This window comes from Manacus candei, unplaced genomic scaffold (genome assembly GCF_025592945.1).
Source record: "Manacus candei isolate 608988 ecotype Guabito, Panama unplaced genomic scaffold, ASM2559294v1 h1tg000093l, whole genome shotgun sequence".
Classification (NCBI taxonomy): Eukaryota; Metazoa; Chordata; class Aves; order Passeriformes; family Pipridae; genus Manacus; species Manacus candei.
In genome coordinates, this window is record NW_026138141.1 from 534,991 (window position 1) to 679,169 (window position 144,179).

Here is a 144,179-nt window from a genome sequence, read left to right on the forward strand (position 1 = left end):
CAGTGAAGAAATTAAAGAGCCATCTCCATCTATCATAAAAGTGTAGTTAATAGGATCTCAAATAACACAGCTTAGATACAAGTCAGGCAAAGAAAATGCTGGTTTTTCAGAACAGCTTGAAGGTATAGAAACTGGCAGTCATATTGTACTTTAAAATGGAATATCCTTTGCAACATAATGTAGCAGATGTTGCCTTCCACAGCACATGGAAAGGCTGTTCCTGCTCTCCCTTGGGCAGCTGGGCACATGCCAGACTCCAAGCTTCCACCACTGCTGTCCTTAGCTGCCTGCAAGATCTACAGAGAAGCTCCCATTCCCAAGGCTTTACACTTCTGCCATGTAAAAATGAAATACTTGCAAATTAGAGCACCCATCTTACCTATCCATGAAATATAAATGTCGGGCAAGCTTCAAGGTAGAGGAGTAAATACAGTGAGAAAAAGACAAAAGAGAGCAAAACCAGGGCACATTCCTACACCAGAAATACTGTAAGAGGCAAGCACAAGACAATTACATGTAAAAAGATGGCACCTGACCCCCAAATGGCTCCACATATGCAGCTACACATAACACAGGCAGAATCTACATCTACTTTTACTCAGAAAGAGGGTATTCTGTTTGGAATGTCAATGTGCTCTGAACCACCTGCCACACAGATTTTGTATAGCAATTCAAGGAAAGATGCATGAGAAAAAACAGGAGATAAACATGTTTTGTCCTCTCCTTTACTCTTCTGAAGCTACCTGTCCCCTTCATAATCACAAAAATAGGATGAGAAAGGTTCCCAAACCATTTTGTTCTCTTCCATCCTATCCAGTTATTAGAGGAGTATGGACTTGAATCAAGATACTTTATTTTCCACATCTACTAGTATTTAAGCGTTCTATGCAGCATAAAAGAGTGACAGGAGGATAGAATGGAAGAGCTTCAGACCAGTTGACACATAGAGCTGTTCCTGGGGAACTGTCTGGGGCTGAAGTCTAGTCATCTTGCACCACGAAAATATTGGTCTAACATGACAGAGAACAGCAACTTCGTGTTGAAAAAACTCATTTCTGAAAACTAACTTCAAAAAGGAAAAAAGCCCAATCCCAGATCAGTAGATAACTTGTACATTATAACAACACAGGACAGTTCCTCTTTGGAGAGGTCATCTCTCTCTTTTAAGTGTATACTCACATGAAATGTATACTCACTTATGAATGCACTATGTTTACAGGGCAGAATCACTGTTTCTTTTTTTCTTAGAGAATAAAAATACATAAAAAATAAAAATACATAGATGTATGACAGATCTTTGTAAATATAGTTTGGTTCAGCTCCTTTACATGGTTATTCTAAAAAATTGACAAAGTTCTTGCAACTCAGTATGATAAATTCTCCATGCATCAAAATAGCACTCAAAGTTACAGTATTTACCACTTGGCTTTAAGAAAGAGAGACCATGTGCAAATCTGTAAATAAATGCTGTTTGTATTTATTAACAAACTATTTATGAGCATGCACTGGGTCCCACAAGACACAGGAGAACTAAAGTTACCACTGATATTTTGCCACCATGAAATTCCACTGAACCACTTCCTTTCACTCACCTCATCTAACTGATGCTCAAAGGCTGTAACAGGAGCTGCTGGACATTGCCATTAAACACCACTCACTAACAGCATAAGGATTTTGTCCTGTTTTGTCCATCATGCCCAAGAAACAGAAAAAAAGCACCTTATAGCAGTAGCGGCTCAAGCATTTGTTTTGATATGAAAAGTGAGACCAATCCTCTATTATTGTACTCAATGCTATGGGACTAAAAGCTATCACAGAAATTGTCTAAGCATAATTCTCTAAGTTATTTATTTAATTCTACTCAAAGGTCAAGAGATTTTTTTCCAAATGCCTGGAAAAAGGGGCCAATTAAAAAAAAAAGCAGTAGTTTCACTGATTAATTTAGTAATGTAAATACAAGTTCTCAGTATCAGTAACTTGGTCTTTTCAATTAGGCTTCTTTTTTACTGTAAAGTTGCATTTATTTAATCAAATAATAAAATGAAATCTTGATTGCAGAAAGAGAACATCAGAGGAAAAGCTGCTCAGAGCTCTACTGTGTCAAACTTTATGATTACAGACAAATTAACACACTTTACACATATTTGTTAACTGCAGACTTTGCACAGCTGATGTTTTCAATGTACAGAAAGAACAGCCCTGAAAGCTGAAAAGCAGCTTCATCATAAATTGTTGATTTACATTTCTTTTTGTCAAGTCCTCTTAGCAAACTCTAATTTAGGACTAAGGCCTTATTAAAAAAAAAAAAAAGGCAGAAGGAAAATGAAAGATATTTGACAGCCGCAGCAGTAGCAGCCGTGTGTATTCCCTTCACCAGCAAACAGCCCAGGAAGGGTGGGGTTGCATTTGCTTTCAACTGCTCCTGTTTCTGGTTTTAAATCACCAATTTGTCCTAATCAGGCTAAACTGCAGCCAAATTTCATAAAAACAGAACTGTTTAGTTGAACCTTTAGAAATGTGAGATCCTGCTTGATGTACTTTCCTCTGGACAGAGTGGGAATTAAGGGCATCAGCTCTTAATTAATTATTGCCAATAAGACCCAAAAGCCTAAATTTCTTTTATCTTAAGTACTCTGTAATGGCTGGCTGGGTAGTTCATGCTCCTCTTCTGCAATAAACGCAATAAGCCTTAGTCCTTGCTGAAACAGCAAGTGTACTTCAGTACTTGCTGGCAACATGTGGTACAGTAGCCCCCATGAATTTTCACTAGCCTTGACATACACAAGCTTGGCCTTGATGCTTTTCAAAGAGGGGACAGCTAATGGCCATACACCTTATCTCCCTTTCAACTTTGAGTTTGGAAGCTAAAATCTCAATGTTCAGATTATGTGGTCAGTTTCTTACAGTGGTGCTGTCAGATTTTGCAAGAAGCTTTTCGAAAGCTTCCTCCTCTCTTCCCAGCTACACACAGACTAATTATGCAGATGTACAAAAAGGTTCAGCCAAGTTTAGCTTGCACATTTAACTGTTGTAGTAAGGAGAATACAGATTACCTGATTTTCTTGCAGACTATGTTGTCTGCACAAACAGATGTACATGGTAATAATCCTCATATTACAAAAAAATTCCTGATCTGACCATATTAGAGCTTTAGCAATGCAGTAATTCAAGTAGACAACAAACTTATCTCTGAAAGGTTTCATTAATTGCAGCGCTGCTATTTTGTGCAAGTCCATGAATCGTGGGTATGATTACCTGTTTATATAACTCTGTAGTTAATCATCCCAAAGCATTCAATGTGGAAGCTTGCTTTTCATCTGGAAAAGACTGTTGTGTTCCTTATTTCATTGAACATGGAGAATGAAGACACAATAATAGCTTCTCAGATTCGACTGTGGAGAAAAGGCATGCAGGTCAGTTTGATACCAGGCCCTGTGGCAAGCTGTGACTACAGCTAATAAAGTGCTTGTGGCTCTCCACTCTGCCCTAAATGACATGCTCAAATCTTTAAACCACAAAACTACTGTTGCACAAATGTGGACTACATGAATCTCCAGACAGTCTTATGAAAATCAGTACATCAAATAGATGAATGAAGACACAGCAAGATCTTCTCCAAGAAAATATTTTCAGTACCTAATAGTCCTGTCTAGCCAACGGTATTAAATATGGAAATAAATGAACCTGAATTATTCTGTGACCCTATGATAACAAATCAGCAGAGTGCTCAAGGGGGAGCTATCTAAGCAGAACTTACCTGCACATCCATATAACTTGAACTAGCTTTTTTCTTACGCATCACTAGACAAGTGCTATCAGATTTTGATTTGTGTGAAAGATTATTCTTTATTTACCATCAAAAGTAATAATTTTTTCTTTTTGTTATGAAACAACTGCTTCTCCCAGCACCAAACTATTCACAGTTTAGTAATTCCCTGAGATGAGTCCACTGCCTGTGTAGCTTGTAACCTTTAATAAATTTAGTTTTCATGAACTTGTCTAATCTTCCTCTGGGCTGATGGAACCATTCAACACCCACCCCAGCACCCCAGGGCAAGGAGTGTTGTAACTACACAGGAGGTGAAATCCCCTCTTTATGTTTGCTCTGAACATGCCTCTGTAAAGATTCAGCCTCCTTCCTGTGCTTGTGGACCACCACTTGTAGCCATGATACTCATGTTTTCGTAGCCATCTATCACACCTCCTCATATCAGCCTCTTCTCCAGTCCAAAGAGTCCTGACCTTGTCTTTCCCGAGGTCAAAGTTTGCCACAGTTTTGTTCATCCTTATTGACCTTACTGTGTCTTTTTCACGACTGCCACATGTTCCCTAATACTGCCTAACCAAACTGCACTCAGTATTGAAATGAGGATGCTGCCCAAATTAACTCATAATGATGTGCTCTGGTTTGTTCCCATTTCTTTCCTCATGATCCCGTTTTTCACCACCAAAACAAATGAATTTTATTGCTCCATTATTTACAATTTGTTTCAGTGCTGATGGTAACAGTCAATAGAGATTCAAAAGGTAGACAAATGACAAATACACATTTCTCAATAGCCTGGAAAATAGACTACAGACATTCACTGTCTGTGTTCTCTGTTAATTGCATATTTAATTTGAGTTAAAATATAAAACCAGACACTTATTCTTGAAGCAATCCCAATGGGATTATTAAAATGTATTGGCCACTTTGGGAGCTTCCAGCAAGTCTATATCAGCTACAAGGCTTAATGCATGTAAAAGTACATTCAGTATGTCTTATTTATGAAAACTTTTCACACTTTCTATTTTTCAATGCTGTAATTGGAGGAAAAGAAGAGGTGAATTTTATGGGGTTGCAGGTACATGACACAGTGAAAAAGGAGTTTGCTCAGATTTTGGGCCAAGTGTTTAATGATCATGGGCAAATCTTGCCATTACTGGAGGGAAACAATGTGTTGATTTGTTATCAAGAAACCAACCCTCTAAAACCTTTTGCAAGATCTTCAATGTCTCTGGTCAGAAGACTGCCAGGGTCATGAGTATAGCAAGATGAAAGTGCTAAACCCTGACTGGTGTCTGTGCTCTTGGCTGCAGCAAGTCAGATCTGCATTAGGCAGGCAGGGCTTGGATGCTCAGAAATAAGCAACTCACTCAGGTATTACTCAGTAAGTCTGTCTTCCTGGATTGGAATGCAAGCTGACAGATGGTTTCCATGTTCCTGAGTTACTAGAAAAGCAAAGCCAGAGGACTTAGATCATTAACTAATAATGGGCTTTTGTCATTCATTCATTCATGGCTAGGCTTCGCGAACGAAGATTTGGGAAGGCTCTATCCACATTTGTTACAGGCACGCTGGTGGCTTATGAGGCCAATATGAGACAGACATATCCGATTGCAAAAGGCACAGCAGAAAGACTCCTTAGATGGTATCTTCTGCAAGACACGGTTCTTTCTGCGTTGCCTTTTCTCCTCGAGAGTGATCCTGCGTGTGTTCTCAAAGGAGACAGCTGCGTTATAGATGGTGTGTCTCCAGGCCTCCCAATTGGAGGCCAGAGTAGACCAGTTATGGTGATCAATGTGACCAAGGCTGAGATGTTGTTTCAGGGAGTCCTTGTATCTTCTCTTTGGGGCTCCTCTCATGCGGCAGCCAGTGGCAAGTTCACCATAGAGCAAGATCTTAGGGAGGCAGTGGTCCTTCATCCTTGAGATGTGCCCTGCCCAACACAGCTGTGTTCTCATCAACATGGCCTCTATACTTGTGACTGCTGCTTGCTCTAGATGTATTGGTCACAAAATCTGACCAGTGGATGTTTAAGATTGTACGGAGGCAGCATTGATGGAAGCGTTCTAGGAGACACAGGTGGTGGCGGTAGATGACCCATGATTCGGAACCATACAAGAGATTAGACAGCACTATGGCTCTGTAAACACTGATCTTGGTACTTTTCTTCAAGTGTTTATTACGCCATACTCTTTTGTGGAGTTTTCCAAAAGCACTATATGCCTTTGCTAACCTGTTGTCTATCTCTCCGTCAATCTTACCATCTGAGGAGATGAGGCTACCTAGGTAATTAAACTGCTGGACTGATTTGAGCTCTGATTGGCCAATGGTGATGTGGGGATGATGGGGGACTTCCTGAGGTGCAGGTTGATGGAGGACCTCTGTCTTCTTTAAGCTGACTTCCAGCCTAAAGAGCTCAGCAGCATCTGCAGAGCAGGATGTTAAACGCTGCCGAACTGCTTCTGTGTGGGCAAGAAGGGCGGCGTCATCAGCATAAAGCAACTCCTGGACAAGATGGTTTAAGGTCTTAGTGTGGGCCTTCAGTCACCTTAGATTGAATAGACTTCCATCAGTACGGTATCGAATGTAGATACTGTCCTGATCATCGAGGTCTGCCGCGGCCCTTTGGAGCATCATGCTGAAAAAGACTGTGAATAGGGTAGGAGCGAGAACGCAGCCTTGTTTCACACCATTCCTAATTAAAAAGGGCTCAGAAAGGGTGTTGCCATATCTGACTTGGCCGTGCTGATCCTCATGGAGCGAGATGATCATTTTAAGAAACTTGGGGGGACAACCTAAACGTTCCAAAATCTGCCATAGACCTTTTCTGCTCACAGTATCGAAAACCTTGGTGAGGTCGACAAAGGTTACATAAAGACCTTTGTTCTGTTCCCTACACTTCTCTTGCAGTTGTCTGAGAACAAATACCACGTCTGTGGTACTTCTGTTGGCTCTGAAACCACATTGACTTTCAGGTAGAATTCCTTTTGCAATAACAGGTATTAGTCTGTTCAAGAGTATTCTTGCCAGGATTTTGCCAGCAATGGAGAGCAGAGTAATACCTCAGTAATTTGAACAGTCTGATTTAACTCCTTTCTTCTTATACAAGGTGATGATGACTGCATCACGAAGGTCTGATGGTAGTTCACCGAGTTCCCAACAGTGCACCACAAACTCATGAAATTTAGCATGGAGTGCAAGGCCCCCATGTTTCCAGACTTCGGGTGGAATTCCATCAACCCCAGCTGCCTTGCTGATTTTCACCTGCTGTATGGCCTTGAGGGTTTCTCCTAAAGTGCGGGCAGTATCCAATTCATACTTTACTGGTTGTTGTATGATGGACTGAATTGCTGAGTCTTGGACTACATGGTTGGTACTGAAGAGTCTGAAAGTGTTCAGATCATCGATTCAGAATGGAGGTTTTATCTGTTAGAAGTGTTTGACCATCAGCGCTGAGTAGAGGGCTTTGTACCTGGTATGTAGGCCCCTATGCTGTTTTCAAGGCCTCATAGAAACCTTTGTGATCACCCGTATCTGCACATAATTGAGTTTTTTCAGCTAGATCGATCCACCACTTGTTCTGGATGTCACGGAGTTTCTGTTGGAGTTTGCTGCATGCAAGACGAAAGGCTGTTTTTCTTGCGTGACAGGATGGCAGTGCAAGGTGTGCTTGGTGGGCAGATCTCTTCTTCCTCAACAAGTCCTGGATTTCTTGATTGTTTTCGTCAAACCAGTCCTTGTTCTTCTTGAAGGAGAACCCTAAGGATTCTTCGGAGGATTGCAGGATGCTGGTTTTAATATGGTGCCAAATTGTTTCAGGAGAGGAATCTGCAGAATCTGTGGAGTGGTTTTCAAGCCTAGTTTGAAGGTTTGCCTGGAATCTGTCTCTTACTGTGGCTGATTGGAGATTGTTAACTTGGAGTCTTCTCCTTGGGATATTGCCCCTTTTAGGTTTGAATTTGAGATTGAAGTTGAGTTTACAGCGCACAAGCCAATGGTCTGTTTGGCATTCTGCGCTGGGCATTACACGGGTGTGGTGGACATTGCAAACATCCCTCTGTCGCACCAAGACATAATCAGTGAGGTGCCAATGCTTAGATTTAGGATGCAGCCAGGTTGTCTTCAGACTGTCTTTCTGCTGAAAGATAGTATTAGTGATGGTGAGCTGTTGCTCCGCACAGAATTCTAGCAGAAGTCGACCATTATTAGGTAAGCAGTTTCCAACACCATGCTTGCCTAATATTCCTTTCCAGGCTTCAAAATTCTTACCTACTCTGGCATTGAAATCACCAAGGATAATGATCTTATCATCTGCAGGCACCTTTTGGGTAAGGCGGTGCAGGTCAGTGTAAAATTTATCTTTTTCAGCAAGGTCAGCTTGGAGAGTTGGGACATATATACTAAAGAGGACAACGTGTTGTTTGTTGTGGAGTGGAAGGCGTAGGGAAATAATGCGGTCAGAATGACCTGTCGGCAGATTTTCAAGTTTAGGAGCAATAGAGTTTTTGATCATGAAGCCGACTCCTGAGAGATGTTTTTCTGTTCTGGACTTACCTGACCAAAAGAGTGTGTAACCGGCACCATATTCTCTGAGGCTTCCTTCCTCGTGAAGGCGAACTTCACTGAGAGCAGCTATATCGATGTTAAGACGAGCCAGTTCATGGGCGATTAGGGCAGAACGACGCTCAGGACATCCACTATCTGCAGAATCGAGCATGGTTCTGATGTTCCAACATGCTGGAGTTAATTTAGGTACACCTTTGGAGGCAGGTGTATGCCTTTGTCTTTTGATCTTTGTGTGACTGCATTGGAAGAAGATGCCCGTTGGCCTGCAGTTAACCAACCGGGTGAAGGTGGAGATGAGCTTTGTTTAGGCCACCTTTTCTAGGCCCCTCTCCGAGTGGAGCAAGCAGTGCTGTCTTTGAAAAGGCTGCTTGGTTGTTCCGGGTGCTGCCCCAAGAGACTGTCATCTCCGGTCAGTCCCAAATGACAGATATCCCGAACCGCCTGCATGCAGGGTTGGGTCTGTGGCTTCCAGTGCACCTTTCACCTGCCATTTCGACCCTCACCCGTCGCTACAGGGCTTTACAAATGTGGGTAAAGCCTTCAAGCCTGCGCAATGGATTTTTAGGTGAGATGCAGTATGCACGGAACTGAACCCACCCTTTAATCCTGAGGTTCATCTGCCAGGGCCGAGCGAGCTTGGACGGTGGCAGTGAGATCCTCAGGACGTAGGTTTAATTAGAGTAACCTTCTCTTAGATGGATGGCCTTACAGGGCTAAGTGAGCTCCATCTACCTGGGTTTGGGATTAGAGTTGTCCTTCTCCTAGGATGACTGTCAGAAGGCTAACGAGCTCATCCTGCCCACAGATGTATTGTATCTGACCCTACGGTTTTGACCTGTCTGGCATGGGTGACCCTACCGAAGGCATGTACCATCGCCAACATAGCTCGCAACCACATAGGATTACACAGGCTACGTTCCTGTTAGAACGGTTTGGGCAAGTTTTACATTTTCTACTTATTATTATCACCTAATTATATACAGTCATAAGGAGATATCCAGGAACAACCCTTTGTCCTGCCCACCCTGCCGAACCTGGGCAGTAGCTGCAGGTGAGCCAAAACCAAACAGACAAACAAACCGGCCAACCGTTCTGGCCCCCGTACACATCCAAGGCTGGAGTGCCTTTCAAGGTCCCAGCTTGGCAGGAACCCCCATGACTCTAAAGGAACTCCACTATCCACCCTGACTGTATCCTTCCTCCACTGTGTTACCACGTATCTTAAGGCGCACTGCTCACCTGTGACATTTCATACAGGAGTGCCCCGCTCTCCCTCCCGCCAATCAGAGGACCCCCATGGCCCACTCAATACCCCTCCCCTCTCTTCCACCACCCCCACTCCCCTGTACCCCCCCTCCCATCCCCTGTACCCTCCCTCTCCCTTCCCCCCTGAAACCTGGAACGGCAAACCTCTGTGTGCTCCGAAGCTGCTCTCTCCTCCTCCACGGGCATGCAGCAATTGCTGGTGAGGCTCCCCCACTCTCTTTCTCACCTCTCCTGTTGCGTCTGCACCCGGGGCCTGATCTGCGCACACGGAGCGTGTGCAGGGACTCCCAGGGGACTCCCAGCCAGCCCAGGACCCAGTGGGCTTTTGTACTCCAAGGTAAAATATATTCTGGCTGTTTCATCCATGTGGTACCTGACACATCTAACCTACATCCTAGCTCATGCCCTCCAATTCTTCCTTGAAAACTATACAAGTTTCAGAAATGTGATGGCTACCCAGGGAATGGAAGTGGTTTGCTCAGTGGTTTTGCTAATGAGGATGATGCTTCCTCACCCATTGTGGTGGTTTGAAAAACCTTTTCTCTGAGGTAGTAATGAAGAATGGTTTGCCCCACTGATAATACTGGACCAATCAATAGTCCACGTGCACCCTACGGAAATTACACGCCCACAGAAACGGAAGAGAAGGTGGTGAAGATAGTGTAGAAGGTGGATAGCCATGATCTGAGCCACGAGGAGGCAGGGGGCCAGTGAGCCCCTCTGGGGACCAAGGGCCAAGGGCCCCCAGACCCCAGCTGAGGTCACGGGCAACCCAGTATAGTGTCGCAGCTAGACCGGGTCCCGTAATCAAGAGCTGGAAGAGTTTCCTTACTGTGAGCAGCAGCAGAAGACACTGAAAGTGGCAGCGGAGAAGTCCTGAACAGAGACAGTGATGGCTAAAAGCCAAAAGATAGCCAGTAGCAATGAGATAACGTGAAGCCAGCTGAAAGACACAGAGATGTTCCTGCAGGAGGGAGAGCTGGCAACACAACAGAGGAAAACTCAACAGAGCTGGTTTGGGGTAAGACTATTATTTTCCCAAAACCAGAGACTCTCTGAAGAGGAGGGGTGGACTTCCAAACCCTTAGGGAGTCCAGAAATGCAGCAGCAGCTAGAGAGAGGGAGAAAAGAGCTGAAAACCTGGAGTTTGTCCTGAGAGCTGAGCCAGGATGGAATGCAGAGGAGGTGGCCTCCTCTGCTGCTGCTGCTGTTTCTATCAAGCTGTTGAGCTGGGACAGAGCAAAAGAGCATTGGTAAGACTGAACTGAAAGCTGCCTTCAATGTTCTAATCCAAGAGGAGTGAAGATCTAGAAGGAAATCCTCCGAAGGCTCGGGCTTGGGGTTGAAATTTCCGCAAAGTAAGAACAAAAATCCTGACTGCCATATGTAAATCTGCTGCCTCAGGAAAATGAAGGACACTAACCAGTGCCACGAAAAACTGAAATGAAGGAACTGTGGCCTGAGAAGTGATAGACTTTTCTCTTTTCTTCTTGGACTTTTATTGAAGAAGAGGAGAAATTTAATTTAATGTAAATATATATATATGGGTGTAAATAAACCTTTGTAAATATTTTCCCCTTTCCCCAATAACGAATGGTTGTGTTTTGTCTGAAAACTCTCCACATGGGGTGAAAAAGATATCAAGTCCATACCATCACTAAACCCTCTCACAGGGGTAAACTGTGGGAGGGGGGGGCTTGAACTTAAAAATTAGATTCTTGGGCATTTCAAACCACCACACCCATGCAAACTACAGAGGAACCAGAAAGAGAAGGTATCTGCATAGATGGAAAGGCTTAATGAGAAAGGACAGTGTGCATCATGTAAATCAAGCAGGAGTCTTTTAAAGCTCTCTTCCTTTTAGTCAGAATACTGTGAGGGAGCAATGGCTCTCCAGAAGCCCGGCAAACTCCTACCTGCCTGCAGATCATTGTTTTCTAGTCTTCAGGTTTTTCTATTTCTCTGGCTTCACCTGGCTCAGATATTCTTATTTGGAGGTACAGGTGCTCATGTATGTCTTTCAGACCATACTTTCAGGCTGGCCTGAATCTGTGTGACTGTGGTAGAGGCGAAAGATAGTCATATCTTCAAGTGTATCCTCCCCTCCCCCAACATACTCCCTCTCCCTTCCCAATATCTGTCATGTTCAACGTGTTTTGTCTAAGATAGAAACACCAGGGGGGTATTGCAGGAGGAACTGACTGGATGATTGCACAGTTAATTTATTCCAGAGATGGGGAAGTTGTTTGCATTGACGTTGTGCACATTGGCCTGTAAAAGGCTATGAAATGCTGATGGAGGCTGGAACAACTGGGTCTCCCAAGATTGCAGGAAGCTTCTGTGTGCATATCTTCCTGCTGACCTCTCCCTACCCCTTCCTGCCCCTTCCAGCCTGAACACTCAGTTTTGGATGCATGAGTAAAAGCACTAAGAGCCATCCTGTTAAATTCAGCCCTGTGTTTGGGTATCTTGCAGCTGATCAGCTTCTGCTGCAATTTGTGTCACCCCTGACATGCTCCATTCCACCAGCACTAGAGTTAAATTCTCCCCTTCTCCCAAGAGCTGCAGATTTTATTCCAGCTGCCCTCCTTTCTGGGCAGGTTTGCTAGCTATTACTGACTACATGACAATTTGGTATGACTTCCAACATTTTAAAGGAGAGATGGAAGCTTTGTTGATTGATACTGATCCAAACTAAAGATTACATTTACTGCTCAGTAACCACTTAGCAACGATGTAAATTCATGCTGTGTACAGAGCAGGTCACACGCTCATGTTGGTAAGTACCTGTGGGGTAGGAAGAAGTGGGGAGGCATTTCAAGAGATGGCAAATTTAATTCATGGGTTTCTGCAGGGAGTCATTGAGACTCTTGCTCATCTTTCGTGGCATCTTCTTCTGCAACCCTGGCAGCCTGTGCCTGGCTCCTTGGCTTCACCTGGGCCAAGTGAGAGGCCACAGAGTGTAGGAAGGCAGTGCAGTTGGGCCAGATTTGCCATGATGCAGTAGGAGAGGTGAGCAAAAGAGGTCTGTCTTGGAAAACAACATTTACAGCCTCACTAGGAAGATAAAGCAATACAAACCTTAAACTTTGAGTTGTTGCCATTCAGAAAGGCTTTTAGTTTGTAACATACCACAGTTCACTCTTGCAGGACACTGCAAAGCCACGCCTTGCTGGCCACGCTCCTGGGTGCAGAGCACTCTTGGTGGGTAGTTGCCTGTGTCGCCCTCTGAGGGAAGTCCCTGAACCCGCAGGAGACACCAGGGAGATGATGGGAGGGACTCACTCGCTGGCATGTCCTGGGGCCAGACTTGGGGCAGCAGGCAGTCTCCACCTGCACCTGCAGGCAAGCAGGTTTTGTTTTGCTTCAGTGGTGGTCAGTGCTCACTGTGCCTACACTGGCTGCAGGCGGCAGTGCTGGGAGGGCCCAGGGGAACAACAGCACAGACTGGCACTTCAGAGGTACAATCCCTGTGTTCTGTCTCCTTCCTTCTCACAAGATACCAGCAATGGCAGGAGTCAGCAGCCTGGGTTTGAGCAGGCTACACAGCTGGGTCCCTTGGTGCTTGAGGCAAATTGAGGCTGGAGAACCCCACTGGGGAAAGAGACAGCCAAGAGCCTGCTGTGTCCTGGGCAGTGTGAACAGCACATTACGATCCTGTGGTATGGAAGGGTCCCACAGAAACCAAGGAGAAACGACACTCTCACTGCAATGCCCTTCTGGGGCAGTCCATGCACGCCCCCAACATAAGAGCACAGCCTAACATACGACTCCACCCCATAACCCAAAATTGTGCTTAAAAAGCCTCCTGCATATAAAGTCTTAAATGAAGCAATGAAAAAAACCAAGAATACAAAAACCCCCAAGAATACAGGTACCAGAGCTTTATTAGATGTTTCACTGTGTACAAAGAAACTGGATTTTATATTACTTTTTTTTAACTCTAAATACACATTCTTGTCATAAAAATTCACATTTGCTATAGAGAACTGTAGGCATTTTTTACACAACATTTATTAAAGTACCATTGAACAGATCCTAAAACGAGAAGGTGCAGCTCTGTGAACCTTTGTGGGCACAACACACAGGGAGCTCCATGTCCTCAGTGTTACTCAATCATCTTTCCCACCAAAACGGAGAAAAGTCATTCAAATGCATTAATGCTCATTGGGAATAATAAGGCTTCTGTACAGAGACCCTGAACAGTGTCAGGAGGCAGTGTGGCAATAACATCCTAATAATCATCACCCAGATGATCCTAAAGCTACTGCTGACTGAGGCAGTCAAAAACTTAACAACTGTCCTGGCAAGCCCAAATAATTTTTCTTTTTCTTCTTAAAACGGTGGTTTTAACCACAGATTTTTATTTTCAGTAATAGTTATTACACATAACCTTAGGATTCTGCTTTAAGGTTCTCAGCTTCACAGCAAAACTAATTGCAGCTACTCAAGGAATCTCTCCCAGTCAAACTGACATTTTTAGGACCCAGGGCTGAAGGAAGAAGCTAGTACTTGCCATCTCACTGCAGAAAAAAACCCCGTAAGTGTACCTCCATGTTAGGAGATATGCATTGGCCAAGCTGAGGTCCATCTAAGACGATGCGTGTGCCCAACTTATAGTGTGGAGATAAATTATCCTGGGACATCAGATGAGGTCCACTGCCATTTTTTAGCCCCACACTTAGCATCTTATAAGAGCATGTGGACTGCTACGGGGTACTGAGGTTGACGAATTTCTAATATTCACAGCTGGCAGGTAGAGGGATGTGTATGCAGAAGTTCAGATAAGGAGCATGAGAAGAGGCAAAGGAGAGAAGTGGAAAGATGCTGCATTTTAACTAGACAAAGATAACAGAAGAGGGTCTGAAATCAGACTTCTACTTTCCCTCAGTAACTGTTCACGTGGGTCTGACTGAAGCTAATTTCACACCAAATGTGCTGCTGTAGGGCAAGCACCCTTTGCCTACTCTGACCAGCCAGGCACAAGGTGGACCCTCTGTGTGTTTAGTTAGTACAACTTTCATAATTACCCTTGGTTTCATGTAGAGGCATCTTAGAAAGAAATCATGAAGCGACAGCTAGACCTGGTTGTGGGAATGGTAGAGGAGTCATACCTGTAGAAATGTAGAGATTCCTAAGTAGGTCCTGCCAGCCTCAGGGAAATTATTATAGCTTGTTTTTTTTTAAAGCTGCCATGACTCCTGAAATCTGAATGCTGTATATGGGCAGGCCAGGCTGATCAGGCTATCACACTTATAATTTTCACATAAGGATTTTTACAGTCCAACCTACACTGGAGCAGTGTTCAAAGCTCTTCCTGCAAATTTAAAGCTATGTTCCAACACAGGACATGAGCAGTATTGCATAGCATCCAGGCACTTCCTTAAAGCCAGGATATCCCCATCCTCCTATCATGACTGTATTCCAGAAGATGAATTTTAGGCCACTCAATTACATGATTACAATTCCCACTGACTTCAGCAGGAATTGTGTGTGCGCAGAAGTGATTTAATCTGTAACACACTGGAAACCATGTCTTTGCCACCTTGTACAATCAAGGTAGTTGATCAGGCAAACATCCTATTCTTAGTGTACAAATATGTAAGTGAGCTCCAAGTTACTTCAAGTTTAACTCCTTAGTGCCAAAAAGTGAGGGAGTCAGCTCTATGGACAACCCTTGGTAACATCTGAAACAGAACTGATAATTATGAGATTTAACAATATTATACTAATGCATTAAGGCAGGTTACATAACTGCCCTTTTCCTTTAGGATTAATTATTATTTCCTTGTACACTGTAGATAATTCATAATCCCATACACACATATACCTATAAAACAGCAGCACAGTAAAAACTAAATAGACCACTGAACTCCAACATACTTGTAATCAATACATTGCACATACTATACAGCATATTTTAAACCTCATCATTGGGTAAACATATACAATTCAGAACAACATTGACTGTATGTGACACAGAAGCTACCACTGAGATATGGCAAATACATTATACACTGTTAGCTTTTACTTCACTGAAAAAGAGTTTAGAACTTTAAAATGGTGTTACCTGACCTCTTGAAATCACCAAATAGCCTAATCAGTTGCTAATAAGTAGTGCTTCATATACTAAATTCAGGATAGACAGCACTGGAACTGTGTTTTCAGGGCACTCTGCCTTTTTTATTTTGTGGAATGAACCTCCACAATTTTAAATTTCCTTTGCAACACAGCATATACTTACTACACACTGACTATCTGCTCCCTCTCATCTCAGGGTAAAGGCTTAATAGCTACTTTGAAGTTAGCAGAAATGGTCTAGATTTGTATCAGTAATGACAGCCTAGCATACAGGATCATACGTTCCCTCTCATACATGTATGCATATACATTTATATATACATACATGTGTACGTTTAAAAGAATGGTTTGTAGATTTGAAACCTACAAAACCAGTAAAGTATCCAACAGCCAAAAAAAATGCAAATAACCCACTAATTTTAAAACCAAGCTCCTGTGGTCTCATTCTGATTTACCCCTCACCAAACCAGGCAGGAACTGGACTCCAGGAATCACCTCCTGTTTGGTCCAGATTGCTGCAGGTTAGATCACTACTGAACAAAGATGTCTCAGCACGTGTAAACTGAAAAATGGAGCCAGGTGGGTCTACACCAGCTGAGACACTCTGTGTGTGTAGCACAGTCGCCATTTTTCATGTGTGGCTGAAAAGAAAGGATCAAGTAATCACATAAAAATGTCAGAAAACAACAGTACTTGATGTATATATCATGAACATAGCAGGGGGGAAAATGAGCATAGGAAGCAAAAAAATGTTCTGGCAGTCAACGACATGACAGTTTGAGTAAATAGATGCTTATGCAGATGAATAATATAGACAGGTCTTTCTCCTTGATGGGCTGATTACAGTCATCTCATTGCCCATGCAAGATTCCTCATAATACATATGAAGAAACCTTCCACATTAATAAGGTCAGAATAACACATCTGACCCAGCCCAGCAAGCACGTTTCTGGTTGAAATCAAAGAGAGCTTTAGCTGCATATGGGTGGCAAAACTGGGCTCTTGAATGGTCCAGTTGTGCTGCATAGTACTTTCTGGCTTGTTCTTTTTTGGCAAGATCCCCAAACAATATCAACAGGGAGTGCATCTCTATCAGGACTTAGAGTTTTGGGCCCTCACAGATGAAATCTTCAGAAGAGCATGGATAGCATATCCCCAAATGCACTTTTTTCTTTTAGTAATTAAGGCAAGATTGTTTACCTGTTCCTACCATAAAGTGCTGTGCTTCTCCAATAGAAAGATCGACAGCTAAACAAAAACATACTTTTCTGACCAGAATTTAACATTTTGCTAGTATGTTTCCCCATTAATGGAGAAACTATATGATTTGTCTATTACTGGTTTTTGTCAGAGGATTTTTTTTGCTTTGCTTTTTCTTTTTCATTTATTTCCAAATGACAATTAGCATAAAACTGACACTAAGCAAATATTTCATGACAATGCTAACAAACTCTAGATAGCTCTATACTTATTCATATATACAGGCACACACACATACACACTTTATTAAAATACAGCAGAGCATTTGCCTTGAGTACACCTCTTTGTAAGCGAAAAGCCTAGTGTAGCTGGTGTGTGATGCCCTGATTTGAGCAGGGGGTACCAGCAGGAACCTGGTGTTGATGCTCTCAGATGCAACAGAATTTCAACCAGAATCCAAAAAAAGAAACCTAATTTTTACTCCACCCAAAGATTCAGATCACTTTACTATGTTAGAAGGATAGATTAACTCTTTCGACTATATTTAAGCAGCTGAAGGATCACAGGAAGAGTCGAAGCAACTAAATCCAGCTAAACGGAAAATTGAAAAAAGCATTTCACACCACACTGCCAATAAATAAGCAAAGATTTTCACATTTCTGTATAGGACACCCACACAGGTGTGGGTTCAAAAATATATTTTCATGTTTCATTTTCTGCGTCTGTTACATAAATTTTACTAGGAGAGCTTGTGGAAACCCAAAACAAAGTGTATCAACCACCCCACATCTTGCTTAGTTGTGCGTGAAAGTCCTATCCCTTGTTCCAATGAAAAGATAAACTGGGACTCTTAGGTAAATTTTTGGGGCAGTCTGGATAAAGTTTAAATGCTGTAAAAAACCTAACTGGCTTAGATCACAGATTTCACTGAGGATGACTCTTACAGTCCTAACATACACAGAAGAAAATGCTATTGAAGGAGGCATCATGACTTTATAACAGCTATATGGTTTTTTTCAAACAAATTTATAATACTCCTGTCCGGAACCACCAATATCATTATGCAAGTGTGCACGGATGTCTTTGTGTCACATACATACATTTAAAGTGTCATTATACTACACACTTAACATTTTTCTTTACAGTACACACATACGTGCACACACATTTTTCCAAAGCATCCTCTCTGCATAAAATATCAGTAAGTGTCCTTTTTATTCCACTTCCTAAACTAAAACCAACAAAAATTCTATAATACCCCTGTAGCCCGACTGTTCAATAAGACAATTTTGGATTTTCTAAACTCTGATGGGAGATGGTAGCCATTATCATCTGACAGAAAATATCAAAGGATTGTATGATGCCATTCTCCTCACTCAACCAAAAGTTCTAGTAATATCAACGTAAACTTGACCTTAGTTCTATCCCATAAATCCCTGCAATATCTCAAAGAGTGTCTTCCTTGTAAGATGTAATAGCATCTGTTGTTTTGCACAAATTAAATGTTTTGCTTTCCAAAGTTGTGTACCTATGTATTGATGTGTGCGGGAGACATGACTGATTGCGTTTTATCCAGTTAGGTGTCATACAGTCGCAATGCTCTCAGTTTATAAATCACTAAGGTTTAATATATTTTTTATATGTGTTTCATTAAAAGTAGGATGATCAGTGATTCTGTTGCTAGAACAGTGCCATTCAGTAGAGTTTCAATCTTGCATTATGCAGTACTATATCCGACAACTTAAAGACTATAAAGTACTGCTATTTGCTAGAATTGAACTACTACATTCTTTACCACAGAAGTTTTTCACTGATGAAACTGGCACTGATTTTTTGTAATCAGTGAAATGTTCTGTTCATAGCTGCCTTAAAGAGAGGCTTAGACTGTACCTATCTTTTTTTAAGTGCAGTTTCAGTCCTGTAGAAATGAGGTTTCCACTACGGCACATCTTATAGGGCACACAACTTACCGATCTTATGATCAATCCATACTAAACACAGGACATTTTCCTATTAAATTCAGTGGATACTGGGTCAAGCTGTTACATAATATTAATCCTGGGAAGAAGTGGTGCTCCAAACTGGCTTAACTGTGTTCCTGCTAGAACCAGGGAAAATATGCACCAGCAGGTGTCCCTCTGGGGTCTATATTATGACTAGTGTTATTTAGTATCTTCCTTAATGATATAGATGAAGGGACTGAGTGCACCCTCAGCAAGTCTGCAGATGACACCAAGCTGAGTGGTGTTGTTGACACACCTAAAGGACAGGACGTCATTCAGAGTGACCTGGACAAGCTCAAGAAAGGGGCCCATGGGAACCTCATGAGGTTCAACAAGACCAAGTGTACCTGGGTCGGGGCAACACCCGGTATCAACACAGGCTGGGGCATGAGCAGATCGAGAGCAGTCCTGCTGAGAAGGACTTGGGGATGCTGATGGATGAGAGGCTGGACATGAACTGGCCATGTGCACTCACAGCCCAGAAAGCCAAATGTGCCCTGGGCTGCATCCAAAGCAGTGTGGGCAGCAGGTTGAGAGAAGTGATTCTGCCCCTCTATTCTGCTCTGCTGAGACCCCACCTGGAGCACTGCATCCAGCTCTGGGGTCCCCAGCACAGGAGGAACATTGACCTGTTGGAGCAAGTCCAGAAGAGGCCACCAAGCTGATCAGAGGGATGGAGAATCTCTCCTATAACAAAAGGCTGAGAGAGCTGGGTTTGTTTAGCCTGGAGAAGAGAAGGATTAAGCGTGACCTAATGGCGGCCTTCTAGTACCTGAAGGGAGCCTACAAGAAAGATGGAGAGGGACTTTTTACAAGAGCATGTAGGGACAGGACAAGGGGGTTTCAAACTGACAGCAGGTTTAGATTAGATATTAGGAAAAAATTCTTTACTGTGAGGGTGATGAGGCACAGGAACGTGTTGCCAAGAGAAGCTGTGGATGCCCCATTTCTGAAGTGTTTAAAGCCATGCTGGAGGGTGCTCTGAGCCCTGGTCTAGTGAAAATTATCCTGCTCATAGCAGGGGTGTTGGAACTAGATGATCTTCAAGGTCCATTCCAACTCAGGCCATTCTATGATTCTGTGATTACAGAGTTAGGCCAGTATCACATTATCTGCTGGCTTGACCTGAGGCAGAGACATTGGAAAACCTATTTTAAGAATGAAAAGCAAGCAGGATTTAGTCTGTGCTCTGTGCAAGCTACACAGTACATCATGTTTACTGTCCACTTATTATGGTACATAACACACCATGTTTATTGTCCACTGATTATGGTATGTAACACATCATGTTTACTGTCCACTGATTATGTGTGTGTTAAAGCATGACCTTGGATTCACATCACAAAGGCATTTAAACCTGTAGCTCATTGATAAATACGATCGGTTAAACCACCTAAGAGATGAAATGTAGCAGCTTAAAATTTTCATGCCAGATATACTGCCCTCAATCTCCCAGTGTAATGCTCACACCGCTGGGAATCCTGCTGTGAGCAGGAAGAGGACAATATACATCCCCTTGCAACAAGTTTCTTGGCACTGTTCATAACCACAGAAGACACATGAATCACATTTGGTACCTCATGGAGAACCTGTAAATGGCCTTCTTTCATCAAACACTGTAAACATGTTTAGTTTTGCTCTTCACATGAAACACAAATGTGATAAATGATCATAAATGATGAAAACATTTTCCTTATGCCCACCCACTAAAGCCCTAAACACCTCAGTGTGTTACAAGAAGATGAGTGTTTTACAATATGTCTTTTAGAATACAATCTTTTTTTTTTTAATGCTAAATAATGCAACAACACATATATCACAGTACTATCAAGTAGTGTCATCTTCACCTTCACCCAGGGCGTAGTTGAGCTTTATGACTGTGCTGATAAAGTCACCAAGTTCTACAAAATCTGCAGTGATAATATTCACACCACTTTCTCCTGCCTTCTGAGTTCGGACCCACTCCATCATCGCAGGAAGCGCCCTAAGGAGAAAAGAGGAACAATAATTAGTCATAAATCAACGAGACAAATGCATTGAGGCAGGATTTACCAACAGTGACTCCCATCGATCTTACTTGGTTTCTAAGTTTTCTCTGCTAGCATGTGAGAAAGGACTCAGGCTTTTTGAAAACTTTTTTTTTTTTTTTTGTAATTTTCATTCTCTGTGGAAATAATATGTTGATCGTATTTCAACTTCTCAGTAGAAAAGAATGGAAGGAAGATCATACAGGCTCAGAGTAATTACTGATTTTGCCCAGGGACAAGGGAATGGACCAGATACCTTTTTGTTATCATCTGGCCACATGACTCCATAAGAATTGTTTATGGAAAAAGAAATAACAGAGCACTCAAGTCATTTAAAGCATGTTTGACACATTGAAGGAAATGGTGAAAATAATATTTTGAGAGACACTGGAGCAACCATGACTTCTACAGTGTAAGTACAGCATATACCACAATACCTTTTCGTCCACAGTATTGACATCTCAGCCATGAATTATATTTAATCCCACCAACTCTCTTCTAAGATGTCATATTTTTATTATGTCAGATCCTTAGCACAGGAATATTGGGGTGCAAAAGATGCCTGCCTAACTGGGTTTGTGAATGTACAGAAATTTTTCTGATCTGTGAAAATACAAAATAACAATCACAAAAAATATCTATGGGAAAATAAAAGGCTTCTTAGGCCTGCTGAGGAAGTCAAACAGCAAAATCCAGTTTTCATAAGAAAGAAGTTAAGAGAATTCAAAAAAAACCAAGGTACAGATTTTTTCAGAGAAAGGGCATTTTTCAGAGAAAGGGTAATTGACCACTGAAGCAAAATCCCAATGACTGTGACAAACTCTGCAGCACTTTAAGTCCTTAAATCAAGCCTCGATATTGTTCCAAAATTATACTCTTGGTCAACCTCAAGCTGCTGAGTTAAATAAAAGAACCTAAGGTCTGGGCAGGGCTGCAGTGAGTTTAGACGAACATTGTGTTCTCCCTTTTCTCTAAGGTCTATAAATATGTGATTGCCCCTCAGTCAGCATGTTGTGCAGCCTTTTTCACAGGGGCAAGGTACATGTAAAATTTTGGCCTGACAATAATTTAAATCAAGTTGAACATGCTGAACCTAAATCTGCTTTCAAAAGCTTTAGATCTAAAGAAAAGAGAACTATTGGCAGACACAGATTGTACTTGTCAGTGGCTACTAGAATCAGTTAGTGTTTAAAACAGAAAAAAACCCCAAGCAGTTATAATTATATGCCTCTGATTTTACAGGAGAAAGCACAACACGAACATTTTGCTTCATCAAGATGTACTTGAATCCACCATAAGATTCACATCTAAGGCCAGCAAAATATTTTATTTCAGTCATTGATTCAGTATGACTGAATGCACACCACCTCATAAAACTGAACTGAAGCACTCTGCTGTTTATGAACCCAGTCAGCACCTTTAGATTTAAGTCTATGCAATCCTGGGGAGCTGCACTCTGTGGAACTGTAACAGGCACAGGTTAGGTGTTAAATACCCAGCAATGCTGGGCTGCTTGAAAAGATCTGCAAGCAACAAGAACCAGGACAGATCTCAGCAGAAAAGCATAGACCACCAAGGCGATAAAAGGCAACTCAGAGCATCTGTAAATTCCACTTCATCTTCACATGTGAGATGTACTGCTGAACTCTGGACAAAGATACAAGGTTGAACTTAAAAGATGGCAGTGTGTTGCCTTTGTATTTAATACCATCCTATTTAAGCCCAAAGAGTTTGGGGTTTAAAAGTGAACTGATTGATTGTAGGCAGGCACAGATTTTTCCTTCCTTCCCTCTGTATAAGTTGATGACCTTGATATTTTACACCCCCTTGAGGCATAGTTAACTTCTTTTGGTGTCTTTCATTTGTTCTGGAGCTATTTCTGATGTAATTCTGCCTTCAGACCATAGAGTTTGCCATCCATACACCTACCCATACCGATCAAAATACCGTTTTCCTCTTCCTAATGTATTCTTATTAAGCCAGCCTTCAACAAAGTCATGCCCCCTTTTGATTAGTGCCTTATCTTAAACTCAGTCTGCCCTGACATTTCTTCTGCAGTTTGGCTTGACAGTTCAATGGGTTATTTCTCTTTTATTGATATTTCACACAGGACACAGTTGCATGACCCCTTGCTCATATGCATATTGTTAGATAAAGTAATGGAAATCTTTTGTTCATGAGACTAGAGAGCATTTAAAGATAAGTCAGAAATGAATCACATTATCAAACAAAAAAGCTTATTTGCACAGCAAAGCCAAATAACACAATCTTGTACAAAAACACAACTGAAGAATAGTTTTCACTGACCCGAAAGATTTGATCTAGGCTATGTGACTCTGTTTATGATAGAAATTAATACAAAAACCCATACAGGTCATCTTTCTCCTATAGTGCCATCTTGAAAGTGGATTACACCAATCACTGTAAGAAACCACATGTTGTTCAGTTTCAGTACAAATATCTCACATGCTCACAATAATTATTAGAATAAGCCTGACTTAACATTCCTCAGGGTGGTAGCAGTAAAAAACTTGTTCACCCCTTACTTTTCATTTCCAAATTGTGCCTCAAACTAGTGATTGCTCTCACCGAGGGTTTTAGTCAGGTGAACAAACCACCTACATGACTGTGCTCATAGAAACCCAGCATGTGCCATGGTCTTCATAGATGTTCTTGCGCTGCGCTCTGTCAGACACAGGGGAAGCTTCTAGAAACTTCTCACAGAAGCCACCCCTGCAGCACCCCCCGCTACCAAAACCTTGCCATGCAAACCCAATCCATCATGCAATGTTGATAAGAAATTATTTTACACATGAGCATATATGCCCAAGCCCCTCAGTCTGCCAACCCTGACAGCATTACTGCCTCTGTGTTAGGCAGATCCCGGCTCTCCTGCAGAGGATGTCCATGCTTTAGGATCTCACTGCAGCTCTGGCAACAATGTGGCACCAGTCTGGGTTCAGATCCAAGCTTACAAGGACTGAGGAGAACCCAGCCATCTGAGCACAGACTACACTTTTAGATGCTCAAGGTTTGTAATCTCTGCTGTTACTCCAATAACTACAGAGGCATAGTCATACATTCAAAGTCCATTGTGTTAGTGTAATTTTTCCTAAAAAAACAGAGTCATGCTTGTAATAGTGACAGCAATGCCACCATTGAAGTTGCATGCAGGACAGGCTCTGGCTCCCCTGAGGACAACCTCAAGCCTTTCAGTCCTCCAGTGACTCAGCTGCTCTGCTGTAAATTATACAGAGGAAGCTGGATGAGTTGATCAGGAGTCCTGTTGTGGGGTGTCAGCATCTTGAGTAAACACTCTGAAGGCCACAGAAGATGAAAAGTCTTACCTTAACATGCTACAAACTAAGAGCCATGCAGCAGGAAAAACTGACAGATGCAGAATACCTGCAGCCCTTTAAACTTACTGAGTCTGCTGCCTTCCACAGCTGGTCCAGTTCAGCCCTTATGCCCACAATTCTAGTTCTCAAAAGGAATAATTTCTAATTCCTAAGGGTTTCAAAGCCATGTGTAACCCCGAGGCACATGCACAGAAGAGTGCTGCTTGTCTTAGCCAAGAGCCAGGGTGGAGGTAGTAGGGGTGCTCCTTAGCAAGACCTGTGCCAGGAGAAAGAGAGTCTTTTCCTCTCACCCTACTATCTGGGGCACTGTTTTCATCCTGCTGCAGCTCCACTGTCCTGGGTTCGAGTTGGTCAGATCTGACCTTGCCAGGTAGTGCAGCACTGCCCCACAAACCAGCATCTGAAATCAACTCCCTTTTCCACATCCCTGGCAGAAGTGGAGGAGCTAGTGGCACTAGTAGTGCAGGAAGGAGAAAGATACAGGACTGGTGGGCTTTAGCTGTGGCAGGGGAGGATGGGAATGGCATGTTACCTGGGTTTGACAATAGATTGAGATCAGGAATCCTGGTGATAAATTTTCTGTCCTGAAGGAATATGTAGATTATCTCATTTTCTTGCATTGACTGGAAACCAGGAGGTACCAGACTGCTGCCCCTCCCTCCCTCCCAGGGTGATGGGAGGAAAGTGATGTGACTGATCTGATGTGGAAGGACCTCATAGAAAGGGTCTGGTTCAGCCTCAGCCACCACCACCACACCTCAGCATCAGCAGCCAGATCCATCCCACCACTCACACTGCCGAGCAGATTTCTGGAGTGACCTTTGCACCTGCCAAAAAGACTGCATGAGAAGGGAAAGACTGGAAGAGATCTGCATAGTAGGGACCTACTGATGCTGAACAACGCAATGTCATGCAGAGATACTTAATGTAGCTGTATTCCTTCTGAGACCAAAGCATTTATCTCTAGGTAGCACCTCAATAGGTCAGTCAGAGGTACTCATAATTTGGACATGACCTGGGTATCATGATGGCTTACATCATGACTGCAAACATACCCTACATCATTTTCAGCCTTTTTTTTAAGGAGCCGTATACTTTCCCATATAGCACTGCTATAGCAATTTTCATTTACAACCTGGTAAAATCTGGGCTCAGCTTTGACACTTATTTTATTACCTCTATTCTCCCTGTTCTGCCTGCTTGCTCGCATAACCAGAAATATGCACAGGTTTATTTTTAAATTTTTCTCTTCTTTCAGCAACAATTTTCTGATGCATTAAAGGAACTCAGCTGAGAAATGCTGACCTAAATCTAAACAAAATAGGCATAGACCTTTTCAAAACTACTGAATATTCAAGTCCTCTCTTTTCTTTAAATCTATCAAAGCTCTCAAGTGGACTTCAATGACATTGAATTTTGTTTAAAAAATAGTAATTAAACATTCAAGTAACTTCAAGCAGCAAAACTGTAAGCTCCATTAAAAGCTTTCAGAAAAAAAAATGACCTAATTACTTGTATTAAAATCTGCTTTAAAAAAGCTGTTCATAGGTATTTTAGTTCAGAAAGAGGGTTGATCATTTGGGGTTTTTTTAAGTCTGAGTCATCAAAGGCTGACAATGTGACAGAAAACTAATGACAGCAGCACTCTAAGACAGGACCTCCCGTGGTGAAACAGCCATTCCTCTCTGCAGAGCTTCCAGGGAAAAGGAGGAGAAAAAGCAACTTTGCAAACACAAATCAAAAGAGCTGTTCGCTGTTTAGAGTTTGATCACTGAAGGCAGAGAACAGGTTTTCTTTGGGAGTGCAAGGAGTCACTAAGAGAAATTAGTCTCATTCACAGGGTGTGATGCTGACTAGCATTAAGTCCCCATTACCAATAACACCAGTGAGAACTGCAGCAGGTCCCTTTGCTCAGGGCAAAGTGACATGTGGCATTTCTTCCCCCTCCAGCGAAGCACACACCCTCCCTCCCTGTAGCCTTTCTAGCAAGTTGGTGTTACTGTTCAACAAAAAACAGAACCCCTCTGCATGAGGACGTACTCACACAAGCCTGAATAGGAATCCCTGTAGTCCTTAACTTTCCCCTGCTCCATCCGATTTTACCAACCTTTGCAAGAACACTGAATTCTGGAGCCGTAACTCAGCACATACTGACTTTGGCTTTTCAAGGATGCTGAGATTCATCACTCCAGTGGGAGCAGTGAATGTCTTGTGTGTCACTGAATCATAAAAATCACGACTGGAAAGAACTTTGAAAAGTCATTCAAGTTCATCCAGCCCACCTTGAGCAGGATCAGCTACATGAAGATGAGTGATACAAATCACTCCTGGAAAATGTTCAATTTAATCAGTACTTACAAACTTTCTCTGTATTCAGAATATCCCTATATAAAAAACCTTATACATCCTCATTGCCTCCAACTGGACTAACCACAAATGGATGCCACCAAAATGATGGCATTAAGGCATGCTGCTCAAGTGTGTTCACCATGTCCTCACTCTGCTCCTGCTAAAGATTTACTCTTCATCAGTAAATAAGCTTCCCTGTAGAGGATGAACCTTAGGTACCATTCCACACTATATAATTCTACCATAATTTTATCTGTGGTAAAACTAGTTTAAAAGGTCCTCTTTTATATGCCAGCTGTTTATTTCTGCTCCCTGATCAAAATTTACAATTCTCTCAGTTGTGCTAATAGATCTGTAGAGGAAAAATGAAAACAGCACATGGAAATGGTCTGGATTAAGAGAAACACAACAAATATTTTTGCTCCCTCTCTGTCCCTAATTCACTGACAGGATTTGATTTATAACAGGTCAGGTCCTCCCAAACTGCTGAATTGAGACAAACAAGGAACAAACAAACTGAAGCACAGTGATTTACATGAGCTCCACACAAACAGGCTGGGAAGGAATTCCACAAATGCACTTCCATACCCCTCAGATCCTCTCTAGGTAGCAGTAGCATTGTCATAAATTTGGCACTACCAAGGTCAGGATGAATAGAACCAGAAAATTTGGACAACACTGGGTAGGAATTTCTTTCCCTAGATCCTGAATGAACGTTCAGCTGACATGTTACAAGAACTACCTACATTAACCTCCAGCAACACTGAATTTATTCTTCTGAAAAATTTGTCTGTAATTCAGTCATCTCCAATTGCTGTATACAGTTTGGAAACACATCTAATCAGATGACACAAACAACTGTGCTGGGGTCAGATGAATCTTTTAATGTAACTATCTTAGCAGCATACTCTTCAGAGTCACCAGGAGCCAGATGTCTTCTCTCCCTGATTGAGCTATTGTTGACTTTCTGGGTTTCATTTTTAAAGAGAGGCAGAAATGAGCTCAAAATGCTTAGTCCTACTCTCCCTTCAAAGAACATTTCAGCTAAATGTATTGAATCTACATGTCTATCCTTGTACAAAAATGAAATGGGATATTTAGTAGCAGCAAATTGTAGTTTCTGGAGGTGATTAATGTTCAATATCCTATTTCTCCCTGATTCCATGTTTTAAACTGTTTCACCTAGAACATTAACTAACAGCGTTCGGAATGCAGACAGCAGGAAAAGGATTCAGTGGATGCTGTAGTACAAAAGATCTCACTAAGGAGACAACTGTAGTATTTTGGTTATTTTGGTTAATGTAGTAGGGAACTACACTGGCAATGCTAAAGCTAAAAGCTTGAGCTGCTACCACACGTAAGTGTGGCATTTAGCTTTTACATCAAGACTGAAAAAGGCCTTGTAAAACAAGACTTATGGTAGTATGGAAAATGCATAATAGTCCATGGATTAACAGGAAAAATACTACCTACTGTGAGGATGCCTCTGTTCAAAGGCTGTTTTTATTCAGTAATCCAGCAGATCAAGTTAGACAAGCTCATCAACTGCTCCTCTGATCTGGAGTTGTGCAAAATCTTTGACACAGTCATGACATCCTTGTCTCTGAACTGAGGCAACATTAAATTGGTGGATGGACCACTCAGTGGATAAGGAATTGGCTGAATGGTCACACTCTGAGAGCTGGGGTCAATGGCTCAATGTCCAGGTGGAAAGCTGTGACAAGTGGCATTCCTCAAGGGTTGGTATTGGGACTGGCACTTTTTAACATCTTTGTTGGTGGCATGGACAGTGGAATCAAGTGCACCCTAAGCAAGTTTGCGGATGACACCAAGCTGTGTAGTGCAGTGGACATGCTGGAGGGAAGGGACGACATCCAGAGGGACTTGGACAGACTTGAGAGATGGGCCTGTGTGAACCTCATGAGGTTCAACAAGGCCAAATGCAAGGTCCTGCAATGGGTCAGGGCAACATCCCGTATCAACACATGCTGGGGGCTGATGGGATTGAAAGAAGCCTGGAGGAGAAGGACATGGGGATGCTGATGGATGAGAGGCTGGACACAAACTGTCAATGTGTACTCACAACCCACTCACAGCCAAATGTGTCCTGGGCTGCATCCAAAGCAGTGTGGGCAGCAGGTCGAGGGAGGGGATTCTGCCCCTCTACTCACCTGGAGCTCTGCACCCAGGTTTGGGGTTTCCAGCAGAGAAAGGATATGGACCTGTTGGAATGAGTCCAGAGGAATCCATGAAGATGATAGCTGAAGCAGAAGGCTGTAACACGTCTCCTATGAAGACAGACTGAGGGACTTGGGATTGTTCAGCATGAAGAAGAAAAGGCTTTGGGGAGACCATATTGCACCTTCCAGTATCTAAAAGGGGCCTATAGGAAAGCTGGGGAGGGACTTTTTACAAAAGCATGTAGTGATAGAACATAGAGGAATGGCTCTAAACTGAAAGAGGCAGGTTTTATTAGGAAGAAATTCTTTACTGTGAGGGTAGTGAGATACTGGAACAGGTTGCCCAGAGAAGCTGTGGATGCCCCATCCCTGGAAGTGTCCAAGGCCAGGATGGAGCTTTGAGCAACTTGCTCTACTGGAAAGTGTCCCTGCCCATGGCGGGGGGGCTGGAATGAGATGACCTTTAAAAGGTCCCTTACAACCCAAACCATTCTATGATTCCACATTAATTGGTTATGTCTTTGGAGATCACACAGGGGTGATCAGGGAGACCAGAGTGGATTTTTTTCAGATTAATAGTGTAGCTTGCAAAACTGTTTTCTTCCTACCTTGAAATGAAACTGAATCTCACCAATACTGGAATTCTTTGCTATTGAATATGGAGACAACTAAAAGGTATGAAACTGCAGGCAGCTATTTGCCACAGTACCTTGTTCAGTATATTCCAAAATACATTATTCAGACAGACATATGTAGAATAATTCATATGAAAGGCAATGTTGAAAAATGCAAGGAAAATAACTATATTCAAATAAGAGAAAGTTGGAGTAAAAAGATGTATCTTGCTGCTACCTGTACAGCAAGAAGCAAAGGATATAGTAAGGGCTTCAGATAACACATCCAAATAACAGAAATTGGCCATAATTACAGATGATGAATGATGTTGTGATTAAAACAAGTCAGAAAATTAGATGGTTGAGACAAAATTATATAGGAACATACAGTTTTTCAGTTAATTAAAAAAAATATTAAATGTCTAGATGATCTTCAATGTAGTCAATTAAACATTCTTTTCTCACTCTTTGGTGTCTTAAAGTTTAAAATTTTAAATTAGATGTCTTTTTTAAAAAAAAGCTATTTTGAAACTGTCAAAACACTTCAATATTTCTAAAACATTAAGGTAGAAAATATCAAGCTTAACCGTTGTCTTACGTATTTTCCTCAAACATAACTAGTCTTCAAGTTTGACCCCATTTCACAAATTGAATCAACAGTGTTCACAATTCTGTTTTCCCAGCACATTTCTGTTTAGCATCAAAATTCCTTCCTGCTGTACCTCTCTCCATCTGAGGCACCACTTCTGCTTCCTGCTGTCTATTCTTTTCTTCACCAAACCTTCTTCTGCATAGCTGGTTTTACAATTTCCCTGGCAAGGTGTGTACCAAAGGGATACACAGGGTCAAGGGTCCTTATTGCACCACTGTCGTGGCCACCCAGGGTTTTGGCACCCAGCACCCCAGGCTGGTGCCTAGACCATAGGCTAAAGGGGTCTAGGGATGTCACACACCTGCTAGCTTCTCCATAAAAACAGCTTCCTCTCACCACAGAGGAGGACTAGGCTGCTTACTATAATTTATACATTTTCTGGCTTCTAGCTCTGGCCTCCCACAGCTAAACCAGCTTTGTTAATCAGCTGGATCCCAGAGGCACTATCCTTCTAAATAGCATCCTGGGCATTGCTGTGAATCATTTACCAGGAGCAGCCTTCCCTGAGCTATTCCTCTTTCCTTCTACTTACTTTCCTCACAACCCAGAATTAAAAAGCCCAGAGCATTCACATGATAAACCCTTTACTATGCCAATGATAATTACCCCAAATATAGTACCCAGGAGATATTACAAAATAGTCACTGCTCTTTTACAGTGAGAAATGTTTGTTCTGGATAGAGCTGGGGCCAAGAGGTTCACTGGGTTATCTTCCTGCCAAGCTCGTCCCAGGTCAGGAGAAACTGTCCCTCTAAGACAGACTTCTTTGACTTCTCAGTAACCATGAATGAATACTGCAAAAGCACCTGTTCCCCCATCCCCAGGTGGGGGTCCCCATCCCATGTGTCTCAAGACCAGAGAACTCCTGGGGCAAGCAGACTAGCAGGGAACAGAACACTGTGAGGTCCTGTCTTCCCATCTCCAGTCATAAGGCAAGTGCCATGGACAAACCTGAGCATAGCTGCCTTTGGAAAGCCAGGTTAGCAGCCATGATGTTCTCCTGTAGAAGAGGGCCTGGGAGGAACCTGCTAACTAATGATCTCTGTTCCTCCTTCACAGCTGGCAGAGCTCATCTTAAAAGCAGTCAGCTTTCTCACTTCCACTTTTCCATCTGTAAGACTGCTGGAAAACTTCACTGCAAGGAGCCCTCCTCTCACTTCCAGCCTAAATTTATTTATTCAGTGTATACATGTTGCTCTTGTTGAGAACACCAGCCTTTAGCCTAAGCTGTTCTTCTCCCTCCCTGGTATTTATTCCCCTGTGATATTTACAGACAGTAGGCAATCACACAGCGTCTCGGGCTTCACTGTGCTAGGATTAACAAGACAAGTTCTCTCAATATCTTCAGCAATTCACATCCTGTTTATCCTAGTTAGTAGTCCCTCTCTGCATCTGTGCCAATTTTATCTACTCCCCAGAACATGGATGATCAGAACTGCACTGAACATCCAAAAAAGATATCCTACCCACACCTCAGATAGTAGTATCACCACCTTTCTGCACATGCTGGAAATGTCTAGGTGTGTATCAAGAGGATATCACCCTTTATTCCAGATTTTTCCTATTGAGGGCTCAGCTTTAGCCAACCATGGGTGACACTCCAGCATCTGCCTTGCCTGCTACTCCCAGCTGATGAGATCTCGCCTTACCAGAGCATGCTCCCATCACTATGACCTTGCACATTATACCACTGAATGTCATCTTATCTCTAAGTACTGAGATATCCAGGTCTTCCTGCATGTTTCCCCTCAGCTTTCCTTTGTTACACTGTAGCCTCTTCATGTTACCAGCAAACTCCACTAGCAGTTCCCTACAGCTGACTTCAAGTTCCTTCATGGAAAACCTAGACATGACCCAGCTCTTTGAGCACCCTTCAGCAAGTCCAACTTAGTTTTGGGTTTCCAAATTCCACTTCAGTTGATAACATCCTACTTAACACTTTATCAGCTGCATTATACATTATTCACCAGCTGCACCTGGCCATACCAAGTGTGACCTCGAGGGAGGTGATTCTGCCCCTCTGCGCTCATGAGACCCCACCTGTAGACCTGCATTCAGCTCCGGGGTCCTCAGCACAGGAAAGACATGGACCTGCTGGAGTGGGTCCAGAGCAGGATACAAAGATGATCAGAGAGGTGATGCATGTCTCCTACAAATACAGGATGACAGAACTGGAGTTCTTCAGCCTGGAGAAGAGAAGGCTTCAGGGAGACCTTATAGCAGCCTTCCAGTACTTAAAGGGGTTTATAAAATATAGGGAGGGTAACTTTTTACATGGTCAGATAGTGATAGGACAAGGAGGAACAGTTTTAAACTAAACAAGGAGAGATTTAGATTAGATTTAGGAAAAAATTTTTCACTGTGAGGGTGGTGATGCACTGGAAAAGGTTGCTCAGAGAAGCTGCGAATGCCCCATCCCTGGAAGTGTTGAAGGCCAGGTTGGATGGGGCTTTGAGCAACCTGGTCTAGCGGAAGGTATCCCTGGCCATGGTGGGAGGGTTGCAACTAGATGATTTAAAAGGTCCTTTCCAAACCAAGCCATTCTATGATTCTTTGATTACTGATATCCCAAAATTTTCCTCTGAAATTGCCATAGAACAGATTACAAAACCAAATGCATAATGACACTATCTACCTTTGGCAAAACCTCATCAACACTTATCCTGCTTTCCATTAACCTCTGTATCTTCAATTATCATTTTTTTCTGTCTAAGCTCTTCACTCTTGTGAACAGTGGAGGCAGCTCAGACCATTCCCCTGCCATTTTTAGATTAGGTCATTAATTTTTGCTGCTCTCCACTCTAAACCACTGTTTTCAGAGGTCTGCTTTAACATGTGCAATGCTCATGCTAGTCTTCTAGCTTTTCTGCTATGGAGATTAGACAGATCACTCTGCTCTCTGCTTGAACATATTCACTTCTTACAGCTATTATGAAATATCTTCCCCAATGATACTGAGAGTGGCAAAAGAAGTCTCAAGATGGAATCCTGACAATTCAAACACTGCCTGGTAAACTAACTTCCAAACTCCCCAAACTGGACATGAAGATATGTGGGATTAATAACAGTTATTTTAACCAACTCACAAGGACCTATCACTAAGGTAGTAATGGTACAGTTCACTGTACAAAGGAATCCACTGGAGGAAATATAATCTGCTTCTTTCACTCTCATAGATAGTTCTGGTGACCTCTAAGACATCCTTTTTAACATTGATTACTGGTAGATTCTCAAATCAAATACAAATAGTCATCTTTACTCTTAATTAAACCTTATTGCCAACAGTCTTGAGAAGTCTAGATGATACTATCAATGGCAGCATAACATGACTGACAGTGAAGTTCAGATCAGTTAAAAAGCTGAGTCAGACTCTTCCACATTGCATAGTCACAAATCACTACCTCTAGACTACAGCTGCCAACATGCTGTCTGTCTTGTCTTCAAATAATTTTAAATTTTAGAGAGGGCAGTTGGGCCATTTAACTTCTAGACAAAACAATGAGGTTGAACTTTCTCAGGGAAAAATTAAGAACAGATTCTGACTTATTTCTCCTGTAAAAAAAAAGTAGAAGACCCTGAAATATGCCACAGTATTATTTGGACAATAGTGTCTCCCTGAAGAACTCTGCCCTTCTACAGTGCTTATTACCACACACTCCAGGTTAATTAATACTGTTAATAATAATTCTACTTTGCTTGTCTGGTGGTATTCACCTATAGATAGTAGATAAAACTGTAGGTTCTAATAGCCATAAGCAAAATTAAAATAGACTTTAGGAATGAGACAAAAAGTATACTATCTGGAGACTGTCACTTGATCAATATCAAGGGGCAGGCAAAGGTTGGGTACTTCAATGTTAGATATCTGTTGTGGTACTAAATAGATCTGAAACCAACATATCAAAACCAACAATTGCTGTTAAAACTCTAGCATTTAAAAATGTGATTTTGTTTCAAATTAGAACGCAAAACCAAAATGTTGGCCTCTCCCATCAAAAAAAGTTCAACACCTATTTCTGACTACAAAAATGAAAAGCTGTGAATATAGAAACAGCACTAAATATTGCAATTAACACTGTAACATAAATCTAATGACAAGACAGAATTAATAGAAGTGAAAATGGAAATGTTTTCACATAAAATATTTTGTTAAAATAGACTTCTCCCTGGGGAAAAACTCCAAAAGCAGCATTCCTGGAAAAAGAGTAGACTTTAAAACACCTGCAGTTTTCAATAAAAAGCTGCATTGATGGGAAAAAGAACAAATGGAATGAAACAATTTACATAAACATGCACTTGATGCCACATCTAACAAAACCAATAACTGTAGACCAAACTCTTAACAAAGGAAATAAAGTATTAACCAATATACCACTGATGTGAGCTCAAATTAGCTTTAAAAACAAAAATGTTGTAGCGCTCTTACTGGTTCTGATTAGCACTAAATATAAGCACATATTTTGAGAAGTCTCATGTTTCCAGTAATACTGGTAAATTCTGGATTGATCTCATATTTTATTTAATGAGAACTCCACATCAATGAACCATGGCTGCTAACCATCAGGGAAAAGGTAGACTAAAAAATACACTATATAGCTTGTAAAAATTTAGTAGGGGACTGCAGAGGATGCATCAACAACACACTAAAATTCCCCTGGAGAAAAGCCAGGATAGACACTTCGTTGAGAAACACTATAATAAAGAGGTCATGGAATAACTGATTGGTTTGGGTTGAAATAGACCTTTAAAAGTTATCCAAGGGACACCACTTGTCACTGATGTCCATCAGGACTCTGAGCTGTTGACCACTACCCTCTGGATGTGACTATCCAGGCAATTCCTTATTCACCAAACAGTCTTTCATCATCAAGGTCATATCTCCAATTTAGAGAGAAGGATGCTGTGGGGGACCATGTCAAAGGCTTTACAGCCCACACAGATGGCATCCCCTGTCCACTGATGCATCACAGAAGGCCACTGGTTTGGTCAGGCAGGACTTGCCCTTGTTGAAGCCATGCTAACTGTCCCAAATCACCTCCCGGTTCTCCATGTACCTGAGCATAACTTCTATGAGGATCTCTTTCATTATCTTCCCAGGCACAGAGGTGAGGCTGACAGGTCAGTAGCTCCCAGGGTCTTCTTTTCTACCCTTCTTAAAAAAGGGTACAATGTTTCTCTTTTTACAGGCACCTGTGACTTCACCTGATTTCCATGACTTTTCAAATACGATAGAGAGCAGCCTGGTAACTCCATCAGCCAATTCCCTCAGGACTTCAGGATGCATCTCATCAAATCCCATGGACTTATATACTGTCAGTGTGACCCAATGCACTGGTATATTGTGCATCGACAGAGATGTTATTTAAGAGATGACATGGATTCACAAACATAAGCCTGGAAAAATACAAACCACTTACAAAAATCACAACAAGCAGATGTGAGTCTGTATTTCAGAAGAAATGTACTCTGAGAAAAGCTGTGCAGCTGGTACAGTGAATGCTGGCTGTTAGCAGAATAGGAAGGTTACTGAGAGGGAATTACAGAAACCAACCGTTGTTGTCAGTCCATCCAGTGTATTATTTCATAGAATCACAGAACATCCTGATTTGGAAGGGACCCATAAAATGGTTGGAGTCTAACGCCTGGTCCTGCACAGGACAACCCCAAGAATCACACCAAGTGCCTGACAGCATTGTCCAAATGTTTCTCAAAGTCTGGCAGGGTTGGTTCTGTGACCACTTCCCTGGGGAGCCTGTTCCAGCATCCAAACACCCTCTGGGCAAAGAATCTTCTCCTAATACCCAATCTAAACCTCCCCTGACACAGCTTCATGCCATTCTCTCAAGACCTGTCACTAGAAAGAAGAGATCAGCACCTTCCTCTCCTCTTCTCCTCGTGAGGAAGCTGCAGACAGTTTATCAGGTCTCCCCTCAGTTTCCTCTTCTCCAGGCTGGACAAGCCAAGTGACCTCAGACACTCCCCATATGGTATCTCCTCTAGATCCTTCAGAATCTTTGTAGCTCTCCTTTGGATGCTTATGTTTCAGTTACTAGAGAACAAAGCAACGTCCTTCCTGAGCTGAAAAGTATTTTTCAAGCAACAGCCCCCCATCTGTCTTATAAGAAATAGCTCAGAAGAAAAAAAAATTCCAGATGTTTATCATGGAGGATTAATGCCTCCAAACATGTCCCTCAGACTGGAGAGCTCAGAGGAGAGAGGTTTCCATCAAGACAAAAACCATTCAACTAGATTTATGTCTCTCCTGTTCTAGCATAGCCAGACAGTAACAGCAGTGAAATGCTATCCAATCGAGAGAGGGAGCCAGCAGCAAACACCACTAGGCATATCATTATCAGCCAAATGTTCTGCGCTGAGATTCGCAAAAGGCTCAGAAGAACTCACTGTGCCTAGTGTGAAAATAGGGCAAGAGCACACTCTCATTTCCAGTGCCACGGTGATGACCTTACCCCTCTCAGATGAGCCCCATCCTTTACCTTTTGGCAGAAGGATGCTTAACAGATGGATCAGACTGGGCACTCGTCACGCCACGAGCTCCTACTTTTCTCAGAAACAGTGCCAGTACCTTGGACAACACACAAATACCTTGATGACATTCCAGCAATGAGCTTTAGGACCACCTGCCTAGCACCTGACAACAGCCTGAAACAGGGTCCCTGGTATGGAACATTTTTACCTAAATCTTTACCATTTTTAAAGGCTGATGGTAATACTCTAGTTTCAGATTTATATTTTCACCTTAACTGCCCAAACCCTTACCATCACCTCACATGCAGCTGAAGTGGAAACGAAACTTGCTGGGCTGACTGATTGCAGTAGCTTAGAGAAGCAAGCAAAACAAAGTAAAAAGAGTATGTGTGGGAGGAGCGAGATGGAGAAAGGTGGCTAAGGAAAGGATGTGACAACAGTAGTCCTTGCACAGAGGCAGATTCTCTTCTTGATGCAGGGAGGGCGGCATGACCCCCACACAGCTGACAGCTCACTTGAGACAGCCCCTCAGTATGGGAAAGACATTGAGATGCTGGAATGAGCCCAGAGAAGGGCAATAGAGCTGGGGAAGGGTCTACAGATTAAGTCATATAAGAAGCAGCTGAAGGAGCTAGGGTTGTTTCAGCTCCAGAAAAAGGTTCAGGGCGACTTCATTGCCCTCTACAACACTGTACAGGTTTTAACAAGATGGAGGTTGACCTTCTTTCCCAGAACATGAGGAAATGGCGTCAAGCTGCACCAAGGGAAGTTTGGATTGGAGATCAGGAAGAATTTCTTCACTGGAACTGTGGTTAGGCATTGGAACAAGCTGTCCATGGAGGAGGTGGAAACACCATCCCTGGAAATGTTCAAGAAACTACTGGATGTGACACTTAGTGCTACAGTTTAGTTGGCATGACAGTGTTCAAAGGTTGGACTCAAGGATCTTGAAGATCTCTTCCAACATTAGTGATTTTTTGTTTCTAAATCCAAGTAGGAAGGGAATAAAGATCCATGGCCGTCCCTCTTTGCTGTCCAGCAGCAAAATTAAGGTGTCCATTACCCAAGATCTGATATCATACTTGATTTACTGCACAACAGTGCATGCTGGAAGAACTGAGAGTTCCAGAATGCTGTTTGAAAGATAAAATTAGGCAGGTTAAAATACCCCACCATGAAACAAATGATGGCAAGGTTCATCTTTTTTGCTATAGCTCAGAAAACAAAAATGTCCAATGGGAAAGTGCCTACATCTCACCACAGCTCCTTTTCCACTCTAACCACTTAGTCTCCTTCATATCTTAATACTCTTTTATGATATAATACATTCTGGATGACAGTTGCTTAGTTACAAAAACCCTCAGATCAACAGCTACAGTATTAAAATATTGCCAAAGGTCAAATCCCACTGTATGATCATTCAACATCTTAAAGACATGTCTTTTATTATTTTTCTTAGTGTCTGAAATAAATACTAAAAAACATTTTAATATAACAAGCTGTGCTCTGTTGAAGCAACTGTACAGCCAGGGTCAATACAGGCAATTATATCATTATAATTATAGACAAACTATTATTATTATCTTTGACTACATCAATTTTATATCTTAGCCTTTCCCCTACTCCCCCCCCCCCCCCAAAAAAAAAAAAATCAATTCTGGAGGAAATTAGAATTATGAAACATTTGGCTAGAAGTAAAATTGTAAAGAAAAGATCAGTAAAAGAAGGTTAAATATTTCCAGGCTTTATATTGCATGAAACCTGCATCTTTCACAACAGTAGTGGCTCCTTAAGAAAGAATTGCATTGTATCCCACAGACATTACTGTTTTAACAGAAGAAAAGCATGAGCATTTTTACAGCTTATGCAAGTTCTGCATCATATAGAAGGTGGTACATCCCCAAGATATTCGGCCTGACTGCTTTCCCTATTTTCAAATCCTTTTCCATCCCCCTCTTCCAGTATCTCTTTTTCACCAATGTGGCACCAGGGTGTCAGAATTCCTGCTTCTTCTGCATGCTTTACCCCAACACAACTCTGGCTGTAGCCTGCATGCCCAACTGCTCATTCAGTCCACAGAGGCTACTTGTTTGTAAGCATTTAATGAAATTAATTGCAGGCTTGGTGTACCTTCTGACAATGGATCTAAGGGGGTTCTGTAGCTAAGGTTTCCTTAACACCCTTTCCTATCTTACACCTTTCCTACCATCCAAATAGAGGTAGATAGAAGTCAGGGATAGACAGCTGACTTCTCATGAGACAGTGCAGATACATTCTCCCTAGATTGCATTTGAAAGCTCTCTAAGGCTTTCAAAAGGATGCTGAGAATTACTCAAGTCTGTCAGGAATGATACAGCATTCAAACATATAGCAAACATGTTAGTTAGTCCAGAACTGTCCAGTTCTCTGCTTAAAATTCGACAAGGATGTGTCTACAGATCTACTTATTCATATAGTCCTGAAGGCAATGGCTTGCAGCTTGCAGGTGCTAACACAACAGAGAGACATGGATGTCCCAATACCTACTGAGTTTGTATTTGTTTGAGTTTGTATTACATATCATTGTATTACAGAAAATTATTACCAGCTTGAAAATCACCTTGTGAATACATCTGGAAAAGCTTGTTTGTGTAAATCTGTATTCATTTTGTACCTTATAAATGAAGAGTAGAAGGATCAATCCATCAAGGAATCAATCCCTTCACAATGAGGTAAAAGTAGGTACATAGACCCAGGCCCAACATCAGCAAATGCATTTTCCCTGGGGTCAGCAATTGTTAGCATCTCTTAGCTGTTGAGCTTCCTTAGTGATCTGAGTAATGCAGAAAGATCAAAGAAAACCCAACTGACTTAGTGAGACATTTGCAATTTCACTACAGCAGCCGTAGAGACTGAAGCATAAAATCTTTGAGACAAGTAGATGTTAGTGACAGCTTACAGCAGTGGGGCTGAGTGAATGAATGAACATTTCCTGTTTGTGATGGAAAACACTTGCTGCTTTCTGTACATGAAGGGTCACACTGTGCTCAGAGTGTGGTGACAGGATCACATAAAATATATTTACAAGTAGTCACACAGCATATACTGTAACACAGTATATATAACTCACACAGCAAGCAGGTGTTTCGGTGCCTAACATGATAAAGCTCACAAGCAGACAAAATAGAGGGAAAGACTGTGAGACACCCCCACCCACCACAAGAAAACACCAAGACAACTACCCCAAACAAACACCCAAAAAACAAGACACTGATAATGCTGGTGGTTACAGAGCTGGTGATTGCCATGACAGTCTCCTTTCTGGACAAAATCCCACAGGATACTAGTAGGTATGTAGATAAATGCTTCAATGAAGTTATTAAAAATCCTCTGCTCCTGTTATTTTGTGGCAATTTAATACTATTCCAGGTTCATCACCAAAGCCTTCAGACACAACCACCCAGCCCTTCCTACGGGAATGCTGTATTAAAATTCTCATGCAGACAGATGCTCCGACGAAATGTCACTACACATACACAGTCAACTTGGGATTTTACTGTGCAGGCCTGTTGACATGGTAGATAGATTCTTCAAATGAAACCAACGTCTCCCCGTGTTGTTCTGTGTGCAAACACAGAGACTGCTTCTTGTGTGGAAAGACTGGAAAAGTAATTAAGGATAGTTTGAGGAAGAATAGAAATACTAAGGATTTATCTGGATTGGCCAGAGTACTTTTGAATTCCCTACCAACATACCAGAATGCCATTTTGTGCCTTCTAGGGTCAGGGTTGGGGGGGGGGAAGAGACAAAAAAAGACAACCACCTCCAAAGGCAAGCATGGTCCAGTCAAGCAAGTATGTTATACCACACACATTAGTGAGGGACAGAGCCCCTGATCACCTGTCGGCAGTTAAAGAGCTGACACATCAGCTTGTTGAGTTCTGAAATCCAAACCAGCTCACTGGAGCCTGCTGCTCTCCTGCAGTTCATCACAGAGACAGATATCAAGGTTACAAATCAGGAAGGATGCACAGACAATTAGGAAAATACAGCTGTCACAATCACCATTTCTGTTGTTTTGCTTTTTCACATAAAATAGTTTGAGTATGGCATCAGTCAGTACCAAGGATCAAAGTATGATCAATTCCCACTCTTCCTGCCACGCAGAAACTCAAAAATTCAGCTGACCGAGATATGGCACCATCAGTAACTGACTCAAAAAAACCCCACTTCTTGCAACTTCAGGGATCATTTTTCATACAATACCCACCTATTTCTAGCTAAATCTGACTCTGCTTAGTTCATGACTGTACCAAGAGATGCCTTTTCTCCTGACAGCTTCTGTGGCCTACTTACCAACCCTGCTGTTAATAGTGTGGATTGGATGCTTTGCCTCCACTTCCAAAGGTTCATTCTTATGTGCAGGATTTTTTTTTTTTTTAATTTGATTTGGTTGATAAGGAGGAAGCTTTAGCATGGTAGGCAAGGATTTAGTCATATGTGAGCCACAGGGAACATTATCCTTAGAGATTAATTTGGAAATCAAGTGACAATTGGCAGGGGATGCGTTTATTTTCTATTTTTTTGAAAGCTTTAAAAGTACCACAGGTTTTTTGCATCGTCTGAAGGAGATCTAGTCTTCTTCTATATTACTAAACCTCAGAGACAACAAAGAGAATATCATGCTTGTCTCAAGTGTCAGAGATAAAATTAGTAATTTCACTGCAAATCAGAAAACAAACTAGATTATTAGGAAGAACAGCTCTACACTAATCAAAAGGGTGTCTCACAACCACCTTTTAGATGTACTAAAGGCAGCTGCCTCACTGTGAATTTAATTCAATGAACACACGGAACATAATTTATTCGGCACATACTGTTTGCTAATCAAAGAGTATTTCTTGGCATCTAAACTGTGTGAGTGACAGAATGTTAAGCCTGAAAACATACTGATAGTCCTCAAAGTTTTTCATCAAATCCAAGAAACATAATGTGCACACATGCAAGCAATTCCTCTCATTCAAGTAATGAAGATGAAATCTGTGTTATCAAGTTTTGTTACACTGAACTGTGGTCCTAGGGAGACCTTACAAGAAATGCCTTTTCCTCTCATATTTGTGCAGGACAGAAGGCTTCATGACTTTATAATTTCTCCTTCTTTCTAATTACTGTACCACAGAACACTACCTGTGATGACGACAAAGCCTGTGAGCAAACCTTATCAGCAGAAAACAGTCTTGGTATATTTTCACTCAATTCAGACTCAGGAGCATGAAATTGGTTTTTTTGTTGATTTTTTTTTTTAATCAAGGTTATTGTGGGCCTCCCATCTTGCATATCTGTGGTGTGGGGAACAGGTTAAGGAATAACTTCTCTTTTCCTTCTGAAATGTATTGCCTTGGGAGACTGCTCTACTGCAGTGTGAATGTGTGGACCTCCACCACCACAGGCAGTCATGATGAAAAGCCATTAAACCAATCATCTTGGCTACAGAGGAATATTTCACTGTGCTCTTTCACAACATAAGCTAAAAAATAGCAGAAAGGAGCATGGATTGCTGCACAGTGTCTGCTCACAGTTTTTCTAGTCTGACAGATGCTGTGACTGAGGAAAACCAGGTTCTCCCTCTAAGATAGCCATTGCTCTTCAAATCATAAATAATCTCAGGACTAATAAACAACTGCAGAGATCAAAACCTGGTATGTTTTCTCGAATTTGAATTTTATATATTTTTATATATAATTTTATATATTATCCATATATAAAAGGCTTCTGTACAGATGGAGGAAAAAACAAAAGAAATTACTACAGGTTTTATTTGAAAATGCCAAAGAAATATTTCTCAAATGTAATGCCTAGTTTAGGAAAAAAAAAAAAAAACACAAACAAAAACCCCACACCAGGATTATTTGAAAAATTCAACCTTTTTCCACATTTGCATTCAGATCTTTTAAAATTTAATGTGCGGGAAAAACTCCATCTAAGTACGGTCACAAAAGTGCTGCCAAAAGCAATCTTAACATAAAGCTCTTCACCAGCATTTCTTAATAAGGAGAAAACAGTATAATATGTACAAGTCTATTTAGTAACTGGTAAAAAAAGTCCATATGTTTTCTACCTAGACATGGTGATGAGATTTGACCTGTATATTTATTCTGAAAAGGACAGAATAATCTTTTTAAAACTAATTAAGAGATGGTTCAAAGTAGCAAACACAGCACAGCTGGAACATATATCTTGGTTCTTTTCATACGGATTACATACTTTTAAGTTACCAAAACTTTAAGGCAGTGAGGTTGAAGAGGACTGTGCAAGTTCTACTAATTACATTTCATCTTCTAATTGCTCGCCTATTTAACAGGATCATCATAAAATGAGGAGCAGTTCTGAATATACTTTTACTTTTAGAGCAGTTAACTCAACATACAAGCTCAGTTTTTCCTCTACATTATCACACATTCCAAGCCTGGAGATAATTTTAAAGGTCCATTTTTTTTTCATAGTGGCTATAAGAGTTATGCAAAGAAAGAAGCAAGTACCCATGAAGCAGATGTGATTACACATTTGAGGCTCATGTGAAAAATCTTAGTTGAAATTTGGAAAAACAATATTTCGAGGTTTTTCAGCCCAATTATTTACTGACATTTCAGGTTAGTCACAATCTCAAAATTTCCTGTGGAGAAAGACATACTATAAGTTCAAAGGCTCAGGACATTCAGAGCTAAGTCATATTCAGCATCTTTTTGAAGCCTTTATTTTTCCAAGCAGCTTCAAGAAAGTACATTATGAGCTAGAGAAGAAGAAAATGGATTTTAATGGTTATTTTATTGATGCAGCAAGCTTTAAGAATAACCTGTTAGTTTCCTGATTGTGCTACTTTGTGTTCTAAAGAACACTCAGAAAGATGTTTAGCAGAGAAAACAAATCCCTGAACAACAAGGTGTTTATTGGTAAAACTCATCAACAAAGTAGTATTTCAGCATAGAGAAGTGCTCTTCAGACTCGGCAGAAAGGGAGATTCTCCAGTCCAATGGAGCCTATAAAACATAGATGAAGGATATACCAACAGCTGCAAGTGCAGTCACACAAGAACTTCTGAATCACATTCCACTGCTCATAAAACCTTCTTTGTCAATGTTTTACCATTTCACGTAAAATTTTCGCCTAATTTTTTAAGTTAACAGTTGCTTGGAAAGCTGCCACAAAAATGGCTCAACATTTCTCAAAGATAAGGCATCATTCATCTCATAGAATGGGATAGTATTTGCAACAGACCTTCCTGGCACAAGCACATTTGTGCAGAGAGCAGAATACTAACAGGCCAGTGGCCCCCACTGTAAATTTTTTTTACACTCTGCAGCTCTTTATTTTTAAGGAGAAAAAACCCAAAACCAACAGCTTTCCCGTGTTGGCATTAAATTCCAGGTTTCCTACCAAGTTGTCAAGAACATAGTGCACATATATGCCTTTAAGCTGAAAATTGGCCATGATTTAATAAAGTTAGAAAGGTATAAATAATGCAGGTCTTTCACAGGCAGCTTTTTTTGTAATTTAGCAACTAATAGCCTTTCAAAAAAGTATTCCATGTACAGAACCTATACAATGGTCTGCAGTCTCTTTCCTGTATGATAAGTGAGAGACTGTTAGGAGTCGAATTCACTCTAATGTTGTCCTGCTAGCTTTGATATGATGTGTGATTGTATGGATACAGAGAAAGGTGTGTAAATGTAGTTAAGGCTCATCAGGCTTTGCTGATGAGCCAGAATGAACAAATTATTTATCCAATAACTGATGCATAAATAAAGCCTCAAATTATCTAGATCATGTAGATAGATTTGTCCACATTCAGTAGGGAAATCCCAGGTAAGATAGTCATGGTGAGAAATCAAATTTGAAAAACAGAACAAATTAGCAAATCCTGTGTTCACAAAAAAAAAAAACCCCAGAAAGTAAAAATTAAGCCAATCCCATAATATCTCACTAGGCTTTAAGCGGCAGATTTTCTTTCAGGACATAAAAGCTTGTCCTTGAATGTGTTTCTCTTTAAGATTTTAGAATTGTGCCCAAGTTCTGATTAGCCCACAGTAGCATGGGAGAAATGCCTCTGCTGGGGTTTCTTTAAAAGGAATTAGAAAAACAGCACTACCAACACACACACTTGGCACAGTCAGCACACCTTACCAGCCATAAACTTACCTTTCTGTGATTGTTTCTCTGAGACCACTAGCAACCCCTTTCACCACTGTACTAGCCTTTGGTGTCAGCACTACTTGAGATATAAAAAAGGAGCCCTTCTTTCTTCTTTCAGTGATTGATGCCTGGAGGAACTGAATCAGTTTTTCTGGATCCGTTGTGTTTGCCCAAGGAGCTGGCATCATCTGGCCTGGCCAAAGAAATGCTACCTCGACAGCCACTGGACTGTGGTAGAACACCAGCACTTGGTGTTCCTTCTCCCACAGGTACTGGAGGGTGACTTCATGGGCAAATATAGCAGGACACATTTTGTTTCCATACGTATCTTTGAGCATCTGGACAAGCTTTTCATGATGGTACTTCTGCATCCCATAGAAGTGATTGAAGTCCAAGAAGACCACTTCTTTTGGGTGCTCAGTGAGAAATGCATTGATCTCCTCCAGACCCTCCTTGACTTTGGCACTGAATAAACCATGAGCGAAGTAGAGCTCATTGTCTGGGTCTCTGGGCTTGGTGGAAATTCTAAGATCAAAATACCGTATACCTGCCCCCAACTGGCTGGTGAAGTTCATGGTCTGTGTAGCCAACCACTTCCTCATCAGCTTCTTAGCCACAGTCCCAAAAACTGACACAAAATTCTGGACTGTTTCCGGCTGTTCAGGCCCAACTGGAGAGGCTTCATCGATGTAGAAGCTAAAAGAGTCATGAGACCCTAAAAACACAACAGAGGAAAAGTATCAGCATTGTATTTGTAGATTAAAAGTAATTAGTGATTTTTTCCTTAATAAACATAATTTTCTGACCTGTACCACACTCATCAACCACCTCTCCTGCCCTTTCCCTCAATAACAGTACATTTGTCTGGCAACATTTCCCCACCAGCACTTTGCAGGAACTTGAAAGAAAGGTAATGCCTGTTTCACTGCTTGTCTGATGCTTGGTCACTCTCTTCCAGCTCTTACTTATGCCTTTAAGCTCAATGAAGCCAGTAGATTCTCAACATTGAAGCAGTTCTGGTAGCAAAGACAGTCATATAATAAATCCCTCAAGCCAACAGGGAGAGTCTGGCCCTGCACACTGAATCATGCACTGTCTAATTTGCAGAATCAAAGGAAACAAAACAAACCAATATCATTCCACACACACCTTTATAGCCAGCTAAAATAGGAGTTGAAAAAATGCCAAGGACACGTAATCTTTCTGACCTTTATTTCAAGACTCGTCTGCTCATCCACAAGGTTACTGAATCCTGTTTTCCTTCTTAAATTTACCTCTAAAATTCTTTCCTTTACTTTGCTATATAAGTACAATAGATAGAAACAAGGACAGCACTGCATTCCACTGATAAAATTCAGAAACTCCACTGCATGCTCTTGACAAGAATGGGGTATACTTCTTAACACGTCTATGTACAGGAGTTATTATTTTCTACAATATAGTTGAATACAAATATGTACGGCACTTTGCTATGCAAAATTCTCTGCCTTAAGGTATGTCCATTTTAAAAAAAAAAAAACATACCAAAACCCAAACCAACCAAAAAAAACCAACTAAACCAACAAAAACCCAGAAGCCCCCAAAACAAACAAACAAAACCCTTCAAAACAAAACAAAAAACCAACAAAACAAAAACAAAACCAAAAAAAACCCCAACCAACCAATCAAAAAAAAAAAGGCAGTAGTTAATTTTGCTCAGCATTTAATATCCACATGAAAGCAGGTGATAAATCTAAGGACATCTGTGAATGATCTGCATGATCATTCCCCTGCAAGGGGCTTCATCTTGCTTTATGGAGAGATAAGCTGACCAGAGGAGATGTTTATCACCTTTGTCTACCCTCAGCCTGCTGAATACCTGGTGGTAAGACCTGGCAGTTTCCACAAAAACACTGTCCATCTGCTGGCACAGCCACACTCTCACTATTCCAGCCAAAGAAGATGCTTCTGGTCAGATTCATGACAGCAAGCAGATCTGCTCCTCTGCCTCAGACACACTGCTTGCAAACCTCCTTCAAGGTCAGCAGGACTTGAAATGGACTGCAGCACTAGGCCCTCAGACATCCAAATCCTACATCAAAATGAGTTCAGAGCACTAGTCTTGCCTGTCACTGATGCTTTTGTAGGTGCTTTTCAAAATTACTTTCCAAAGCATGCATGCTGTAGCAAATAAGTATCACATTAATGAAATCCTGCCAGTCAGTCATTTCTGAGAGCGATGCTATTTCACCTGAATTGGAATAAACCCTATAAACCGAGGCAACAGCTATAACATTTTCTCCGTTAGCAGTAATTGGAGTCACAACAAATCACCTTAGACTCTGGCTTGGATTTGGCTTTGTTTAATCTGAGAAATGTCTTTAAATTTTGTATACTTCTGCTTTTCGTGGTTGTCTCTTTGAACTGCATTTTCCTTTAAATATTAGATAAATTTTCCATTTTGATGAAGCTTTCTGCTGCTAAGTGTTGAAGTGATAACATATTTCTTGCAGAACCTGATTAGATCATGCAGTATCTGGTTACACACTGATATCCTCAGGGACTAGATCTGCATACAGAATTCTAATGGTAAAACAAATGATTAGAGCAGTGACTTGTGTATCAACAGCATTACAGGCAAAATCAATGAGATACATTAAATGTTCTGCTCAATGTAATCTGCACTAATGCAGAAATCAAAGTAAATCCAGTCTTGTTTAAAACAAGGCATAGCTACTGATATTAGCAAGGGATGGATTTGGCAAACCCTCTCTTTGTCCATTGAAGTCCCTTTTATTTTTGTAGGGTTTTATGTCAGAATAAGTACATGTGTAAACATGATCAACTGATTAGAGCAGCAGGCTCAAAATGGTATTAATTGAACCACTCGTACTTTATTTTCTGACGTACAGACACTAGCAACCTGAAGTTGCAGAAGAAGGAGTAGATAAACTTGACCAGCACTGCCAGTATACACATATTGGCTTAAACTACTACTTAAAACTACTTAAGTCAAGAGAGGCAGTGCAATTATTACAGTAGAAAACTAAGATGAAAAACTTGTCAGCAGGTAGCAACTGGTAATGCAAGACACTGAGAAGAAAGTGGGTTTGGGGAAACACCACAGTTAGAAACACCTGGACATTACAAGCAGGGTAGTTCAGAAAAATATATTTTCTTAATTAAGGTCTTCGTGCACACACTTGAGCCTAAAAATAGGTATTTCTATGTGGAAGGTATAGAGAAAAGTGCACAGTGCACTGAGAATCTCCATGTTTCGTAACCCAAACAAGGAAGCCCCACAGCATAATACAAAAAGGAAACAAGGCTTGACTTAACTTGGTTGACACTGAATGAAGCAAATGTCAGCTGTTCAGGAGTATGCAAAGATTCCTCTTGACTGAAAAATAAAAATGTTTTGTCTTTCCACATGTATGAGTAATTTGAACAGGTCATTTAAATATTTATTTCTACCATGCATTCACCTTTTGCCTTAATCCTACTCTGCAGTACTAGACAGCTTACTCATGTAGTTCACAGAAATTCAAAATCCTTACACAGAGCAAATTAGAGTATGATCTTTTCCACATGCCCAAAATTATTTTGTCCCTGGTAATGAGAGAATGCTGTACAGACATACACATTGTTTTTAGCAACCATGCTTCCTTGCATGGGACATTCCCATCCTACTTTTTCACTGGGCAGTCATCTTGAATGTTCTCTGTATCACCAAATCTCAGCTTCCATGAAGAGAGGATGCAAACTACATTTAGGAATATTAATGCAATGATGCCTCCAATCTCTGGAAGGTAGCAGTGCTTGCACATCACCTATCTTCATTATAGTCGGTCTACTACCACAGAGACTTCACAGATTGAGACCTGGAGGAAAAGAGGGGAAATTACTCATCCCAAGTCATGCAGGGAGCAAAAGGTAATATTCCTCTTCTGTGCAAACATATTTTCTCACCAGTTTACTTAGTGTCTAGTACTTTCTTAAAATATTGCACACTGTTTTCCCACTGTTTCAACAGCCCAACATATCACTGACCCAGGAACCCAAGGCTGGAGGCTTGCAAGGGTTTGCATATGTGTGTATTCACGTGCTACAGAGTGTCCAGTCAAGAAGAAAAAGTTGACAAAGTCTTTAAACAATTGAAAGAAGCTTCAGTATTAGATGTCTTCATGCAGAAACTTTGAGGCATCTGCTGGAAGATCAGAACAGCAGAGCACAGGCAATCTGGAGAGCATCAAAGACTTTTTTATTGCAGGTACTCCTTTAACTAGCAAAGGCACACTGCTCAATCTTGTATCAGTTAAGGAAGGAATGGCTAAGGACATAAGGCTGATGATAGCCTTAGATTGAGTGACTGTGAGGTGTAGTAAGACTTTAAAATACTCAGGAAAGCAATGAAGGCAAAAAGCGCAATAAAGATCCTGCATTTCAGAGTAGCAGTCTTGGCTTGTTCAGGAAATTGGTAAGTGGTAGCCTGTAAAATCCAAATTACCTTAAATGGCAAGAGACTCAGGAGAAAGGGCTGAACTTGAAAGGCAACCTCTCTAAAGCATATGTACAGAGTGTGAGGAAACAGGGAGGTAACACAGGAGGCAAGTTTGGCTGAATGGGTGACTCTGGAGTGACCTCAAACCTTGGAAAGCCATTGCAGAAAGTGTAAGCAGGGACAGGTTGCCTGGGAGAAACAGAGGAGGATGGCAGGGAGGGAGTTACAAAGGGTACAGTTCGTAAGGAAAACCTGCAAGGGATGGGAAAGGCAAGAAATTGCTCCTGCAGATCCGTAAGCAGCAAAAGGAAGAAAGGAGAATGCTGTTCCAGTACAAAACAGGGCAAGAGACCTCCTGAAAGGTGGGATGCCATTCAGAGGGACCTGGAGAAGCTTGAGGACTGGGTCCATGAGAACGTCATGAGGTTTAACAAGGTCAAGTGCAAGGTGCTGCACATGGGTCAGGGCAACACCTGGTATCAACACAAGCTGGGGGATGAGCAGATCAAGAGCAGTCCTGGAGAGAAGGACTTGGGGGTGCTGGTGGATGAGGGGCTGGACATAAACTGGCAATGTGCGTTCATAGCCCAGAAAGCCAAGTATGTGCTGGGATGCATCCAATGAAGCATGGCCAGCAAGTTGAGGGAGGTGATTCTGCCCCTCTGCTCTGCTAAGAGCCCATCTGGAGCTCTGCATCCAGCTCTGGTGCCCCCAGCACAGAAGGGAAGTCGACTTGTTGGAGCCAGTGCAAAGGAGGGCCATGAAGATGATCAGAGGGCTCAAGAACTTTTCCTCTGAGGACAGGTTGAGAAAGCTGAGGTTGCTAAGCTTTGAGAAGGGAAGGCTGGTCAACACCAGCCTTCTAGTACCTAAAGGGTACACATAAATAAGAGGGAGAGCAACTTCTCACATGGACAGTCACAGGACAAGGAAGAACAGTTTTAAACTCAAAGAGGAGAGATTTAGATTAGATGTCAGGAAGAAATTATTTACTATAAGGGTGGCGAGGCACTGGTACAGGTTGCCTAAGGAAGCTGTGGATGCTCCATCCCTAAAGTGTTCAAGGAAAGGTTGGATGGGGCTTTGTAACCTGAATAGTTGAAGGTGTCCCTGCCTATGGTAGGGGTGTTGGAACTAGACGATCTTCAAGATCCCTTCCAATCCAAACCATTCTATTATTCTATAAGTAACCATCAAGAGACACTTAAAAAGTCCACACCAGTGGTGATTCAAAAAACAGAAGTGGTCAGTTTCAACCACTGAGACATTAAATTTAAATAAACTTCGATGTGGCCAAACACTATTTAGATATTCAAGAGTAAATGAAGCAGTATCCCTTACATTGCTAGAAAATAGCTGCTAGTACTTTTATTAGGGAGAACTGTCTCCTACTTTCTTTGTTGAATTCCTGTAATAGGACAATCGGGAATATTTAACCCACTACAGCTGTTATGGACACATTTACGGCTTCCCTGGAGGGCTAAACCCCACATTTAAAAAATAATTGGACTCAGTGCTGCAAGAAGTCCCTTAGGGAGAATGCATTGTAGTTCAGAATCATTTCTTCAGTCTCTTGGAGGTTTACACAGAGGCATGGCAAAACTATTATTTTTGCTGGCTAAGCTTAAATATATCATTCACAAAGCCAGCAAGTGTAGCTGAACTTTGCTGTGGCTTGCCCTTGCTTCCCTGTACATCCCTTGTAAAAACAGCCTGGTAAATAGCACCTAAAATTGAATGGCACTGACCAATATGCTCCCAACAGCAGCAATCACACCCTGAAGATCCACAGGTATCAGAAAAACCACAAGATATAGAAGCAAAGTTTCACAGTTTTTAGCCTGTTTTACTCTCTTGCCCTTTTCCCACAGATCTCAAGCTCCTCTTGTCTCTGTGCTGGGAGTTATCCAACAGCTGTTGGAAGTGGAGTCTTTTACTGCTGCTTTGGATGTCACTAAAAGCTTTACCTGCTGTTTTCATTCTGTATTTAGGAGATGTCAACCCTTGGTGACTGTTGCTGAAATGTCACATGCAATGCCACCAAACTTCTCATCCTTATCACTGAAGGCTCTATAGTGACTGATAGCAGACCACAACATGTGTCTTGGATAGCCAGGACAAAGTCCATGACCTCCCATACACAGGAGAACAATGCAGATGTTCTTGCAATCTCATTTGGTTTGTTCTTACTGTCTTTTTTGGCCTTAAAAATCAATCAAACAAGGGAAAAGCCCTGTGAATCTTCAGCTAGTCATACTGCCATTTCAAGGAATAGCAAAACCTACTCGTGAACAATAGAATCGGTGCACCTCAATATTACATTTAACCTTCTTTTTAAGATGTCTGAGCATTGTTCCCTTCATCAAAGCAACAGAAAATCTTGAGAAGTCAAGGGGTGCGGGCAAGAGCAATGTAATTCAGACTTCACAATCCAGTTCCCTCTAGCACGCAAACTGCTTGGGTAATACAAGCTTTGTTTGATAAAAGCATTATCCAGGAGAGTAAAGCCAAAACAATTAGGAAAAAAAGACAAAAAAAAAAAAAAAAAAAAAAAAAAGGAGATTTTAAATTGCCCAGTGTCACCACAGGAATCTGCCTCACTTTCCAGTTGCTCTTAAAGTGTTCATGGCTGGTTGTGAGCCCCTAAGCCCAAGTGAAGGTCACAGGGCTTAGCCACCTATACACACTCAGCAGTCTATGGTCTAAAGGCATGGGAAGAGAGGTAGACACCACCTCAGGTAATGCAAAAGTCCAGATAATGAACAAGTCCTGAGAACAGGAATACTTGCATGACCTTACAAAACCAACATATACATGTATACATTATATACCTACTGATACACTCAAAAACCCAAAAATTCTACTCTTCTTCTACTTGTATCTCATTCTGCCCTGAAGACCTTGGTTACAATGTAGGAAAAGAAAAGGGAAGGAAACGTCTGCTTCCTTTCTGTACCATTACTTTCCAGAATCGACAGCCTCCGCTTCCATCCCCACCCTCCTCCTGCAGGAGATAAAGTTACATTTTCTCTCCACCACCAGGTGAGTTCTGGACTAGACATCCCAACTGCACACAACTGTAACTCAGACCTTGGTCCTGTGCCTGGGAACACAGCACCAGGAGTCTGCCCTGTGCTGCCTTGTTGGGACTGTTATTGCAGGCAAAGTTGCATGTCAAAGGTACAGTCTCAGAAACCAGACAAGTGCACAGTAACTACCATGCAAACATTTTAACATGGTTTGCTTGCAAGGGCAAACAGAACTCCTTTGTATCACAAACCACTTGAAAGTTACATCTTGTCAACCTCTGCCAGGGTTTCTAATGATACTTCTGCATTTACCCAGCAAAACATCTCAGCTGAAGCCCCTTAATCCACAACAAATTTCTCAACACAACTACAACAGACTTACCAGTTACTGGATCGATGGACACAGCCTAGAGCTGTGCATGGCAAAGTACAAAACACTCAAAACCCAACCCAAAGCAACTGCTCTTTGACTAATGTAATACAGAACAAAGACTTTATCCTTCAGATATTCACAGAATAGCTGAGTTCAGAAGAGACCTCGAGATCATCCAGTCCAACCCTCCCTCCTCCTGAGTGAAAGAAAAAAATGTATGCGTATAACAAACCATTGAAGACTAATCAAAAACACCTCTCTGAATCAGCTTCTTAGCTAGGAAGAAAGAAGAACTGGTAGACCATCTGTCTGGAGATGGCATTCCATATCTAGTGACCAACTTTCAGACTGGAATGACTCCATTCCAGTCCATTCCTGTTTTTTGTCCTCCCTATAAACACATAAAATTTTCATGCAACAAGAAAGGATTTTAAGCAATTACTTACTCTTGCTCTTCTTACATCTCCTTATCACCATTTTGTTTTGTACTTTTGAACATGGCTATAATTGCCTCCAAGGGGAGCCCACAACCATTGATGTTGCCAGTATCTTCCATGACCATGACAAACTGCTCTTAGGCCAAACCTGTTACCATTTAAGTTGCTCTTCAAAAAAACAGCTTGTGGAATATGGCAGTGCCTGCATCGGGAAGTGTTTCCAATCACTGTATTGAGCCAAGACCAGTGCCTCCCCTAAGCACTGCTTCTATTCCATAAAGAACTCACTTCTAAAAAATCAAATGGTTTGGAAGGTGGGGAAGCATCCACTTGGTATTAAGGTCCAAGGTAGCTGGTAATTATCACAGTATGACAGTCAAGCTTGGCTATAAATCTGATCAGGTTACTCATTATTCAATTCCTACTAATACGTTTGTTGTATAGAAAAGTACCCACATGCAGCCTCTTACAGTTCCCTCCTGCAAACACAAAGACCAGCTCCTGTTCCTTTCAAAAGATTACACAGTTAATTCCACATTTCAAATTCTCAGTACTTCTGTTGAAAAGTAAAGAAATAAGAAAAAACAAGCTATAATTATATTTCTAGCTCTCCAAACAGTGCAAGCACACTCACAACTATGGCCATCACAAAGTCAATTTTTCTAAAGAAACTGGTCTTTAAAACAGAAGTTTAGCACATGCTGCCATCCTGAGAGCATGTTTCCCTTCTTACTTGATAACTTCCTTACTGTCCTGTAATTGTTTGTGTAGCATGAGGTGAAGTAATTTTTTTTGAGAGGCTGCTAAGTGTAGATAGCCTCCCACCTCTCCCAGTTAAACCACCTCCAGACAGATTTCCTTGCAGACTTCACACAGGCAGCACTCAGAAGGCAGCATGGTGCAGCAGCATGTGGACGGCAGGGGCCTTCCAAGAGCCACAGATTACTGTATTCTAAAAGTTCACCATTAAGTGAATTACTAGTTAACCAAATGTAGGTTCTAAAGAAGACAGACTTTACGCAGACAAATGTAAGACTGACACCACTAGAAAAGTGCGGCAAGGTGAGGACACAGCGCAGGGCAGAGCAGGCTCATTCTCATGATTGCTCAGCTCAGCAGAATCCTTGCCCAACACTGCAGTGGGGCAGGCTCGGGGCAGCAGCACTGCTCACCATCTCATCCCATCCCCACCAGCCCCAGAGCCACATCCTGCTGCTCACCAAGCCCAAGCCAGGACATCAGAACTCCTGCGGACATGCAAAGGCAAACAGCATGGGGAACATTTCTGCATTATAGATGTAAAAGTCAAAATGATCATGCTGAGGACTGAATCAGTTGGAGCGCTTTCTCCACTATTTTTTTTCCAAATGTGATCTAAGCCTCTCATCTGCACACAGAAGAAAAGTTGAAGGAGGAAGGCAGCAATACTGCTTGTGCATATACCACATGCAAAAAACCTCCCTGTCGAAAATTTGTGCACTGCACTGGAAATTTTAAAAGGTGCAAAAGCCCTAAAATTTTTAAAACCTGGCCACAGTAAGCCACTAGAACAGTTATTTTTATTTGTTCAGTCAAGTGAAACTCTAAACATGATTTCACAATGGTTTGCAAGCAAACACATAGCAGTTCTATACGAGAAGAAGGTTCCCTTCACCTGTCAGACTAAAACTCAACAGAATTCATGGAAGGACTTCAACTCAAACTTACAAAACTTAGTAAATCATCTCTTAATTTTTGACACAGCAAGAGTAACTACCAATTTAAAACAAAATCTTTACATCAGGATCAACGAAGCACCTAAAACATACCGTTTAAGATCATCAGAATTTATAATTTCCACAGCAGAATGGACACATCACTACAGCCTGCATGACTCAGATCAAGTGTTGTAGCACACAGACTACCATGGCCTTCTTGTTTATACATTTGGCTGCATTTTTGAGGATTGAATAGAATATTCCATATCACATAAAACCTTGTTTTGAATGGACAACTATAATTCGAAGCCAAAGTTAATCACTTGGAAAATTCATGGAGGCAGAGCTGTAGCTATGGTCAATTACCCAAACTCCACAAATAACAATTCTTTCAAGTTTTTGCTTTTTTGTGAACACTGAAAAAAAATGTACTATTCTATCTTTTCTTTTTGCTCTGCAAGCTCATTGCTGCATGTTCAGATGCATGAGAGCTCTCTATCAGATCTCACATTTTAGTTAAATACTAGTCTCAGAAGTACCATAATAGCTACTTTTCTTCTTAATTTAGGGACTAGCAGACAAGAATGTGAAGCAAGGAAAGAGCGAGGAAAAAATAGCAAGAGGTATATCTGAATCTAAAGCATAAAATTAATGTGCCAGGAATAGTTTGGGCTGTATTTTGTTCCAGCACCAGCTCAGTCTGGCTGAGTATGTCATCAGCATCCAAGTCATATCTCCTGAGGCAATCAGTAGCACTAGAATTGTGCGCCAATAGCTTTGGGACTACTGAGAGGCTGTGATGATCCCAGGCAGCTCTGCTGAACACAAGAAATGGCATCTCCCTACAGTGAGCACCTTCTGACCATAATTCATAACCCTAGTGACAGGACCCACTGACAGGACAGCACCCGAGAAGGCTTCTAAAAAAGAGAGCGTTCATATCTCTTCCTCTCCATGCACGCATAGAGCACAAGTAATTCAATGTTCACACTCTAAAATAGCATCAAATCAGAAAACCTGTGCTTCTTGAGCTTTTACTTTATTTACTGTCATGAAAAACATCCTTTAATGGTAACTAGAGAACTTTCCCCTAAAATAATTGCTTCTGATTACACTGATATCTCTCTTGCCACTTATTGTATCTTTTTGGAAACACAGAATTTTTTTGAAATCTGATTTTGCCTTTCCCTCATCTCTTGCCTATCCTTTCTTCTTTGATCTACACTTTTTTTCTCTGGCATATACAGTATATCCTTTTCCTAATTCATGGCTGCATTGACACGTCTATTAGCCTCAGTATAATTCTTATTTCATTGTGTTCTCTCTTCTATTTAAAAGACAGTAATAATTAAAAAAAACAACCAAACAGAAACCCAACCCTCAACCCAAAAAACAGCACAGCATTTTCTACTAAATCTGAGCATCACTACTGAGCAGTTCCAGTGATCTTTTAGCTGACAGAAATTACTTGCACAGCATATGTAGTTTCTGCATTTTTACATATAATTTAAAGTCCAATAAAAGGAAAACCAAGAGGTCTATCTGGATAAAATGAAACTGCATTGGAAAGTCAGTGGAAGAATGATCCCTTAAATTAGGCTTCTTATTACTTTTAAGATCTCTCCAAGAAAGCCATTTGAGATGGATCACCACAAGAAATTTAAAAGGCAAGACTTTTCAATTGTTCAAGTACCAAACTCCACTGCAAGAACATCTGCAATGCAGAGAATAAGGCCTCTGCCTGCACTGTAATGAGTGCACTGGCAGTCCAGCTTACCAGCACTCTAGAATGGGATGTCTCAGGGATAATACTGATAGAGTCTTCTATTAGCATACAAGAAATCCAGGCTAGCTTCCTTTTCATTTTCGGAGTTTGAAAAGCTGAGGCAAATCTGAGCAGTTTACCTGATTCTTGGGGTAAAAAGCTGGAAGAGCAGATGGGAGAAATATTACACCCTTTTATGACTCAGTTTGCAAAGGCTTTCACATAGAAACTCTCTTAAAATATAACTGTTATTAAGTTGTCCATATAGACTTAGCTGACTGACCACACCAAGCCTGAGAGGTAACAAAAGAATATAAAATACTGCAAAGGAAGGGGAGGAAGGGGGAAGCATTTCAGGTGTTCTATATTTTGACCATTCCCTTTACTATGCATCTTTTCTTATCTGTTGGTTGACTCAAACCTTCACATTAGACATTGTTCTACTTTTGTGAATTGCCTGGCAGATTTGACAAAGAACTATAAACAAAGTAACTCCCTTAGCCACTCTGCTGAATGCAAGATGTCTCCTGAGACCAGGTGCTCTAAAAGCAGTCTCTCTCATGCAAGGAAAGTCTCCTCCACTATAAGCAAAGACATTGTAAAGTCTGACTTCATGTGCACTAGAGGAAAATAGTGAAGCAATTTCCCCCAGACCCTGAGATGCAAATCGAAAACACTGTCACCTGTGCCAAAGCATTTTTTCCCTGCCAAAGTCCAGAAAAACATATCTAAGCAGCTGAAGCCTGAACTTGAGGAATTCACCAACTATGCATGTATTTCAGCCTCTTCTTGCACCATGCTTTGCTAGTCAGGTTCTCATGGAAGATCTCCAGTCACATATAGCCACTGTAAACTATCCTTTCTAGGACATATACAGAAGATAAAAATGTGACTTGCTGCACACTGAATGAAGAAAAGTGACTACAACACCTGTAAAACCCTGGATCAATGCCAGAAAAATAACCTATTGCTGTAAGGTAGTACCAGGACTGGAAGACAACGAGCCAAGAGGCTTTATAGGTGCAAACAGTGGAGAAATGCACCCTGTTGGAAAAGGAGAACCCAGAGAACATATTTAAATAAAATTATTTATTTGGTCACTGCTAAATGGAAATATACATAAAAGTGAGCTGTGTTTTTACTGCTTGACTGTGAGGTGTGGATAGGCAGATCATCTCCCTGCAGCCAAACAGGAGATTTAAAAATAAATCCTATCCAAGCTCAGCGTGGTTCAGATAAGCACTGTGAGACCAGCTACACTGCAATGAGACAGTGTCCCCCTTCTGCGAGAGGCTACACTCAGCAGAGTTTTAAGAGCCCTTCAGACAGAGGTATGGGATAATCTGCTACCCCTTCTGTCTCTCAGGTTCACAATGTGACTTCTGAATAAAGTTGAGGCCTAAAATATGAGGTTTAATAATACCACTTCCAAAGTTTCCCACTTTTAATTGTAACTCTGAATAATCTTCCTAGCTACAAATATGTCTAATTTCATTTTTGGCATAAACCCCAAGATATATCACAAAAGAACAGAAAATAAAACACTGCAAAACAGCAGAGGTATCAATCTCAATCAACAGGCAGGAAATGGGACACACCTGGATGCTATTTTAGCTTGTAGATCAAATAAAAACAAACAAAACAAACCACCACACTGTAATACAGGTAAGCATTACAAGTGCCACTGTTGAAAGAGTCTTAGTAGGATTGCAAAATGTATGTATCTTCCGCATCACCTGGTGCACATCCTCTCTGGCCCAGGAACATAAAGATACTATTAATTTCATTTTGCAAAAAGAATGAAGTCAAGTAAAGAGAGACAGAACAGAGAGAACTCAAACTCTCAATACCTGTCTTCTACACATCTCTTCTACCCTCACTGAAGAGGCAATTTAAAGGCTCACATGATCAATCAACCTACAGTTCCATCAAACAGCTTGTAACACCTACTAATCTGATTTCAATCCAGTTCTTCTTGCATTCTTTGCTGCTAACATTATCCTTGCTTTATTCAACACAGAAGTCAAACAAGCCACTAGACAATACAGAGGACTACAAGAAATTAATTAAAGCAGTTATAAAGTAGTGTTTATGCTATTCCATTTCCTAAGTTTTCAGCCTACAGTCCACACCAGATTCCCAGTTGGCATTTATCAGTACAGCTCTAATGACCCATTAGGCCAATTTAGACTACTGCAGATCTGGCTGTTAGTGTTTACCATTTAGCATTAAGAAGTCAATGAAAAAGCACAGGTGGTACTATTGATTAACTGAAAGAACAGACAGATGATCTGTACTTTGCCCAGACTCAGGATACATCTAATTTACACTGGATATGCTTTTGTCTTTAAAAGCAATTATTAGTTTAGCTGTTTTGTACTAACGCTATATAAATATAACATTTCATGGTATTTTCCTAACATGCAATTGGATACTGTCATCATCCTCTGATTTCAATTGTTTTCATCCTCCCTATTCAAAATTTAACTTCAAGTTAAGCACGAGCACAAGTCCTATGAGGAGGGGCTGAAGGAGCTGGGGCTGTTCAGCCTGGAGAAGAGGGGGCTCAGGGGAGACCTCATCACTCTCTACAACTCCCTGAAAGGAGGTTGTAGCCAGGTGGGGGTTGGTCTCTTCTCCCAGGCAAGTATCAGTAAGACAAGAGGGCATGGTCTTAAGCTCTGTCAGTGAAGGTTTAGGTTGGATATTAGGAAGAAATCTTTTACAGAGAGAGTAATCAGACATTGGAATGGGCTGCCCAGGGAGGTGGTGGATTCACCGTCCCCAGAGGTTTTTAAGATGAGACTGAATGTGGCACTTGGTGCCATGGTCTAGTAACCACAGTGGTGTTGGATCAAGGGCTGGACTTGATGATCTCAAAGGTCTTTACGAACCCGGCTGATTCTATGATTCTGCGATTCAATGCAAAACTTACAAATTAGTAAATGTATTTTAAGGACCTTTCAAATCACCAAAATATGGAGTGTTTTCAGTCTTGAATGTGTCCCCCAAAAAGCCATGTTTTCTCTTTAACATCATGGCAATGACTGCAGTCCACCTAGACTGACAGTGTTTTGGCTTCAGTGTGACATTTCCACATCTTAGAAGTCAAAATACTGTTATCTGCAGTAATTCCATAGCTGGTGATATTGGTAAAGCTGACGATAATAGTATAGCTGACATTTCCAGTGCCATGATGATGCCAGCACAGATTCTTCTGTGCTTCCATTGAATGCTCTAAAAAATTAACATGTCACCCTTTTCTTCTGGATTGAAATTACCCTTATTATTCAGTCGGAAATACCACAGATCAAACTGACTTAACACCCCCTTCCTCTCCACTCTCTAGGTCTATGCCACCCCGAATATTTTCAAGACACTTGCAAGAACTTGCTCAAGAGGGTCCATTTCCGACCCAGATGCGAGAGGATGTGAATGGCTTGTGTGAAGGAGATCCTTTGTTTTAAATCATTAAGTAATTCTTTAATAAAATGGCACTAGCAGACAGCATCTCTGTTCAACAGACCCACTGCATTGCCAAACACAATGGCAGCTGTTCAACACTGCTGCTACTGCTGGTTTTCAAGGAGATTGTCAAAGCTGCACCATTATTTTTTTTTTATTGGTTTTACTTTTTTTCCTCTTTGCCTTTCCTCCAGTTATAGACATATATATAATTTCAGTAATTTGGCAAATTTTGAGTAACTGAGGTATTTGGATAAATAAAATCCTGCCTACTATTTTTAGGAGCAGCTGTACTGGGATAAAGCCCCTTTCAGTTACCTAAAAGAGGACCGAGTTGGCAAGAGACCAAGATCTTCACATTTAACTTTGTTTAAAAAGCTTATCCACAACCTTAACTTCTCTGTTGGATACAGAACTGCCCTACTGCTGGGACATCACTAAAGCTTTGGAGCATGTGAAGACAAAGTTCCCAGGACTCTCCATCCCTCCAACACACAGCTGTGATCCAGAGTGCAGTGGGGAAGACAAATTCAGCACATAGCTGAGCATGGAAATCTCCTCATTGCTCAACAGTCATTTCTACAATGCTGAGGTATTAATACACCCTCTCCCATTAAAATTCTCCTAGTAAGAAGTGCCACATAGGAACTAGGTATTGCTGGATTTTTAGCTGGGGCACTGCTTGGTGCAAACACACACTCAGTCAAAGACTTAACCATGTTCTTGCTAATGCCAATCATGGACAACAGTAATGTCCCTCTTGCCCACAGCAGCCACCTTTCTGCACTGCTGCCCCTCACCCCACAAACCTGGACACCATGGGCAGCCAGGCACCCCTCGGCACTGCTGCCGGTTCATCCAGCCAGAAACAGCCATGACAGCAGCTGCAGAGCCTGTACTCCACCCTCGGAGCTCAGAGGCACACGGTGCTCCAGATGGTGCTGTGAGGACACTGCCCTCCCCTTCCGCCCTGGTAGCGTCGTCAGCAATCACACAGATCCCACACACAACAGAGGAGGGCTTTCTGCAGAAGTTCAGCTTTGTGTTGTGCTCATGACTGTAAACCACTCACCCTTGCACACAGTTAAAACGTTCAATATTTTAAAAAGAAAGTATCAAAGTAATTGCATGGAAAATTATTCCTCACCTATGAAAAACACCTAGGCTGTAATCTTCTGTTCTTAACAACATTACTGACCTATAAACAAAGAATAAAATACCTCTTATCAGAGGGCACGTTTTTAAATCTAAATATACTCACCAAAATTAAACTTTGCAGGAAGCTCCAAAATCTTTCCTGCAACCGGTAATCAGCCATTTTTTACATTATGTTACTGACATACATACCTTAATTAGCTCTAATTCACAAATTATAATCACTGTCTAGAAAAATTGTGATGCATTTGTTCTGAAGCAGTTGTGCATCTTTATGAACATACAGTTCATAAATCTTACAGAATTCATTAATGCAAAAGGAAAGATACTTTTTCCTATAATGGATTATGACATGCCTGTTTTCACTTCAAGCACTCTGGTTTCCTAAAAGTCACTTGCAAACTACTAGGTAAAAGTATTAAAATATCTGTTCATTGATTACAATGAAGAAAAAAGAAAAAAAAATCATTCCTTTGCTATAGAGACTAGTATTTTTTTTCAAATACATTTCAACAGGACATAGAAACTAATCTTCAGCTCTTTTGAAAAACCCTTTGAATGTATCCTTCTATCTTTCTGTTTCCAAAGACCTTTCAAACCTTGACTTGTGGGAGTCTGTCTATTATTGTGAGTCAATGACAGCTAGAATCTTCCAAGTGAGACAGACAGTTTTAAGACTGGTGGTGCTTAACTACAACATGCAGTACTACTGCTATTGAAGAAACACAATTTTAAAACTGAAATTAAAGATTTCTACCCTTTATAATAGTGACATAGCTGTTGGTGTTACTGAAGTTCAGATCTCATTATTATGTAGTTCTTCAACATCCACAGTTGACTTACGAGCATTGTTCCAGGAAGGCTTATTGGAGCTCAGTTATCAAGTGCAGAGTTTATGAATTTGCTGAATCTTCTAGGTGAACTGTAATCTTCCCTAAGTAGTAATAACAAAACCCAAACTTTGTGCAGGTAAGTGAAAGCCAAAGGAATAATCAGCACAAAACCTTGAGAAGAAAAGCTTCTGAACTGCAAGTTACTTTGCCTGAGAAGAGACTGGCAATACAATGCCTTCTTTATTTGCTGAAGTGCACTTGAAGCACAGGAATTTCTCGCTCCAGGTACTTAGCTATCCAAAAAAGCAGAAGATATGTTCCACCTTTTGCCTCATTTTACTGGCATACCCATCTGTGAAGAGGTACAAATCCACATGAAACACTAATTGTTTCCCTCTTCCACAAGTCAGCATCCTTTGAAGAACTCCAGAAAAAAGATGGTCCAATTATTTGCACACAAAGAGCCAGATTTCATAGCACTGATTGGTTTTCACCAGTGAAGCAAGAGCAGAGGCACAAAAGGACACTACACTCTGGACAGTCAATGATACATTCAAGGATGATGAGGCAAGTGTGAATGCAGGTGCCAGGCATGGGTTTGCATATGATGCCACACATCAACAGCCCATAAGGAGGATTACGATCTGTGCTGAATTCCACCCTTGTCTGCTATGTACTCCATTAGTGCCTTCACACAAGCACATCACCCAAAGAACTCCCTAATCCCATGCAGCAAGAGCAGCTGCAGTGGAGGCAGAAGCTGGCTCCCAGTGTGGGAGGAAATTGAATAGGGAGCAGAACAGCAGTCCCACTCTCATGCCACCATTTAACAGTTTTGCTGGTATGTGACCTTTTGTTTGCCATCAAATCATCTCCCTAGCAGTCAAATCATATGTTTGTCTATTCATCAGATCCCCTGAACATTCAAACCACATATACAAAGGCTGTTTGGATTCTTCCTGCCTCTATTGTGGCAGGTCAATAACTAAGACAGGGAGCTCCCAGCTGGGTATGAGCAGCACAGAAACACTGCACAGCCAGAAGGGAAAGAGATCTCGGCAGAGCACACTTATATAGGGAGAAAATTAGAGTCTGGAAACTCAACGACAAGTCATCCCTTTTCTTCTGAGTGTCATAAAAAAAAAAGATGTTCAAAATAATTACTACAATAGCGATGTTTAAATGTTAATTTGTACAGTACTCTGCAGAGCTTACAGTTCTGATTGACGTTTTGGCTGGAAAAGGAACCTTACTTAGCAATCTCTGTTTGCTGAATTAAAGAACTAATAGAGGCAGTTTGATAAAAATGATGTCACCCTGTTTGAAACCAAGCCAAAGGAAAGATATGCTTTCATGATTTTGCCCCTGCAACCGTATGGTGATATTTAGACCTACAGATTTTCAGGATGGATTTGAATCCTCACCATTAAAAATCAGAAACTGGGAAATCATGACAAAATTCTAGCACTAAAAACTGCCTCCATCTGAACAGGTTCTGTTTGCAGGAACAGCAATTCATTGGGTATTTAATTTTATCACACAGAAGAACATTCACTTAGCTTGTCCACGTTTAACACACCATCTAGTTCACCCAGTTGAAACCACTTAAAATCAAGCCTCATCTAAACCACCATCTAAATTCCTTCTGAGATGACAAAGAGGGACCTCTGGAGTGTATTTATCCTGTTCACATATATGTGACTATTATAAGTTAGGATGCTTCATTAGTGAAGGTGATTCTTTTTCTCCACTCTTTAAATGAGAAAAAGCAGCTCAGTCAGATAAAATTAGGTGAGATGAATCCCAGCATATATATCTCTACTATTAATGAATGCATCTTTAAAGGAAGGGAAATATTATCCCTGTGTTATTAATGGGCAACTTTGGGTCTCAAGAGTCTGGAATTTGTACTTTGAAAGAATTTACAGTCCATTTACACTTAATTCAGAAGTTTAAAGTCTAAAACTGTAACCCTGAAAACCCCGCTGTGGAAGATAGGTAAGGAACAAAGAGTCTTACTTCTTTTCTGTCTCACTGAGGTACAATTACAGTAGCTACATTTGTATGGGATAGCTTGAAGAAGCCCTCAACAAGGAACACATCTGCCTTGCTCAAGATAGGAATCAGAGAAACTTCTACAGAGACATAACACAGGGATGTTTTTGTTGTTGCTGAGCAGCGCTTACATGCTGGTGAGGAGAGTGGGAGTGCACGGGAAACTGGGAGGAGACACAGTCAGGACAGATGACCCCAGCTGACCAAAGGGACATTCCATACTACATGAGATCATAATCAGTATATAAGATAAGGGAGAAGAAGAAGAAAGGGGGGGGATGTTTGGACTGACGGCGTTTGTCTTCCCAAATAACCATTACGTGTGATGGAGAGCTACTTTCCTGGAGTTAGTCGAACACCTGCGTCCCCATGGAAAGTGGTGAATGAATTCCTTGTGTCATTTTGTTTGTGTGCGTGGCTTTTTCCTTCCCTATTAATCTGTTTTTACCTCATCCAATGAGGATAGCTTTTACTCTTCTGATTCTCTCCACAACCCCACTGGCAGGGGAGTGAGTGAGCAGCGGCATGGAGCTTAGTGGCTGCCTGACTGGAAAAAAACCTCTCATTCTCAAACAGTGTTCTCCCCCACAGTAATACAAAAGAAAAGCACAGGAGAAAAGGTGATGGTGCTTTGTGGGAAGTGCTGACTCAGGTTCAAGAGTAGGGGTCATTAATACAAGGATGCAGCCAAAACCAGCCCTGCACAGCTACCAGGACTAACCTGTTGGGCTGAGGCAAGCTGGGTTCTAAAATCAGGTCTGAGCACCCTGTGTTTGACATTGTGGGCAGGGAGGTGTGGACAAGGACAAAATGAGGGAGAGCCTACAAGACCAGAGTTGCTGCTACGGGTCCTGCAAAAACACCCGCGGGAAATGCACCCTTCCTCTGCATGTTTGCTGTGTGTGAGGGTGCAGGGAGGAACATATGTGGCCTTACACAGCCCAGAGAGAACCACCACAAACCCCATCTGAGTGCTCTCTGTAAGTTACATCCTTGGGGAGAAACAGCGTAACACTTTCTGTCAGACAAACTAAAATTACACAAGCTGTCTTGGTATTTCTCCCACCACGACAGGAGAACAGTGCCCAGATTTTGATGTGCTGAGGGAAAGCAGTTTTTGGAACATGCTTAGCACAATCCAGGTTGGAATCCACTTGATATCCCGACAGTTACACTTTCAAGTTTCACAGACTGAGCTACTCAGAGTGCATATATTCCTAGATGGCACTAGTATTAGTGTCAGGTTGTATTTTTGTACTTAGCTTGAAGTCTGCTGCTTCCATTTCAGGCCTGGAAAAAGGTTTTCTATATCGAAAAGTTTATCCAATTTTTTCCAATTATAGCCGCTGGTCGTCAAAAATTATTACCTTTTCTATGTGCCTGGGACTATCACAGTCATAAGGAAACTGCTGCAATAAGGGAAGATACTGAATTTGGTGTCTGAATGGAGATTGCCCAAAACGAAGAAAAATGAAGCCACATTACCATTTAGTTCTCAAATTTACACATCATACCCAGAAGACCTATACCCTCAACCTCTAAATATTATTCATTTTTAACTACTATATACAACTAGGTAGAGAATTTAAAACACTGAGAAGTCATCTGTTTCACTCAGCTAACTCAACTCCACAGGAAATAACTGAAACAAGAAAAGTATTTCAAAACACTTTAAAAAACATCAATGCAACACAACCAACAGCAAACCCTAAAATGCTGGCAAAATAATTTGGTAATAGACAAAAGAAGAAAAAAAAATCTTATTAATATGATGAAAACACCCACTGTCAGCAACAAAGTAATCCTGGAACCCTATAAATGCATTGAGAAAAATAACAATAATGTTAGATTGAACACCTTTGGATACAAATTTGGAGTTAAGTCATTAAAAAGATTTCTTGAAAGGAAGGATGCTAATAAAAACCCAAACCTCTTAAACTTTTAATATTTTTTTGTGAACCATAAATTTCTTCATTAAGCTAATCCCATTAATGCTTGATCAACAGACTCAATGCCAGCCCTTAACAATATAGGTAACACCACTTGGCAGTCTGTGGCAGTAGTTTGCCTTTTTCTCTGCCAAGTAAATACTAAACTCCAGACTGCTCTGATATCAAAGGCTCTATTGTTCAGGTGGAAAAGAAACCCCAGAGGATGTGTGAACTGTCTCAGTACAGAGGTGGCACTTGCTGGAAGGCAGAGCCCCTCTCCCTCAGTGACCTCCACCAGCCATCCCTGCTCACATGCACAACTTTTCCTTTTGACATGATATTGGCATCTGAGGGGAGACACACAGTTTAACAGGCAGCTCATGGTCCAACAGAAAAGAAAGACATTTATAAATAAAAAGCATTACAGATAGGCAAATGTGCTGATATTTTGTCTATGTGCATCTTTCCACCTGCACAGCATCCGAAATTAACATTTTCTTAATTTGCTTGAAGAAACGCACAGAAGGTTGGCTCAATCTTGTGATTTCTATGGGTTACATTACCTGACTTGAATGCCAAACACAGTTTGATATTTCCAAATATAAACCTTGCATGTATTTTCCTGAAGTCTCTCAGCAAAGGGCTGGACAAAATTTGATTGTCCTTGTTCCCAAAACTGATTATGCTCAGTGGCATATCCCCTCCTATACACTCCCTCCCCATTCCTCTCCACTCTCTCAGCCTTCTGTTAGCAGCAAAGAAACAGGAGAACATTGTACCTAACAACAGGCACATTTCAACTAAAGCCTGTAATTGCATTTCCCCATAAATCTATCAGTTATTTCCTAATAATTATTTATTTATGCATTTGTAGCCAAACAGACAATAGCTTATATCACAAAGGGTGCACAAAACTGAAAGATAACTACAGTTTCATAACCTGACTGTATTCCTACTGCAAAATGTGGTTTTAGCTTTGCAGAAAACATAATGCAAAGGTACAACAGTGAATTGAAAGGTCAATCTGACCTTCACTTTGACAGGTTTTAGACATTAAAGGTTAACACACACAAAAGATGTTAGCTCCGTCTCAAAGACCCTTTTCCAAGCACTCTTTTGTGTACAGAAACAATGTTTCTGTATAGAATCACAGAATCATTTAGGTTGGAAAAGACCTTGAAGATCATCCAGTCCAACAACCTACATTGTTGGACTCCGAGTCCACCGAAGAGTGGCATGAGTACTAGCAAGACTTAAAATGACATTTTAACTGGCTTTAGATAAATTAACGCAAGCCTCTCAGAGGACACCTACACTGACATGCGCAGTTCAGACTGCAAGACTGCTGTACGACATGGTGTCCACGCACTGTGCTCCTCTCCACCCACCGTGGGAGGGGCTGGCAGACCCGTGAGGGCTGGCATTTCACAGCCATCCACAGCCCGATCCCGGCATGCTCCCACTGTGTGACAGAAATGGTTTCATTAGTGATACATCACAACATCATTTTCTTGACTAAAGTTCATCTTCTTTTCATTATTGATGCAGTAATTAGCTAATGAGGAGGAACTGCAATTGCTAAAAGACTAAGTTGTAACACAAGAACTCAATTGGCATGAACTAGATCTCAAAACCTGAGTGGAGCCATATCATCTATTGTTTAATGGGAGACTTTGCAGCTCTGTCACACTGAAATTTCTGCATTTGCGTTTCATACTACAGAGTTGCTACACTTTTCCCTCCGTCTCTCCTCCCCTGAAATATACACCTCTAAAGAGAATGAGGGGGTGAATTTTCAAAGACAGGTGGAAATTTAATTACATCAAAACTGGGAAATTGTGAATAGAATATTTTGATCTAGGTAGTATTTGTGAGCCACAACACTGAGAAGGACGTATTGTATACTCAAAAAGACCCCATGTCTGTTCTAAAATAAAAGCAGCACTATTTAATTACTTCACCGATTTCTCCTCTGGCAAAAGCATCAGCTAAGTAAATAAAATATTTTAGTGTAGATCTGTAATGCCTTATGGCTTTGGCTTTGGTCAGGTTGATAAATAAAACTAGCAAAAACCTCAAAACCTGGGAGGCAAACAGATATCTCATTAAAGTGCAGCACATTAACTTGCCATCAGCTTTGCTGCATGCTGTGCCGTGAATAAATTAAATGTGAATTCAGAAGAATTCTGACTGTCTGTGTCTGACAAGCTTTATTACCATGCATATACCAGCAATCATCTCCCCAGTTTTGCAGGGAAAAAAAAAAAACACATCAAGGAGGCAAGAGCAAAAGAATCCAAGTTTATCTTTTCCGGCAGTGGAGTGGCTAAACTTCTAATGCCAAAGAGGGCCTGACATAAATTCTTCAATGGCAAACACACAATTGGAACTGATATTCTGGACAACCACCAGTGAAGTAGGTATTTTGGTGACCTACCCAGCTTCTCCTCGTGGCCATACCTACTGAGTGTCTATTGCTTATGCAAATGCAGCCTGGGCTCACTTCAACAGAAATGCAACCTGAGCACGACTCTGATGGGTTTTGGCTCAGTCAGGCACAGTGGAGGTCACTGAATAATATATTTTTCCTGAGGCAAAAGGAAACATTTCCCTATCTTCTGAAGTTCTTTGCCCCTATTTCTTGTAGTGTTACTAAGCTCCTTTATCCTGGAGCATGAAGAGGCTCCGATATGTTAGTTGTATTTCATCCATTTCAATGAAACAATGTTTGACTATGAAAAGCAGGGATTAACATTTCTTTTCCATTGTTTTTTGTTAAGTTCTATCTCATAAATAAAAATCAGGATTTTTGACCATCATCATATATTTCAAAATACAGACATAATAGAAATCTATGCATTTTAGTCAGGCAAAACCATCAGAAAACGAAACACAAATGAGGACAGAAGTGAGACAATCATCACACTATCTGTCTCAGGTCTCCCAAGTCACAAACACACATGCAACTATTCAGGATGGCAGGCCAGTGATCCAGCACAAAGAAGGAATGTGTAACTACATACTCACAAGTTTTGCATCTGCTTTTAGATAATATCATTGTCCACATCTGCTCAATAATTTATTGGAATTTATTAATTTATTAATATATGTAATTTATTAATATATGATCTGTGGCATAAGCTTATGAAGACCTTATGGCTGGTTTAGCTCAATGGATGAAGCATTATGTGGTAACCACCAAAGAGCAGAGTTTGGGACATTGGCATAACTACAAATAGTAGCACACGGTGAGAAAGACTTTGAGGTGCTGGAGCACATCCGGAGAAGGGCAACAAAGCTGGCAAAGAGTCTGGAGCATAAGTCTCGTGAGGAGTGGTTGAGTTAGTGGGGTGTTGTAACCCAGAGAAGAGGAGGCTCAGGGGAGACTTTATCCCGAAAGGAGTTGCAGCCAGATGGGGGTTGGTCTCTTCCTCCAAGTAACAAATGACAGGACAAGAGGAAATGGCCTCAAGTTGTGCCAGGAGAAGTTGAGATTGGGTACTAAGAAAAATTTCTTCACTGAAAAGTTTGGAACAGGCTTCTCAGAGAAGAAGTGGAGTCACCATCCCTGGAGGTATTTAAAGACGTGTAGATGTGGTGTTTAGGGACATCGTTTAGTGGTGGACCTGCTAGTTAGGTCAGTGGCTGTACTTGACGATCACAGAGGTCTTTTCCAACTTAAACGATTCCATTGTTTTCTTCTATTAAACAAAGCACCTGCAAAGTAAAACCCTGTAGCTCCATGCTTTATTTAATGTGCAGACACATTAAACCACATAATGTCAGAAAGTCTCTTGGACAGAAGCACATTGGATTCCCATTAGTAAAGATCGATGGAGAATTAAAAATTAACGTTTTATTCATCAATATTTCAATGCCCTATTAGGTTCCATTTGATAGAGAACATCCTTAGCACGTGTCCAATCACAGCAAAGCTGGGTAGGATGACAAGCATTTAACTGAAGAAATGGAAAGGGCACAGAATTTGTCTAAAGCCTCCAAAGCCAGGGGCTGTTTCACTGCTAAAAGCTATTTTGCTTCAGATGACACTATTTAGTCTACAGATAAGATTCATGCATTGCAGAGAAGGTTGTCTCTGAAGCTGGTCAGAAGTCCTGGAGGAGCTCACCCTACACTGCTGAGCACGCACAGATGGCACTTTGCCAAAGCCACGCTTTAGCTACTAAGAAGGCTTGAAGGCACAGAGACAACACTTGACCTGTCGACCTAAATTCTAGATTTTCATCACCTAAGATAAAGTATCAACACCAAGTTATTCACAGGAGACACGTCTCTGACACAGAGTTACTGAGCTTAAGCGTACTCTTGCAAACATGCAAGTTCAAATCATGGGGCTGCTAGAAGTGCCTGGTACCCACTTGCAACAGGAAGATGGGTTGCAGCTTTCACACACAGAACTGCCACCCCACAGCAGAACACAATCCCCATATCAAGTTTTCTTCCCCCAGCACATTTTTCCAGCCAAATCAGACAGATCATGCACAAGTTCTGGGAGGGGAAGAAAGGAAAGAAAGGAAAGAACTGTAATTTATCTTTTAAATGCGAGTTGTCCAGTCACTACAGGATCTGGTAATTTAAGTGAACTTCTCTGGGGTACTTTCATTTACAAGTGGTAAAGAGGTAATGATATGAACTATCTAGTAAATAATTTGCCTTGACAATTACACTCTTTTTCTTTGCCAAACAGAACAGAAATCACTACTAAGACACAAATTACATATGTTCTCTGAAAGTTCCCATATGAGTTCTTATGAGAGCAAGACAGGTATCACTGCTCAGCTGCTTCTGCTCTACCTAGTATAGGGTGCCCATGTGTTCAACACTGCCACACACACAGAGAACAGAGGAATAGAGAATTGGAGAATACAGTGGAAATGTTTACTCTGAAAAAGGACTGTTGAGCTTTTCAGAGTTTCCTACAAAGATATAAAAACTTTCTTAACAAGTTTTCCTTTTTTAGATTTTTTATTTGTCCCTTGATTTGCCCCATATACTTTGTGCAGTTTGCAAAATGAAGTTTAATTTCATCCCTTCAGAACTTTCAACAGGGAATCATCACCTGAAGCAAAAAACACAGAAAAATGTATGTATACATATGCAAACACACACATGCACATACATATTAAGAGCCAATGCAATGATTAACACATGTCCAAATTATTGTATCTACTAACCAAGTGATTAATTTATCATCATGTGAAACCTTTGTAATTTGAAGGGGAAATCTGCTTTCCTGTAGAGGAAAGGTTTTGTCTTGTCTTCAAAAAGACAGACTTCAAAATAATCAGGATTCATCCCAGGATAGTTTTTCAGTTCTTGAGATCTCTGCTCTCACTCTGTCATTGGGTTGGTTTTTTTGCTGTTTGTTTGTTTGTTTTGTCAGCTTTTTTGTGGTTTTGTTTCTTGTTTTGTTGTTTATTGGTGGGGTTTCTCTTTAGAATTAGGTATTTTACTAATAATACCCCTGCACAGAACTTAAGTGTGCTAAGCCATGGGCATTGTCTGCCTTGGACATCTTACAGTCTACAAGCATAAGAGATGGACAGATAAAAGAGTGCAAAGGAAGAGAAAAAAAACTACTGGTAGTAGCCATGACTGGAGAGAAATTACATTTTTCAAATCCCTGTTCATGTTAATGCTGGTTTTGCATATCTCCTCCCAGTACAGGAAGAGCAACCCTCAGCTTTCCTACATGGAAGGATGGTCTAACAAGGAGCTGACTTGAAGTAAAACCATGCTCATCTCTGGCAAGTGTTTGCTCATGAAGATGTCCCTCCTTATTGCAGGAGGTTTGGATGAGACCACCTTTCAAGGTCCCTTCCAAATCAAACTCTTCCATGACTCAACAATTCCACGTAACTGTACAAATTCAACAAAGATTTAAAATAACACATCTCATAACTACCCTTTCCAGCACATGAGCCCTGTGCCCATGTGCAGCGTAGAGCAAGCTCAGGCTCTGTGATCTTCAAGTCCTTTGAGTATGCACAGAGGGGAGAGGGTCAGGTTGGACCAACCTGTCTCTATCAGTCCATTTTTAACAATGTGTTTCAAAGAGCTAACGTCCCTAACTCAAGAAAGAAACCCCAGTGACTAAAGCATCTCTCTGTAGTAAAAGTGAATGAGCAGTCTTGAAGACCACGTATGAGTGATACTACTTTCACTCAGACTCAAGGAGACCAGTAGCTACAAACCTCTGTGTTCAGCTGGTTACGGTATTTGATGAAGAGAAGGTTAATCTTTCAGGTACTTTTAATAACCATCTCTCAAATCAGTGGCACAGCTGGTGTCCAACACAGGAATAAAGACACTGAATATTGCTAGCTCCAATATACCAATTAGGTACTGATAAACTCTGAGCAGAAAAGTCATACTGCATTTTAACTTCTTTACCCTGAAGACCTGTACATAGGATAATTAGTTTTAGGAGATCACTATAGATGAAAGCCTAGCTCAAGAGCTGGAAAAATAGGAATTAAAGAATTGTATTTACACACACACATATATATATATAAAAATATAAATATATACATATATACAAAATTAAAACAATTCTTCATACATACATAAATATTTATATATATAATTAAAAAGTGTGCTGGACTTCTTTGAATGTGAGCTTAAAGAGTTACTCTGCAACATGTACATACACCATTAAAAGGTTGGGATGGATCCTTGCAATAATTTTTTACATCCTAATCCCACTCACTGTCCTTTCCAGGAATTCAAGAACGTGGTGAAATCAGCAGGACACCCAGAAGACAGACAGTAGTCTGCTCTGCGTTAGGGAATGGGGAAACATCCCATACATGGTCACTTTCAAAATGCCTGGAAAACAAAAAACTTCTTGTCCTCAGGGGCCTCCACATACATTTACTTAAAGTTCATATGGGCCACCTTGGGGCAACATGTACATGGACCTCATCACTGACCTAATTCTGACTTCTCAAGAACATGCTTTCATGAATTCCAAGCACATTTAAAAATCCACATTTAAACTTTTACTAGTTCTCATGAAAGTAAAATCATGTATGCATGTTACCTGAGTAAAAAAATAAAATCTCAGACTGTCAGGTAAGCACTTGTTAAATATGTTAAATACCACAGAAAAATATTTGCATTCTGTTCATCTCCACCCAACATTAAGCACCTGGAAGCACGAAAAATACAGATATTAATTTCTTCTGAGTCTAGTGCCAGTGTTATAAACAAGGAAGTAAAAATGTCTTCATTACCTTTACTCTTTTGCTGATCACTTAGCAAAACAGTTCACTGTCTTTAAGTAGTTTATAAGTTTTCATCCATTATGTTATAGCTCAGCTGTTCACAGTCCTTACACGCATTCCAAGCATAGATTTTCACTTTTCATATTATGTAACTTGGTCCACAGTTTGCTTTGAAACAGTGAATTGGGCTGGGACTAATAGTACTGTCTGAATGTTGCAGCCTGTTTATCAGTCAGACTATTTACTCTGCTGTGAGTAGTGGTGAGTAAACTCCCTAAACTGTTTTCCCACACATAACTGCTTCTTGTAAGAAAGTTTATGCAAGTGTTTGGGGAAGTTCACTGGGTCATTGCATTCAAGAAGGACCTTTTGGAATTTTAATTTACTATACCCCAAATGTTTTTAAGCTACTGAACCAGAATGACAGCCACATTGCACCCTATTTACAGTCTGACTTCTCCTGTTCTGACCATATGAGTAAGCTTTTACAATTTGAGCTTCTATAAAACATCCTGTGAACCAAGTTCTACCTAAGCACCTCTGATGCTGGAAGGATTATACTTTAGACAGAAAGACTGAATAAAAGTTACTGCTGAAAACAATGTGGTTTTCATTGCTACACCCTGTTCTGTCTAATCCAACCACTCCACTACAGTCTATATTCATACATTCATTCTAAACTGTCCACACTTGAGACCTTATTCTGCCATAGCGAAAATAAACAGCCAAAGAAAAACCCTTACCAAACATTGCTTTTTCTCCCAAAAAAGGATGAAAAGAAAATACCTAATTCCAATGCTACAAAATAAGTTTGATTTTTAAAAGATTAAAGATGAAAAATTTCACAACTAATGTCAAAAGAAAGAGTATAGAAAGGAAAAATTCTACAAGTCAATGCGATTGCACTATCTGTTGTGCACATCAAATAAGTAAGTCTAATGACTATGAAGGAAGAAATAAATTGAGGGAAAAAATCTAGTTCTAAGCAACTGTTGAAGCCATGATTAAATGCCCCTGATTAACTGTGCCACAACTATCGCTCCTTGTTCAATCTGGAGAGCAATGTTGTGCCAGCCGACATATTAGCTGTATAATGTCTAAGTAAGTATTTTCAGATATCACTGCCTGCTTCCGGCTCCTAAAACCCAAACTTCTGCTCCTAAAAGCCTAAAAATTAGTCAGTGTTTCAGGGTACGTAAAAGTAAAGCAGTCATTTAGTCATCCAGGTGAAATTCTTCCTGAAGCAGACAGCAAAATCGGCATTGCAGTGAAATATACTTTCATAACCTTGTCAGGAGGTTCTGCCTCTTGAAAAATTTCTTAAAATTTTATTTATTAAATAAAAAGAAGTGATAATGGTTTGGTTTCTCACAGAGATTTCAGAAGCCTATGCAAAGTGGTGATACTACCATACTTTCCAGGTCATGCAGGTAATATAAAAAGGCTTATTTTTGTTAAAAGACATATCTGTTTCATAAAGACATGTTCATTTCATAAAATATTTCCTATTACTTAAGTCAGCAAGAGATAAGATTATTTTTTATGTTTGTTCACCTATCAATTCATGCTTACACATTCTATTGTTCAAGAATGTCTGAAAGGTAGTATCTTAGAGGAAAGTAATTTTATATGGTTGGTTTACAGAACAGAAAAACCCAAGGGAATTAACAGACAATATCTACAGATTCACACCAAAATGATACTAGAACTCTGTATAGGCTGTTCAACAAACTCAGCCTTAAACAGCCAGCTCCACGAGAGAAGTGGATTTAAAACACTGGAAGCAGAAAGGTACTTAGTTCTTGAGTATGTCCAGCTTATCTTGGCTCTTTGCCAAGAGTTTCCATCCCACAAGTCCTGTTTCTGATCTAAGTCCACACTCAGCAAAACCTGAAATATGTAACATAAGGAGTCTAAACAAATTTTTTTAAATAATAATAAAAATCTATATTCCATATGTCACAGAAAGAGAAGCTTTCAAAAAGAAATCCATTAATTTTTTACAATAGTTTTAAAATAGAAGCTTGCTATGTGTTGTTTCAGAGAAGCACAGTATTCTGTACAGAGGCATTCAGCTTCCTGTAAACAAATCCTTTACAAGAAATGTCCTGTTGATAAAATGACCCAGACAAAAGTCAGAAGACTCTCAAGATCTGGAAAAACTCACAGAATAAAAACCAACTTTTACGCTTTTAGATGCTTTCTGAACAGAACTAGATGGACATTTTTCAAGGTCCTGAAAGAGCACACATCTCTCCATCCAACATCACCAAAAGACTTAGAAGAAGTATTTCAGTGAAACGAAAGCAAAGTTATTAGCTGGAAACTGCAAGAGTATATAAAACAACTAGCAGATCTGCTTGCCCTTGTTCTTGCTCTTCCCTATGACTCTGTATATGGTGACTTCTGGAGAACAGGATTATGGGGAGATGGCAGTACTGCTACTTATACATCACTTTAAACATAACATGTTAGTTTGAAATAAATGCTTGAAACATATTTTGCCATTACTGAAATAATACATTTAAATTGGCTCATGACTGAAGTAAATTTTTTTATTTTTGAGTCAGGATATGCCTACTTTTCCATCCCAAAGGGGTATTCCTTTTTCGTTGTCTTTCATCAACTTCTAATGAAGAGCATGTTACTTTCCAAGTTCTTTTCCTCATAATAAGGCATTTGCTGGAAAACAGAGAACAAGAGTAAGGGAATTTCAGACCAAGGTTTCTTTACAGACCTCTAAGGCCACAATAGGTAATGGTTATTGATGGTGGACTGTTGTATAGCATGGAAGAAATCGTTTTAGGTCATGTAATAATTCCATTTAATAGACTCTGCAGCAACTCTGAAACCTTGTACTAAGATGGAGTGTTTTTTCTGGAGAGAACTCTCACTTTTAACAGATTTCACTTCTCAATCTATCAGTTGTTCTAGCAGTCTCATTGGTAAAAACATGCAGTTTAATTTCAGGCTGAATATATATGGAGTAAAAATGACATTTATATTTCACTTCTTGACTATCTCCAGAGTATGCTGTGATAGTTATGTTCTTACCAGAGAGCCATTCTGAAAAATCATTGCTCATATTCTTTAATCAGACTCAGAAACATTTTCATACCCTGTAGAAAGAGACAGTTCCATCAAAAATATGACTCTCACAGGGTCTCTAACACTAACCTTCTTCACAGTCTTGATGTAGCAAATGGTCTCCTCAGGATTTCATAATTTCTAGTATCAGAATAAAGTGTGTCATTAAAAGCTTTAAAAGGACAGCTCATGGAACAACTTATGGGACATCATCTTCAATTGACACCCAAGGACACTGAGACTGAAATTAACAGGGAGAGTAAAGATTTCAGCTTCTTCTTCAGCCATCACCAGCTTCCTCTTCCTCACTTTTGCTGGGGTAAGCAATTGCTCATCATTTGCTCTTGGTGCCTTGAAATCCTACTTTGACATACTAAACAGCAATACCCTCTTCCTAGGCAATCAGAGAGCTGCGATTACGGAGCACGGCAGTCAAAGCACACTCTTGTAAGAATGATACTGCCACATACCTGAACCTCGAACAGTCTTTGAAAGGCGTAATGCCTTTAAGAGGGTAAAAAAGAGGATTGTATTAGGGATGGAAGAGCTGTTCAAGTATAATGAACAGAGTGATAAATACTGTGGTGATTGTGGCTTGGTTCTTTCTTTCCTTTGCAGATACAGGGACAGCTCAGAAAGTCATCATCACTCTCTAAAGGAGAAGCTCATTATTTGGTATCGTGTGGGCTCCCTGACAGGCACAGCATTTTAACACACACATTCAGAAACTGTGCAAATTGGAAGTAACAGAAATTCTTTTAAGTATGTATTTTTACTAAATATGTTTCAGAGAGGGAGACACTAGTCTTTTTTTCCACAGAACCAAACCTTTTGTTTGTCTTCATCTTACAGAAATATTTCTGCAACACAAGACATGACTAGCACCCCAGAACCACATATGGAGAAGCCAAATTTTCCGTATGGATTTTGCAGAGGTTAAGGATGAAATGCTGCCAGAGAAGCAAGGACATTTAGGCAGTACCCAAAAATAATGGTTCAGTCTGCCTAGCTCAAGTCTGAGGGGAAGTGAGCTGCAAGGCAGCACAGCTCTTAGGGAACTGCCCTGTAAAGTATCTGGTCAGGTGTCTCCAAGAGCCCAGAGACAGCCAACCTCAAAGTATCACTGTATCTTGAAAAGTAATATTGCATTTAATTGTTAATATATTTCCTCAAATCTTCCCTGCTTTATGTTTTTTCTAGGATAGAACATGCTTTGATTCCAGCAAATAATTAAAGCATGAATTTACTTCTCACCTGAGTTACACAAACGACTAATTAAGGCTCAATGTTGTTTTCATCCTCCAGTTTAGAAGAGGTTTCCTAAAGTGTAAACAATCCTACCAGTGGGTTTATTCATATAAAAAAACCTCACTAATAAGAGAAATAAGAGCCAAAATTTGCTCCTTGATAAGTAAGGATTTCTGCATAATTATCAGGCTGTAATTCAATTGGCTTAGGCTTTGCCACACACACACCTAGACGCAGGCCACAGGTCACACATCTTGGCTCTTCACCAGACAGAGCTACTCACCACAAAACTTCACTGAAAAGGAGCACTGCATTTTGGCAGTTTAAGGTGCCCCCTGCAGAGAAGAACTCAGGGAGCAAGTCAAGCCATGTAAAAAATATTCACTCTTTCAGCACTTGCCCAGGCTTTTCAAGTGGCATTGGAAAACTAACCTTACCAAGGCACTAGCATCATGAATACTCATAGAGCAACAGTTTTAGTAACTCAGCCACAGTTTTAATTAGCAGCAAACCCATTTCCACTACCTCTCCAAATTTGTCCCTGATGAAGAAATATAAACACATCTTAATTGCTACTCTCTAAACTACTTCTTCTAAATACTTTCCTCCAGAACGTAATCTCAATTAAAGAGAAATCAATGAGGCATGGATAAGCATTTTTCATTTCTTAAGAAGTTTCTGGAAGTGTTTTGTGGAGAGCTCCCTCATGAGTAAACCATCACAGACATGCTGCCAACCTGCAGCAGGCAGGTGCAGCAGCTGCAGCCTGTGCAGATGATGACCAGGGCTCCTGGAATCCATCTGACTTTATTCACACGCAGCATAACCTCCCCAAGAGGGTCAACAGTTAAAGACATTGGAAAAGAAGGGAGATTTGAAGACAGCTACAGGTGATGGTGAAGATGTGTCAAGCCGTAACTTCAAGACCTCAACAGCCTTATCCCCCAGCAGCCCCCAAGTTTTTTACACATAAACTATTGTGAGTTATAGCTCCTTACTGACAATGAGGCTGGTTGAAAAAGACCACCTTTCAGTTTAGGTTTCCTGAAGAAGAGTAAAGGATGGGAAGAGAGGGATGCTTAGGTTGAACAGGACAGCCACTGGGTATCGTGATAACTCTGTTTATCAACACCCTTCTAGCTACCAATGCAAAGCACAGCACTGTGAGGGCTACCATGAGGAAATGAACTCCAGCTCAGCCAGACCCAATACAGCACTCTTTCCAATCCATGTTTAAAGGAGCTCAAAGGCTTATACCTCACTTTTCTTTAAATCACATTAAAAGTTTGTCCATCATTCATACATTTTCCTCATGTCACTTCTTGCTGAGCTCAGCTCATTTTCCATGTGCTCCACTAATCCTCACACTGACACACTATCTCAAGGGCCTTTATCACTGATCCCCCAGGGATCAGTGTTGGGCCCAGTTCTGTTAAATATCTTTATTGATGATTTAGATGAGGGGATTGAGTCCATCATCAGCAAATTTGCAGATGACACCAAGCTGGGGGGGAGTGTTGATCAGCTGGAAGGCAGGAGGGCTCTGCACAGGGACCTGGACAGGCTGGAGAGTTGGGCTGACTCCAACAGGATGAGGTTCAACAAGGCCAAGTGCTGGGTCCTGCACTTTGGCCACAACAACCCCCTGCAGCACTACAGGCTGGGCACAGAGTGGCTGGAGAGCAGCCAGGCAGAAAGGGACCTGGGAGTTTGGATTCACAGGAAGCTGAACATGAGCCAGCAGTGTGCCCAGGTGGCCAAGAAGGCCAATGGCATCCTGGCCTGGATCAGGAACAGTGTGGCCAACAGGACCAGGGAAGTGATTCTTCCCCTGTACTCAGCGCTGGTGAGGCCACACCTTGAGAACTGTGTCCAGTTCTGGGCCCCTCAGTTCAGGAAGGACATTGAGGTGCTGGAGCAGGTCCAGAGGAGGGCAACGAGGCTGGGGAAGAGACTCAAGCACAAGTCCTGTGAGGAGAGGCTGAGGGCGGCCTGTTCAGTCTGGAGAAGAGGAGGCTCAGGGGAGACCTCATCACTCTCTCCAACTCCCTGAAAGGAGGTTGTAGCCAGGTGGGGGTTGGTCTCTTTTCCCAGGCAACTATCAGCAAGACAAGAGGGCATGGTCTCAAGTTGTGCTAGGGGAGGTTTGGGTTAGATATTAGAAAGAATTGCTTTACAGAGAGGGTGATCAGACATTGGAATGGGCTGCCCAGGGAAGTAGTGGATTCTCCATCCCTGGAGATTTTTAAAAAGAGACTGGATGTGGCACTTAGTGCCATGGTCTAGTAACCACAGCGGTAGTGGATCAAGGGTTGGACTTTATGATCTCGGAGGTCCCTTCCAACCTAGCTGACTCTTATGATTCTATGATTTCCAGCTTTCATTTCCATCTGTATTTCCAATAACCATGAATATCATATGTCATTTACAGCCACACCAGACTACCATCTCTATGTTAAACATGATGTTTCTGAGTATGTGGCTAACCCATGCAGTGGTGATTTCCTCCCATGTCTCTCACCTGTGAAAATTCCAGCCACTGCCACCCTCCAAGTCTCTTCCTGAACTTAACATGTTTTAAATCACCCTTCTGGAAAAATAATTGCCTTTCAGTTTATTTTTATCAAAATGAAGTTAATTTCTCTGTGATGCAATACAGACTTACTGTTCTTCTCATGTGCTTCTTTCAATTGGTATTGCTCACATATTGCACTAATGAGCTTGTTCTCATCTAGGTTATTAATGAAAAAATATTTAAAGAAACAGGACCCAAGCACTGCAGCAATGAAAAGCACCCTGTCCACAACCAAATTTTTCCTGTTCAGTGCTGTCTTCACCTGCAAGTTCAGATTGATTGAATGTAAACACTGCTACCAAGATTTATTGTGGTCTTTTAACAAGTATCATACACAATGGGAATAACAGTAAAGAAGTTTTAATCTGTTGTTTTGCCAAAGTCATTAATCAGCCCCATCCTCCACCGCCAAAGAAATTCCTTGAAGCTTATTTTTCTACAGTCATCATGAATTCACTGTCAAGAAGAGCAGCAAGAAGGGTGTAACAGCAGGCACAGGCGTACTGGCAAACATGATTTTAGGGCTTCAGCAATTACATATCCTGATTTAAATTTGGCAGCTATAAAAAAAAAAATCTGTCAACAGTTTTCACTTTAAATATCCTAGCTAGGCACTCAGGAAGTATTTCAATACTGCAAAATTGCTTGATCTCAGCACCAAATTGTCAGAATACAGCCCAACTCGACTGTGAGCTTGCAGAAACCTTTTTCCTGTATGGTTTATCACTCCCTTTACTTAAACTTCACAGCAAATTCTGTCACTACAACATTTTTTAAAGGAAGGCCTGGGCTGCAATGGTATACAGACAGTTCTCTCCTAACAGGGGTTCTGAGAACAAAATTTACTAGATAGGAGTATCGCAGCCATACGTATCTTTGGAACATACGTGAGAACAGCAGAAGTAAAGCAGTCTTTTCAGAGCCCACAAATAGACTTAGCAGCTGGTGAAATGCCTGGGTATATCCCGTTATTTAGCAGTAAAATGTGGGGTTTGTTACTGTAAACTTCAGTTATTTTCCCCAACAGCAACATAATTAATGTGTCCCCTGTGCCCCCTCTTTCTGAGCACACATTTTCCTTCACTTTTGATGAAGTTGTGGAAGCAAAATCAGCCAGCAAAGACTCCTGGGCTATGCTCTAGATGCTTTCTGAAGCAACGGTTTGCAAAGAGATGGAACTAAATCTAGCAGTGCTCAGCCCCTAATGTCCAGACAGGGATTTTGGGTGGTAACCTAAATGGCTTGTTCACATCCCTCCAGCCTTCAGTGTATTTATTCCCCTTTCAACATTATTATCTCTTGTGGGATTTTGGGTGCATGGATGAAAATGCTGATGCCTTCATACTTTCAGGCAATGCTCACACCTCAGACCTCTCCGCACCAGAAGACATTAAATACTACAGAAATACACAACTTGCTCAACAATCTTCACATGAAGAAACAATCTCACATTCTGGTTCTTTGCACGGGCACAGGACACAGATAAAACCGGCTGTGGTTCACAAACTGAAAGGGGAAGAAGTGCAGCTGGATGGCACCAGAGAACACCTAGCATAATGTCGAGGTGGTGTTTGCATGTAACTCCAATGGACAGCATGTGCAACACCTAATGCAGCTCGGAACGTGTTGCTAGCTAGCCTGCCCTTCCCCTGCAGAGCTTGCAAACCTCCCATTTAGCTGGAGCTGCTTAACACTGTATTTGCTTTTCAAATGAGGCCAGAAACCTCATCTTCTCCAGTTTACCCTCTAATGTATAGAGATCTGCCAAACCACTTACAGTCTGGTCTCACCTCTGACTGGTCCTGCTTTTCAGAGAGCACCTCAGAGATGGGCACTGTGATGCAGTGCTCCCTGTGCCATCACATTTGATGACTAATGAACATGTGTTGCTTTCCTGTGAGAAATGTTTCCTTTCCTTGTTGGTATGACATAGTGCAAACCACACAAGTCTCACATACAAAACATAAAAATCTAATGTGTCAGCTGCCATGAGCAGCTTTGGATACCTTCTTTGTTCGCTATGCTTAGGAAAAATTAAGATCTACAAAACTCAAGTTCATTTTCTATTCCTGCCTCACATGCCCTATTTGAATCAAGTAATTTAGTTTTCTGGTCAATAAAACACGGAACTTTTCTGTCATAATACAGAAAATGAATCCTTTACAATTTGCATTTAGTGTGGAGGTTATGCAGATGGTTAAACGATGCACACACTTTCCATGCTCTGACCATTTCTTCTAGAGCAGCTTTACGTATACGTCTTTGGCTCTAAGTCCACTTCTCAGAACCTAACATCTCCCTCTGGAAGCATCAGGAAAAGCCAGAAGTCAGAGGCCCTGTACTAGACCAGCCACATCACCAATTGTTAGTGTCTTCACATGATGACACTGTGAGAGCTGTTCTGCTGCACACTTTGGATGGCCTAATGTAAAAGTCACCCAGTCTGGTCAGTTGCACTGTGATGTCTCAAGGATCTCAAGCTCTACTGCTCTTCTCAGTGTCCAGTCCAGGCATCAAAAACTCCATAAATCCTTATCTTCCATTCAATACAGAAATCCATGCAGTGTTTCTCTTCCATTCTCCCCAGCATTGTTTAAACTACCTGTTTTCCAACTATCACACATTTAGCAGTACAATAAGAAAATCCATCCAAGATCAGAGATTAAGCAAGAGGATTTGTCTTATTGAAAGAAGCTGTTCACAAGAGATATGATGAGCCTAGGTGTTCCAAGGTTTCAAAAAACTGAGCAATACTGCTCTTATGGAACAACCATATGCAGCGTCAAATACACCACAAACATTTTAAAGCCTTTTCTTGATGAGTATCTTCTGTTTCAATGTCTGTCTCAATTCCATAGTAATTCCAGAAAAAGATCACTACATCTGACCTGGGAGACAAACCCCAGAAATTTCAACCTTTACTTGTCCCAAGAGTTCTCCAGACTTCAATTATATTAACATCTTAAAAGATAGTTTAATAAGAATTTGAAAATAAGCCAGCTTGTTTTTGAAATACATAGGTCTAAACATTAAAAGATGTTATTATAAATAAATATTAATTCATCATATTTTCCACAGTAAAAAGGAGCAAGTCTGTGTAAGGCCCACTAGCTCAAATATCATTATAATATAGATCAAACCCAAAATATTACTTGGTGGTATTTTAGTAGGGCACTGTCTCAAAATATTCAATTAGACTATATGCTATTTCTTCCTCTTCTCTACGTAATGCCCTGATCTAGCACTATTAGTCATCACAGTGTTGATGATGTCAACAGGCATCATCTGTCAGTTGACTGTGAAATGCCATAGGTAAAATCCCAAAATCTGATTTTCACTTTCTGTTCTACAATTTATATTTAGGTCATAAGGAAAGACAATAGAACTTTTTGATAGAATGGAATTGTAAAGTTTGTGATTTTTTCACTTTGAAGATAGGTTATTTTTTCTTTCATGTAGCTATGTAACAATGGTTCACTTAAAGATTTCAAGCAACATAAGCTGGTACTCTTCTTTCTGACAAATGTGTTGCATTGTGTATTTTAGAGGGCCATATTTAAGCTCATCATCTAATCAGCATTGCTTTCTTCAGCTGCACAGAGCAATTTATCAAGTGCTAACCGAGGCAGACTTAGTTAGTCTGCATAGTGCCCAAAGTAAAAAAAAATTAGTGTAACTGCTCAGATTTAGTGACACTTCACACAGATCTGCATTTACACATAGTGTAAGGCAGTAGAAAACCAGAGTCAGTCAGACTAATGTCAAAATTTCTCCTGTCAGTGAGTGAATCCTGTTATCCAATAAACTGCTGAAAACCAAACAAAAGAAAGAACCCACCCAAGCCATGAACCGCGTTGAACTTACACAAAAAGTTCACTTTAAATATAATATTTCCCTTCTTTCTTCCTGAATCTTTCCTGGTTTGCCTGTAAGCTGGTGCACATTTTTAGAGTACATTACTTTGTCTTAGATAATAACTTGTAAACACTGTTTTAATCTAGTAGAAAATAACTTGTAAACACTGTTTTAATCTAGTAGAAACAGGACTGTTAGCCTATTCCCACCTACTTTCAAATGTGATTTCCACGTAGAATACTACTTCTCCCCGCTGCGGCCTGGGTTGGATTCCCGGTCAGGGAACTCCTCCGAGCAGACGGAGCTCGTCAGCCCTGTAAGGCCATCCATCTAAGAGAAGGTCACTCTAAACAAACCTACGTCCTGAGAACCTCGCTGCCACTGTCCAAGCTTGCTCGGCCCCGGCAGATGAACCTCAGGATTAAAGGGTGGGCTCAGTTCAGCGCACACTGTGTCTCACCTAAAAAATCCACTGCGCAGGCTCGAAGGGTAAAGACCTTTCCCAAATCTTCGTTCACGAAGACTGGCCATGATGATGATGACTACTTCTCCATATCGGTACTGGCTTTACATATTCTATAAGTATTTCTGGCCTGTATCCCACACTTAAGACACAGTTCAAGTAACCCCTGATGGAAATTGTGACGTAAAAAGGCATTGCATTTTGCTTTTTAGATTCTGTGGTCCAGGAACAGCATGCTCTTAGACAATGGCAATTTCAAAATGAAAAGGCATTATCTCCCACTTGAGTTGGAGAAGCTGCTTTCAAGGAATTAAGTTTGTTTATCAGCACTTATGAATACCTCTTGAAATATGAAAACAATTATTAAAACCTTAAAATGACAACACCATCATCTTCCTTCTCCCTGATAAAATTCAAGCTAATTCACAGCCTAGGATAGGTGGTTTAAAGATTAAGAAATCTTATCTCTCTTAGGACATGGGAAAACAATGCCAAAGAAAGATAAAATCCAGTTCTGAAAATTACACCGGTGGCTTAGTGACTTACTTGAGAAACAGGCTGAGCTTAAAGAAGCCACCACAAATGTTAGTATCCCTAGGGTAGGGAGCACAATGCATGTGATTCAGAAAGATATGTTTCCTCTAGTGCAGACAAATGTAGATATATATGGATTGTAAATAGCCAGAATTTACTGAGCATTGGGAAAACGAAGAGGATGTCCAAACATACCCCTACACCTCTGCAGTGGTGGTGTTCAGGTTGCATCTGCTGCCCCCAGCGTAGGTTCTGTTGCTCTAAGCAGTATCTAGTCAGTGTCAAAACCCCAAGCAGCTCCAAAAGCAGGGACACAAATTTGTCCCAGTCATGTCCCTCTTGTCCCAGTCATGTTCTCCCATCATGTCTATGTCACAACCCCTCTTGTGCCCTCTCCCCTCAGCAGTACAAGCTCTGTATTCTCCAGCAGCCATGGGGAACTGGCAAAGTCCCTACTCCAGCCTCCTTTACACACTAAGGGGCATAGTCTGTAAGATCTTAAAAGCTCTCCCTTGAAGCCTGCTGGCAAAACAGGCCATCAGGTTATACAACATAACTTGGATGCAACTTTTTGGGTCAGAAAGTCCACAGGACGGAAGAGTAAAGGGATACATGTAAGGGGAGTATCCCTGTATTCTCACCTTGTCCTTAAGCCTCTTCTGTACACAAATCAGAGATGAACTAGAGCCAGGGCACTGAACTAACTGCACCTTTGATCTCCTTCAGCCCAGCACTTCTCACCCTGGCTACAGATTTCCACTTTTGCGACAACCAAACAGTGTAAGCCTGGCTCAGTTTAATGCTCCCCATGTTTACTTGTCCAAACACGAATAGGGCTCTCCTGCAAAACTGAAGGCGCTTTCCAACAGCAGAGGTTGGTTTTGTAAAGGATGCAGCCGCACAGAAAACTGTAAGAACTCTGTGGTGGACAGAGTACATTAACATGGAGCTAGGAACTGAAATCCTAAAATGGACCAGACCAACTACACCTTCCAGTGAGCCCTGCAGAGCAGAAGGATATGACAAGGCCAAATACATAATGGCCCAAAAGCCAATCATTTCTCTGCAGTAACACCTCTGCATCATCCCAAGCTCTAAAGGAAGGCAATGCTGTTTTTACTGGTTCACACTCATAATGTTTCAAGTCAGAAGAGTCTGAAGCATTTTCAGCCAGTGCATTAAAACTGATCTTAGAAATCCCAGTTTTCTCCATACTCCACACTGTGATTTCTAACGGGATTCCCGCCTCTTGCACACTAGAAGCAACAGCATTCATTTGTACATACGCTGTTCTTGTCCTTCACAGTATCCCTTGGCTTGTTTCCCCTATAATACAGCTACATCCAAAAATTACTGAAGCTGGTTTGTTTTCTCCTTATGTATTGTCAACTTATAAAATGTTCCCCAAAACACTCAGTAGGCCCCTGCACTAAATAACACTTGTCTAACGGCACAAGTCCAGCTCCCTCTCACAGGAAGAGCCTGTGCTACCAGATAAGCCTTGAAGCATGTCTAGACATGTACTCCCCATTCCCATGCTGGACAGCAGTTTTTTGAGGCTCTCTCTCCTACTTGAAAGCATAACAGTTGTTAACTTCACACCAGAAGCAGAGTAAGCCAGAACTCCAACTGAGCAATGCTTTGCAGATTACAGTTCATCAAAACTGAGGTACTTCTGAGCCACTGGAGAAGCTGCACTTCAATCCTGGAAATGGTGAGACAACTAAACTAGTCAGGGGAGAAGTTGAAGCACTGAAAAAAAACAACAAACCAACACACAAACATGGCCCAAAACAAACAATTCCAGGCTTGAGTTCACATACTTAGATGATCTAAGTAGTCCTGAATTCAAACGTGCAGTTTGTTGACCAAAAAAATACGCCACTGACCTCAGTGGTGTATTCTCACATGCAGTAAGCACAGTTAATTCCAGCTGCACCTGCTGAGAAGAGGTTCTGGGGATCCAGTGAAGCAACACCCTAAAAGTGCTTTTTTATTGCAGTGAGGATGCAGAAGAATGCAGATAAACATAGCACCTGCTATTCAATGTCCAAGTTAGATATTTGTCTCTAGAGAACTTCCAACAAACACCCTCCTCCCACTTTTTGTGGCAGAGGGTAACTGGGGAATTTCTGTTCAAAACCAGCTTCATCCAACCTCTGCTAACCTCAGTGTACTAACTAATTATCCACTTCTACTGCGGTGCCATGCAGAATGCCAACACAGTCCTCACTGCTTCCCAGCAATGGAAAAAGCAACTGCCAGGTGTCTTCCGCAGTAGCTTCAAAGTGACCTCCTGATCTGCCCATCATAGACATATGAGCCACTTCTGAGGTGTAGACACTTCAAGTCTGAGGGAATCAATCCAAAATTCTCACATTTTTGGATCACATGATAGGAACATGCATTTTCACACATGAGATACAAGGGACACCACCTACCCAGCTTGCATGACTTATGAGGTAGTATTTGTGAACATGATCTATACAATTAGAACAGTCTTGTAAAATTTGACAGCTTCACCAGAAAGAAAGACTAATACCAAAACAGGAAATGTGTTGGGATTCCTGTAGTAGCGACTAGAATCAGTACATGCTCAAACTTCTCTGCTGACAAACCAACTTTTGGGTAGCATTCACACGGCTGGAAAGCAGCACTCCACCAAAAGTTGTTGTGAGCTTTGCAGTGTAAAACAAATGCTCTTTCTCCCAAAGCACAGCCTAGGGATCACTGAAATGTTCCACAATCCATGGAGCAGACTTCCTAACCCAGCTCCCCTCCTGAGAGAAAGGCCAGCCTCACATCAGCGGTCTTGAGATTACCCAGCCCAGTCTACAAAGAAGAAAACATGGCAGAGACTTCTAACAGCCTTCATAAGACCATTCAGCAGTGTCAGTTAATGAAAATGCATCAAACTTTTCCATTTCTCTTCTACCCTTCAATGGCAGGCATCTGAATGAAACATCAGAAGACAATTCCAGTCACACGCTGGTTCAGAAGATGTACAAACACACCATTTGGTTTTGGTGTGAATACCCAGACTAGTTTGAAGCATGTATTTTTGAAGCATGTATTTTGATGGTTAAAGTTCTAATAACAGGATCTAGGAAAAACAACAAGCTAATAAACTTTGAGGCTCTAAGACATCAGTTTGATTGCATAACTCACATTTTCTACCTTTTTCTACTCTTAGTTAAATCCCAGTTTATCAACCTTTCGTAATTATAAAACAAAGTTGTGTGGCTGTCAAAGTATAAACACATGCCAAAGGTTTTACAGGTTTAAAAAAAAAAGTCTTCTATTAAAATACAAATACGTTGTGGATGACAGCATGACAAGAAGGTAAAGCATAAAGTATAATCTTCAACTCACTGGGTTTTGTTTTGTTATAAAAAAAAAGGCTATAGAATTTACTTAAAGCCTACATTAGTTCAGTGCCCTTTATCCCGGCTTTTTAAAATTACAAGCAAAATTTATAATCCAGTAAACTTCATAGATAGGTTTTCCCCTTCATAGCAGCAGCACATGTCATATATCTCCAATCATCTGAAACATCCGAAGTGACATGCACAGAGGGGAGCAAATCCTGCAACCACAACAAAGCAAATCCATTTTTTCTTCCCATCCTTTCTCTTTTTCTAGCTATTCTGCAATAGTTTATTTCACAGTTGAAACACTTAAGTATTTAAGCATGAGATATGTGAGCTAACCAGATTAAAGAGATTAAATGAAGCAAAGATTAACTTTATTTAATGTGAAGAGAGATGGTTTAAAAGCTGGTTAAAAAAAGCATCTGAAAACAGCTTTAGCAATTTGTTTAAAAATTAGACCACGGTGAAAACGGTTAGATGGTTTTAAAATAGAAATCTATACTTTCTAACAAGAAATAATATATTTTAGCCTTTCTGTAGTTACTGGCTGATACTATACAGCTGTTCAAAACAATGGAAAAATCAAACCAAGGTTTGCTACAGTAGGTCAAATAAAACATTCAGCTTTGTAAAAGTTTAGATTAAAACCCAAACCACCAGATTTTGAACCACCTTTCTTTCAAATTATATAGTTTGCAGTGTCCCATAGGCTATACTGTAGGGATTGCACAAGGAGGTCTGTTCACAAAAGCACCCATAATTTGTACCTACTTTGAAGAAAAGACAAGATGAGCATGAAGGCTATTCCCCCTGGAACTGGCTGCTCTTTGAAGAGCAGAACTGTTAAACACCTATCTGTCTACTATATTTGAATACTATTTGTAAGTTATACATAATTAATTTCTAAATAAGTTGCTAAAATTTTAATTATTATCTCTATGCAGAGCAGTAGAAGAGATTGCATAGCCCTCCTAGAGGTCTTAAAGTTACAATCTTCATAACTTTGTCTACTTTGTACCTGCATTTTTAACTACTTGCACTGTTGAGTGTGTCTGAGGATCTTCAAATCCAAGTATATTTTGTATGAAAGACACAGTTCAAGCTGCACTACAGTAAGAACTGCAGAAAGTTACCAAACATAAAACACATACCACCAAACACGAAGTTAAAAACTGTCAGAAGGTAAGGGCAGTCTGGATTTACAGAACAGCCAAGAAATTTTCAGACAAGAGATAAAACAGCAGTTCAGTGAATTGAAAAGACAGAAATAATTCCAGATGGCAACAAAGCTGTTCCCTCTGTTGCACCTGCCATGGTGGCAGGATGCAAGGCAGGTCACAGGAGGCCGTTCTGCTGGAACTGAGCCGCAGGAGACAGAGTGGACAGGGACTGCTGGATTAATAAACAGCTCCTGTGGGGAAACCAAGCAAAGGCAGCTTCGAATTACCTCTGGTCGCAGATGGGCAAGAAAGCGAAGGGCTTGAACTGTTTGATTTTGTGGCAGTGTGAGGAACCAAACAGCTTCATTCTGTGTGTGCTAGAAACATGTTGCAGCAGGAGAAATTAACAGCGAATGCTGCAGGAAACTGTATCACACAGAAATATTTCTGAAAGGGTTGGAAATGACACACTGGTGTGTGCAGGGCCAGTGAGAGGCCATTTTGGGAGAAAAGTGATTGATATAAAAAGAAGAACATGAACAAGGAGGAAAAGAGAGATCCTAAAAGAAGTTACAGATATAAGGATCTTTGCTCATTTTCTGATCAGAAAATAAAGCATAAAGTACTTATTTCTGATAGAAGAACAACAAAAAACTAGTGCAGCGCGCACTGGAAAAAGAAACAGCTCTTCCAGATACTTATAAGTATGTCAAAAGCTTAGGGGTGATTTGCACGATGGGCTTATTTATAAATTTACCTGCATCATCAGTCCACAGTTCTAGACAGAGCTCATTTTGTACAGAATCAGACCCTGGCATACAAAGCAGAGGTACTCTGTTGATCGCAGTGGACACACAAGGGTGAAACAGGTCCCAAGTGCTTCTCAAAGACAATCACTCTTCACTTTTAATCCAAATCCAAATCATCGGATGCTCAAGCTCAAAATTAAATAGTTTCCTAATAACATTTAAACAGTGAAAATGTTGTGTGCCTACGTAACCAACAAAGAAGAACTTCTAGCCTTTTTATAGATGAAAGAACTTCCCCACGGGGCTGAGAAGTGTCTGTCCAAGAACCAAAGTAATCACTTGAAAATTTGCAAGCTATTACAAGTATTCAAAACAGAGCTGTTATGTTACCACAGCAGTGCTGTTATTCACAAAAATGGCTAAAATATTCCAGCTACACTAACACATATGCTTTTCCCAAGCCTCCCCATACCATCTTCCATCTTCTAATACACCTTTGACACTGACATACATGCTTTCTTTTCGTAAAATAACTCCCTATGAGGTCTTGTTTTCTTTTCAAAGCATGACAGTGGAAAATACAAAATTCAAGTCACAGAGCTTCCTTCTAAAGATGGCTAATGGTAAAAAATTCCACCTGGTAACAGTTTCTTATTTAAGAGGAGCCAAGTTAGCTCTGCTGTGGCTAGCAGTTGCTTTCCAGCTGATGTGCAGAGAACTTTATATGTCAAAATACAAATAAACAAAAAAAAATTTAATCTGAAAACAAGAGATGCCAATCAGATCCTGTGCATTCCTTTTAAGGAACTACATTAGCACATTGGCACATATAGCAGCCAAGCTGGTGTCACTGTGAAAATAAATGGCACTGAGAATTGTGTTGCTTATAGTGCATCCTTGAGCAATAAGAGAACATGCTGAGGTCAGAAGTTTCATCTGCTCAAAGAAAGCAGGGACTTCTCCTAGGAAACAAAAGCCTGAAGAACAACTGTCGAAGTTATGCACTCAAGGGATATTCTGGGTGTTAAATTAATTCAGAAGACTTTACCTACACTTTATGAAGGACAGACATGTCTCTAGCACAGACTGCTCATACGACACATCTTAGGCTAGCACTAATTTTGGTGGAGGGACTAGTTACCTGAGGAGGTAAATACTCTTTTCCATGGTAAATTATTATTATGGACTTCTTAGAGGCTTGGAATATTAGCACTGGTGAAAAAGGCAACATGTATCACACAGATTATTTGTACAAAACCTCAGACTGATATAAAATTAGATACATATTTACAGACTGTCAATAAGAAAGTTTATCGATCAGTAAGTGGATCAGTTCATGAGGAAATGCTGCCTACTCACGTCTATTTACTGCACTGCACATAACTCATATGCTCAATCCAGATAAGAAGAGCATATTGACAAAGCAGAGCAAAAAGGCTCTCCATACCTCACCTTTCAGCCTCAATCTGGGCGCACAAAGATTTAAGTTCTATAAGTGTGCCTTACCTACAAAACCCTGTTTCTTATCCTGATCAAAGAGGCACAGGCACTGAAAAAGCTACAGTCTGCCAACTACTGAATGACATCCTCTCCCCAAACACCAAAATCCTCCATCTTTTTCTTATCCAAAGTGTTGCAAGTTTATCCAGGTAGATTCTTTACCACAAGAGGCAATTTACAAACACTAGAAGACATACCTCTTGGCCTAAAGTCCCAGGAATATACCCTTTCAATATTCTAATTGTCATAGCAATAGAAGATTAAGCATGTGTGGCATTTTCTGGAAACTAAGGGACTATTTTATTTCCAAATAATGTATACTATTATTTCCTATTAGTAGTATCACTTGAGGAAAATCTGCCACTTGCAGTGTAGGAGAACACAGGCAGCACAATGAAAGCAGAAAACCTCATGCTATAATGCATCATCCTCATACTTGGAAGAAACTCAAATAGAAAAGTTTCTGATGGACAAGGCTGGCACATATTATATTATAGACCTCGGCCTCATCTACAGGGATCTTGGAGTTAGGAAAACAAAAGTACCTGGCTTGAACTCTGAAGAAAGAAATTAGTAAAAGAACTCACTGAAATAATACCAGAATCCAGCACTGACTATGAAAGCATAATTGGTGCTAAATAATATAAATTTGTGCCTGCATAAGCCTGACAACTGACCAATAAAAAAGTGTGATCAATGTTTTTAAACATACTATGACCGGAACATTCCTTCAAAATATTGTTTACATACAGTTATGACAGAATACTGTGGGTTTTGTGCCTCTCTTTACAACAGTTAAAATAATACAAGCATGTCTGTGCAAAGACAACACAGTATATCATCTCAGTTCCAAGGGCTCCTACTAAACAATGAAAAATGTAATGGCGATTTCTAATAAAACAACGTTTCTCCCTTGATACAGTGGAACACCTTCTGTACTGGAAAATTCATTCCAACATTTTCAAGCTAATTGTTTTCTTCAACATTTGCACTGGACCGACTTTTGGACTCTGGCTCCATAACTGAATTTCCTCCAGCTGAATTAAGGTCAAGAACAGTATTCATACTGTGCAAGGGAAGTTTAAATCCTTCTGGGAAAAAAAAAAAAAAAAAGGCAATGTAAATAAAATGCTATTCACATGATATGGCAGTACTTGTATGAATACCTTAGTACTTATACATTATTTTCCAAAACAGTTAAAAATTCATGAGTTAAAACTATGACAATTTGACATATGAGAGTTTGCATTTTACACATTCCTTGCATTAGCTACTTGGACACTAGTTATATGTTAATAGTTATTATGCACACATATCATTAATGTTCAGTTGTGGACACGTGGGAGAAAACTTTCAAATATTAGGAATGTCTGAAAGGTTATTTCTTCTTAAAGGATGAAATCAATCCCATGTTAGCCTTTGTACTTAATATTGTACATTTCCACACTGTATATTAAATATAATAGTAAATCTAAATGTTAGAAGATAATATTTAAACTGCATTGATACCTATAGTCTGTGTGCCAGGCCCCCCAGTTGACAAATTCATAAGAAACATATTGCCACCCTCCCCATACGACTCTATTTGCCAAAGCTGGCATTTAAAAACGGAGACAGGCGTATAAGAGGTTTGTGTCAATTTACACTAACAGAAGGACAAATTTCAAAGGTCTTAACACTATGCCACTCAAGTCATATAAGTTTTGCTGCTAATTTCACAAAAAGCAACCCTGTATTCATGGCTGTTACGTGAACAAAATCCTTCTCCCAATGTAAGTCTCTGCACTTAACAGCCTACAGAACTTGCCCACTGCTTAATGCTGTATTGGGATTAACTGGTCGCTGCAGGTTTGTTTTGTTTTGTTTGTTTGTTTTAATTTAAACATGTTAACAAGGTATTATTGTATTATTATTGCCAAGCTCTGAGAAACTTCCACTCTCAAAAACTGCGGACAGTTTTCATAATGAGGCTGTGAGAATGTAACAGAGAGATCTTGGTGAGATAGATGCACCAATAACCATGCCCCATAATGCTTCCTTCGGTCAAGGAAGCCACTCAATGGTGATGCACATCAAAGGCAATTTTTTGTATCTAGAAGCAAGGAAGTTTGATCACGATGCCCTCAAACCAGGAAATGTCTCCAAAATATTTAACCTGAGAAGCCACCATGAATCAGAAACAGACACATTTCTTATCATAGCCAGTATTCACTAAGAGCATTCTGCAGTTTGTGGGTTAATGAAAAGTTATTAACCAAAAGATTTTTACAGCTCCAACATAGGTTGATGTATCAGTTGAGGACGCTGGATTCCCATGCCTAAAAGGGACATAATTTTATACAGGATATATTCGGTCAACAGCAAAAAAACAATGTAGCAAGTAAAGTGCTAGACACAGCTTGTCCAAACTATAAGAAACTACGACATATACTTTTAGAAGGGCACACCTGTGTTTAAATGAAACTACAGAAAACATCTTCTAGCAAATAGTAGCTGCAAATACATTGTCTTAATGTCTTTAACATCATAAAAATTCCTGTAACATGACCGTCTAATACACAAAAACTTGCAAGAAGTGAACATTTCTCATGAGAAGCTTAAAAGGTATTAAAGCTTCTGCATCTCTCTAACGTCATTCCCGTTAGACACCTCAGAGAGGACGAGCTGCTGGTAAAGAGGTCTAGTAAAACGAGGTGCTCCCTCAAACCAGAGATCACCTGAATCAATTACTGGCTTGCATTCTAAGATGCATTTTGCCTAACTCTACAGCTATAGTTAACAAAAAAAAAAAAAAGAAAAAAAAAAAAAGCTGAGAGAGCAGGAAAGAAAGAGTTCATAGCCTGAGCACCACCACCTGCTATTTCTCATCTTATTTGAGTTTGTGTTGAGATCGAACGTTTCCTGACGGCGACAAGGCACGAAGCCGCGCAGTGCCGCAGCCTGCCTCCCCTCTCGGCAGCCGCAGCCCTGCGCCCGGCCGCGCTCCGACCCACCGAGAAGCATAAGTTTACGAGGAAACGGGAGGTATGTGGCATTTCGGAGCTACGCGAGGTCTGCTAATCGGGCTGTTACGCCGGTCTGGCGGTGCAGGAACAGGCTCCCTTCCCACTCTGGCTCCAGGTACAGCTCCCGCCGCCTCCCAGCCGGGCACAGCGCGGCGCCGCCGGAGCTGCGTCCCGCGGGAGCCTCTCCCCGCACCTGCCCCGCACGGCAAGGGACAGCCACGGAGCACCGCGGCAAGGGACAGCCACGGAGCACCGCGGCAAGGGACAGCCACGGAGCCCCACGGCAGCACGGCAGGGGCGCGCCGCCTGCCCAGCGGTGTGCGCGGAGCACTGAACCGCGCCGAGCGCGTCGCTCTCCCGGCCGTGGGAAGGGCAGCCAGGAGCACCTACCGGGAATGGCCAGGTTGGTGAGCGGGGTGCTGTGGAGGCTGCCGGGCAGCGCTGCCATCCAGTCGGCGAAGAGCAGCTCGTTCTTCCCTTGCGATGAAGCCATGCTGCTGCTGCTGCTGCTGCTGCTGCCGCCGCCGCTCGTTCCAACTCGCGCGGCTCCGGTCCCGGCCCCAGCCCCCCGAGCCCGGGCCCCGCCCGCCCGGCGCCGCCTCCCCCCGCCCCGCCGAGCCCCCGCCGCCTCCCCGCGCCGCGGCCGCAGCGCCCTGCGGGCGAACCCGCCCCCGGTGCCACGGAGGGAGCGGTGTCACGGCCCAGCCCCGGCCGGTCCGCACCGGGCATCCGCCGGCCCGCAGCGCTCCGGCCCCGTCGCGCCCGCCCCGGGTCGGGCGGCGGCAGCAGAGTCCGACCGGGCGTCGGGGCCCGGGATGGCGTTCGGGGCCCCGGCGGTGCCGCCCTGCGTGGCCCTGGAACTCTGCGGCATATCCCTGACCTCGGCCGTGGGTCGGCTGAGTGCCCCGTGGGGGGACCCGGCACCCCGCACAGCCTCGGCTGCCTGTGCTGCGAACGTCTGCTTTTGCAGCAGGTTACTCACATGAAAAAAAAACAACAGTACACCTTAGTTGAACACTCCCGGGAGATCTAATTTTTTTGGCAATAATATTTTATTTTCCTTTTGAGGATGATCCAAAGTACTATCTTCTATTCTCATTTCTAACCTGTCTTTGGAGAAGCGTTTTAATGTTGGCATAACAAAGCAGATCTGGCTGCCTCCAGATCCATGAATGAATGAACCTGGCAAAGCTCTGTGAGCCATTTTGAACTGTTACAAGAAGCCTGGTCTTTTTGATTTCAATGTGTCTGAAAACTTCCGTTTTTCATCAGAGGTGTTGACACGTGTGTAGAAGTTCATATGGTAGACTGTGGGAAACAGAAAAGGTGTTCAGGCTGTAGGTGTCGGCAGTAGATCTGTCAAAACCAGTACCTGGACAGAACCATGACTGAGACAGGTTCAGTTTATCAGTTCACCTTGACGTGAACAATTCCTAGGAGGGTCAGCTCTGATCCTGTATCCTCTGGTCCTTGTGTTCTCACTTAATGGCTTCTATAACAACTGGCTTTAGAAATAAAATTTCAGGGAACAACTAATAATAATTCACCTTTCTCTTTCTGTCTAAGTTTCCAGAGCAAGTATAATGAGAAACTCTTCCTTCAACCACAAAATAAAGGAACAATTTCTTGGAAAGCGAGTGACTACTTATGAGGTATTTAAATAAAGGAAATTTTGCTGACTCACTTTTTGCAACAGAAATAGCTCTTAAGGTGGGGGTTGCTTGGGAAATGTGATCAGATGGTTGACCTTGGGGGAGACGCTGAATCTGATTTGAGCAATACATGAAAAACGGGAAGGAGAAAACAAACAGCCACCAAGGCCATTAAAGTTTTTGGAGTATTACATCCTGCCTATTAAGATGCTAATCTGCTCCTTCCAAAATGACTGGTATTAGCAAGCATGATAAAAAAAAGACAAACCCACACTTTAGACAGAGGACATAAATCCCACTAATGACTTAAAGGTGGAAGATATTACTTTACATCGTCTTCAAAGAACAGGAAGAAATTATAGTTAAAAAAATTAAGATTTCTAAGGAGCATTCCAGTAAGGAGCGATGAATGTTTTTATCAACATGATTGAATCAAATCAGTTTAAGGGGCAAGGTTATGCATGAATTGCACTGGTTACCTGGAAAACTGCTGCTGAATTTTTATCCTATCCAAAACATGTTCTACTTTTTCTGAGAAAAAAATGAAGTATACATCTTTTTGAAAGGTTAAACATGTTGTTATTACTGCTGTTGATCTCTTCTGGTCTCTGAAGCTTTGGGTGTAGCTCAGAGCAACATAAAACAAATACCTGCAAACCTATGTAATTTTAAAAGGTATTAATATGTATAATAATGCCTAAAACTACCTCTCAGTAATGCTTTCTACTCTACTAGAGAACTGTTTATATCCCTCTGTGCTGAGTAGAAACTTGTTGGCATTTCCCTCTGGAAGTAATTAGAGCTTTGGTATCTTTTTTTTTTTTTTTGATGCCCAAAGTAAGATTCTTCATTTTCAAACCATGAATCCTCTGCTTTGTGAAAACCAGTCCATTCTAACATGTCTCACACAAATTGTGTTTGAAAAGGTTTGCCTCTGTTTCTAATGTAACTGCTAAGATAGCAGGCTTAAAATCTGTCATTGAGTCTCTATGAACTTGGGGAAACACAGGCTTGAATAGTTTGGAGAGAAACGGGGTAGGAAAGGAAGCTTTTATGGCCCAGGAAGTCAGAAACATTTATACAGCAACCTAAGAAACATTGACTTGGAAGCTTTGACTTTAAAGAAAAAAGTAGTTTTTGGAGCCTTTCAGTGGTTTGAGACTTCAGAATTTCTCTGTGTATCTGCTTGGGAAGAGTTTAATTAAAAAAACCCCAAAATATTCTTTTATCATGACTGAAGGGCTGCATACTGTGGTTTAGCTTGAATCTGTCATTTTACTAATTTTAACTGATTTATGAAAAATGGCAACCTGTAAATCAAAATCAGAGTATCCATACAAACTTTTGTTCTTATTTAAAAAAATTAAAACCCACATTTTTGGTCAAATTACTGAAATCCTTACACATAACAAGTCTGAACTGTGAAAGAAAGTAGATCCCAGGAATCAAATACTTTAAAAGCTTAGGAGGTACCAGGTACAATGAAAATGAAAGGCAGTGCCAAGGTACAGAAAAATACCATCTTTGCTCTTTTATTCACAGCTACGCTGAGCTCACTGAAGATGCCATGAAGTGAAGGAAAATTGAAATTGTGCTACCTGTTCTTCATGTATTGTGTTCTCTCCAGTCTGCAGCTATAACAGTATGGATGAATAGAGGCACCTCTGCTTCCAAGGAACAGCAAAACAGAGTAATTTAGCCAGTAGAAATGTCACTTCAGCACTCAAAATTAATTACACTGTTAAAAAAGACTTTCCATTGTTTTTATTCCCCAAAAAACCCAGCATTTTAATGGTAAACATTCACTGTTACACTTTCTCATTTTAACAGTCAGATACTTTGCCTTTCCATAAGTCCTTGGCATCTATTTTAATCATATGAATAACAAAGGAGTAGCAGGATCTTTTTTTGTAAATTACATAAAATACATTCAACTCTGAAAGGTAAAAGAAAAAATGACTTAATGTCATTTACAGACTTAATTACTTTCTGTAATTTTCCTTCTATATCTGATTTATTTACTCAAAATCTATTGTTACTGAATTCAAAATGAGGTTTTGAACAGAAGAATTACTGTTATTTAAATATTTTAACTTTTACAGTGGATTCTGCTCCTGAGGTTTGGTTTCTTCCTCCTTCTTACAGCCCATTTCTATTAATAGAAGTTTTTCAGAACAAATCCTGGCTGCCATCCCGTGTTTGCAGCTCCCATGATTTTAAATGACTCCATCAGTAACGCTGGGGGTCTAAAGCCATTCCAGTTGTTTGCAGCTGAGTTCCCAATTATATTCTTGTTACTTGAGAATGCAGTGGATCTGCAGTATTCTCAATTTTGTTACTTTTCATGGCTAACAGTTATGAAAAGTGATTTTTATTTATATGACAAGCACATAAAACCTCAAAGACTCAAAGTAAGTAGACTGATTGAATGAGATAATTTTTTAAATGACCATGTGGGTGAATAGAAGCGGTGACAAGTATTTCGTTGTCATTTCATACCTCATCTGGCTACTTTGACAAGCTCACTTTGCATTCATTAAGCAATTTCTGTTTAGCAGTATTCGTCCTGTCAAAACAGCTTACAAAATTTCTCAGTAGTGAGAAAAAAAGCCTTGTAGAAACAGGGAAATAGTATTTTCTCGTTTTATGGGAAAGAATAAGTCTGTTTCAGTTCTACAAGCAAAAGAAAATTTAGTTTATTCTGTATTCTGATTTGTGATTCTCTACTAAGAAAATCTAAGCATCCTTGCTGGTGCCAATAATGAATCTGAGAAGAAACAATATTTGTTCTGAGCAGCTGACAAATGTAAGGATGATGTTAGTGTTATCCCCACTCTCTTGAGGTAAATTGCAGAGGCTGTGAACACGATGGGTTAATATAAAGATCCAAGGCATGTTTTTACTTGCATACTTTATAAAGAAAGCAGAGACATTACAAAAATATACAAAGAATAAAATAATTAGAGTGTATGACAAGACTGTTATAGTTAACCAAATTCTGGAAACTTGAAATAAAGAGGATAAAAGAGAAATCATTGTATTTGTATCCAGTCCTCAGGTGGAAATCAATTTCACCCTAGCTACTCCTTTCTGAAGAGTACTTTTCAGGTTTTGGAAAAAGGTTTTGTCTTTTTCTTTTCTAACTTTGTCATGCAGAGTCCTACTATGTCTCACCTAATATGTTTGCTTAAAGGCACATCAGTGGCTACTTTTTTACCTGGCTGAAACCAAACAAGTTTGGTTATGTTGGCATTACTGCAAAGACTCACTGAGAGCAGCGATAGCAGAACATGAAAAATCCTATTTTCTTATAGCCAGTGCTGTAAGATCACAGCAAAGTATGCAAATTTGGTACGGGGAGAGAGAGATTGGCTTTTATTTCTAAACCAACCTGACAATGTTTAAAAGTTTTCTATAGAAGCTCATGAACATTTTGTCATTAACAAGTTTCTCTGTAACTTGAAGGACCCATGTTCAGCTTGGTTAAGAACTTGCAGAGAAAGCTTGATTCAAGCATTTGAATTTGACCTCATTCTCAAGGTAGAAAACCATTGTTTTTTTAAAAAAAAAAAGAGCTAAATGAGTTTAGTGGTGGAGTTAGCCCAGGCAAAGCAGAAGGAAGCTCTACAAGGATTATGAAGTGCTGATCATAATCCTTGTAGCCTCCCAATGTACTGTTGACACGGTCACAAAAGACTTTATCAATATGAAAGTATCTACCTTTGTTAAAAAAAAAAAGACTTGAAAGCCTCAAACCAACCTTTTCCCAGCAGTATCAAAAAAAAATGAGAAGTTTTCTAGGCAGTCAGATATTCCCATGACTCTAGTTTTGGCAGAAAACACAGCCCTTTGTCTGAATAGAAAATTTTGACCAGCCTAACTAAAATCTTCTTTAAAAAGTAATAGCAGATAAGACATTTCAGAAGGTTGTATGGGTGCTGAGTTACAACCTTTGGGGTTGTAACTAGCACAGACAAATTAGGAATGTTCAAGGCAGGGTAAAAACTGTTAAAAAAGCTGTTTAAAAAAAGTGTTAAAAATGCAAGAGAGAACCAAGCAAAATAAAAAAGCTATTTTCATAGACTATACATTATGTTATCACATTTTTTTAAGAAAAGACAAGGTCATACACAGAGAAAACAGTGAAAGGAGCAGGAATGAAATGGATGAGATAATCAGAAGTGGACAGTGCTTGCAGGATTTTACAGGAGACCACCAGAAATGTATGTGTAAGCCATTTGGGATGCAGTTCAGACCTGCCATGCACTGTTTTTAGAAACTGAGGGAGAAAAGGAAAATAATATTAAAGTACTTTTTAATTTGTCACAGTATGGAAATTAATTGCTATAAAAAAGAAACTCTCAGATTTTACCTGATTTTACTGTTTCTTTACCATCAAGATATTTAGAATGACATTTTGTAATTGATCTTGGCTGCAACTGAGCAGCACATACGCACTAGGTAGTTCCCATTTCTTTGCTGTATGATCAGTCAAACATCAGTCAAACCATTCATGTCCTGTTATTTAAAAGAGGCTAAAAGAAATGGGAACTGCATTAAATGAGAAAATAGTGAAAGCAAATGAATGTATAATGACTGCTAAGCAATGAATATTAGGCAGTAATTAAGTATTTTTATTTCTGTGCCTGTTGGAGAATAGTTCAAAATCAGTGAAAATAATGAAAAAATAGTATCAGTTGGTTAATAGCTAATGCATCTACCATGCTATATATCCTAAGTCACTGGAGATGAAAAGTCTTTTTTAGTTTTAAATAGAAAAGATTGTGGATGACACAGAGACTTCCCAACAGGAGCTGCAGAGTGTTAACTGTGGTCAGTTCTACTCTTGGCAACTGGAGTCATGTTTCATGAAAGATGCATGCCTGCATCCTGGATGAGGCTTTCCAAACAAGCTCTTGCTGTTTGCATGGTAATGAAGCATTCCCAAAAGGTGTTGAAAATAGTCAGCAGGACTAATGAGATTTTAGCACAAGGCTCAAATCAGTATGCCAGCCACATTTCACAGGCTGCAGTCAGTGCCAGCTGCAGGGATGAGAGGTCACGTTCCTTTTCAATTACACCCCCTTCATGATAGGCGTGAGCAGTGCAGTGTTTCCAGTTTGGCATTTGCAGGTTGGATAGTACAGGTGCAGGGGTGTCTCGACCCCAAAGAAAAATGTGGTACATCTGGCTTCTGTAGGGGAAGAGGTAGGAAGAGGGTGGCAGGGACACTAAAGAAAGAAATGACAAGTATGTATGAGAAGTCAGTGGCAGCATTGTCCCACTCCACTTCGTGATGTGAAGGAATGCTACGTGGTCATTACTCAAAGGTAACATCCTGTGCAAAAACATAAAACTTCTTACTTGAAACCGGGGATTTTTATTCTTCTAGCTGAAGAAAATAAGGTAAGAAAGAACAAATCATGTAACAAGAGAAGGGAAAAAGTGAGCAGTAACAAAGAAAGGAAAAGAATCCCCCAAAAGATGGAGAAATTTGATATCCAAAGGTGAGGGTATCACCAAGAGTTTAGAGACCAGGTTCTGGGGTTTATCTCTGCCCCTGGATGTCCATCCTCTGGGGCAATGAGGTGAAGGAGATGGTCTTGTATTTCCTTCAGAAAGCATCTCCTCCAATGCCATTTAACTCTGGTTCCTCTGGACTCATCTCCACGTCTCTGTGCTTTGAATTGCTTCCTCACCCTTGGCCTTCATCAAATGAAATTATGCACAAGAGGTCATCTGTTGTAATTTTTAAGGGCAGAAGGGTTTCTCACCAAAAGTGGAGTCTAAATTCCAAGTCTCACTTGCAAATCCAGAGTATGACTAAACCAAAGCCCCAGTGTGTCCCACAACGGTGCTGGGCAGCTCCTTTTCTTTATCCATCAACTGAACTCAGCATACCATCACTTTGCCTTAAAACATGTCTGATCTTTTAGTTGTTCCAGGTTTTTTTCAGATACTCAGGATTTTTGTAGATTTTTTCAGATACTCAGTTTTTTTCTACAATTCTTTTTGGGCAATAAGCAATCCATTAAAGAAATAAATGTTCTCTCCTTTCAACAAACCAGCTGCTTTCAGTGTGTGTTGTTGCAAGGGCTGGACGGGTCAGAGCATGACTGTGCTATAATGTGCAGTGTCTGCTCTTCTTCATGTTGGCTCCAGGCCCTGTGAAGTCAGTGGGGGCTCAACCAGACAAGACAATGAAAAGTGAAAGACTTCTGCAGGAATCTGCACACAGAAATACAGACTTCAATAATATATTCTTTCTCATGGGGGTGAAGCAACAGATTTCCATTTTCTACTGTTGTGAAAAACAGAAACTTAATTCAGCCATCGTGCATGCTGTTTTCTTTCACCTAGGGGGAGTTCCAAGGTCTTTTCCTTGTGGTAATTAACAGCTTTGCAACCCCACAGTGCCTGCAAAGGCACTGTGAAACAAAGGCAGCTCAGGGAGACTTGGAGAAGAGGAATAAGGTGGAGAGGAAAGCCCCATGTTCAGTTTCATCTCTCTCTGGACAAATGAAATGACCTTTCTGAGCAGAACACAGTGGCAGAACATAACAAAGTATTCATTATTACACTTAATTAATGTAATTTTAAGTGCTGGGTTCAATTTGGAGACAGGATTCTTCATGAGTTGAAGTGTGGCACAGTTGTGTGTAAATCAGCAGATTTTTACAAGCGTACATATGTAAGAATGTCAAAATCATACAATTCATATTTATGAATAGAAGAAAATGTACATGGATTCTAGGCATAAGTATTTTGTTTGAAATCTCTGTGTGGAAATGATTCAGCAGTAGCTAAATTGTAAAGGTAGAACGCTAAAGTCTCCTCGCTGTTATGTTAAGCTTATGCCATCTGAGAAATAGGAGCACTGATGTGCTATTCCACAAGCCATATGAAGTGAAAGAGACAGCAAAACTCTGTCCCATTTTTAGAATTCAGTTTTTGGAAGAATTTTCCACTGCTGAAAGGGAAGTAGCAGTGGGAGGTTTGTGAATGGTCTAGATGATAAACAACTTGAATCACACACAGGCTGAGGAGTCACAGTGGTTAAAATCCTCACCCCTTTGAAGCTGACAGGAGATTCGGCAGCAAGAGAGCCAGCCTCCACAAGCACTGGTTTGGCCCTCCCTGCAACGTTGCAAGAGCTTTGCAAATCGTTCTGTTGGCAAAACAAAGTGAGTGTTGCGGAAGGAGAAGGAAAAACAGGAGCTATTTGTTCCATTGCAAATGACAGTCAGAAATGCTTACTGGTCTCCTGCATCATTATTCTTCCCTGGAACCAAACTTTGGATCTCAGGTGGAAAATTTTCTTGACGTGTGGAGACAGATATATTTAATCCATGAAACTAAAGGCAAACTGAAACCAAAGTGCCTCCAGGAAGAGTAAAGCCAAGAAGAGCTTTGAGAAATATGGTTCATGCACCCACACTTGCAGTCGGAAGTCAGGCTGGGACATGGTTCACCACTCACGCTAGAGGGATTTCAACACTGAGAGAATAATACCTACTAGTCACCACCACAACTCTCTTTTCCAACACTTTTTACTAAAAGATATTCCAGAATTTCTCCTTGTTGGGAGAAGCTGTTTGATCAACTTCTAGTAAATTAGAGAAGTTCAGCTGAAATTGGTTTGAAGTGCCACCTTCTTTTTGCTGCACAAAGAGAAGCCCTAGGACAATGAAGAAGTATAATTAAGAAAAATATGAGAGCAAAGGATTTCAGAAGTTGTGTGTGTGCCAGCAGTGGATAAATGGTTTGCTGATTGAGGTATAATAAAAAAAATCGACACAAAAGTATATTGGTATAATCTGAATGTCCTTTTACTGTGCACCCAGTACTTGAAAAAAGGAAGTATTGCTAGATACAGAAGGAGCTTCTGGCATTTCATGTACACACATTAAAAAGTATTTGAAAACATTAGTATGAAAAGGCAATGAATCTCTCTGCTAAAGCTGTCTGTGTCTGTGAGAGATAAGAGGTCAGGAGGAAGGAGAAAGAACAGTAATTTCTTTTAAATTATTCTTGTAATCCATTTACTTACAGCACAGCACCTACAAAACACCTTGCAACGGCTGAGCAGACGCTCTGGCAGAATGACATACCCTCACTGTTTCCTCACTTTTTCATTTTCTTGCAATATACTTTCTTTACTAAAGTAGTGAATTCTTCTGCTCAGGTGTTGTTCACAGTGCCATGCTAATAAGGACCTCTACTCATCAATGCAATAGAAATTAATAACATTAAGGAATTATTAGCATAGTAGTATTCATATGTTTAAACATGCATGCGAAATCCTTGGTGGGGTTTTGCTTTGGAATTTCTACAGCTCATCACAGTGTTCCCAGAGTCACAAAGTCCCTTGTGGTAGAAAAAGCTGCAGGACCCACCACTTCCACTGGCCATCACCAGGACCAGCCATTCCATGCCACCAGCCTTGTCCTACATCAGAGGAGAGGAATTATTGGGAAAGATTTGTATTTTTTACAGTTTTGTTCTGCCTAAAGGAAGATATTCTGGTCAAGTCTATGAGGCTCAGCTTTGTTTCCTGAATTTTGAAAGCAAAACTTCTCAGGAGGATAAACAATGGGCATTTAAGCTAGAGTCTTAAAAGGGAATAAATGTTGCTTGTGTTATGTCTCATAAAGCTTGAGAAGTGTAAGATGCATCTCAAAAGTTAAGAGGAAGACTTAGGGACAGTCAGTGAGGCTCACAGCAACAGTGGAGACAGCAGAGGTGGCTACAGTAAGTTCTGGGGGCTGAGTATGAGACCAAACTGGGCAGGGGGTTCCTGGACTCAGGGACAACCAAGCAAGGGTCTAGAGGAGAAGTCATACTGGGAACAGCTGAGGTCACTTGTTCAGCCTGGAGAAGCCCTCACAGCTGTCTGCAGCTTCCTGGTGAGGGTCAGTGGAGGGGCAGGCACTGATCTCTTGTCTCTGGTGACCAGTGACGGGACTCTAGGGAACAGCATGAATCTGAGTCAGGGGAGGTTTACGTTGGATAGTAGGAAAAGGTTCTTCACCCAGAGGGTAGTTGGGCACTGGAACAGGCTCCCCAGGTAAGTGGCCACAGCACCAAGCCTGAGAGAGTTCAAGAAGCGTTTGGACGATGCTCTCAGGCACATGGTGTGACTCTGGGGGTGTCCTGCGCAGGACCAGGAGACGGACTTAATGGTCTTTGTGGGTCCCTTCCAGCTCAGGAGAGTCTGTGATTCTGTGATTCAGTGAAGAGCTGAGTGTCCCGCAGGAACCGACAGCTCTGGCAGGCGGGACTGATGTGCCCGAGGCGTTGCCAGGGGCAACCGCGGCAGATTCCGGTGACGCCGGAATCTTCCGTCGGCGAGGCGAGCGGCGACAGCGATGGCGGTACGGTCAGGTCTGGGGGCTGAGCTGTAGAACGAGCTGCGGGTTCCCCGGGTCAGAGACACCCGGGCGGGAGCTGAGAAACTCGCCAGGAACACGCGCTGTCGGGGCGAGTGCGATCCCAGGGGGAAGCGCGGGAAGTGCTAAGTGGCTCCAGGAGCGCGCGGGCGTATAATCAGGATATAACCAGGATGCGGGGCGGCAGGGAGGGACACTGAATCCTCACCGGGGAGGAACCAGGAGAGGCATGCTTCTGTAACAAAAATGGTGTAACAAAAATGGCAGAGATCCCTGCCTGCAGGGAACCCCAGAATCTGGAAGCCCCCCCGAAGGCAGATGTGGGTGTCACGCGTGCAGGTGTGCCCAGACGGATAAGCGTTCGGAGCAGGTTGCTGTGTTGTATTAGGAGCTAACCAAGCAAAGTTCTATGTGGGAATTTGAGTGGGAGATTCATTGTTTTGTGTACTCACAGGCAGAGCGACAGGCCTGCCTTAAGTCCTTGGAAGTGGAAAGTAAGTTACTGTTCAAGCCTGAGCTGGCAGGCCTGACCGACTCACAAGGCAGGTGAGACTGGACTCTCGCCTCTGCTTGGAGTAGAAGGACAAGTGACCCCCTTGCTACCCATGCGCCCCTACATAACAGATATGATGCTCTGGGACTGGAAGGAGAGGACTCTGCAACAAGTAGTCAAGACCAAGAAAAGTGCAGTGCTACAAAGTAGGAACAATCAACCACCCACGTTAGAACAAGTGCCACCAAAAAAAGCACAAAGGGTGTTAGTTGTTGAAGACTTCTCCCTGAGGGGCACAGAACCAGCTATTTGCCATCTGGATCACCTCTCTATAGACATTTGCTGCCTACCAGGGGCCCACATCCATGATATCACAAAGAGGCTACCAAGCCTTGTAAAAACAGAGGACTAACATCCACTACTACTATTTTGTGTAAGGTCAAATTAGGCTGCAACAAGGCGATTGAGAAATATCAAAGGGGACTTCACGTCTCTTGGAAAGAAGTTGAAAGGGTCAGGAACACAAGTAATATTGTCCTCTGCCCTTCCAGCTGGAGACTGGGACCCAGCACAAAGGAGAAAATGGATAAGATGAATGACTGCCTGCATGGCTGCTGCTATGCTCAGGGTTTTGGGTTCTGTGATGTGGGATGCACCTTCAAGAGCCTGGGCATGTTGACACCAGGTGGGGTGCACCTGACCAAGTGGGTTAAGAGTGTTCTGGGACTGACAGAACTTATTAGCTGGATTTGATAGGGGAAAGGGGTGTTGTGAACATCAGAGAAAACAGGAACCAACACCTTAGGAAGCACCGTAAGTCATCCCAAAGGAATCAGAGGCCTTCTACCATAAGGTGAAGAAGTTGACAGTCCAGCTGAAGTGCCTCTACACCAATGCATGCAACATGGGTAACAAGCAATTAGTTGAAAACCATGATGCAGTTAGAAAACTATGACCTAATTGCTATCATGGAAGCATGGTGGGACAACTGGAACACTGCAGCTGAGTGTTGCACTCTGTGTTAAGGAAAGGGCTAGATTTTTAAGAGCTGTGTTTGAGAAACAGTCACAGACAGGTTGAGAGCCTGGGGTGAAAATCAAGGACAGGACGAACAAAGGACACCTGGAGGTGGAGGTAACTATAGGCTGCCTGATCGGGGAGCCTGTTGACGAGGCCACCTTGGTTTGGCTACAGGACACAGCTTGCTCACAAGCTCCCATCCTGATGAGGGATTTCAACCACCTGGGCATCCGCTGGGAAAGCAATGCAGCTGGTTATAAGCAATCCAGGGCACTCCTGGATAGCTTCCTGGTCTAGGTGTGGGGCAGACCAACTGAGGAGAAGCATTACTGGGCCTGGGGCTTGGTGCTCATTGATGTAGATGAGCTCATCAGAGGAGTTAAGTCTGGAGGCAGCCCAGGCTGTAATGACCATGCCTTGGTGAAGTTTGTAATCTCCAGGAGCATAGGCCTAGCAAGGAAAAAAATCAGAATCCTGAAGGTTGGAAGAACAAATTTAAATATGTTTAAGGACTGGGTGAATTAGATCCCTTGGGAAACTGTCCTTAAGGACAGAGGGACTGACCAAATCTGGCAAGTCTTAAAGGCCACTTTTATTAGAGCACAAGAACTTTCCCTCACAATGTGTAGGACATACACAAGGCAGGCCAGAAGCAAGCGTGGCTGAGCAAAGGTCTGCTCCTCAAACTGAGAAGAAAGAAGGAAATGCACAGCCGGTGGAAGCAGGGACAGGTGACCTGGGGAGTGTACTGGGATACAGTTCAGACATGTAGGGACAGGGTAAAGGAAGCCAAGGCACAGATGGAACTAGACGTGGCCAGCGATGCAAAGAATAACAAGAAGAGATTCTGTAAGGACATAGATCAGAAGACAAAGGCCAAGAAGATAAAGGACCCATATAAATGAGAAAGGAGAACTGTTAACAACAGATATGGAGAAGGCTGAGGTACTCAATGAGTTCATCATCTCAGTTGTCACTGGCTGGGAGTCAGGCTTCCCACATCTCTCAAGAGACCTTTAGGTGGGAGTCAGAGGAGTGAAGTCCCTCCCACTCTAAAGAAAGGGCAGGTTCTGGACCCCTTGATGAAACTGAACAACTGCAAGTCTGTGGGGCCTGACAACATGCATTCCAGGGTCCTGGGGCAACTGAGCTCTGTCGTTGCCAAACTGTTCTCCATCGTATGTCAAAAGTCATGGCAGTGAGGCCATGTCCTTGGTGATTAGAAAAAGGGAAACATTGCTTCTATTTTTAAAAAGGGAAGCAGGGAAGACTTGGGGAATTACAGACCAGTTAGCCTGACCTCTGTGCCTGGGTAGATAATGTTGCAGATCCTCATGCAAGCAATGCTAAATCACATACAAGACAAGGAGGTGATCCAAGATAGACAGCGTGGCTTTACAAAGGCAGATCAGTCTGGATGATGGAGTGACTGCAGCAGTCAATAATTCACAACCAATGCAATTTGATGCGTTTCAGTGCTGTAAGTGAGCAAGTGAGCAGCTTGGTCCTAATCCCTAATGCTCTGTGGCAGTCCTAGTCATGGACTGACACAAGGAGTGTACAGGTAGAGGATGACTGTAGTTCAATACAAAAATTGAGTAGTTTGTCTTGGTCCAGTAATTTTTCAAATCGCCTCTGTCATTTGAGAAAGCTCCTCTTTGCACCAGTCTTACTTGAAAGCAATAGTGTTCTTTGTCCACCATTGTTTTTAAATGTCTTTGGTAGTCTGGATGAGGCCTGAAGAGTCTGAAGCATATACTCCCATTGCGGGCATTTAAAGGTGAGGCTGTTTACAGAGCATACCATGGGAACAAATTTCTCTATAAAGGCTTTGGGGACTGTTTTTAAAGTCTGTAAGGAGAAAGAAGAAGAAAATAGGCTTCTCAGAGGCTTGCTACCAGTGTTAGTTTTGGATTGGCATCATAGGCAGTCTCTGTGATTCAGCAGAGTGATTGTAAACCATCTTCAGTTATCACTGCCACCTTGTGAGAAGAGTGGTAAGATGAGAAGTTATTCTGGGGGATATTTGGAGTAAAGTGTGAAAAAATGGATGATGTGGAGGGACAAGATGTTATCTAATATAATAACCCACTTGTGTTGTTGGTACCAGGGCAGAAAGGATTTTTCTCCTTTCATCTTCAGTTATCATAGTGTGGAAATGCAATATAGGGAGAAAAGGCACATCCATACAAAATGTTAAGTACAAGCTTTTATAGATGAGTGTAACATAGAACAGGATGAGAAAAGCAACACTAAAGCTTCTAGCCTGTTATACTCATGACCTTCAGCAGCCTTGAAGGGTCTTTTTAGATTTTCAGGTGCATTTTCGGATGCTTGGCCCCAAGCTTGGTTGGATTTGAATTTATTTCTGAAATTACTAGTAGAAGTTTTGGGGTGAAGCGTTCTAATTCATGGCACTAATAGCAGGGGAAACAGTAGTACCGTTCTTGGTAGGGTGTTCTACCTGCCCCTGTGACCTTCAGGACTGTGGGATGTCCGCCGGGATCGGCTCCTTGTTGCCTGGGGCTCCCGCGAGGAAACCTGGTGTCTCTGTTGATGCCGGTCGCTCCTCCTCGAGCGGACTGGGGCATCCTGTTCAGGCCTTTCAGCGTGGTCCTCATCGCTAGAGGTGTCAGTAGACGTGTCTTCAGCCCAACTCTGCTGCTGGCTCCTGCTGCTCGAGGAGTCGTAGTCCTGGGCGTGCTGACCCCTGCTGTGGCTCCTGTGGTGCCGCCTCGGGGACCTGCTTCGTTCCCTCTCTCGGGTCCTGGCACGGCCAGTGCCACGCTCCCTGCTGGAAGAGCTGCGCTGCTGGCGGCCTGTGAAGCGATTCCACCTCCTTCCTGCAGAGCCGCGACGAGCTCTCTGTGCTCGATTAGTCCTGACAAAGCTGATGTAGTGCCCTATGGAGTACACCTCATAATTATTGTCTCCCACCTTGCGGAGGAGGTATTGGAAAGGCTCCCTGCAGATCGGGCACACAGCTGTGTTGCGGGACCATTGCAGTATGCAAGGAAAGCAAAAAGAATGGCTGCACCAGCTCACAGAGACTTGGTCCTTAATGGTGTCCATGCAGATCGGGCACGTTTGGTTCTCTGTGTCACGTGGAGGCACAGCCTGGGGCACCTGGTTGGTGCTGGCAGCAGGGGAAGAGGTGCCATCTCCTGGTGAGACCTCCTCTGCCATCTGGCTCTGCAAACCAAAGAGACACAAAGCTCCTGACCTGCCCTGGAGACACAATCCAGAGATGCAGTCTGCAGAAAGCAGCCAAGCTGCCCCAGTCGAGCGCTAAACAGCTCCCGCTCGGCCTCGGGGCTGTACTTGGGCTGCCACAAGTACCAAGGACTATCCTGAGGCAGATGAGTGACACCAGAGGTGTCTTTGCATGTGACAGCTCTCGGGGGAGGGTGGTAACTCACCTCTCTGACATGTGTAAGCAGGAATTGGGAAGGTGGGGATGAGGTTCCTGGCCTCTCAGCAACAGCATCTGGAGCCTGGGCACGCGGCAGGTCCATACCAGTACCCAGGCCCTGCCACTGTCACCACCCTGCAAATCCTCTCTATGCTCTCAGAAGGCAGCCAATGGGATGGAGTTCCATGCTCTCCTCAACTGCAGATGTCTGTTCCCACGGGAGGAGGGTGGGCACTCTGATCCTTCAGAGCTTCCCCACACCACAAAACAGATTGTCACACATGTCACGATGACTGTGGTGACATCACAGTGCTTTCAGGGACTACCCATAGAACACAGAAGCCCTGGCCTCAGGGAACAAAAGCTTCCCAGATAGCTTATTTCACTAGACTGACTCCCTGTCAAACAGAATTCCCTTGCTGTATTTTTTATATAAAGTCACAGGCCTCGCTGTTTATGCCCAGCTCTGTGTTCTGTTTTAGAAATAAATCATCTCAAGGCATTTCTTCTACCTTATAGCTTCTAGCTTGTTATCCTCAAAACCTTGGGCAGCCTTGCATAGGTCTCTGGATTTTTGGATGCATTTTTAAATGGAGAATAGATCCTACGCCTCAAGCTTGACAGTTGTATTTGACTTTATTTTTGAAGTAGGAGCAGTTTTGGTGTGAAGCTTTCTAATTCATGGCATTAGTAGCAGGATATACAGCATTACCCTTCTTGGTTGGGTGTGCTACCTGTCCCTGCGCCTGTCAGGACTGCGGGACCTCCTCTGGGATCGGCTCCTTGCCACCCGTGATTCCCGGGAGGAACCCCCTCGTTCTCGCTGGCGGCGCTCGCTCCTCCTCGAGCGGACTGGGGCATCCTGTTCAGGCCTTTCAGCGTGGTCCTCATCGCTAGAGGTGTCAGTAGACGTGTCTTCAGCCCAACTCTGCTGCTGGCTCCTGCTGCTCGAGGAGTCGTAGTCCTGGGCGTGCTGACCCCTGCTGTGGCTCCTGTGGTGCCGCCTCGGGGACCTGCTTCGTTCCCTCTCTCGGGTCCTGGCACGGCCAGTGCCACGCTCCCTGCTGGAAGAGCTGCGCTGCTGGCGGCCTGTGAAGCGATTCCACCTCCTTCCTGCAGAGCCGCGACGAGCTCTCTGTGCTCGATTAGGCCTGTCAAACCTAATGTAGTACACCTCGTAATTGTTGTCTGCCACCTTGCGGAAGAGGTACTGGAAAGGCTCCTGGCAATTTGGGCAAACAGGTCTGATGCAAGACCATTCTAGTATGCAAGAAAAGCAGAAAGTGTGTCTGCACCAGCTCACAGAGACTTGGTCCTTAATGATATCCAGGCAGATTGGGCACTCAGAACCACGTGGAGGCACAGCCTGGGGCACCTGGTTGGTGCTGGCAGCAGGGGAAGAGGTGCCATCTCCTGGTGAGACCTCCTCTGCCATCTGGCTCTGCAAACCAAAGAGACACAAAGCTCCTGACCTGCCCTGGAGACACAATCCAGAGATGCAGTCTGCAGAAAGCAGCCAAGCTGCCCCAGTCGAGCGCTAAACAGCTCCCGCTCGGCCTCGGGGCTGTGCTTGGGCTGCCACAAGTACCAAGGACTATCCTGAGGCAGATGAGTGACACCAGAGGTGTCTTTGCATGTGACAGCTCTCGGGGGAGAGTGGTAACTCACCTCTCTGACATGTGTAAGCAGGAATTGGGAAGGTGGGGATGAGGTTCCTGGCCCCTCAACAACAGCAGTCAGAGCCTGTGCTTGCAGGAGTTGGGACCAGCTCCCCAGGCTCTGCCACTATTGCCCCTTGGCAAATCTTTTTATCCCTTAGAAGGCAGCCAACAGGATGGAAGTCTATACTCTGATCGACTGCAGATGTCTGTTCCCATGGGAGGAAGGCAGGCACTCTGGGCCTTCAGGGCTGCCCCACACCAAGGGTTGATGTCACATGTGTCACAATGACCCTGTGGCGACATCAGAGAGCTTTCAGAAATCACACCCAGAAGGCACAATGATTGATGTCACACGTCATAGTGATTTTCTGGTGACACCACAGGGCTTTCAGGGATTACCGATAGAACAGAGAAGCCCTGGCCTCAGGGAACAAAAGCTGCTCAGATAGCTCATCTCACTAGACTGCCTTGCTGTCAAGCAGAATTTCCTTGCTGTATTTTTTTTATAAAGTCACAGGCCTCACCCTTCATGTCCAGAACTGTTTTGTTCCAAATAACTCATCTCAAGGCATTTCTTACTCTACCAGCTTTCCAGGTCTGATCCAAGTCCCTCCATTGAGCACTGGGGAGGCTGCACCAGGAGTACTCTGTCCAGTCTTGGGTTCCCCAGCACAAGAGAGGTGGACATTCTGGAGAGCATCCAGCAAAGGTCCACAAAGATGATGAAGGGACTACAGCATCTCTCCTATTAGGAGGTGTGGAAAGCGCTGTCTCCAGGCTGTTCAACCTGGAGAAGACTCCAAAGGGGATCACTTTTCAGGGTATATGAATACCCGAAGGGAGGATAGAGCAAAGACTGAACCGGGTTCTTGTCAGGCATGCTCAGTGACAACAGACACAAAGCAAAACACAACAAAGCTAAAAGCTTCCCTCTGAACATCAGGAAACCTTTTTTTGCTCTGAGGGTGACTGAGCACTGGCAGAGGTTGCCCAGGAGATCCAGAGGTATCCTTGGAGATACTCAAAAGCGGTGTGACTGTGGTCCTTGGGCACCATCTCTGCTTGAGCAAGGGAGGTTGGACCTGATGACCTCTGGAGGTCCTTTTGCACATCAGGCATTCTATGATTTTGTGACTCAAAGCACACTTGTGCAGCTAAGGAAGCGTGTCTAGGTTGCCTGATGTGGGAAGATTTGAATGTTTCTGTATGTTCATGAAGAATCAGGTTTGCCTCGTGAAAGTTGATCATCCATGAAGTTGACACATCTTTTTTTTTACTTCGGGGGCTTTATCAGTTATTGCACAGAAAACCATCAAGCAAAACAAAAGCATGAGGACAGTATAGAGTTAAACATCTCCCTAAAGGTATTGGTTCTGTTTTCATACCATGTGTTTCATGTGACCCATCAGGTCACAATTTACAGCTAATGCAACTTGCTGCATGTCAGTGCTGTGAGTGAGCAAGTGAGCAAGCTTGATCCTGATCTGAATTCCTTGCTGCAGCATCCTAACATTCTGCTCTGTGGTAGTTCTAGTCATGGAGTGACGAAAGGAGTGTACAGAGTAGAGGATGACTGTAGTTCAGTACAAAAATTGAACACAGTTTATCTTGGTACAGTAATTAATTTTTTTGATCACCTCTATCTTTTGACAAAACTCCTCTTCATACCAGTTTTACTTGAAAGTAACAATCTGCAAGATTCCCATTAAGGCTGTTGAAACCCTATTTCCACACATTTCAAAATTAAACCCTGTACCATCAAATATAAAGGCCAGGAAAAAGTGCTATTTAATCCTTCACGGTCCCTCAAATAGGTGGAACTATCAATGCAGATTAATGTCTCTGCAATTAAACCTGCTTATTCACCATTCTTAAGTACATTTTACATAGGATGGTTATCATGGTTGCATGCAGTGACCCTCACCTCTCCCAAACAATTAAGGAGAGATGAGACTGGTATCCTGGGGACAGCATTAGGAGTACTGAAGAGCATGAATGCTAAAGTCCTAGGAAACAAAATAAAGTCAGTGCCAAGTGATTTATACCAATTGGATTGCAGGAACTAACCAGTTGCTCTCATCAGATATATTACCTCAATGGGAAAGGATTGATGAAAAGGATCATCAATTAATAGTGAGAACTCTAGGTGCAGCCCATACAAATACCTCTTAGTTGTATTCAAGGTCAATTGAGGATACAACTTGCTGCAGCAGCAATTGTAAGGGAAGACAATGGGGGTATCTTGGCCACTGAAATTCATGAAGTAATCTGGAATAATGCAAATAAATTTGAAAGAAAATTTCAGTCTTGGTGGCATATTCACTTACGACCCTACCAACAAGTAAAACTTTTGTTTTAACAATATGCAATGCTTTGTTATATATCACATAGCCGGTCATTGCATTGGGGTTAAATCACCACAGAATTATACTCTATCCTATATAACACAAAATTATGGGTCCAACAAAATGGGAACAAATAGCAGACTGTCAATGTTGATGCATGGATTGCATGGGAAAAACGGGGATTTATCTGTGAAAGTAACACCATTAGGGTGAACAAAATGTTTCTCAGTTCAAAATACATCCTGATGAAATCCTTGAACCTATGCTTTTATACATGTTGGAAAGGGATGTATGAGAACTATTCTTGATTCCATACTTAGAGAAAACATCACTATAGAAATAAGCAAACATCTGCATTTGTGCTTTTAGTCAAATTAGGGCCTTCTGTCACAACCCATGAATTTCTACAATCTAGCTACACACCCTGTCAAGATTTACTGCCCACCCCCACGGGAATGAACCTTCCGCTGGTGAAAAAAATTACTGCAGCGCAACCACCTGTGTCGACTGCTGGACCGCATACGAAACAATGGACAAAGAATTCTAATCACCATTCATCACGATACAGAAGAGATACACCATGGCTTGGAAAGAATAAACCTCAGTGGTGGGACATTTTTTTCATGTGGTTACCACAAACAATAGGAATTCTAAATCTAATGCTGCATTGTATTGGAATTTTCCTGATTTATGTCATATTACGCTTATTGTTGAATATTGTTCTATATCTTAGAGTGTGCATATTAGCATTGTCACACAGATCTTTTCAGGTATACATAAAAAAAAAAATCAGTTAACCTGATCAAAAATTACCCTCGATTTATAATTGCAGCATAATGTATCTCTGTTAAAAGCATAGAGGCAAATTGGTGACCACACCATCACTCTGGAACAAGAGAGATAACTTCAATCACAGGGTGGGTTGTGGTGATACTGGAGGTAGTGGAAACAGGTCCCTTGTTGAGGTGACAGACGAATCCCTACTGGCCTCCTTTGCCTTCCCAAGGGCCCTTAAACAATAGGTATGAGGCTCTGGAACTTGAGGGACAGGCAAATGACAATGTAGATGAAGATCCATCCTGGGGGTTGCCTAGGGCCAGTCAGTGAACCCCACACATTAAAACTGCCTCAAGTTCAATTTTCACCAAAGTCAGACTTCTAGTAGCAAAAATTACTTTTTTTGTTTTCTTTGTAATTCCATGACATTAGGGTGAGCAGGAGGCACTGCTCTGCAAGTTTAAAAGCCCACTAAAAAGTTTATAGTTTTTATACCCCAAATCCATATTGTCTAATTAGCATCCTCTATCACACAACATATTCAAATCCTATGCTTCCAATAATCACCTCCAGAAGAATGAAATTTCAGTATTTGATCCCCAAGAAAGATAGGCATTACATAGTTTCCTTTTTTCTTTTGTTGAATTAAAACAATATTTTAAATATCCTGAATATAAATTTTGTTTGCCTCTTTTACTAAAAGGTCTGAAGGAAAAGCAGGAGATGGTCTTATTTCCTTAGCAACAGAGTCAGGTGTGATTTATGCCATTGTATGTTCCTGCAGCTGTCTCCAAGCAACAAAACAAACTGCAGTGCCAACTCTTGTAGCCACAATATAGGGAGAGGGCTGAGGGAAAACTTTGGAGCCTGAATATCTATCCCTGGCATCAAAGAAGAGGCAAGACTGAACAGACATGGGTTTTTCATAGAAATAAATAAATAATCTAAGCATATCAGTTCACCCTGCCAAATCCTCAGCATGCAAAGAATAATCTACTTTAAATCACTCAGTTTAGAAGACAGCTGTAGATGTCTTAACACTTTACCAAGGCTTTGCCTTAGCTTATGAAAGTGGTACCACTCTGTCTCCTGTCTCTGAGCTCAGAGGAATCTACTCAGAGCCTCTGTTCAGCAGTTCTTGCAGAAAATGGAGTAATTGCATAGAAGAAAAATCAGTAATAATTTACTGTTAAAGTAGTTGCCAGAATTTGCCAAACTTAATTTGCCATTTCAAAGCTGTTTCCTCTTTGAAGTAAAGAGGCTTGCATCTATGATTGTATCATGTTGGCAAACACTGTGTTTCTAAATAACAGCTGTAAATCTAGGGAGGCTTGCCAAATACAATCATGACAGATAGTGATATTTTCCTGAAAAAAATTTACAGTTTTTGTTAAGGTGAAATTTGCTTTGGAAGCTGAGATATTATGAGCGAAAGCTGCTGTTTATGCATCAGCCTCCCCAAGGCAATGCTTTTTAGGCGCTTTTCAGGTGCAGAGTTAAGACCTGTGGGTGAAAGCAAGAAAGCAAGCAACCACTTGCTTGTGTCAACATTTTGTCACCACTACTATCTTAGTCTTACTGGAAATTCATAAAACCTCTGAAATGCTGGGATCTCCCCAGTGGTCGCCACCCACTGATGCTGGAACCAGTGTACCATTGTTTCACACTTCTGAGCACATGCTGTCCATGCCAGCCTTGATGCAGAGCAGGCAGAGAGCATCACCTCTCCCTGGCACTTCCCTGCCACATCAGCATCGGCATGAACTTGGTGTGTTTTCTTTCAGTCTGTGTCAAATGGAAAACACCCGCAGGCCAGGGTCTCCCCCTCTTGTGGCCTGGGTGTAACACCAGCATCTACAGCTTCCATTGTCAGTAAGCAGAGGAAAAACTTTTAAAAGACCAGTAGGCCAGCCCTCATTTTTAGGGATCGGCTTCAAATGGCAACAATGATGTGGCTGCATGAAGATCTCTTGAGAGCTGGGTCACTAGGACTAGATTTGTATCTCTACTCCTGGCTGCACTGGTCAGGGTTTATCCCAGCCCACAGTTAACCACAATTCCTGCCTTTTCCAGACAGAAATCAATTTACCACCATCCTTCAAACTTTCAAGGTTTCAATTCCTGGGCTTCTGTCTAAGCAGTTGTACTCTGAAGTCAATCTGCCTAATTTCAGCACATTAGGCAATACCCTCCTTGCCTTGTACTTGTGAAGACTGCTTGATTGTTTTGGTTTTTATTTTTCACTTGTGTATGTTTATGCCAAATGGTTTCCTCCTCCATTTCATTTTTTGATTTTTTTTTCTTTTGGTTGGTTGGTTGGTTGGTTTTTTGAGTTTTTTTCTGTTGTTTTTGGGCCTCATCCTTTTGGAAAAGTAACAGCAGAGTCTTAATGCAGGGCTTTTCTACTTATTAGACCATTGACCTTTACCTCATGTATTTGTACTGAATTTAAAAGTCATATTTCTGTCAAGACCTTCTCTACGAGAGCTCTCACTGAAGTCTTTTTACAATGCTCTACCAAAATTCTCATCAGCTGGTGGCTGTTCCTTAATTTAAAAAGAGCCTAAAACTGTAATGCATAATGTTGATTTTTTTTGAGTAACATTTTGACCTGAAATGATAAATTCTTGCAGTAGTATAACCCTGGATTTATGCTCAATATTGTGTGAAAAAAAACTTTAGGCTTTGCACATATAAACTCCCACTGACACTGCTTCTGTAGATCAGATCTCACTGCAATTTTCAATTTTAAAAAGTAAATACACAAGATCTTTTAGACCCAATGCAGTACCAAAATCAGGCTTGTTTTTCCAGTTTTTTTTTTTTACCCAACATAACCAAACACATAATTTTACATCGAAAAGGAATCTCTCAGAGCTTTGGGAAACGCTAACTGCCCCTATAGCTACAAAATACTTAGGATGAGTCTAGTTTCTTTTAAAAGCTACGAAAGAACTTTAACCATGAAAATAGTATCACCAGATTTGTGGGACTACCTGCATGTCTGGTTCTATCAACAAGCTGAAATACCTTTTTCCTTAATTTGGGATGCAAATTCTGATTCAGTTTTATGGCATACACCTGTCTTCTACTCCTACACTGCGTACCCTGTAAAATGGCACAAGATACTAAAATTGAGAAACTGATTTTCTACTAGAAACACAAGGAAAGGCTTTCTGGGTCTCATGGAGACCCAAAGAACCTCTAGATACTTCTAGAAAAATATAAATGTCCCTCTTCTCACATACATGGATTTGAATGAGGTTTTCTGGTATAAAACCTCTGCAGAAGGAGAACCAGACCTGTGGAAAATGCAAATGCATTTTGGTTGTTTTAATATTCACCTGCTTGTTATTTGTATCTGTAATTTTACACAATTTTATATACTTTTAATATGAAGTTTGAAATTATCACAATGGAAATATAACTCTCTTTTATGCTTTCCTGGGATTGCAGCCTCTTACACTTGAAAGAATGAAAAAAAATGCTTCAAGGCACACAAGTTTTTTGATGTTTTTTTTTTTACTTCAATAATCTCTTCTGCAGGAACATTTAAAGGATGAGCTAAAAGTGTCAGAAGTTTTATTATTCATCAGCAGAAGTTTTATTATTCATCCTTTTCATTAGCCATTATGCCTCATGTGCACTTGTTTGCTTCTAGGAAGCTCATTTTATATGGCATGCCTTTGGTTCTGTTCATTATTTTAATTGAAATAAGCACCCAACAGTTGTTAGAGCTAAGGTTTTACCTTAATCTTTTACCCTTTAGCTTGTTCATAAATACCAATTTCTTCAGTGTCCTAGTGAGGCTGCTCATGGATTTTCAGTCTATGTTTAGTGCTGCATAGAGAGCAGTCAGACTATGGGATAATAGAAGACAGATTTCTACACTAGTTCTAGTAGAACTAATTAAATTTGGAGGTGAAACGGGCTGTCAGCAAGCCTGCGTGTCACAGTTCCCTTGGAAGAGTTGGAGGTAGTCTTTTCCTTCAAATCACTGCAATACCACTCCATTTCTAGGAGTAAGTTGATGCAAAACAGTAATAATTAAATCCACCACCTGAGAAGCCTGGGAGGAAGATGAATTTAATGCAAACCCAGACATAGCCGCGGAGTTTGCATGGAAATTGTGCCCTCAGGCCTGGACAGCAGCTTCTGGGGACCCAAACACTGGCCAGCAACTTCAGGTTGGTGGGTACCCACTCTAAAAGGACGTTCCCCATAAATCCTGCCCTCTCTTCTCAAAACTCCTGAAATGAACTTAAGGTCCACCAGACACTCTCCTCTCCCCATTAATCCACAAAGCTATGGCTAGTCGTGAGGGGAGAGGTCAATAGAGGAGCACAGTCCTATGTCCCCTCTCTTCACTGGACCAAAAAGGTTAAATGGGATGATGGCGGACAAGTGCCTTCCCTCCTGGAATGACTCTCTACACTTCAGGAAAGAAACAGTGAACAGACTTTGCTTCTGAACCCTTTTGAGGCAGCTCAACATTGAAGTCTTTATGTCCCAAAATCTACACTTTCTGCTTTTCCTTCCTTTCTTATTGTCATAGAAATGAAAAAGCATCAGTGAAATGTCTATGCTTGACATTTTTGAGATGAGTTTCAAGCTCTTCCAGCAGCACTGAAGTATGTATCTGGAAGTTTGGGGTTTTTTGATTGGTTGGCTGGGGTTTTTTTCCCTATTCTTTTCCTTTGACTTCCATTGAACTGTGTTGCACATTTGCAAATTTCTCTCAGTGACATACATGTCCTTTCCTGAACATTTTTCTCCAGTCTATGTGACTTGAAAAAATGCCTAATGAAGTAGTCTTCTGTGCCTGTACCCTGCATCCTAAAGGCACGTTAGCCCTAGAGGTACCAGTTCCCACTTGACATGCAAAACCCATCTGCAAGTAGTTCTTGCTTCTTTACTCACTGTCTAGAAGAGTAATTTTTCATTCCCTGATGAAGCTTTAACCAGTAAAAGATCACAATGGCTCCATTTAAAATTTCCCTAAACAGCAATAAAATGTTATTAATCCCTGCCCCCTCCCTGGTCCCAGATCCACTAACAGCCATCATAAACACAGCAGATTGGGCTATTTGTCTGTGCTTCAGCTCATGTAGGAATAATTTTCTGTTTGATTCTTCAATCAGATCCGCAGACTTTCAATCAGCTGCCTCTTGTATTCTCAACCCACACAAGTCAGGAAAATTGTCATCTTTTAAAAGCAAATATTGTACCTTTCCAGTTACATTTTCATTTAAAAAATAAATCAATAGAGTTTGCAACTGATAACCAGATTATGATTGCTTTTAAGAGTCTGGTATCTTTCCCATGAGGTAATCTGACAGCACAACAAAATACATCTATTTATTATGAGGAACACTCATGTATTCAATCAGCCTGTTTTAAAAGAGGCCATAAATGAGATTTAGGATTTTAAAAAGCCTCGGTAACTTTCCTTCCTCTTAATTTCCAGCTGCTTGATTTTTATAAGTCCTTCTCCCCTGAGGAGAGTTTTTAAGAACGCTTAAAGACTTTTATATATGTACATACATCTGGATATGTACACCTCTACTCATATAATGAAGTAAGAAACTTCTTTTTATGCTTCTTTCACAGAATCTAAAAGGTGGCAAGCCCCTTTGTTCTCTGCGCAGCTTATTTGAAGATGTTCCTCCCTGCATTGTCCCTGTTTCCTCTCTGCATCCCTGTTTCCTCTCTACAGCTTTCACCCCCAGCCCAAATACAGGCACTGATCCCTGCCTGAAAACACCTATCCCAAAAGCAGAGGCAAAGAGCAACTCTAAAATAATTATATCAAACAGTGCCCCAGCACTATTTGTCTTGCAACATAGGGCTGTTTGTACATTCATAGTACAGGGAAAATGTTCTTTTCACTCTAAGGTTGGAACTGAGAATGCATGAAAAGTGAGACAGAAGATGCATGCAGATATATTTTTTAAGTGTTCCTGTAACGCTTTAAAACACTATTCATTGGATGTCTCTGTTTAATTCTGGATAGATTCGCTGGGGATTTTTGTCATTAAAGAAGGGTTAAGTCTGAAGTGCACTATTTTCATGCTTTAGTGCCACAACATTTCGTTGAAGAGGTTCAGATGCTGATCTTATGCCTGTGATTGTCACCAGCCATGGACATGAAGAGGCTGAGTGAGCACATTTTCCATCCCACCAACACATGGCCCATGATCTCTACCAGTTCCTTGAGCTCCTGGCAGGGGCTAACAAACAGGGTTGTGATGTGGCACTGAACTGCTCCCATGCGTGGGACAGCGTTCAGTGCTGGAGACCAAACTGAGTGCCAAACTCCTGCTCTCACCTGTTGACCTTCGTGGGAAGCTGTGGTATGTTAAGTGGGTAAAGCTAGGAAAAATACATGGTAGAAACTCTGATGGGTTTGTCTTTTCTCCTCTACGTTGTATTCTGTTTCCATGACTGCTGGTATTACTATAGGCACCTAATCAGAATTAGGTCAATCCCATTACAGAGGGAGCAGTGCTTTAATGTCAGAAAAGGCCAGAAAGCCACCCTTCTGGAAGCAAGGGTTTTCCATGGAATGAGAGACAGCTTTAAGGCCAGAGACCCCAGAGTTAAGGCCTTACATCCAACTCCCCAGATAGAACAGGAGCAGTCAGAGGACACTCTCTGTTGGAATCGTTACTAGCAGTATGTGTTAAAGCATTCCCATTGCTCTTCCCTGGCCCAAGTCAGCCCTGTGGTGTAAAAGCTCAAGGAAAGGTTGCTGCTGGCTCATCACCTGCATCACTGTTGGGGGGGGGCATGGACTCTGGCCACGCACAGGGCTAGAGCTACTTTTATTTCCCTACTTTCACAGAACCGGTTTAATCAGAGATGAAGGTTAAAGTTTCTTCTGTTTCAGAACTGCTTGTTTCTAGCAATTTGGTGTCATTGTGTACTTGGACCTGCAGTGGTTTCCAGCCACTAACCCAGCACTGCTCAGGGGCTGTGCACATCAGGCTGGAGCACGTCCCACTGCTGCATGGCTGCAAGCCCTGCACTTCCTGGGACACGAGCTGAGAGAGGCAGCTTCCTGATGAAAATGGACATGCACTCAAACTCCATTAGCACCTTTCTTCCTACAGATTCCAACATTTCTTTCTCCTGCTGCCTTCTGGCTGCTTGTCAGTGTTAGGTGCATCTCACTGCTACTTAACAAAGGCAAAGACACGCCCCCACTGTGACAGTTTTACCATATATAACATTTCATAATGCTCAAATTACACAGACTGAGTTAAAAGCCTGATCTACATGGTTTTTTCAGGGTGAATTGATGTGAAATACCATATCAACACCACATAAAAGGTATTCATTCATGTTGTCATGCATTTTATTCCTGTTCTCTTTTTGTTTTGCCAAAGAAAAGTCAATTCATGTTGTGAAGCTATAATTATATGTGAGTTTTCATCTGCTATAGGTCTTTCACTTCTCTAGTTCCTTCTCTAGATTTTATAATTTTTGATAACACAAGGATGCATACAATATCTTCACAAGATTAAATAAGACTGCATAACTATGTTAAGCTAAATATCCATTTACAATTCAAAAGCTGCCTACATCAATGTAAACAGTGTGTGCCCTGTCTCTAAGAAACTTCATGTTTGTGCTATGTGAAGGGAACATTTAATTGGAAATTGGAAGTCAAATAAAATACATGTAGCAGAATTCAAGATTAGTTTTATTTGATAAAATTCCTTGAGTTTGCTGGACACAAATAAAAAAATAGCTTATCAAATAATATATATCAAATTCCACATTAAAAACTGATGTATTATGAGATACAATGAACTGAACAGATTGTTGCTGGTGAGCAGGAACCCTAAATCCTCCACTCCTCCCAAAAAAACTTTTGAGAGTTTTGTCTGAAGCCAGCAGAAAGCGACATGGCTCAAGAAGATGCCAAGTTTAGAGATGTTACGGGATCAGCAGTACATACGGGCTTCCCCTGCATGAAAGGGGACACAGGCTATCACTCAAAATACATAGCACCAACTTGCCTGATTGAAACTTAACATTTTTGCTGTGACATTTTGGGCTCTTCCTCAATTCTTTCCCTTTTACTTCTATGCTGCTCAAAACCACACCTCCCCAACAGCAATATCACCATTTGCTTACAAAACAATCACGATTCCAGCCTCTTCTCATAAGCCCAGGTGCAGCTCAGAGTTCAATGAAGGTGGTATCAAGTTGAGGAAAATCAAAATTGCCCTGCATGTATCTTAAAAGCAGTTATTGAAGTTCCTTCATCTGAAGGAAGTATTTTCTGTGAAGGTTATTTATCAGTCATTGTCCAAATATAGGAACTTCCAACATTTTTAATCCCTGTAATTGCACTGGTTTATCCACTGTCAAGAACAAATATTAAGAACAAAATATCAATATAGCATCATATGGTTTGATTTTAGCTCTGCTAGCATCTCTGTGTTTGCTTATGCATAAATAACAAAGATGTGCTCTGCAGTTTTGTATGAGGAACCCCACTGGCACCTTATGTTTCTCAAGCTGTGGGAAAAAATTGTGACCTTCTTGTCCTCAGCCATACCACTGAGGACACTTCAGCTGAGACCTTTATCAGTCATAAAGAGTCCTTTACTCCACAAAGCTAGACAGATACTAATGCTGGTCCAGATCAAACAACCCTTTCAAAAAAACATCTAATTGAACTGTCAAAATAAAGGCACTTCAAGCGTCTGGTGATATTCAGGAATTTCCAGAAGACTGGATGAAAACCACTGTTCTCTGACATACCCCAGTACTTTTACTCATGTACAGTTCAGACTGGAGTCTCCTAGTAAAAGATGAGAAGTAGAAACGGTTTTTCAATGTGACTGGAGATATGAGATGGTTAACAGGTTGATAGCAAATCAGTTGCAAAGAAACTTTCTGAAAAACCAAAACTCAGTTAAACAGGACATTACCTGATAGGCATCCATTCCTCTTTGTGGCTCAATAACAGGATAGTGCTTGCAGTCTCTTTGGAGGAGAAAAGCACAAATCCTGACTCTTTTACTTGAACTGCAGGAATTAGACATCAAAAAAACCACTACTAATGATGGTGCACTTTGGAACAAATATGATATCAAACAAAACTAGCCGGATGAGAGAAAAAAGTACTTGGTTCCATGTTTTCTGTCCCTCAGAGTGAGATAGGAACAGGATAGAAATAATAGGGACATATCATTAGTGATTTTAATATAGTGAAATGGGGTTTCTTTTCACAGAGCCTTAAACAGAAGTTTTTTAAAGACTGAGTGACCAGTATCTCCTGTGTTGCAGCAGTAATTATTGGGAATAGAGGGAAGGAGAGAACTAAGGAAGGTAGTAGTTTAAAAATAGAAAGTATCATGCAAATGAGACGAATGTAACATAGACATTAACTGAACAAGTCATAAACAAATTGGCCTATAGTGGCAAAAAAACAGAATAGAAAGCATTCCAATTGCCAGAAATTGCAGCAAGAAGCAAAAAGAATTGAAAATTTCTTATTTTAAAGAAGACTGTTAATATAATTGGCATTACAGACACCTAGTGGGAGGAATTGCATGTCTAAAATGTTAAAAGCATTGCTTTTAACCTGGTTAAGAGGAATAAAACATGTGTAACATAAGTGCATAAGTGGAAGAATTATAGCATGTGTTACAGGGACCACTGCTCACCTTAAGGACTTTAAATTACAGTTCAGGGCATAAAAAAAAAAAAAAAAAAAAAAAAAAGAGAGAGAGAGAGAGAGAAAACCCCAAGGATGGAAATCTGGTTTGCTTTTCCTTTTTTTCCCACGTTTGATGCATATGAGTAGATTGAACATGATAAAACGGTGAGAAGAGTATATTTATAAACAATAGGACTGTTGTCTTAGTCAGGTTATTCTGAAATTTGGATATTTGACTTGGATGCTAGCTGATGCTGCTGGATCCTATCAGTTCTGTTTCTATCCTATATGTTCATCCCTTCAGACTGCTAACTGGTATTTCTCTGGGTTTGTTTTGTTTGGGATTTTGAGGGGTGGGGGGATGGGGGTTTTATGCTTACTGTAAATGTCCATACATTTTAATTTTGTGTTAAAAGGTAATTGAAAGAAGTTGGTTTTGTTCTCCACAAAATTTCATTGTATACATTCCCACTTGGAAGTCTTTCAAGGTCTTAACAGTTGTATCTGTTCCAGTTCTTTCTGAATCCTGTGAGGTAAAATTCGTGGATTAGTGACAGTACTGATAAAAAGGAGATGGTTCTTCTATTTTATTTGAGGATAGTTTTAGGCAACTTCTGAAGGGAAAGACCAGATAAAAGAAAATGAACAAGAATGAATATTGTCATTCTTTAAGATAAGTTTTAGATGGTCAAAAAGCTACAATCAAAGCAGGGAATTTTTTTTGGTCAGACATTCCTATTGAACAAATACAGACCAGAAAGAAGCTAGATAGACAATAAAAAAACAAGGAGGAATAGGTAAAATTATATGTTGTCTAGCTCTAACTATGGGAAGGTGTAATAAGAGAAGTTAATATATTACATAAAGATCCATGGCAGGCTGGGTAAAGAACAAAACAACTTCCATTTAAGCATTTTAAGAAAAAAAAAATAAAATAACGAAAGCAAGATGGGCACCTGTTTAATGAACACCTCTTTCTACCTCATTAGAAACTGCCTTTATATAATCATTTACTGCTTTGTATCTGGAAAAATCAAGATGAGGTACTTGAAATATTTTCCTGACAATCATGAAATGATTCCCTGGCCAGCAGTAACCGAAGAAGCACACCAGGCTTGTAGCAGATAAACACTTGAAACAATGGGGCCAGGTGCCTTTTTCCCAAGTCATGAAGTAAACTTTTGGGGGAAGATTCTGTACAGTTGATTTTACATATAACATAAATTTTAGAAGAGTCCAGAGAAAATATCTGATGCCTGGAAGAGCTGCAACATTGTCCACACTTCAGCAGGAGCAAACAGAATGACAGATGGTGGCCTAATATGATAGCAATCTCAGGCAAAATAGTGGAAAATCAAATAATCAATCGTAGGAGATTCAGCCGACAGAAAAAGAACCATCTTGCATCTACCATGGCAACACATCTGCCACTGCTGTTCTTTATTCTGCCCAAATGTTTAGTGAAGGTTTTTTCTCTGCAGACAAGAAGAAGATACAGTTAATCTCAAAGGTTAAGGTCTTTATGGCCTTCCCCCAGCTTTCTGTATTCTCTGTGCTCCTTGCTCTCCTTTTATTTTCCAGAGTTGATGCCCCTTAGTTGTAGCTGGAGAAATAGCTTATGCATTGAATTTGGAAAATAAGTTTTGCCAGACAGTAGGTTTAATTACTGAGTGGCAGAATGTAAAGGAAACTGGCTTGAAGTCTTGAATGGTGATAGTAAAATGTGCTTGACTGTTTTTTACAGTCACAATTGAAAGATGAGCACTCCAAAATACTTTCAAAGCACATGAACTGGCTAATGTGTTGGAATGTTTCGTATAAGATAATAGTGAAAAACATTGCCCGAAATCTGAAAAACTGTTATCAACTATAGTTTCTAGAGCTCCAGTGCACAGGGGCTTGCTCATAAACTAAGCAATGAGCTAAAAAATGAAAAAAAATGAACATGTATTACTCAGAAAGCTTGCATAGACTGTAAACAAGGTACAGTGCACTTGAGAAATCAGCAGAGAACAGATATGCACAGCATAATCCTCATTGAGGTAATCCCCAAGCTGAGAAAATTCAATCGTAGAAGAAGAAACATTCATTTGACCTAAAAAATACAGACTGTAGCAACTTTGCCTATGCAGTGTGAGCTCTGTTGCACCCAGGGATCTGGATGACTTTTAAAGACTGATCACACTGATGCACATAAGGAAGGGAGAGCATGTTGAATACTTAGAGGGCTGTGTGTGTATATATATATATATATATATATGCAAAAAGAATGACTGTTCACAGTACTTGGTTAAACATCTTGAGTTAGTTTCTTAGCTTTTGAGAGAGAACTGTTTCTTAAAATGGGAAGTTTTGAGATACAGAGAAGTATGACATGAGTGTGTCACAGCATGAGTCAGACATTGAGCAGAAAATGGACTAGCAAGGGTTTCAAACTATAAATTTGGTTTAAAAAACAGAAGGAATAAATAGAAAATAGACTTACTTGGATAGGACTGTGGGAGACTGCATGGCTTACCAAATTCAGCATACCACAATTTAACCAAATAGCCATGGCACAGAGGTGTCCCTGGACTCTTCTAAAGGGCTTTGCTAACCCAGTCTGAAAGGGATGGCTGGAGGTACCCAGTGCCACTGCCTGCTCAAAACAGCAGTAGCAAGGTCAGAACGTGTGACTTGGGGCTTTCTCTAGACCAATTTTGAAAAGCTCCAAGAACACTGACTCCACTGCCTCTCTTGGCAACTTGCTCTACACTGGACAGCCCCAACAGGGGAAAAAAAGGTTTCCCTTTTTGTATAATGTGGGTTCCTCCTGTTTCAACTTGGGCCCACACTCTCTCATCCTGCTCCCTTGTGTTGTGAGAAGCGTGGCTCCATTTCCTCAGTGACGTGTCCATAGGCAGAAGGCTGCTCTGAGGTGCCTACCCTTCTCCAGGCAGAAGCAGTCCTGTCTGCCAGGCTCCCCTTGCAGGGCAGGTGCTCCAGCCCCTGAACATCCCAGTGGCTCTTTGCTGGACTCACTTCATCCACCTCTTCTTCAGGTTTTGTTATTCCATAAGGGGCACAAAGGTGCTACCATTAATTTCCAAGCAGAGATTTGTAACTCAAAGCAGACTACTGTTGATCTGAGGCTGTCAGAAGAGAGACATTGTGTTCGTTGCTTATACAAATGTGTAACAGCTCCATTTGTCAAGCAGTACCAGTGAGGGGATCAGCATTCCCATTTCAGGATACTGGCAATGGTTGGTCTCGGTATCTTGAAAAAGACCCTTTCAATAATGAAAAAAGTCAGGCTGCTGCTGACTAGGGATTGAGACAATTTTGGCAGGATTTGATTCTCACTACATCTTCTGGATTATGACATAAACTCATCAGACTTTCACAGAGGAAGGAGTAGGACCTGTTTTCTGATTTGGGAAGCTGATGAGTTAACCTTGGCCAAGTACTGCTGAGGAGAAAAAAACCCCAACAAAACAAAACAAACAGAACCAAAAACAACCAACAGCAACAAACCCCCACTCTATCTGTGAATATTTGGTTAAGACAGTACAATAATTTAACATGATCACAATAGGGTCTCTTTGTATTTGTTTCTGTGAATTTTCTGTTCAAATAATTTACTCTATGATCTGACATGGAAAGCATTAATGTTAAGTTGCTTGGAGTTCCAAAACCTTTGGCCTGGCAACTTACATTACAATGCCATGCAACATATGCATTAAATTAAAACAACTCAAGATAATTATTTTTGAAGACTAGCTGCTCTTCAAGATAGTTATTAAAAAAATACTTTTAATAGTAGGAATAGAAATTTAGTGAAGAGGAATTTAATAGTAGATAGTAAATCAAATATAACTAACTCCATTTCTGGACACCAGAAAGTGAAAATATTTATTGTTCAGAATATATGTCATCTTCTCCAAGTCACATATGTAAACCTCTCACTCTGAAATATCAGTTTCCTCCTTCACCTCTTTTTTTTTTGTATTTGAACCAAAACACTGGGCCTGATGTAAGTTGGTTCTTAGAAATTTGCTTCAGATTAAAATCATTAATAATTGTCACGATCTTTTATTTTTGAAATGCTGGAAACAACAGAAACATCACAATAGAGATGTTAAGTTCCCAGAATACATTTTCTTAAATGGGAATCAGATTCATCTGGAATGAATAAACCCATGATAGATGCAGTGCACATTGTGCTCAGAGAAAGCAGTTCTCTTCCACTTTGAAAGGGGCTTTATTAACTAATTACACAGTAATAATCAGAACATGCTGATCCCAGGGATTAATGACCAGAAGGGTGTGATTGCATCTGTACACACCTTGAACCAGCAAGCCCTAGTTATTCATCCTCAGGAAATTGCATTATTCTTATTGGCATATTAAACTGCATATGAGAGCAGAGCCTGCAGGTGTATGAGAGCTTAATTTTTCTGGCCACTGTAGAAATAACTGTGTGTATAGCAAAGGGAATGAATATCATGTATGCCAAATTAATTGGGAATAATCCCCGAACATACTAGTTACTTGATAATCACAACAGATTTTTCAGTAGTAATGTGACTGATTTCATTTCACTCCACTATACTTACTACTGGTACCCATGTCTTCACATTGCAGCAATTTGACCTTTTTTTTTTTTTTTTTAATTAACAGTGGTATATATGAAATCTGAAAAATTTGTTGCTTACTGATTTCAAAATAGTAATGGCAGTCATTCCCAAGATTACAAAAAATTTGAAGAAGGGAAGAGAAAGAAAGGAATGAGTTGAATTTTTCCTGCTGCCAGCAGGGCTTGCTTTCACACAGAGGAGTGTCTCCCATTAATTAACAGCAGCGAGAACCACAACCTCAAAGTTCCAGGAGAGCTGTGGAATAGCAAGTCCTTGCAGACAACAGCCTTTTTCTTGGGTAGACAACCGTTAGGAAAGAGCACAGCCTTTTTCCTGATGAATATGTTCTTCCTTCAACATCATTTTCCACAACATAAACTATAATAGCACTGCTTTATTAAATCTCAGCTAGACTAAGTAATTTCTTACAACATGGTTTACCAAGACAAAATGAAAGGAGCCAAACATCTACCCAGACTTGAGACATATTGCTAGTGCTACAGAACTAATGGCTTAAAACTAGAACTAATGGCTTTGTGACAGTCAGCTTTAGCAGGTGGTTTCTTCAGCTCAGGAGGTTACTGGAGGTTTAACCAAGGCAGGCTTGGTCACATTTGTAAGCACAGTGTGGCATCGTGGTGGTAACTTTTTAGAAAAGCACAAGTGGGACATGTGCTCTGGACTTGTGACGTTTTGTAGAACCAACAGTGTTATAATTTAAGCGAGAAACAGTATCAAAGCATCAAACGTATCTTCTAAAGAAAGGTAAGGTGAGAGAAAAAAAAATGGGGAAAGCTGCTACTCTCTGATCCAGTGTAGAAATATGAGAATGAACAATTTTATAGTGACTTTCACCCAAAGTGCTGCAAGGCATTAAACATATCTTGAATTCTTTATTTGTCCGCCATTTGTAATTTTAGAAAACAATCTTTGATATTCATGCATTCAGATTGATTTTATCTGAGTAGGACCATAGATTCAAAAGCAAATAGTATTTTTCTCATCCTCACGTTATCTTGGTTTCTAACAATCATCCGTTGACATAATTTAATTTTGTCTGGATAAAAGGCAAAAACAGTATTTCAAGCTATCATTTTACAAATGACGTAGCAAGGTCCAGAAGGATTGAAGAAATGGACAGGAGGAGCCTAGACATAAAGCCTGGGGGCAACACCTTAATCACAAATCTGCTTCCTACTTGCCTGGCCCATTTCTTTGCCCTGTTGCAGGGTGTGAATATATATATATGTGTGTGTATATATATATACATATGGAGTTAGATGTCTTCTTTGGGGGGGGGGGGGGGCGTGGTTGGTGGTTTTGGTTTTTTTAGCACATGTTAGAATCATAGAAGGGGTTGGGTTAGGCTGGAAATGACCTTAGAGGTCATGTAGTTCCAACCCCTCTGCCATGGTGTTGGCTTTAGTACCAATCCCTGGTCTTAAAGAAGAATGTGCTATACAATTCAGTCAGGCTCATGCTCAGCCCACTCTCCCCTCTTCCTACAGGGATATTCAACTGAAGATGCCCTCTGCGTCTCCAGTGACCAAGAACCTTACCTGGAAGTCTTATCTTCCCTGAAGCATGGAGTTTTCGGAATGAGAGAGTAGCAGAGAACTTATGATTATTCTGGCAGTGACTCTGTCTGTGAGGAGGATGATTTTGAACTCTGTTCTAAAACTGAGGAGGATGAAACATGGTTAGCAAAGCACAGTTGTGAATTGCTCACATTGGCCATCATTGTTTTTGAGGCATGTTAGCTGCATGCTGTAAAATCATAGGCTTCCTTATATTAAGACCGAGGAATAAAGAGTTGTTAAAGAGTTGTAAGACTCTATACTAAACGTGACAGGAATATGGATCAGTAGAGATGTTTCTTTGCTTGGGAAAAAAAAGTTTCTGGACTACCTGAAAACTTTCTGACCCAACACAAAACAAACATATACATAACGTGTATATGCTATACTGTACTTTGCTTACTTGCTTTGAGCTTCTTAAAATACTGGTCAGACTAAAAGGTGAAGTTGAATCTTAAAGTGTTTCCTAGTACTATACAACATCATTAATGCTCATGGTATGTCTTGTCTGGGTAAAACCTCCATCAACTCCTCTCTGCCCTTCAGTTTAGATTTTCCAAGCTCTGGGGTTTTTGCAAAAAGGAAAGTAAGGAAAACTGTTGTATACTCTACAGAGGTATGATATTTCATAAGAAGTATTTCACAAGCTCCCTGTGGATGCACAGTGGGAGGGAAGGAACAAAGGGGGAGAAGTAGAGCCTGGGTAACTCACTAATATACAGACCTACACAGACAAAAATGTCTGCCTAACCAGGACCCAGTAAGTTTTATCTCTGTGTGTGGAGGTTCACAAGTCCTCATATAAGATCTTTAACACTCCTTGATGTCAAAGTTATGTATAATATCCATTTGCAGATGGTGGGTCAGGCACAGTTTCCACGGAGGTGCACATGCTCTTGGTCTCCCAGGCCTCATAGCTTCCATGCTATGGACAGACAGAGGTTCAGCAGAACACAGCCTTCTGCATTTCTGTTGGAGAGGGTAGACACAAGTTTCAGTAAGGCCATTTCTTGGGTTTTCTTATCTCTAAGTAAAAATCACTCTAATTTTATTCAGAAACAAGAAGAGAACCCCTGAAAGCACAACGGACCCGCAGGACTGATTACCTGTGTGCCACACAGAGCTGTTAGAGTAGTTAGGATTTGACTGGTACAGTTGTGCCTGGGAGAGAGATTACTTGCATACCTGTTGCAATGGCAACACAGAAAGACATCAAGAGTTTTCAGCTGTGCTTACTTTGAGTCAGAATGAGTTTTCTGCAGGGATGGTGATGTCTGATGGATTTTCTTACCTACTTTTAATATATTTATCACAAAACAAATGAAGAAATGTTGGTTGTTGAAGACATGCAGCTAGGTTTGATCTGACATGATCAGACTTTGTAGTATTTCATCAGTGGTAGTGAATTTTCTTCTGTGTTGTTTGAAAATGCTCAGATGATGTTTTTCCTGCAATATACTGTCTCAAGATTTTCAAATAAAAGGTCAGTTATCTGAAATGTCCTTTGCTAGGTTTAATCCTCAGCCAAAAATAAGGGCCAAATGTCTAATTGTGGCTAGATAGTCTTAGAATAACATATAAATTATATCATTTAAAAATTACTACTTATTTTTGGGTTGGATAAAGAGGTATAGGGCTTCCCAGAACTGTAGAGCTCAGAAGGTGAGCTCAGAAGCTCTACAGAGGGTTCCTTTTGCCACCTGCTGAAATATAACCATTGGTAAAGTCAAGCCATCTCTGTCACAGACTAGAAGTAACAAGAATGGATGGCAAACGTCACCTTGGAGATATGAGGACACAAAGTCTGGCAGGTGAGGATGCTGACAGCTGGAACGAAGCACCAAGAGACACTGACATTCAGTTGTCACTTGGTCTCTCTAAATCAAGACTGGGTATTTTTCTGGAAGATAAATCACACGTAGATCAATGAGCCAGGGTGAAGTTTTATAGCACGTGGTGTATGGGTCAGACTCAATAACTAGAGCCAACTTCCAGCCTTGATAACCATTAGTCAACCAACCAGAGCAGTGAATGAAGGATCATGCATTCAGGTAGGAATCGAGGTAGGCAGGTGATATAAACTCCTGACCTTCCAGTGGGCAAATCACTGCCCATTAAATAAATAGAGCCACAACATATGATATAGGAAGGTACAAAGGGTCCTGATTTCACTCCTGTATGGTGGGGCTTTTTTCCTTAGGAAACTGTGTTTTTCTCCATGCTTTTTATTTGTTTGTTTGTTTTATTATTAGGCAAAGGATAAGAACAGTATAAAACCTTCTTTTGTAGCTCATGGTTTTATATCCTACATCTGAAAATGAAACGTAGCATGAAATTTACTTTTTGTAGTAATGTGAAATTGGATCAAGTAAAAGCAAATTCTGTGCTCTTAGGGAGAAGAGCCTCTAAAAAAAGGCTGAAAGGACCTCCATTCAGTTAAAAAAAAACCACCATCAGATTTGTGCTTTGTCTCACAGTGATTTTATTACCATCTGATATATGACTGATATTGAATTACAGATGTATCACCATATCAAGCAACAAAATTATGAGATTCTGCTTTTGCTGTAATGTATTGTTCAAATTCTTTCTGTCTCTGACTCAATAAAAAGCATCAGGCTCTACGCAGATGCAGCTAAAAGAACTTCCATCATAAAACATTGACTCTGTTTGCAGCAACTAGGGGAATAGCTTTTATTTTAATAACAGTGATTCATGCTAATTAAAAAATCCTCAAGAAATATGGGCCTGGAATGCTTGGATTTTTTTTTTTAATTAATTATTCTTCCATTTGATTGTGACAGTACAGTTCAGAAATCTCTGGAAAAAATATCATATTATGGCTATTAATTCACTCTCAGGCTGGCAGAACAGATCAGCTGCCTGGGAAGCTGCAGCAAAGTAGGGAGGAAGCCTCACAGCCTCTTACACGGTGGCTTCCCTGCACGCTGCGTCCTGCTGTGCGAGCTGGGTGACAAGCCCAGGAGCTGTCACAGCACTGCCCAGCTCCCCCCAGACAGCCCCCCGCAGCACCACGCAGCAGCATATCCTCTACAATAGCCCACAAGGTACAAAACAGCCCCAAGGTACAACAAGAGAAGTTCTTGAAAGAACTGCCGAGAAGATGTTATTTACCAACCCCATAAAAAAAATAAATAAAAAAAAGCAGACCTCATCAGATAAAACAGCTCTGAGACTAAACTGATCCCTAGAAGTCCTCCAAAATACCCTCCTCACAATGAATATTAAATAGCATTAATACACACAAGTTGGCAGAATAAGTGAAGTGTGGGTTCTGCCCTGCATCTGTAATGCTGGCAGCCCTGTGCATGGGGAAAATAAGCACACTCAGCGAGCAGCTCTCTTCACTGCACTTCGCATTGCCATACAAAGTACCTACAAATACTGCTGAACCACTCTGTTTTGAGTAAACAAACAGTTCCAGCTTAGTATAAAGCAGAATGATAAAATATAACGAAAAATGAGATCTTCACCAGGCCATAAGTAATTGTTTCTGACATGGTGTTGAAGAATGAACTGTCCATGTATGAGAACAATGGCAGGACAAACAGCAAACTGCAAGAGCTTTTATACATGAATATATTAAAATTACACACACTCATATGTATACACGGAGATTTCACTGACAAAATTGCTGTTCCTTTGAAGCCACAATGGTGGAATGACTAAACTCACAGACAAGTACTCAGGTGCTTGGCTTCACCTGCTCAGGCAGCCCTAGCAGAGGAAAGGGATTAGCAACCGGTAACAGCTTAAGCAGATGCAGGATGAGCTCCCAGACAGCAAAGCTGCTATTAATTTTGAGGAAGGCTGTTTCCATGGTTTCTTCAAAAATATTCCAGGTAACATCAAACCACTTGCTCATACTGTTTCAGTGATATTCCCCCTGCTGATGGTGATGGTGCAATAAAAATCCTTGCCCTAGCATGCCTGCCTTTCAAACAGAGTTTCCCATCCATTTCAGGGAGCCATAGGTTGAGCTTCCTGTGCTCTGCCATTTTGGAGAAGAGGTGGGTGAAGGTCCCCAGGTCACCATGGCTGGGCTGGTGCCCATTAGCCAGGGAAATGGCTCAAGGTATACTGCATCACTAGAGCCCTAAAACTTCCCATTTGCCAATCCAGGATGCAGAGTCACCAGTTTAAACCCTTCGCTCCTGCCACATTCATTCATCAACACTCTGGAAAGACTATGTGGACCCCAAGGGCCTGCCCAGACACTCATAACATGGGTTTCCATGAGGAAACCTCACCTAGAAGGGTGTGAGTACACAGTACCTGCCTGAGTGCACAAACCACCAACTATGGACTCTGCTGGAATACCACTTTGCAAGGGATAATGAAATAGTCCTGAGGGTGCAGAGGGGGTGAGTGTGACCACACACAAAAATGGGGTAGGAGGTCCCATCTAAAAGGGTATGGCCTTACATCATTCAGTGACTAACATTAAGCAATACTATTACAAAATATTAGAAACTATGGCTAACATAATCTGATTTTTAAATGTGATGGCTTACAATGAAAGCAATTTGTCTGCAGTATAAACTAATGTGGACTAGAGCAGGCACAAATCAAGATGGTGGCTGGTCCCCAGGGCATAAAACTACCTGGAACAGTTAGCCATGAAAACCATATTCAAGGAGTAGTGGGATTTTTCTCTTGAAATACGGTATGGATAAACTAAACAACAGAAAGAGGAATTTTTAAGGGAAAGAGGTGTGTGTTTGGCAGTACATCAAAAGATACAAACTGCCAGTAATAGTGTCAGGCTGGAAGTGAGAGGACAATATGCAGCCACCAGAGTCTCTGGAGCAGTCCCTCAGCCTGGACAATGGGCAAGACAACATGCTGAAGTAGGCTTGGTAGACATGTGAATGGGAAAATGTGAAGTGACAGACAGAAATAATGGGAAACTATACTCGATGGCTCAGGAGGGCTTGGCTTCTATTTGCGCATCTGCACGCAGACAAAGTTCATCCTGAGATATGCTTTTTTTTCATGGTGCTGATGCCAGGTGTCATCAATGAACAGTGCTTTCATCCTTGCTGTCTCTGCAAGAGGTTTATTCCCATCCTCACATGTGTCTCAGCCTTGGTTTCACAGCTTTTTATTAATGCCACCAGAACTGTAGCTATGTAAAGTTAATAGAACCCAAAACTCAAAATGGTTATAAATATAACAAAATAAAATGCACTTCTACAACTACATTTTTCTCTCTGAAGACATATTACAGAATGACCCATGAAGTACCATGGAAACCCTCCAGACACTACACTGATGGGGGTTCTGTAAAAGCCTATATAAAATCTGTACAATCCTGATTAGATATGCATATACAGAAGGGAGATGTTAATAATATGTATTAGAGCCTCTGCAAGGAAACACTGTGAATTGCTTCATGTAGTGCCTTCTAAAGTTTATTCTCTGCTGTAAATCTAAATGGGATGAAGGAAACAACAATCTCTGTTCTGATCATCTGGGAAAAGATTGTTTAATGTCATTAATATTGTATAAGAATGAATTACAAGCCCACTGTTTCTTGTATAAAGCAGTTAAACTCTGTAGACTCAAGGGCTTTTTGAAATATTTTTTCAGCCACATAAATGGAAGAACCTGCAGGTGTCTCACAGCACCATCCCCACAGCCTGCTTTGGCCCAGCACTGGGCACTATGTGGATTTTATGTTGCTGTTCACAAAGAGTCAGAGTGTTCAATGGGACCAGCAAAATGCAGATCTTTGTAACATGTGACAAAGCTGTTGCTCAGCCACTATTTCTAGGACTTGTAAGCCTAAGCAGCAGACAGCACATGCCTTCATGCATGACTTGTGCATCAGATACTAAACGGCCATGAGCAATGGGAGATTTTGAGGAATAAACGAGTAACACTGCATGCATGCACCACCTGAATGGTCCAGAGAAGCCTTCATTTTACAGTAGTGACTCCAGTCTTCAACTGATGGCACTGATAGTGTTCTTCACCATCAGTATGCTGCTGAACGTTCTGAGTGAAAGAGGGAATCACATTTTAGGGGTTACAAGCATACATACCTGAGCTCCTGTGTAATGAAAGGCTATCCTCAAAGGACAAGACAATTCCTTTTTTTCCCCCAAAGTGAATGTGCAGGATTCCTGTAATCTGGGAAGATTGACAACAATACTCCAACGATTCAGACTGATTTGATTTTGCTTATGGACAATGACAAAGCTGTCCAGAAAACTTCACCTAGCACAGCAAGTTCTGCTGTTTCATGACCCAAGAGCCCCACACACACGTGGGACTGTGCACCCCCAAAGAGGATGCTGACATTACAGCCCCACACACTTCTCATTTAGGGAGGTGGCAGATTGTGAAAAGGGTGGCTTTTAATAACCTTTGGTCACAATTTCTATGCAGACTCTACTTGTAAAGAATCCTTAAATTATGTGCCAGACTCCTGTGGCTACCATTAGAGACGGTCCCGTGCACATCTCTGATTACAGATAATTAGCCACAGTTATAAACAATTTATTGACCTACTGGATTTCTTTATTAAGGTATCTATGATTATTTAATTAGCTTGCCCATGGTAAAGTGCTTAAAATCAAAAATATAATATAAAGTAAATGTAATTATTCCTAAGCTATGTTTTCCAAACAAAACAATTTTCCCTGTCAGTAGGAAATGTCAGTAGGAAATATTGTTCTGAAAAAAGGACTACTGCTGCTACTGACACACTATATCTACCTGCCTGCACGTACAAAAATACAAGGTTCCAGGTTTCAGAATTGCCCAAAGACTGTCTTTCTCAGACTTGTCTCCTTGCTGGGCCATTGCTCTTGCTTTCTGTCTGACTCTGCTGGCATTTCCGAAAGAAATCTCCCTGACAGATAATCTAGTTTGGTCTTTCATCCTCTATTAACCAAAACTGATCACTGGAGTTTAATACTCCTTCTGTACCCTGCTCCAGCAGAGGAGGAAAGAGGGAAAGAGCTAGGCAGTGAGGAGCGGAAGAGCTATTGACTGATCTGAGGTGCAGATACTGAATCAATGCTTTCACGATATCTTTCCTCAGTCAAGCTTTTTTTTTTTCATCCTCCTACCACAGGCAAAAAAAATGTGGAATAAAAAAAAGCAGGGTTGCATGCTGGTGTTGCCACATGGAAAACTTCACAGCTTTCCTGCATCTGCCTTCCAGAGTGGGGCATGCAAAGCATATGCAGCGGGAGCATGAGTAGTAGAAAAATGGACGTGATGCCTGATTTATCTTCCTTCATAGTCCTAGAAGTTGTAGGTGCTGCAACCTAAGACAGATTTGGTTCTCAGTCTGTGGTGGGTTATGAACTAAGCTTTCAGAAGGTATTCAGTGAGTGCAGAGGGATATAGGAAGAAAGAACCTGCTTTTCTAGAACAGACCACACTGCACAGTCAAACAAGCAGGATTCTATCCAAACAATTCCCATGTTACATTTTGAGCAATCTTAGGCCCGGTTGATATGAATTAGCATTTTTGAAGAGAAAGTTTATTCTAAGCAAAAAAAAATTCACCTAAATAGAACTTCGTGATTTCATGTATGAAGGCTGGAAAAAGTGCACAGCAAGTGGATACAGAGGGGTAATTTTAGTGATGATAATGTTGTGAAAACTCACCCTGAACTAAAAACCTTACAAAGCAGCATCTCTTGCTTTTCAGAGCTACTTGCAGGGCAATGGACAGTAGTACTCAGTACCTACAGGCATGCCAAGCCAGGGGGACTGTCATGATCACAAGGTGCCAAGCAACAAGTGTCAAGTTTAGAGGGACCTCAGGACACCTACTCATCTGCCAAGACATACTGCAGGCCATAGAGCATCCACCTTTGCAGCAAACTCGGAGCTTATGATGATAAACCAAGATTTACCCACAGGAAGAGATCAGGAGAGATCAGGACATCACTGGCTTTCCAATTGGCAAATTGATGTGCAAAAAATTTTTGCAAAAATTAAGAAAAATTAGTTTTGAATGGACCAACAAAGCAGACCAGGTTCATGTTGACAGAGTAAACACAAAAAGCCCTCAGTTGTCCTTCTGTCTAGACCAAGTTTCGCTGAAGTGAATCCCCAGCAGCAGCAGTGCAGGTTACCACTGCCCTTGTTCATCAGCTACCGTCCTGGGTAAAGCCAAGGAGACATGTCCTTCCCAGCACCCCAGAGAGCTTGAAACAAAAGGAATGACAGTACAAAGTACAACGTTAGCAGAGGAACCCAGTACCTCTTCAAAACTCCTTTGGATTTAGTTTGCTGCACCCAAGGCCTCACAGCACATCGTTTTCATCCCTTTACTCCATGAATTCCTCCCTTCACTTATTCTGCCCCTCACATGGGGCCATGATACTTCATCTTAAAACAAACCCTCCACTTCTCTGACTGAAGAAGCTCTTCACAACTTGCCTCTTCAGATATCTAGAAACTGTCTTCTTTTTTAAAGTGTAAATTTATCCTAACCTAAATATAAACATTCAATCCCGAGTTAATATTATCCTTCAGATCAAAGAGCTCTTTCCTCTTTTCAGCATTTACCACCCAACATATTTATTAGAAGATATTACATCTCCTCTAACCTTTCTTCGACCTGGCTAAATGAGCTAAGCTCATCAGAGGAAATGCTGTAATTATTTCAAAATGCAATTACCAGTTCTGCTAACAAGAGAGAATAGAGAGACTACAAAGTCAGGGGACTTCAGTAGTAACAATTACAATGTGAAGGTACCTGCCTTAGAGGGTTTAGCTGGAGACAATCATTAATTTCCCAAATACACATTTCCCTATGAAACACAGCAATGAATAAGTCTCCAACTAAAGATAAGGATAATTCACTTTACACTCCACAGTATGAAACCCGTCCAGCATCCAGTGAGCCTCCAGCTGGAACAGCTCTTGTCACGTCCTCTGGCCTTTGCCAGCATGGTCTCAGGAAATGCCTCCAGCCACGGCACAGACAGCCACTGCATTATCTGTAGTGGGGGGCAGAGGACTGACTGTGCTGAGGAGCAGTGCTTCACACGTTAGTAGTGAATTTGCTTTCCACTGACATAGACTGCCAAACCTACTTGGCTCCATGTCAAATTGAGTCTCTTTTCACCCATTTTAAAAAACAAAAAACCAAAAAAACCAATAAAATTATTTCTTTATCCAAGTTGTGATTTTAGACATTTACGTTCTTACTTTGGTATATGAGAGGTTGAATGGCAGCTAAAAACAAACAGGGAAATCTGGCCTCACATTGGGGAAGGGCCCTGTCATTAAACCAGAAGCACTCAATATGTTAAACACTTAATTTCCAAGAAAGAACAGTAGAAAAAGAAGTCTCTGGTTTTAATTAGAGTCTTCTCCAAGAAGTCAGTGAGTGGACATGAAGCTGTGTTTGGGACATGGCACTGCTCACCAGTGCCTGGGAAGAGACGGCCTGGGAGAGTACCCTTGAGGTACTTGTTCCCTTGTCTGAATTAGAGTCCTGCAGAGGTGAGGGGTACTTCATTAATACAAAACTACTCCAGCAAGAAGGATTAATCAGTTGTTGAACCCTCTACCCTCTCTGTCTCGCTGTAGTTCAATCACAATGAGTCTTACAGCATCTCCATGTGTCCAAGAACTGTAGATAGATATGTGCATCTATATAAAAGATTGTCATGCTTTAAGCTCAGTTGTCAATTAAGCACCATGCAGACACTCCCTTACCAGACCACACCCCAGCCCCACCCTAGTGGAACAGGAAGGAGAATCAAAAGTAAAAAAAAAAAAAGAAATTAAACCCAAGGAAAAAAACAAGTAATGCATCGAAAACACAGCACAGCGCCAGCTGCTAAGAAGAAATGAACTCTACCTCAGCTGAAGCCAGGACAAAGTTGCTTCTATAAATGATAGAGAAACTGCTTCCATTTGCATAGAGGAAGCAAAATGTCCTTGCCCTGCAGTCTGATACAGCTTGTAAAAGCTGTAGATTATTTCTCTTCCTCATCTGCATTTCATTTTTCCAAACTGTTACATTTTCATCCATGAGCAAAAACATGCTAATGGGATACTACAGTTCTTTCGTGGCAAACCACACGGTTTACATCCTGCAAGTGGCCTTATGGGTATTTGGCCCAGCCCCAGTTCATCTCAGAGAGGTTAGAAGAGAGGACACAGTTTACAGCACCTGGCAGAAATTGGAGGTGAACAAATGGCCCCAAGATTATGCTTGGGCTGTCTGCATGGAGGTGTTGAGACACTTGAGTCATGCAAGAGCCTGGGACATCTCCACAGAGCTGCCTCACTGCTCCACTGCCTGCCCAGCCTGCACACCAGAAAAGGGAGATAGATGTAAGAAAATAAAGATGCGCACTGCCTGCACTCATCTACTTGGCAAGTGCTTTTTTCACTGCACAATCTGATTTAAACCTGGTCTTTCCTAGCTTTCCAGAAAGCATGATTCTTTTAATTTATAGAAGCTGATCTACAAGAGAGATGCAGATATGCTCAGCAAGAGTGGCTGTTCCAGTGCTGGAGCTGCTGAACACAGCTTTGGCGCCAGCCAGAGCTGAGGACACAGGTTTGCTCAGAACACACCGTGGAGAGTTTCCTGTATGGCATGACGATGAGCAGTGTTCCAGGCAGACTGCAGAGATGTGGCACCCATCCCCTTGGCGTCAACTGCCTCCTTCGTTGCAACTTCAAAAGGAATCAGACATCCAAACAACTTCATTACTTTCCTACCTGCTTCAGCCATGTAGTGACAGCTTTAATTAGGGTAGATAATGCCACAAGAATAAAATCCTGACATAATGTAACGTCTCTTGGTGGTACATAAATATCAAGACATTCATGGAAGACAAGTTTTGCAGCGAAACAAATGCCTGTGTTTTCATTTACAGGGTGACGGATGAAGATGCAAATGTCACCACATGGCTGAAGGGTGCTGTGCAGATGAGTTGAGGTGGCTCATGGCAGCACACTGCCCAAGCTTCTGCACACCACCTCTCCTGGGGAGGGGTCACTTCGGGCAATGTGTACTAGAGCTGCTCAGGAGAACATGCCAGGACCAGGATTTGGTCACACATCATAGACTCACAGAGTAGTTTGGTTTGGAAGGGACCTCAAAGATCATGTAGTTCCAACCCCAAGTTACTCAGAGCCCCATCCAACGTGGTTTGAACACTTCCAGGGATGGGGCATCCATGGCTTCTCTGGGCAACCTGTTCCAGTGCCTCACCACCCTCATAGTGAAGGATTATTTCTTTCTAATATCTAATCTAAATTTACCCCATTCAGTTTAAAGCAATTCCCCTGTGTCCTGTTAATACATGCCCTTTTAAAAAGTCCCTCTCCAGCTTTCTTATAGACCACTCCCATAGACACTGGAAGGTGCTTCAAGGTCTCCCCAGAACCTTCTCTTCTCCAGGCTGAATGACCCCAACTCTCTCAGCCTGTCTTCAACTTGTATGTTGTGGGATTACATCCCTGCAGCTCTTTCCTGGCTGGATTAGTCCTGGCTCCAACTGATGTTATATATGTCTTGCCCATAAATCATTCATAAGCAAAAGAAAAACACAGGTCCTTGGAGGAAGAGATGGAGAGAGAGGGGCAGAGAGGACCCTTGTTCCTAAATCCTTCACACAGGATTTGGGCTCCAAGGTACATTGACAGTATAAGCAATAAATAGTAACAGGATATAACCTGAACACAGGATTTCAGTTTGAAGATGATATGACTTTAAATTAAATTAGCCTTTATGTTCCATTCAAATAATAATCTAATTTCACTGACATTTTCAGAAGTCTCCAACAATATACACAGCACAATTAATGCATTAAAAATTCAAATGGCAAGTCAAGGATGAGCTAATAAGTGAAGAACAGAAATTGTTCTCTAAAAGGGAATAACTCCTTGCTTCCTTTTGCCTCATTTTTTACTGTTGGCTTTGGAGGATATTTTGCCTTTCAGTATTTCTAAACACGGACTCGGGTTTCATCAGCATGTGGAGCTCCAACCACTGAACATCACAAGGCTGCATGGTCATCAGTGTGATCGTGTGCAGCCTCCCTGACACAACAGGAGCAGCCTGACTCTGCCAGACACAGCACACAAACACAGGCAAGAGTTTCACATGTGCCATTTAGTGTGTGGCTGAGGCTGGTTTTCCTCCCTTTCCCTCCCCTGAACAAGAACCCAACAGCAGTATGAAGGGCCAGCCAAGATCCTGCAGTTGGAAGAGCTTGCAATTTTATACAGCTCCCGAATCCCCAAGGAAATATCATAAAGGAGGAAAATATTATCTGCCTTTTCTTCAGTCACAAAGGGATTCACCTGGGAGAGGTGCTAGAACAGAGGAATATCCTCATGTGATGATGCCAAGAAAAGTGTTGAGATATAACTTATAAAAAAGGCCACAAATCCACATTATTCAAAGCCAATTTCTCTGAAAAGCAGGGTTTTCATGTGCAGCCAGCTTTGGCAAAAAATCAATGATCAAAAATATCATTTGATGGTTGTTGTCTCAGAAATGACAGATGCAACCAGAAAACATTGTAATTTAAATATGTTAAGACTAGGTCTAGGAAAAAAATCAATCAAGCATTTTCTCACTACACATTAATGACATCCTTTCCTTCAGCAAAAGCTTTTTTCAGCAGTGCCACATACTGTGGGGAAACTGCAATACATGAATTTATTTTCAAAGTAGGTGATTTAAAACAATATTAAAGCAAGACAGAGCCAAATTGTTAAATTTCTTTCTTCTGAAGGACTGGAGGCCAATTTTCCTCACTGCCAACATTTTAGTCTTTCTTAAGATTTTTTTTCTTTTTAAATCCGA

At 41.4% G+C, this 144,179-nt stretch overlaps 3 protein-coding genes across 7 annotated transcripts; all 3 read right to left on the reverse strand.

Annotated features, from left to right (window-relative positions):
- Positions 1 to 13,467: 13,467 nt before the first annotated feature.
- Positions 13,468 to 95,521, reverse strand: PLCXD3 (phosphatidylinositol specific phospholipase C X domain containing 3). 4 transcript variants are annotated; one of them, XM_051768237.1, is made up of 3 exons: positions 95,123 to 95,521; positions 44,725 to 45,433; positions 13,468 to 20,866 (listed from the first exon to the last, which is right to left on the reverse strand). In XM_051768237.1, the coding sequence occupies exons 1-3, from the start codon at positions 95,223 to 95,225 to the stop codon at positions 20,710 to 20,712; spliced, it is 969 nt and encodes a 322-aa protein (XP_051624197.1). In that variant the 5' UTR covers positions 95,226 to 95,521; the 3' UTR covers positions 13,468 to 20,709. The 4 variants fall into 4 exon arrangements, with proteins under 4 accessions (XP_051624197.1, XP_051624199.1, XP_051624198.1 ...); XM_051768239.1 differs by lacking the exon at positions 95,123 to 95,521 and adding an exon at positions 60,774 to 60,909; XM_051768238.1 differs by lacking the exon at positions 95,123 to 95,521 and adding an exon at positions 52,856 to 53,080.
- Positions 95,522 to 106,642: 11,121 nt separating this feature from the next.
- Positions 106,643 to 112,491, reverse strand: LOC127461016 (E3 ubiquitin-protein ligase Topors-like). 2 transcript variants are annotated; one of them, XM_051768243.1, is made up of 2 exons: positions 112,367 to 112,491; positions 106,643 to 110,478 (listed from the first exon to the last, which is right to left on the reverse strand). In XM_051768243.1, the coding sequence occupies exon 2, from the start codon at positions 110,470 to 110,472 to the stop codon at positions 109,747 to 109,749; it is 726 nt and encodes a 241-aa protein (XP_051624203.1). In that variant the 5' UTR covers positions 110,473 to 110,478; positions 112,367 to 112,491; the 3' UTR covers positions 106,643 to 109,746. The 2 variants fall into 2 exon arrangements, with proteins under 2 accessions (XP_051624203.1, XP_051624202.1); XM_051768242.1 differs by lacking the exon at positions 112,367 to 112,491 and adding an exon at positions 110,706 to 111,213 and having other exon boundaries at positions 106,647 to 110,478.
- LOC127461018 (probable splicing factor, arginine/serine-rich 7) lies at positions 111,323 to 112,653 on the reverse strand. Its single transcript, XM_051768246.1, has 2 exons — positions 112,547 to 112,653; positions 111,323 to 112,139 (listed from the first exon to the last, which is right to left on the reverse strand). Exon 2 carries the CDS (start codon positions 112,131 to 112,133, stop codon positions 111,429 to 111,431), a length of 705 nt encoding a protein of 234 aa, XP_051624206.1. The 5' UTR covers positions 112,134 to 112,139; positions 112,547 to 112,653; the 3' UTR covers positions 111,323 to 111,428.
- Between the last annotated feature and the right edge of the window lie 31,526 nt (positions 112,654 to 144,179).

Bases quoted from the DNA above. Each gene is read 5' to 3' on its own strand.
- PLCXD3 (XM_051768237.1), bottom strand. From the start codon at position 95,225: ATGGCTTCATCGCAAGGGAAGAACGAGCTGCTCTTCGCCGACTGGATG. The intron at 45,434-95,122 runs GTAGGTGCTCCT...TTGTGTTTTTAG, and splicing joins CACCAACCTGGCCATTCCCG to GGTCTCATGACTCTTTTAGC. The intron at 20,867-44,724 runs GTAAGTTTATGG...TTTTCTCCTTAG, and splicing joins AGAGAAACAATCACAGAAAG to GGCGCTTCCTGCGATGATGG.
- LOC127461016 (XM_051768242.1), bottom strand. From the start codon at position 110,801: ATGGACCTGCCGCGTGCCCAGGCTCCAGATGCTGTTGCTGAGAGGCCA. The intron at 110,479-110,705 runs GTGAGTTACCAC...TTTGGTTTGCAG, and splicing joins TGCTTACACATGTCAGAGAG to AGCCAGATGGCAGAGGAGGT.
- LOC127461018 (XM_051768246.1), bottom strand. From the start codon at position 112,133: ATGGCAGAGGAGGTCTCACCAGGAGATGGCACCTCTTCCCCTGCTGCC.